Below are 126,637 nucleotides of genomic sequence, written 5' to 3' on the forward strand. Positions count from 1 at the left end.
TTGGAAGCAGGGATTGGATGGTCAGCAAAGCAATGTGGAGAAGAATTGAGTTTGCATAGTTGTGTTTTTTTTAACCAGATAACTAAGATGTCTTGTAGAAGTTACACTACGAATGAAGGGTACTGGCAAAATCTGAGACCAAAAGATCAGTGAAGACAAGATGGTTGGAATTCTTTAGGCACATAATAAAATTTAGAAAGTCTAATGCTGTTGCAATCACTAGTAAGAGCAATCGAGGCAGACAAACAATTAACTTTCTAATGAACCTTGCAAACTCATTAAATGTACCAGGAAAGATGATTCATGTCACTGGGGCAAGATAACACTTTCAGGGCATGTTATCTATGAAAGGAGAGAGCTTCCCAATTGAGTAATTTTGCAAAAACATTGTGATACTGACGCATATAGTCTTATGTATCCCAAATTTAATTCTGGTTTCATTTAGTATTAGCAGAGTTGTTTGTTGCTATATGTGGTTCTATTGCTGTGGGCTTAGGGAGAAAATATCATCCATCATTCCCAATTCTGAACACTATTGTGTTGGCAGTTGCATGTTTAGTTATAGATTGCACCAAGTGCCCCAACAGTTGAATTGGTTGTGTGGGGTTTGCACGTTGTCCTAATGTCTGCATGGGTTTCCTCTGGGTGTTCTGGTTTCCTCCCACAGTCCAAAGATGTGTAGGTTAGGTGGATTGACCATGCTAAATAGTCTGTAGTGAACAGGGATGTGAAGGCGAGGTGGGTTAGTCATGGTAAGTGTGGGTTTAGGGGGATAGGGTAGAGGGTCTGGGTAGGATACTTTTTGGAGGGTTAGTGTGGTCGAATGGCCTCCCTCCACATTGTATGGATTCTGTAATTCTACGGAGTTTGCCAGAATTTACTGGCCAGATCTTCATAAATGAAGCAGAACAACCTGCATTCGATGCCTAGGTACAGCACCAGCTCTGGAGTCAACCAAGAGTGAGGTAAGAGGAGAAGAGAGAAGGAGTTTGGCAAAATACTGTTCATCGCATGCTTTCCATATCCTGAAGAGCCTTACTAAAGACTTTTCAATAATCAGATGGTCTAAATTTCATGCTTTGAGCCATCCACCTATAAATTCATTGATCAGTGTGACTAGCGGAAGGAATGTTCATAGTGAATTGTTCTGTGAAAAAATGCTGCATCTTAATAAAAGTTCAATGTAACTCTCCGTAGCCACAAGAAGAAAAGCAGTTGGAGGCATCTGTGGACGCCATTATCAGTCGGGTGGCTGATTTGAAAAGCTCTTTGGCAGCTTTCATCCTCAAATTAGAGAATGAATTTGAACGAATGAACTGGTAAGATTTCCGTCTATCTGTTCTATGCTGTGCAATTGCTTGGAGTGTGTGGTCACTTGTCTCTCTTTGAATTGGTCTGTATGTAAGAGTATGTGGGAACTGAAGTGGCCACTGTTGGCAGAATTACTGCTGAGATCAATTCTGTGCATGAATCAGAATCGTTATAATGCCAATGGAAACCACTTGGATATCATATCTGCACTAGTTCTCTGAGCATTTTAACTTACTGCCAATCTCTTTTCTCCATAACTAATTGTTTCAAATTAAATAATCATCCAAAATCCTCTTGAGTATCCCAATTGAATCTACTTCCACTACACTTGCAGGCAATTCTTTGCAAGACCTAATTAATTACTGTATGAGAAAGGATTTTCACACTTGACATTTGCTTCTTTTGCATAGCACCTTAAGACTGTGCCCACTGGTTCTTGATCCTCACACGTTCGCATTCAATGAAGTATATTTTTTCTCACAACTTACTAGTTTTATGATAGTCTAGAAAACTTTGTGGTTAAATTGTGTATCAACCACAATCTTGTGTTTTATCATGAGAGCCATTGTTTAGTTGATAGGATGTCCCCCTCTGAGTCGGAAGTCTCATTCCAAAACAACATAAAAATCAAGGCTGTCACTCCAGTAATGTCAGGAATACTGTATTTCAGATAAGATGTTAAACCAAAGCCCATTTTATCCCCTCAGGTCAATATAAAACATCCAAAGTCTTTACTTTTTAAAAGAACAGGGTGCTTGTTCCCAGGTATTCTGGCCATTATAGGCAAAAAAAAAACAGACTCTGATCATTATCCCATTGCTGTTTAGGAGCACTGTTCCACAATTTGCCTGCCATGTTTCCTATATTATAACAAGGAGTACATTTTAAATCTGCTTCATTAACAGTAAAGATCTTTTGAGATGTTTGGTGGTTTTAACAGGCACTATGTAAAAATCTTTTCTTGTCAACTGATTTGACTGTTGCCCCACTCCTCATTACCATATTCAGTCAAGCACTTTTTGTGGTTCTGTACAAAGTCTGCATGCACATTTTTTGACTTTTACCTTTCTTTCTTGTGTTCAGTCCTAAAATGGGCTTATCTTTAACCCATTAGACTTAGTTTGAGGTGAACCCCAATAAAACATATTCTGTTTAACATCCTTACTACCTGGATCTTCAACTTGCAATTCTGATGGCTTATATTAAACAATATTAACCTTTTGATCTCTTCAAATTTTGATTCATCCATTGTCTGTTTTTATTGTTATCTTTAACAATTTGTTGTACGTTCTCCCAAAACTGCCTTTGCCTAACCTGCATTGCGTCTACTGCAGGCCTTCAGTATTGGATAACTTTGCCTTGGTATCTGGCCAGCTGAACACTTTGAACAAGCTCCTGAGAAATGAAAAAACACCACTGTTGAGAAATCAAGTCATCATTCCATTGCTGCTTTCTCCTGACCGTGATGATGAGCTAATGGTAGGTTATGAATGCAATAATATATTATAATAACAAATGCAGCTCAGAGTCAGGTAGTATCTGTGTAAAGGACAGCAGAGTTAACATCTCAGGTCAATTTCCTTTCGTCAGAACAGAGACCAATACATTTTTTGCATGCTAAGAAATTCAAGAGAAGCAGAGTTACTTATGGCATATTGAAATGATGTGAGGGATGATGAAGAGGCCAACTGGCCTACCATATCTCCTCTTGCGTTCCCGTCACTGTACAACATGCTAGATTTGCTTCAGGAGTTTTATATCCCATTATTTTTCAAGTACATGTAGCAGGATGCTGATGAACAGTCTTTCACAAACTATGGGTGCAGTTCACTCCATCTGTGTCTTTGGTTTATGAGCAGGATCCTTTAATGCTGAGCAACTGTTTTTCGGTAATGGGTGTGCATTCTGTTTTAATTTTAGAAAGCAATATAGTGGAAAACTGAGAACAAAGAAATAAAGTATGTTTTGTAATCTGGAAAACTTAGCTGTAAATGATTCAACAAAGTCCATCTTTATGTCCTTTTACAGACAAAATGAACTACCACAGTCAATCTGTTCATATTTTTAAAGAAGCTCTTGTGAATCTACAGTTAATTGTCACCCATCTACATTCAATTAATTAATAAACTCAGCAAATTATGAAATGGGCCAGTCAAATAGGTTAACAACAAAATCTGTATTCAATACAGGAAATGAAGCTTATTGGGATTGAAACATGAAAGTAGAGATTTAATTTTGTTGGAATCTCAAGATGTTACAGTTAAGCATTCTGGACTTCAAACCGTAGTCAGTTTGATGATTGAGAGTTTGGTCGTTGGGGGGAGGGGGTGTGTTTCCTGATGACCGTTATTAACAAAGTTAAAAATGTGAACTATTAGCTCATTGCCCAAGCTTGCAGCATAAAATTAGATTATAGATTTTCACGTGCAATTGACCCAGTGATAGCTTCAATAAATGACTGCATTTTTCTTTAGCTTTCAACATTTACTTGGTCTGGATTGGGTAATTCATTCTGACTAATGTAAACTGCTTTTGTAAGTTATAAACATGACAGCAGTTCACCTCTACTTTGAGGGAAATTAGTGATGGACAATAAATGTTGGCCCAGCCAGCTCGTATCCCATGAACTAATAATAGACAAGCAGTAAACATTGAATGGTAATTTATAATACGTGTATCCAGTGAAAGTTCCTTAAAAAACACTTTTTCCCCCTCAGTGTGAGGTAACTTGACACATATTCCTGTGCTTGAGCAGAACCAGAGAAATGTTAGTAATCACTATGAAGAGTTACCTGGCTTCTAATTCTTCCTTTAAGAGCTTCTTAATAACCAAATTCCCCGTTGTAGGGCATGATAATTTTTGAATATTATTTCAAACAATTATGTCATATTGTGATTTCAAATTCATATTTAATCTGTTACTCTATCCCATTAGAATTGCTGAACTCAGATTGATCCTTTTGCCTTCTACCCATCATTCCTTTACAGCATTTTCAATGAACTTCGTAAAATCATCCATAGCACAGATTTCATAATCAGACTAAACAATGGAAAAATCAGATTGTATTGCTAATAAAATTAATGGTAAATCTATATCTTTTTAGTAGGTTGATTTGGAACTTCTGTAAAGTGAAAGTGGCCAGTTATTGAAATGTTAGATCCCTCCAGTGCACATTTGGCCCCATCGTGTCTACAGCGACCCTTCGAACAGCATCCCACATATGATTAAAGAAAAATTTTAGCTAAAGTTGATGAGGCCCAAAATATTTATTCTTTCAATAGCTTCAAATATAATCATGGAATCCCTACAGTGTAGAAAGAGGACATTCAACCCATCAAGTCTGCACCGAACCTCTGATGAACATCCCAATTAGACCCAGCCCATTCCTGTAACCCCACATTTACCATGGCTTACCAACCTGGCTTGGACAATATGGGGCAATTTAGCATGGCCAATCTATCTAACCTGCACATCTTTGTGATTGTCGGAGGAAATCAGAGCCACGCAGACACAGGGAGAATGTGCAAACTCCACACAGACAGCCACCCTAGGGTAATATCAAACCCAGGTCCCTGACACTGTGAGGCAGCAGTGCTAACCACTGAGCCACTGTGCACTCTTTACTGACAGTTGTCATGGTCACTGCAACTGGCTTTAAATTCCAGATTTTATTAATGAAATTTAAATTGTCTCTGTTACCTTGATGGAAATTGAACCCCTCTCCTCAGAGCACCAAGTAGTCCTTATGATTACAAACCCAGGCTTCCCTGTCTTTACATGGAAGGAAGTTCAAAGTCCAAAGGTGCTCCTTAGCAGCACTCGAAAGCAAAACTTGATAGTGAACAGGATTCTAAGGTGGCTCTGAGAAGTTGGTTTTAAAAGTGGGAGAGGGGAAGAGAGCGAAGAGGCTTGGAGGGATGGTGGAACCGCATAGCTTGGAACCCAGGCACCTTAAAGTACGGTCGCCCTTGGAATGAAGTGGGTGGTAAGGAGACCAGGATTAGAGGAATGCTAGATACCTGAGGGATTGCAGGGTAGTTACAGAGATCGTGAAGGTCAAGAATTTGAAAACAGGGCTGATAAATCCAAGATCAAGGTGTGTTTAACTGGGAACCAATATAAGTCAGAGCAAGGGGGATGGATTGATGGGTGAATGGGACTTGGTACGAGTAAGGAGACGGTAATCAGAGTTTAGGATGACCTCCAGCTCGCAGTGGGTAGAATGGGGGATGTTGAGCAGGCAGTACATTGCAACAGTCAACTCTGGAGGTAATGAGAGAATGGGTGGGGATCTCCAACAGCAGGCAAACTGAAACAGTCAGGGGATGTTACAGACGTGAAAATGTGCAACCCTAAGTTGCAACACACAATGCCAGCCAAGAAGCATGTCTTCAGTCTCCAAGAAGAGCACATTTGCTCTGACCAGCAGTTCTTTCCAGTTCAGTAAAACACTGCGGCTGAGTTGTTTGCCACTCTTGAACGTATGACATTAAAATAAAATCCGACAGTAGACGTCAGAGAACATAGTGCAAGTCAAGGAAGAGGGGAGACATTTGTTTGTTAAATTCTGAATCAATTTCAGAAATTTAATGACTTAAAATAACAGAGGCAACATATTTTCTGACAATGCATTATTAGACTTAAAACACCAAGCAGTCAAAAAGCTATGAAAGCTGCAATATTGTTCCTTTTTTTGCTGCTTCAAAGTGAGTGACCACATTATGTGGAAGTTTAGTTATATCGATCATCTCAAAAGTCATAAGCCCAAGTTCAGGATTTGAACACATAATGTATACTGGCAGTTCATAGTGTCACAGTGGCTTCTCAATGGAATGTTGAGGGGCCCTGAATGCCTGCTTGTGTTAATGTAAAGAATTCCGTGATGTTACATGAAGAATCTTATGACACCATTCCAAATAAGATGAGCAAAGTCCTCTATGCATTAGCCAATACTAATCATTCATCTCATTGTCAATTGGGTCCTCAAAATATGAAAGTTGGCTGCCATATTTGCCTACAAAATAATAACCAATCTTTTAAAAAAAAAATTCATTGTCTGTAAAATTGAATTATAATATCTTGATGTGCAAAAGCTCACAAGCATGACCTTCCTTTACGTTAATACAAGTTAAGCCAGTTGAAGACATTTTGAAGGTTAGAATGTAATCTGCAAGTCCAAAATTAGGGTTTTGAACAAATTAACATTTGAGCTGGTATAATATAGTGAAGAAATGGTTACATTACATAGGTAACAGAAAAGCAGTTCATATTTTTGCTTGAGGAGACATAATTAAATTTTAAAATTCATTTTTTACCCTTGGGAACGTGAGGTGTCAAAAATGCTTCAATTGTGAGGGGAAAATTTTATACAAAAATGGTGGTTCATGTGTGGAATGAACTTCCTGAGGAAGTGGTGGATCTGGGTACAATTGCAATGTTTAAAAGACATTTGGATAAGCACGTGAATAGGAAAGGTTTGGAGGGATATGAGCCAGGAGCAGGCAGGTGGGACTAGTTTAGTTTGGGATTATGTACAACATGGATTGCTTGGACGGAAGAATCTGTTCTGTGCTGTATGGCTCTGTGACCAATGCCACCTTTTTTTAAATTCATTGTCTTTTTATTATAGAAACTAACAGAGGGTCGAGTTCCTGTTTTCAGTCATGAGGTGGTTCCTGATCATCTCCGAACCAAACCAGACCCAGAAGTAGAAGAACAGGAGAAGCAATTGAGTACAGAGGCAGCACGCTTAGCACCTGATGTAGCTCAGGTATGGCTTAATTTCTATTTAGAGTGATTATTAGTTTGTTAGTAATGAAAGCAAATCAGTAGAATTGGCTAACTGCAAGCAGGAAATGACAGCTGGCCACGTGAAGAAGTCACATGCCATTCTAATGACAATCCTGTCCAACATGATCAATTAAACAACGCTGCAGGAAGACCACAGGGAAACACCTCTGCACTTAATTTGGTATAAGTGCAGAGGAAGAAACAAAAGTCTCTTCCTGTCAGATTATTAAGGAGAGCTTTGGTTGGAGAGGATGGTGAGTGGCCTATGCAGCCAAAAGTTGAAGGACTGGAATTTTACTGATCATCTGTATGTAAAAGTGGGAAAGGTTGTCTCTAAAATTGCAATTTGTTATGTTCTATTGTTTATTTCTTCCAATATTTAAGCTTTAAATAAAATGTATTTCATTTATTCCTCAGTTAATATTTACCCATTCCCTGCATCTTGAACTGAATCAAGGGTGGTAGAGACAAATTCAATCGCAACTTACAGGAGGGAATCAGACTTACAGTATACTTGGAAAAGGAACAATTTGCAGGGCTCTGAGAGAAGATCAAAGGGACTAGAACTAATTATATTCCTCTTTCAGGCAGCCAGCACAATAGACTGAATAATTTTCTGTACTCTTGACTTCCTCTCCTGGACTACCACAGTTTGCAGCTCTGTACAACTGAGTATAGGTCCACATACTTCAGAATGTGTACTGTTCTATGTTTAAACCCACGTTTCTCCTTCAGTTTAATTATCATCTTCCTTCCTGCTGCTGAAACCTACCTGTATGCCTTAAGCTTTCAAGACCTCATTTCTTAATTTCCATCTAAGCTGGTTTTATCTACTTCAATTTGACATTTGAACTTGACTTAGGAATTAACAGAATACATTTTTCCCACAAGTTGCAATATATCAATCCTCATCAAGATCCACCGCCTCCATGTGCCCAAGCATGCATCCTTGCTTTATGGTATCTGGCTACTTTTTGAACTTTACAGCTTTAGATGCTTCACAGATCTTCTGTAACCTAGCTTTCTCGTCGGATTCTCAATTTCCATGCATTCACTACCATGGAGGTTAGTTCACTTCCCAGTTCCCTGTCACACTACTTGCTTTGGAAACTTAGTACTCAGTCCCTTTTCAACTGCTTAGTTCCTCATTTCAGTGCCCCACCCCACCCCCCCTTTTTTATTTCTACTTTGTGTATCCACTGTATATTATTCCTAATTTGTAAAATTATACCTGAACGCTTTGCAATAAAGGGAATAAGCTAAGTACAAGTTGTCAAGCTTAGTATCTAATACCACGGACATAAGATAAAAGAATATTTCTATATTATTTTAAGTTGCTTATTTTCCTTCACCACAGAAACACATCCAGTCATTGAACAAAATGTGTAGCAATTTACTTGACAAACTTAACAACACTCGGGAGGAACGGGAGTCTGAGAGTGGAGGTATGCAATACATTCTTTGTTGTCGTAATAAATAAAGGGGAAAGTAAAGAATTTTGCAAAAAGTTTCTATAGTATTTTCATGAAAGCATCTGAAATATGATCTGAAATCCTCATAAGTATCCAAATACATAGCATAGAATCAGAATATGAGCTTATTACATCTCATTCAATTGGATTTTAAATCTGAATGTTCATGGTAAGATCAAGCCACTATGGTGAAAACATTGAAATGCTGTCAGTGGTGAGCTCCTATATCTCCTAGCATCTCTGAAGGAATACCTTTTCTTAAATGTTGATTGGAAAAACATTCCTAAACTGAGCTACAACAGTGATTTAGAGTTAATGATTTATAAATATTGGTTCTTTATTTCTTGAGAATGGTTCTTTCTGCTGCCTACGAATGTAATACACTTAAGAGAAAATGCTGATCATCCCTGTTTATGTGACTAGCTTACCAGCCTTCAAGAGAATGCAACAAAGCTACTCGGCTGCTAAATAGCTAGCTGCCATAGCTTTTTATATTGATACAAAAAGTATCTATTAGTGAATTTGAGGCAAGATTATTGTGAACAGTAAAATGCCTTCATTTGTTTGTGACCACAAATTAGACTGATACCAGCGTTCTCTCTCAGCTTTATTTTTGCGTGTGGCTTACTGATTTTAATGCATGATATTGTTAAGATTGCATGCATACACATAGGCCACTCGGGTTGCTCCCTGTAACTGTGCTATATTTATCAAACTGCAGTGCATTTGGTCATGAATGTAGCCTAGTAGGAACATTGGTAAAATCTGTGCACACATTTGCAATTGCCCTTTATGCATTTTAGCATCAGATTAATGGCCTTAATGTACCTACATGAAATTAAAATTTAATGAAGTCATGTGAGCTAAATGTTAAATTCTGACAATCAAAAGGAAATCTGTAGTGTCATAATTAGGCTGGTTTTGGCAATTGAAGCTGGTGAATAAAACAAGGTAATTTAATATTAAGTTCAGCAACAGGCACAATTATGTTATTTCTGAATATCTTAGTCTATCATTTTTCAGTATGGAGAAAATGATTGTGTAATGATAGGTGTTGTTGGTATATTTTATGCATATTCTGATTAAGCCTAGTCAATAAAGGGAGTGCATTGTATAATGGTGAACTTTATGGAGTAGGACAGTTCCAGGTTTAAGCCGTGATCTTTGTTAAGGTAGCCAGTCTCAAGCCAAGTGCACTCAGTGATGTTGCAATTAAAATTTTCTTGCTTGGTGTTCAATTTGTTATTTCTGTCCACTGATCACTCTGGAAATGCTGATGTGTGGATAGTGAATGAGGATGGGCTCTGGACTGGCTGTGACAAACCATCTGACAATTTTGATCCATTTTGGTCTAACTGGCCATTGTTTATCTTACACCAGACAGTAACCCTGTCAGGGTCTTGTTAGCTCAGCATAAGCTCCAATTTCAGAAAAGTATGGGTAAGAGAAACATCAAAATTTACTCATAGGAAGACAATGCAACAGTAGTTAATATGCTGACCATAAAACCATATTAAAAAATCTCATCTAAAGACGACAATGCTATAAAATCAAGAGTAAGTTAAATGTAAAGAAACCTAATGATAATAAAAACATCAACATTTGAACATTCCATTTTTTTTTCTCTCTAGCTTCCCGTCAGAACAAGCAGACCTTTAACCCAGCTGATACCAATGCTTTATTGGCAGCTATTGGATTTGGGAAAGGATTGTCCAAACCAATTAGACCAACTCCCCAAGGTGGACCAGTCTCATCAGGTCAGCCCGTGCCAGGTGCTAGTCTCCAGGGTGGTCCAAATATAGCACAGGTGTCAATACAAAGTGGGTCTAACCAACAGGGTATGCAAGGCCAGGTTCCGCCGCAGCAAGGTCAGCCAGGTAAGTGGGACAAATGCCATATCCGTATTCCACTTTATAAACTGAAGCACTCTCAATTGCCGCAATTATGTTTACTACATATATCCATTGTAATGGAAATCAAAATTCAGCCGTAGAGAGATTTCTGAGCTCATAGAGGGAAGTTTGATTTCACTTTAGCACACATGTTTGCACATTTGAATGATGCATTCTATGTTTAACATATGATGCAGTTCTGGAAGTTGAGAGTAATTTTCACATTGTTCCAAAAGATTTTCCTTTGAAATCAATCTTGTAGACTCTACTGGTTAAACACCAGGTGAAGCACAGCAAAAGTAATGACATTTCTGTAATGCCTTATCAGAGGTTTCAGTCTTCACAGAGCGAGATGACTTGCTGAGTTAAAAGATCATGAGTTCAAGCCCTAGTCTAGAAACTTGAGTGCAATATCCTGACTGACACTTCAGTGCTGGACTTGAGGGATTACTACACAAGAGATGCCATCTTTTAGACAAGACATTAAATTAATACCTTGTCTGCCTTCGGGTAATTGTAAAAAAATCCAAAGTACTAGTTAACTATTTATTCCTCAATCAGAATCACTAAAGCAGATTGTCTGGTTCTGCTTCTTATTACTGTTTGAGAGAACATTCTATCTGAAATTAGGCTGATGCATTCTCTTGCAATGAAAACAGCGAATATGCTTGAGGACATACTTAATTGGCTTTAGAACATCCTAAAGTTATGAAACAAACTATATACATGTAACATCCCCTTCAGGTAACATGACAAAAGTTTAAGATATTGAATGAGATGAACAATGATGATCCAGACAGAAGGTTAAAGTAAGAAAGATGTTTTAACAGTTTGATCTTTACAAGGACGGAAGCTATGTGAATATTTCCACACTGTAGAGAGTACACTTGATAGTGAGGGGTTGGAGAGTCCACCTGGCAAAATAGTTGCTGCCCAGCTATCATTGTAGGCGTGCTTGCCAGTTAACAAAAATGAATTGGGACTTTGGTCAGAGGCTAACCACTCTGCATTACCAACAATACCTCGAGTTACTGTCAGTACTCCTGTGAGGTCAATAGGAAGCATGCATTCAGTTCAGCAGTAAAGATCCTTCTTTGATGCCAAGCCCCACTCCTCCTGCCCAACCAATAAATGTGAAGTCTGCCTGACTGTGCTTTTTTGGAGCTTTTTGAGAGCTACATTTTCATTCTCATTAACCTATTTATTAGAGTTCTTCAGCACAGAAGAGACCCATCGAGTCAGCCTGAACCTTTCTACATTAATCTTACTTTCCAGCATTTGGCCCACAACCTTGAGAGTATTGACTTTGAAGTCCATGCCCCTCAATCTTATGCATCTCAATCATGTGCCCCCTCAACGTTCTCTGCTCTAAAGAAAACACTGGAGCTTATCCATCCTCTCTTAATAGCTCAATCTTGGGGAATATCCTGGTGAATCTTCTTTGCACCCTCTCCAGTGTAACCATATCCTTCCTATAGCGAGGACCAGAACTGCACACAATACTCTAGCTATGTCCTAACCAAAGTTTGGTACAGCTGCAACTTCACCTCCCTGCTCTTATAATTTATGCCATGACTGATAAAGACAAGGCTCCTGTATACCACCTTAATCAGCCTATTAACCTGTCCTACCACCTTGAGGGATATGTGGACGGGAACCGCAAGATACCCTGGTATCTGTGACATTCCCAGTAGTGTTCTTCCATTCAATGAGTACTCCATTGTTTTGTTACTTCTTCAAAAGTGAATCGCCTCACACTTCAATGTTATGTCCTGTCAGTCACTGATCATTTGACCAACCTGTCTATATCTTCCTGTAACCTAAGACCTTCTTCCTCACTATTAACCATACAGCCAATCTTTGTGTCATCTGCAAACTTACTTACCCAGATTCTCATCTGTATTGTTCATGTATAAACGTGAAAAACAAGCAACCCAGCACTGATCCCTATGGTAGGCCACTGGACAATTGCCTCCAGACACACAAACAGCCTTCTACCATCACCATCTGTCTCCTACCACTAAGCTAATCTTGGATCCACCAAGTTACCCTGGATGCCATGTGCTTTTACCTTCTTTCTCAGTCTTCCATGTGGGACCTTATCAAAGTCTTTGCTGAAATCTGTATAAATTTACATCAACTGTGCCACCTTCACCTACACACCTGATCACCACCTCAAAGAATTAAATTAAATTTGCTAGGCATGACCTCCCTCTGAAAAAGCTGTGCTGATTACCCCTGAACTTTCTCCAGTAGTTGAACTCATTTGTCTGTAATTCCCTGGTTTATTCATGACTGTCATCTTGAAAGATGGGACCATATTAGCCATCATCCAGCTTTGTGGCACCATAATGACATACACACCTCTTTCAGTCTCACCATTCCATCCCAACTGCCCTGACAGCCCCAGATTAAACAGCAACCAGCTCAATTATCCTCAACTACTAGTTCTCAGCAGATGCTCTCCCAGAGACTCCCTCACTGCTATGACTTAGTTAACTGCGCTCTGCTGCTCCAATCACAGTTACTTCTCTTCCATATTTGGTGCTGACGGTTTCACTCGTGAGCCTATCAGGACCAAGTAGGAGTTAGTGCCAGTGTTTGATTGGAGGTACAGCACATCTATTTCCTTTCATTCTAGTTATGGGGTGACTTTTCTCAGGTTGATTGCTTGTGAGTGAATGTTTTCAGAACCTTGAGGATTTCAAGTGTGAATCACTGATCTCTCTTGTATATTTGAGCATTGATGGGCATCTCCTGCTGCCAATTAAATCCTGGTGGCAATTGGACGAGGCCCTTAATTGGAAATTCTTTGCCTACTTGAAGCATCATTTGTGGGCAAGCTGCCCAGATCTACTGCTGCTGTGGTTAAAATTCCCAAGCTGCCTCGTATAGGCATAGTGCTGCAATTTTTCAGGGCCCCTGCACAGACATGTCAGTGGGTGGGGGTTGCGTGAACTCCAGTCTGAGTACTGAACAATTCAATGAAGCAAATAGTGCAAGTGATTTTGAGGGACATTGTGAGTAGAGGAAAGATATACTTAATAATTGCAATGGGTTTGTTTTCATATTTTCTGTTCTTATTGTGTAGAATTCAGTCTGGAATTCTTGTAGTTGTGACTGTTAGAGATAACATAAAAATACATTAAAACAAATAAATAAAAACCAAGGCCTGTGATTACAGAAAATGCTAGATTTAGATCAGTTACCAGGAATGCTGTATTTAAATGTAATCCAGTAATTAAATGTACTTAAACTTCATATTTCTGTCTCTGTAGGTAAGATGCCAAGCACCATAAAAACCAACATCAAATCTGCATCAATGCATCCGTATCAGAGATGAAATATAACCCAACTAAGGCTGTCAAACAATTACAATGGAGTCTCTGAAGATCTCAACAAGAAAATCGAGATTACATGGAATGAGAGTTACTCCACCAAAGTAAAGAATCAGTTTTAAAAGGGATCTTGTATAAATTGACATTTTTGTTGGCTGGTCAAGAAGCCTGTGTGCAAATAGAATCTACTGTACTTAGGTTTTATTTTCTAAACTTGGTTAAATTATACACTTCAGTGGAGGTGATTCACTGATCTTGCATGTAAAACAAATATTTGCCTATTGCTCCTGAACCTCAGCAAGGTTCATACAAGGGACGTTCCAGTAATCACTAAATCTGTTCCTAGTGGTGTCCTTGAGGTAGGTAAACTGTATAATTAAAAATTAATCACTTCCATTTTTATATCTTAACCAGAAGGTTACTATCAATTTGCATATGATCAAATCTTGCAGAGTGCCAAATTTTAAATTTTTAGATCTGACTTTTAAGAGTAAGCCCAGTAATGTAAATTGACTGATCTAGTATGTGACCAAGTGTGGAAAGAAGGAGCTCTGGCAGAATTGAAATCAATAGGAATCTGGGCAAAACTTTCCACTGGCTGGAGGCACTCAACGCATGAAGAAAGCTGACTATGGTTATTGGAGGCTAATAGTCTTAGCCTCAGGACATCACTACAGGAGCTCCAAGGCCCAACCACCTTGGCTGCTCCAATGATCGTTGCATCATAAAAGTGAAGATGTTCTCTGAAAATTGCACTATGTTTAGTATCATTCACAGCTCTTCTTATACTGAAGCAGTTAATTTCCAGGTCTTTTTTCATGTGGATAACATCTATGCTTAACCTGATGATATTTGTATCAAAGAAGTGCTAAATAATGTTTTCGCCAGTGAGTGTAATGTAGTCATCACCCCATGAATTTACTGCTCTTACCATCATTGAATCCGTCAACGTCAAATCCTAGGACATAATATTCACGAGAAATTAAGTGCCCAGGCATAAATATTGAGACTGAAAGTGCAGGCCAGCAATGGAGAATTCTCCAGTGAACAACTAAGCTGACTCCCCAAAGTCTGTCAACCACCTATGAAGCACAAGTCAGGAGAGTGAAGAATATTCCCCACTTGCCTGAATGAGTGCAGCTGCAACACTCAAGAAGCTGGACACCATCCAGCATAAGGCAGTTCACTTGATGAAGCATGACTTAATTGAAGTGTATATAGATCCTGAACCATCTTGATTCAGTTGATGTTGAAATGATATTTCCTCTTAATGAATCCAGAACTAGAGGGCACTGGTTTTGAAATTAGCTGTTGCCCTTTTAGGATAGATCAGTTTTGTTTTTCTTCTTGGGAAAAACTTTAGAACACAGTCTCAAATGGTGGTGGATACAGGAACACTGAATATTTTTAAAGGTAGAAGTAGATCGATCTTGTGAAGCAAAAATCAAAGGTTAATAAGTGTAGCTGGGAATGTGGAATTCAGAACATGCAACCATTATCATTTTGAATGACAGAGGTCAAGGGGCCAAAAGGCCTTTTGTTCCTAGTTTATAATGCCAGAATTGTGTACCATCTACAAGTTTGAGATGGTCATTGTCTGGCATTTGTGTGGTGCAAATGTCACTTGTCAGCCTAAGGCCTGGATATTACACCGAGTAAATAAATTGACTGATTTTGATGCTGGGGATCTCTGAGGAGGCCAAGATATGTCATCCACTTGGCTCGTCTGGCTAAAGATCACAGCAAATGCGTCAGCCTTATCTTTGCACTTGCATTGAACTCTTCATTCATTAAGAATGGGAATATTAGTGGAGCTTCCTCCTCTGGTGAGTTCTTTAATTGTCAATTATCATTTATGATTGGATGTGGCAGGATTTTAGAATTTAGATCTGATCTGTTGGTGGTGGGATTGCTTAGTGCTGTCTATCACTTAAGCTGTTTGGCATACAAGTAGTCCTGTTTGGTGGCTTCACCAAGTTGATACCTCATTTTTAGTTATGTCTGGTGCTGCTCCTGGCATGCCCTCCTGCACTCACTATTGACCCAGAGTTGGTCCCCTGATTTGATGATAATGGTTGAGTCAACGATATGCTGGGCCCTGGAGGGTACAGATTGTACTAGACTACAGTTCCGCTGTTGTTAATTGCCCACAATGCCTCATAGTTGCCATCTTGTGTTGAGAGATCTGTTTGAAGTCTGTCCCATTTAGGACAGTGACAATGCCACGCAAGATGATGGAGGGTTTTCTCAAAATGAAGGTCGGTCTTTGTTTCCACAAGGATTGTGTGGTAGTCACCCTGACTGATACTGTCAAGGACAAATGCATCAACAGCTGGCAGATTGGTAAGGATGTGTTCTTTAGAATCCTGTCAAGTCATTCTTGGTGGTGGATATTAAGGTCCCCCAGCTGGAGTACGTTTTTGCACCATTGCCACCCTCAGTGTTTCTTCCAAGTGTTGCTCAACATGGAGGAGACCTGATTCATCAGCTGAGGGAGGATGGTGTGTGGTAATTAACAGAAGGTTTTGTTGCCAGTATTTATAGAGGAACCTCCATTATCTGAAAGACATGAGTGGGGATTATTTCATTTGGTTAATTGAATGCCGATAACATAGTTTAGCCAAGCATCGGGACGTTCCAATCTTGTTCGGATAATAGAGGTTCCTCTGTACACGATACCACCTTCGAAGGACAAAAGAAAAATTAAGCATGGTGAGTTTACAATTACACCTGGTATGGAAATCCCTTAAATAATCTGCATCCTGTATTGCCTTCCCCAAGCTACACAAGACTTGTCCAGATTTTCATTTGCTAAAATCAAAACATTGTTCTCTTTGTCTTAATGTAAAATTAATGATTCATGTAAAATGGGATTTGGATATGACTGAAAGTGTAACCACATTTGGATGAAACAGGGATAACTGGGTGAGAATTAGAGATTATAAGCACCATAAAGTGGCATTGTAGGCAAAAGCAAGGAAATTGAAGATAGTGTGTGTTGATAATTCTACCAATAAATGTAGCACCATAAAACTTCAAGATCTAGTGTGTAGATGTGTTAATTCTTCTTTTGTGATTGTACATTTTTTTTGAGTCATGAGTTCAAATCTCTTCAGATAGTTAAGTATATTAGATCAGATACTGGATTAGTGATGCTGGAAGAGCACAGCAGTTCAGGCAGCATCCAACAAGCAGCGAAATCGACGTTTCGGGCAAAAGCCCTTCATCAGGAATCAGGTTTTTACCTTATATTAGATCAGAGTGTAAGTTATTGCTTATGGTGTCATCTTAAGTCCCTAGGTACAGCTTTTTCAGTTAGAGTGCTTGGAGAAAAGAGAAATCTTTAAAATCCAGCATTGCACATTTACAAATAATTCATAAAATGGATTAGAAAAACATTCACAACAATGATCTGGGGGAAAATCGCTCTGTAATCACAGAGACCAGATGTCCACCCAAGCTATGCTCGACGGAGATATGTTGAGGCAGGCGGCCACGACACTGGGCTGACCGGGTGTGGCGTTGGATTTGTGCTGATACTGGGAGTTCTGAAGCAGCAATTAGTGATAACACTGTTCACAAAGACTTCTACTGCCCAAAATTTCAGCTGCAAGTCCAGTGTATATGTCAACCAACCATCACAAACCGATCTTGCTACCATTTATGAAACCAATTTAAACAGCTGATTTGTTTGACAGGGTCACTATTGCAACTTGAGAGTACCTCACTAGTTGAAAATGACTGTCGTATATATACATACATACATACACACACACAAAACAGTTACATTCTTTGTTACCTCAAGGGCATGTACATGGCATCCTAATTAGATACCTAAAGCATAATACAGAATAGTGAGTATTCAACATGATCATCATCTATGGTTTCATAGGAATGCATTCCTCACTTTGTTCCATGCTGTAGAGTGATACCCCGCAAGGTGTAAATAACTAAGTTCTGTCTGGATTAGAGAGTGACGTTGAGAGCCTTTGTGGATTATAAGCTAATGGCCACTTGATATTGAACAGCTTTATAATAAAAGGTTTAACATTAAAAGCAGTAGACATGATATGCAATAATTTACTTCAGACATTTCGTAAAAGCCTACAGCCAGAGCACTTTAGCATAAGTGGTGGTCTCTTCTGTGGTGATATTTTGTGTCACTGCAGATTGTTTGGAAGAATTATTCTATTAGTCCAATACTGTTCCTAAACCTGGACTAGCTAACATTGGCTTTAATTGTTTACAATTGAAAAAGGCATGATCAACCTGTTTACAGCACTGGTGTACCAGAGGTTATTCCTTCCCTCCCTCAACACTGTCAGGAGGACAGACAAGTGATTTGTTCTCAGATTTTTTTTTTGTCAGTGCTAAGTAAGAGATCCATGGTGGACTTCGTCTATAGGGGTGGGAATTTAAGAAACAAGTACTTAGAGATGAGACACTATGCGAAGGAACAATACAGTCACCCAAGCTGATCCCGCAATATCTCCATTACGCACAAGCCTTACTCAACTTCCCTAGACAGCAATTTCACTAAGGAAACATGCAGATTTACATTCTTCCCCTCTTTCCTCTCACCACCACGCTCCCCCCCATCCCCCCCCAAACTCTTTCCTCTCACCACCCCCCCCCCCCAACCCCAGCACAGCACCATTGAAAGCTGGAGATAGTGGTTTTGTTATAACATGAAGATTAAAACAAAGCAACTGACATTAAAACAAACTTGCTGTGCCATGAATGCAAGGTAGTGCAGTTAAATAAACCATTGGGGGCTCTGGATTTCTTGCTCAAAATATAATGTATTTTGGAAGGTCAAACTTGAATGCTGATGTAGGATTAAAGACAGGAATCTTGGCAGTGTGGAGGAACAGAGGGATCTGGCCGTGCAAGTACATATATCCCTCAAAGTTGCCAAGTGGATAGGGTTGTTAGGAAAACATGGTGTTTTGGCTTGCCTTTGGCATTGTACAGGGGGAATCAAGTTTAAGAGCTGCAAGCTTTTGCTGCAGCTCTAAGTCCCTGGTGAGACCACACTTGGAATACTGTGTCCAGTTCCGGTTACTCTACTATAGGAACAATAGAGGCTTTGGAGAGGGTGCAAAGAAGGTTTACCAGGATGCTGTTGACTGGAGGGCTTGTCTTACGAAGCAAGTCTAAGCTTATACAACCTTTCTCTGAAGAGGAAAGGAAGAGACCTGATCAAGGTGTACAAAATAATGAGGGGAAATAGATAGAAATCAATAGCCAGAGACTTTTCCCCAGGGCAGGACTGACTGGTACTAAAAGTTGTAGTTTGTAGATGGTTGGAGGAAGGTATAGAAGAAATGATGTCAGAGGTAGGTTCTTTACCCAGAGAGTTGGGAATGTGGAATGTGTAATGTGTTGCCAGCTGTGGTGGTGGAAGCAGAGTCATTGGGGACATTTAAGTGACTAATGGACATGCACATGGAGAGCAGCGAGTTGAGGTGTGCATAGGTTAAATTACTATATTTTACAGGATTAAATCTCAGCACAACATCATGAACCCAAGGGCCTGTTCTGTGCTGTACTTTATGTTCTAAAGAAGTTGTAGGAATGAGAACCTTCAGTAATGTCCAAAATAAATTGTAGACAGGAACTAATATGGCTTTACTCTAATGTGATCCTTTAACAAGCAAAACAAAAAAAACATTCTAAACATTAAAGGGAGATCCATAAAGTGATGTTAGGCCAGATTACTAAAAGCTCTAGCTGGAGGTAGGCAAGTTCATTATAGGAAGAGGGGTGGTGAGATAGAATTTTCAACTTTCACAACTCTAAGCAGTAGAGTCTGAACACCTACAAGCACAAGTAGTGAAAAAAAGAAAAAAAATCTCAAAATGGTCAAGAGGCCTGAATTAATGAAGCATATTTTTCCCCGAAGGTTGTGGAGTTAGAGTTTGGGAGGGAACAGATTTGTAAACCAGGATAATATTTAAAATAGTCAAGATTGGGGAGCTAATGCAGATCAGCAGGCACAAACAAAATTGGGATTTGCTGTAAACATGCAAAACACTGAAAAGAGGACAAAGTCACAAATGGAACAAAGTTTTCAGCAATAGATAAACTGAAATAGGGCACGTTCATAAAAACAGGGGCGAGGAGGAGAGAAGTAGTCGTAGTGATAGTATAGATGTTGTTAGAATTTCAGAATCAAATACAATTCCAGATTTGCAAACAAACATTTAATCTGATTATTAGGACTAGTGTTAAGATTCATCTGCAGGAAAGAGTTTGGAGTGGGAACTGAAAATGTTAGTCTTTCCAAATTTGACTTCTAAAAATTTCTGCTAAACATTTCTAGATATCAGATGCAGTCTGAACTTTAATATCCTCAAAGATCAGCCAACTTGTGACTTTGACCTTGCAACCACAGCTGATAAAACTTACTGTACCCACAGGCAAAAAGAATATTCATAACTACAAGTTTAGAAACAAACAAAAATAAATGAGCAAATGACAGGACACTGAAAATGTGCAGCCATTCATTTCTGTTCCCAAAACAGAGGTAGACATTTCCCCCAGTATTCCCTTACTTCTCAGAAATAGGAAGAGTTACAAAGGAGTCCACTTCCATGTGTAAGTGCTAAAATAAATCTGCACATGCCAACCACCACTTCAAGAAGTCAGTGTGCAAAAAGTAATACTTTAAACTTACACCTAAATGTGTAAGAACACACCAATAATCTTGATTAATTCAGCACTAACAGACCATTTGGCCAAACTTATCCTTGCAAACCAGGTTTCCTAAATTAGCCTGGACAGAGTGGATGTCGGGAAGATGTTTCCAGTGGTAGGAGAGAAGAGGACCTGAGAGCACAGCCTTAGAGACCTTTTAGAACACACCAGGAGAAACTTCATGAATGTTGAAAGGTTTTACGTAGTGTCAGAGGCTGAGGTGTAACCTTGGAGGTTTATAAAATCATGGGGTGCATAGATAAGTTGAATAGCAAAGGTCTATGGAATTCACTGCTACAGAGGCTGGAGGCCAGATCATTGAGTATATTTAAGACCGAGTTAGATGAGTGTGAAAGTGAGGACTGCACAGGTCAGGCAGCATCCAAGGAGCAGGAGAATTGACGTTTCGGGCACAAGAAGGGCTCACGCCCGAAACATCGATTCTCCTGTTCCTTGGATGCTGCCTGACCTGCTGTGCTTTTCCAGCAACACATTTTTCGGTTCTTGAGTGAGAAAGGGATCAAGGGTTACAGGGGGGAAAAAAAGTGGAAGAATTTCTCAACCCCTATTCAGTCATGGCTGATAAATAGTGAAGCAGACTATCAGCTGAATGGCCTGATTTCTGCTCTAATGTATTATGGTCTTAAACCAGTCCTATTTGCCTGTATTTGGCCTATATACCCTCAACTTTCCTATCCATGGACCAATACAAATCTTAAATTTTGTAATTTCACCAGCCTCAACCACTTCAGTTCATCAAGATATGCACCATTCTCTGCCTGAAAAAGTTGCCCTCCGGGCTCAAATTTTTCCCATCTCACCTTAAATCTATGCCCTCTGGTTTTGGAATCTACTGCCTTAGAGAAAAGACCTTTGCTATTCAACTTATCTATGCACCATATGATTTTATAAACCTCCAAAGGTTACACCTCAGCCTCTGACACTAGGAAAAACCTTTCAACATTCATGAAAATCTTTGCACCTTTTCCAGTTTAAAAAAAGGTCCTTCCATTAGCAGAGTAACCAGAATTGTATGAAATAATCTTAATGCAGTCTTACTAATGTCTCGTATAGCTGTAACAAGACATCCCAACCCCTATATTTAATGCTTTTACCAATGAAGGCATGTGCCAAAGTCTCTTCACTATCTTGTCTATCAATAATGCCACCTCCAAAGGAACTATGTACCTGCACCCCTAGGTCTCTGACCAGCAACATGTCCCAGTGCTTTAGGAACTGTATAAGGCCTACCTGAGTTTGCCTTACCAAAATGCAACACCATTTAACTAGCATTAAATGCCATCAGCCACCACTCAGCCTAGTGGCAGCTTGATCAGAAGGGCCATTAGTGAAATAATGGTATAGTAGACACTGGAGGTGATCAAATTTGATGTAATCTGCAAACTATACATCTAATGTTCTCATCCATATCATTTCTTAAATCAGTAGACCCAGTACTGGTCCTTGCAGCACACCACTGGTCACAAGCCTCTAGTCTAAACAAATACTCTATTGCCAAGACCTCCTACAAATCAAGCTAAAATTTTGTATCCAGTGGATCCCTTGTGATCTAGTCTTACTAACCAGTCTGTAATGTTGAACCATGAAGGCCTTGCTAAATTCCATATAGACAGTATCTACCACTCTGCCTTCATCTATAGTTAGGGAGCACAAACTGACTGTTTGGTACAACTGATCCACACTAGTTATCCCAATCAGACCTAGTCCCAAATGCTAGCAAATGGGACTATGTCCTTTCCTATTCTCATACCCATGCAGATACATTTTAAAAGGTTGTAATTGTGCCAGCCTCCATGCCCTCTGGCAGCTCATTCCATACACATACCACCCTATGCCCACCCCCCCCCCCCCCCCAGGCCCTTTTAACTCTTTCCCTTATCACCCTAAACCTATTCCCTCTTGTTTTACTCATTCACTGTAGGAAAATGCAAGTCCCTGGCTATTCACTCTATCCATGTCCCTTATGACTTTATAAACCTCAAAAAAAGTGACCCACTCAGCCTCAGACACCCCAGGAAAGAAAAAAGCCCCAGCCTCTCCTTACGGCTCAAACCCTTAAGTCCTGCAATATACTTTTCAATATCTTCTACACGCTCTGGTTTAACATCCTTCCTGTCGGAGGGCAACCAGAATTTTAGAGTATTCCAAAAGTAGCTTCAATGTCCTGTACAGCCACAGCATGACCCCTCAACTCCTATACTCCGGGCAACACCAATAAAAGGCAAAAATGTGCCAAACATCTTCAACCACCTCCACTTGTGGCTCTGCTTTCAGAGAAGTATGAGCCTGCACCCCTCTGTTTTGTTCAGTAACACTCACCAGGACCTTACCATTAAACATACAAGGCCTACCCTGGTTTGCTTTACCAAAATGCAGCATCTCCCCCTCAGCCCATTGGATAAAGGTCCCATTGTACTCCAGATAATACTCATTGTCCACTAGTGTTATCTGCAAACTTAAACCATATCACCCATATTCACATCCAAAATAATTTCTAAGTGGCAAACAACAGCAGATAGTGATCCTAGTCACTGGTCACTGGACTAGAAGCCTAAAAAACAGAATTTTCCATCCAGTTGCATCCCCTGGATCAGGCAAACTTTAACCTGTTTACAGAACTTTGAACATTTCATAGAAATCCATATAGACATATACCATTGCCTTCAATCTTTAAAGTCACTTCTTCAAAAAAAAACTTCAAGTGAGAGAGATATGATTTCCCCAAACACAAACCTTTGCTGACTATCCCTAATCAATCCTTGCCTTTCTAGATGCATGTAAATCCTGTCCTTCAGAATCCACTCCAACAACTTCCCACCACTAATAAGGCCCACTGATCTATTATTTCCTAGCTTTTCCTTACAGCACCTCAAATAATGGCATATTTACCAAGTTTCACCTCTTCCAGCACTTCACTCATGGCTATCAAATGATACAAATCTCAAGGGGCCCAGCAATCTCTTTGCTAGCTTCCCAAAGTTCTGGGAAACACCTGATCAGGACCTGAGGACTTATTACATCTTGGTTTTAAAGACCTCCAGCACTACTTCTCCAATATGAACTCCAAGACAACACTTTCTCAGTTATTCTCCACAGAAAATACTGACACTATTTCTTGGTCACCTTTTCTAAAAGTGACATTTGACACTATTTAGAATCATACAGCACAGAAATAGACCCTTCAGTCTGAACTGTATGTGCCACATAATCCCACATGCCCTCCAAACCTCTCCCATTCGTGTATCCATTCAAATGTCTTTTAAAATGTTGCAGTCGTACCCATATCCACCACTTCCTCAGCAAAGGTTATTCCATAGACTAACCAACCTCAAAATATTGACTCTAAAATCACTCCTCTCACCTTAGAAATATGTCCCCTAGTATTGAAATTTCCTATCTTCAGGGAAAGGCAACTACCAGAAGCTCTCTATACCTCATTACTTTAGAAATAGCATAGAAATGAGAGAGTTTATGATCAGTCCTTGTCTTTCCAAATGCACGAAGATAAATGTTTCTTATAATCTTCACCAATAACCCTACCCAGTGATCTGTAGTTCCTTGACTTTTCCTTCCAGGCAGTGTTAAATATGGCACGATATTAGCCACTCTAGTATGCAGCACCTTACCTGTGGATGATATCAATATTAGGAGCCCCGTAGTTTCTTCCCTAGCTTCCCACAATGTCAAAGATCTCAATCTACAGTCAAAAAATCCTTAAAACACACAAGATTGAGCCATTATGGTAAGTTGGAGAAAGTGAGGACTGCAGATGCTGGAGATCAGAGCTGAAAGTGTTGCTGGAAGAGTGCAGGTCAGGCAGCATCCAAGGAGCCTGGATACTGCCTGACCTGCTGCGCTTTTCCAGCAACACATTTTTAATTATGTTAAGTTGGAGCATGGTAAAAGCTAGCCAGATAACCACCTTTTCCATACACCAAAGAATTCCAAACACAATGTCATATTGCCAAAGCCCACATTCTGGATAAGGTTGGCTCAAATGGTCAGGAAACTGCAGCCTCAGAGGCAGGAAAAAAAAGGTAATTGAACAGCATAGCTGTAGAAATACTCAACACACTGGATTGAGAAAACTATACTGTTCACAAAACATTGGGATATCTGGAATTGCAGTTAAAATATTAAAATTAGGATAAATGAGAGGCAAAGTTCCAATGACAGCAAAGTGTTAGGTGAATCAATTAAGTTGGAGATTTGTAGTCCATAGAAAATGGAGCAACAATGACAAAGTAAATCAGACCAAACATTTGAGTTTTGAAATTGAATTTATTTCAGAGTCAGAAAATTCCTATTGGAACTTGCTCCTGTGAGATCATAATCCCATAGATCTTCCTTCACTGTTTTTACTCATGGGGATCTTCTTGACTGCAATAAGATAGATTTGCAAAGAACTAAAGAATATAGCTGTACTGCTTTCCTTCCCCTACCCCATTCTGTACTGCATTTTGTAAAGCTCCTAAAATGGAGTTCAATATGGCTGATGAATGCCTTGACAGTTTATGTCCGGGGCTACTTCAAAATGATGCTCACCTCTGTCTACAGCTAGCAGTGACTGAAGGGAAACTATGTACACAGCATCAGTTTTAGGTCCGATTAATCCTGCAACATTGTTAGAATTGTACAGAATAAAAAAGGAAACGGAGTTATAATTCAAGTCCTACACTGAAAGTTTACAGTTTTTTTTCAAGAAATTTCTGCCCCACCACACATTGATTAGACAATCTGGTTCTAGCCACAGTATCCATTTCACTCCAGAGACCAATTAGAACTTACTTTGAGGGGGATGTTCAGCACTACCCCTTGACAGGCTTGTCATTTTGTCCCCACTAGATGACAGATCAAGAGGAAAAGGGTTATTTATGGGACACTCTGCCTACAGGATATTTAGCAAGTACTGAATGATTAAAAGTTGACTCTTCTACCTGCCCACCACAAAACATTAATAAAAAATTCTCCGCTGTAAGGACCACATTAACACTGTCCCACAGAGCAGCTTCTCAAACATTGTGGTTTTCTTCATTCCCAAAATATACAGCAATATTGCTCGAAGTAAATAAAAATCTAAAAATCTAATTAATTACAATTTATAGTGAAAAGAGCTTTAATCTTAATTTGTAACTAGATATTATAAATTACTAAAGACTGACCCAACCAGGTGGGCCTTTTGAAGGAAATCTCATTCCTTCAACTGCTGTGATGGTGGCTAGACTCAACAGCATTAGGTTTAATTGTTTGCAGATTTTCAGAGGAAGGGTTAAAGGCAACACCGTTACACCATTAGTTCTTTGCAGACCTGGGGTACTATTAGATGCAACACTGGTGGTGGAGGGAAATAGCAGAGACCGGAAAACTGCACATATTCAACTGCTCAGGAAACAGAGCATCCCACAGTTCAGTCTGAAGCACAGACTAGTGTTGAACTGGCCTTCTCTTAGTCAGGAGGCATGGGGTCCACCTTTTCCCCATGTCACACAACCTGCTTTATCCTTGTAACCAATGTCAGTTAGAAAAGTGCAAGGATTCCAAACAAAACCAAGACTTGATTAGCCATAAACCCATCATTTGTTAATTACACAGGATCCTTAAAACATTTAGTCAGACAACTTTTCCCAGATTGAATTCCAACGTGGTGCCATAGTGATTATATAGACTGTATGAAATTCTTAAGTCACGTTCAAAACCAGCTTAAATCGCTGCACCCTCCCTCCTGAAAACTTGCCAAAAACAAAAATACAATAATTGGTTTATTTAAAAAGTTATGTTCCTGCTAATTTGTCTTCACTTTTCCATTCATCAACTCCCCATTTTCCAGCAAGTGCCCGCCATTCTCTGCTGCCGGCCTTCCATTCTTCATGGCTGCTTTCTGTTTCTCTTCTCCTTTGGGAAGCCTCCTGCCCTTTGTGTATGCCTGGTACCAGAAGTTGGAGAAAAGAATGAAAAAGAATGTTCCGTACATCCACACAAGATGGATAAAGATGGGAAACTGGTAATCACAATGATCCATGAAGTAGTATTGGGTGACATGCAGAGAGACGATGACAAACTGCACCTAAAAAAAGGGACAGAAAGACGTATAAGAAAAGTAAATCTAAATGGCAACAGATAATGCACCTCCATTGACAATGGATAGTTTAAAAAGGGAAAATCGGAAAATAATGATTGCTCAAACAAGAAATTAGATTTGGCCTAGATTACTAACACCTTAGCAGTACTTTCTTTCAATCCAAAGTTGCTACAGTACTCAAGGTGTGTATCCAGTTGTTAAACTGGCCTCATCTAAAATGCAAAATATTCCATGGCACATGTTATGGACGTTCTCCCCAGTGTTCTGGGCAATACTTGTTCACAGGTAGAAAGTGAGGACTGCAGATGCTCTAGACCAGAGTTGAAAAAGTGTGGTGCTTATGCCCGAAATGTTGATTCGCCCGCTCCTCGGATGCTGTGTTTTTCCAGCACCACATTTTTTCAATACTTGTTTGCAACCTTCGTGTGGAGAAGGGGCTTCAAAATTATTTATGCAAAAATGAGGAGAAATTGCCTCCAGTACTAGAGGTGATTCACAAAAGAACTTGAAGTGTCCAGTGGTGTGTTCTGGAATGCACTGACAAAGCTCAGTAACAAAATAAAAAAGCCATAACATTAAAAAACCTAATAAAGGTAGTTTTCAGGGGACTATTAATTGGGTGGTTTCACCCAAGTGTAAATGAATGAATATGTCCATGGATTGCACACAGTTTGACAATCTTAATGATGTATTTTAAAACGTGCAGCTTGTGCCAATTGGTTGGCATTTCTGTAGCCAGAGATTATATTTCAAAATCAGTTAACTGGCTGCAAATACTGCAGGATATTTAGAAGCCTTGAGAAAGCTTTAAAAAAAATAGTATTTCTTTTATCACATTTTCTCAAACAGTACTTTCAGCACTTAACAAATCATAGGTCTGAGCAACTATGCTGGATTTAAACTTTGCCATGTTCCAAGCTCTATCACTGTACTACACACTCACCCACATTTTTAAAAAAAAAGTGTGTACAATATCTCTTCTCCCCCCCCTCCCACCATGCTGCTCCATTAAAATCAATGGTGGGATACCACACATCACCCCCTTTCCTTTCAACAGCTAAATACTAGAGTACTACTGACCAGTTGTATTGCTGTCATATACTTTTTCCACCAGAGGTATTTCTGAAAAGCTGGACCAGCTGCAGACAATCCATAATAGAAGTACATGATGACATGGACAATTGAGTTCACCATGGCGTGGAAGGATCCCATACCACCTGCAAGACAGCCAAAGGCCAAAGCCTTTCCATTAGATAGTGTTTGTGGATGAATAGCAGAGTACCAACTTTTTTTTTTAAAAACACTCTCCATAACAAAGCATCCAAGCCAGAGCAGTAGGCATTGTAAAACAAAATTTGGCACTAAGCCACAAAAACCAAAAATCTAGGTCATGATGAAGATGTACATGCCAAGAACTGTCTTGAAGTGGAGGAATGGACAAGAGGATTTTTAGGCAGGGAATTCCAGAGCTTAAAGCTAACAACAGAATACAGATAGATTGGAGAGTTGGGTGGAGAGTTGGGCAAAGAAATAGCAAATGCAGTTCAATCTGGTCAAATGAGACGTGATGAATTTTGGAAGGTCAATTCAAGAGTGAACTATGCCTTAAATGGAAAAACCTGGAGAAAACAGATCTGGGTGTTCACATCCATTTTTCCCTGAAGGTGGCAACGCATGACAGAGTGGTCAGGGCAGCAATGTGGCAGCCTTTCCTTCATCAGATGGGGTATTAAGTACAAGAGTTGGCAGTTCATGTTACAGTTGTACAAGACTTTGGTTCATCCACATTTGGAATACTGCATACAGTTCTAGTACCAAAAGGATGTGGATACTGGAGGGTGCAGAGGACGTTCACCAAGATGGTGCCTGGTATGAGGGCACTGGCTATGGAGTGTTTGAATAGATTAGGATTATTTTTCATTAGAAAGATGGAGGGTGGAGCACACGGATTGTGGTCTACATAAATCATGAAGTATAGACAGGGTGAATAGCAAGCAGCCCACACCTCCCCCCAGCTCCAAGAGTGAGACACAATTACTAGGGGTCACGAGTTCAAAGAGAGGAAAAGTTAAAGGAAGAGGTTGTGTGCAAAGTTCTTTATGCAGAGGGTGGTGGGTGCCTGGAACGTGTTGTCAGCAGAGGTGGTAGAGGCAGACACAACTGCATCATTTAAGATGTATCTAGATAGATAATTGAATGGGCTGGGAGCAGAGGGATACAGACCCTTAGACAGTAAGTGACAGATTTAGATAGAGGATCTGGATCAGCACAGGCTTGGAGGGCCAAATGGCCTGTTCCTGTGTTTAATTTTTTGTTCTTCGACTGATTTCAAATGTTTCAACGTTACCACATTTTAGTGCCTAAGGAGCCAAAACCAGAGTTAAAACACAAAACTGGAAGACAAAAGTTGCTGGAAAAGCTCAGGACATCTGGCAGCATCTGTGGATAGAAAATCAAAACAAAAGTGAGGAAGGTCACTCAACCCAAAACATTAAACTTTTCTCTTCACAGAGGCTTCCAGACCTATTGAGCTTTTCCAGCATTTTAGTACAAAAAGAATAGGGTACAGATTGGGAGATAATTTGGATTGGAGAACAATATTTTTCTTCCAAAGTGTTGCTTGATGAGAGAGCCAGCATCTGGGTGTAAGTCAACAAGACATGATGCAAATTGCAAGCTGACATCCAAATGCCACTTGGCAGAGGAAGGATGCGAAGTCCAATAAAAACAAACTTTCAATCTTTCTGTACCTGGTCCAAACTTAACTCCCCACCACCAGGTCCAAGGCATAATTGAATGGTGGAAGATGTGAAGGAAGGTAATCTGGCTGTTTTTCTTCCGCAAGACAAAGAATACCTGAGACAGAATGACAATAAAGCACATCAACCCAAATATCTTGGGCAAAGATAACAAGCAATGACAATAGCAGCATTTGAATGGAGTCAGTGTAGTTATGATTCAGTTTCTTGGATCAAAATTTTCTTTTGCAGAACTAAGCAGATGTGTTAAAAAAGGTCTCATTGAATCTCATTTAGACTTGACATTAAAGTAACAAGTGTGTCTTAAATCTAAAAATGCCCTTGTTAAACATAACATTTTTCAAAGCAAAATTAGGATGATACATCCTATATAACTACTTATCTAGCACGTGTTGAAGTGTCCCCCCACTCCCTTCTCCCTAGTGCACTATTAGATCTGCAACATAATGGAGTTTCTACATCTGAACAGATCAGTACAGACTCACCAACCCTGAATCATTATGCAGGGTATTGGCGAGGATGGTGGAAGAGTGGGGATGCTAGGTTGGAGTGTGCTTTAGGAGACCAGGAAAATTAATGGATAGTGAGACATCTGCACCATCCTAATTCCACCTAACTTCCAGTTATATGGTGATCTCTGCTCTGATTTATAGCTAACAAATCTTGTTAGCTATAAATCTTCTAACATGCTACAAGACTAATGAATACCTCAGGTAGTCTTCTGCTCCCTTCATCTGCTTGAAGAAGAAATTTTTCTAAAATATTTTGTAAGCAGCCATTGTATCTTTACCTCCTCCACTTCATACTAGCCCCCCAAAAAAAAAATCTCCAGAGTGAAAATATTTACAAGAAAGAGGAATAAGTTAACTACCTAAAAAATATCAACTCCATAACCCTGCTATTTTAGCAGATTGCTTGTTACAAATGGGAAGCTTTGGCAAGAGGCTGAAATAGGCACACAATTAATTTAGATCAGATTGATTAGTTATACTCACTGTGTCAAACAGTTCAACAAATTTGGAAAATAGGAACAGCCACGCCACACGTACCATCTGAGGAAAGGACAAAAAAAAAACCTTGAGCTTGTACATCTAAAGCTAGTCAACTGAACCAGTTTATACTAGTCTTCAGGCAGACGACTAAATGGAATGCTATAGTTCAAATATAGGAGGGAAAAATAATTGATTCTACAAAATTTAAAAAGTGCTTGAAGTCTGGAGTAACAAAATGCTACATAATTTTAATCTGTAGATTAATGTTATGCCCAATGGTCTTTCAATTCATTGAACCTAGAAATGCTAGAGATCAATGCTATTAAGCAGTCAAAGGCAAGAAACAAGACCACAGAAATAGGATCATGAGTAAACCATTTACTAAGAATACAGCCAAACTGGTCAAAAATCCACTTGTTTATGGGTGGTATTGTTCCCCATTTTAAAAACAAACCTCTTCACATGGTGCCTAGCAGAATGAAGGGCTGCTTTTTGAAAAAAGTACACATTCAGATAGGATTGTATTACTGGGCAGCAGAATTCACAAGTCACAACAGAAACAAAACACCTACAAGCCAATCACCTACAGCCTAAGCACTTGTCACGTGTTCCAATGACTGCTCAAAAAAAGCTCATTCAACTGGAGCAATTTAAAAATATTTTGTATCTGATGATCAAAGTGGAATTGTAATTTTAAAACCACAGACAGGCCAGACAGTACACTGTATTAAGCAGTGCTTAAAAATGTGTTGCTGGAAAAGCGCAGGTGGTCAGGCAGCAAAGGAGAATCGACGTTTTGGACATAACCCTAAGCAGTCTCAGGTGATTAGTTAAAAAACTGAAGCAATTAGAGGCAGATTATGGATCCTGTTTAGAAGTCTTGCTCATCATTTAAAGAACTGGATGGGACTAGCAGTATCCTACACAGATGGTGCTGGGACTGCAGCTTTTCACCATAGTGAATGAGGTTGATTGCCGAATAGAAAGTCCTGAGTCTTTAGTGAACTTAATGACAGAAAGGTGAGTACATGCAGCTCAACCACAGATCTCAATCTCACGGAATAGGGGAACATGTTTGATGACAGTATTAGGCCAATCATTGATTAGTGAGATTGCGAGGGGGCATAAATTTCAAGTGAACTTAGTAGCAGCAGAATTAAACTTAGCCATGTCCCATCCATCTGAGTTAATTGTTTAAGTTGAAATCAACTGGATTTGAAGTTATTCAGTTCAGAGTTAAAACTAAATAAATTAGACACTGAACATGTCTGGTGAAAATAAATTAAAAACTGGCATTGACTCAGGAGCTGAAATTAATGGAATGCAAACAGCATGGACATAAATTAGCTAAGCTGGCATTAAATGGAGTGGAAGAACAAACAAGGAGGTGCAAAAATTAATTATATAAAAGGCTTCACTTAAATAGAGTGAGCCAAATCTAAGCAGCAGAAATGAGCAGGTCCCACTGGGGCTGTGCTGTCAGCAGCTTGTCTGCCCACTAGGGAGAGTTAGTTTACAATGTAGAGGGGCACACATCTTCAAGTTGTGTCAGAGGGGTTCAGAGACAGCAACTCAACAAGCCAAACATATATCATGGAAAACGAGTCTTAATGCTGCTTTTACAGTAGTTGTGCGCACCATTGTCAGAGCCTGCATATGTGTGCACATATGAATGCTGGGGGTGGTAAAAAAGGATACCATATCCCTCCATTAACAAATTGTGAAAAGTTAGGGAATTAAAATTACAATGACAGTCAAAAGCTCCTCCTCCATTGGATTTAAAACAGAATATTGTCAAGAACAAAATTCTGAAGGAGAAACAATTAAAGAGTGGATTGCTTCAAAACGATTTCAGGTATTGTTCTCATCAGGTTTTGACACAAACAAGTCATTTCTGTGGTTAAGCATTACTGCCATTTCTCAACCCTCACACTGCTACTGCAGGAAACCTCACCCTATTTCCAGTGTAAAAGCATCAGAAATTCAGCCAGACACCAGCACCAATCCCCAGCTACTGCATAGAGAGATTTTAAGCACAGCAGCAAGTTGTCCAGTTCTCAAAAGTGTGCATTCCTCCAGGCATCAGTTCAACAAGTTTAAAAAAGGTGCCTCAATTATATTGCATCCTTTATGACCAGAAAGAAAGAATGAGGCACTTATTGCTACTGTAATGATGGAAAGGAGTCACCAGTTGCACATTCTGTAGCGGAATACAACAACCAGATAACCAAAATGCTGTAGAAACAAATTAAAAGTTAACCAGGACCAAAATAATCTTGTCCCACGGCAAGTGGAGTTATAGAATCACATATCCAAAAGGGTTCAGACAATTTGAACAGAAATGGGTATAGCCATAGTATCAAATCAGGATCTACTTTACATACCAAATCCCCATTATTTATGAATTATGTTTACTAACAAATGTGGCACTGCATGGTACTATCATTCCAGAGTGCTAATGGGATGTCCATAAAGTTGTTGGCTTCACAAGTGCCTAAACCAGTTTCTTTTGCTATCAGCATTCTAGTGATAAGCCATTATCAGAACATCCTAAATGAGACTACTGAAAAACTCAGTTATTGTCCTCCACAGTTAAACATATTCAGACTTGGAGAAGAGGTCTGACCCAGGGTGACAGGCACACTGTTTAATGGTGAACTCCCTACTGCCCCACACTCACCAGCTAGATTATTGATGAGGAGCACTGGGATCAATTTGTAGTATCTTTAAATAATTCCTGTATTAAAATACAGACACCTAGGATACGGTGTTTACTCATACCAACAGCTCCTTTAAAAGCTAGGCCCTTAGTTGTGGTGTAGAGCAACCACAAGCATAAGCCAGTTTTGTGCAGCAAGCTTTTAAACACGGGAACGCCACCGAAACAGGCAATTCAGCCAATGACCACAATGCCATTCTAAAACTAATCCCATCTGCACACACATGGTCCATATCCTTCTCTTCCTTGCCTATTCAGGAGTCTAAATACCTCCAACTTTGCATCAACCACCTCCTCTGGCAGCACTTTCCAGGCACCCACTGAAAACTTTCCTCTCATCTCCCTTAAAAACTTGCCCCACTGACTTAAAACCATGCCCAGGGGAGGGAGAGGATGCAGTTTGACTACCCACCCTATAAATACACCCCTCAATTTTATGCACTCAGGTCACCCCTCACCCTGCAACATTGGCAAAAAAAAAACAATCCAAGTCTGTCCAACCTCTCCTTATAGCCAATACCATCCAATCCAAGCAAGGGGTGATAAATCTCTTTGCACCCTCCCAAAGACTCCACATCCTTCCTATAGGATGGGGAACAGAAATGCACACAATACTCCAAATGTGACTGAACAAGTCTTAGATGCAAGATGACTTGTCAACTTTTCTGGAACCATAGTGAACTTTAAGCTATGGAAGTTTTTGGATTCGAGATAATCTCCATATTTAGATTTGACTGTCAGCTTTTGACACTAAATACTCAGTGCAGTTGTAACCATGATCGGGTCCTTTCTGATCATGTAGTCTGGTATTACAATAGAATTTTTACAACTTTGCTAGTAAAGCTAGTATACAACAGAGCTTCACAAATCTGAAAATGGCAGAATGCCAACTATCACCTGGGGGGGGGGGGGGGGGGGGGGGGGGGCGGGCAGCAAGTAGTTACAAGTGGATCATTTCTTCCTCATCCTATCCAAAACCCCACTTTAAACTACCTTTTAAGTATTGGCATCTAGAAAAAGCAGTGTATGTATATATCCATTGCCAGGAGGACAGCATCCGATTGGCACAAGATGATAGCAGTGCAGTGGCTGAGAGTCAGTCATACAGCATGGAAACAGACCAAGGCTTTCTAGTTCCTTCAGCCTGGAATTTTTTTTTTTAAATTAGATTCCCTGTGTGGGAACAGGCCCTTCGGCCCAACAAGTCCACACCGACACTCCGAAGAGCAACCCACCCAGACCCATTCCCCGACAATTACCCCTTCACCTAACACTATGGACAATTTAGCATGGCCAATTCACTTAACCTGCACATTTTTGGACTGTGGGAGGAAACCGGAGCACCAGGAGAAAACCCACGCAAACACGGGGAGAATGTGCAAACTCCACACAGTCGCCAGAGGCTGGAATTGAACCTGGGACCCTGGTGCTGGTGAGGTGAGGCAGCAGTGCTAACCATAGCCACTGTGCTGCCCACTAAATTCCCAACAGCATACTTCAAAAATCAAAAAGCCTTCCTCAGCCATTTCTGAAAACTTTAAACATAAAGAGCTGTCTAGGTACAGTAGGGAAAAGAGGGGCAGAGGGGTGAAGAGGCAAAGGAGGTGGTGTACTAAGCCCTCAATAGGCTCATCAGCAAAAGGGGAGGATTCTAGAATGAGACACCTTATCAACTCATCTGTTTTACCTCAAAATGGTTCCCAAGTACTTAATTTCCAATTATCACTTTTCAAAATATGCATTTCTTTCCTCTCATCATCCTCTGCCATTAGACCAAAGATTAGGAACAGAATAAAACCCATTCGGCCCATTGAGTCTGGATTCGATCATGGTTATTTCTCAACCCTTTGACACAAGACTAGATCCCCTTAACAAATCAAGAACCTCTGTCTTTAAGACACTCAATTTGGCCTCCACAGCCTTCTGCAGCAATGAGTTCCACAGGTTAACTGCCCTCTGAAGAAATTCCTCAATCTCAGTTCAGAAGGCTGTGCCCTCAGATCCTAGTCTCTCCTAGAGGAGAGATCTCTACATCTACTCTATACAGGCCTCAGTACAAGTGTTAATTAACTAGATTCCCCTTCTCCTAAACTCCACCAAGGACAGACCCAGAATTTCAACCACTCATGACAAACCCTTCATCCAAGATCATTCTCTCAAACCTCCTGTATGATAAATCTACATGAGAAGTTAACAAGTCAGAAGAGAAAACTTGATCAGAAGTAGGTTTAGAAGCTTCTTAAAAAGCAGGGAAGGAAGGAATGAGAGGTAGAAAGAGAGGCTGAATAGGTGTGAAAGATCAGAGACAGGGGCTTAAGCAACTGAAGGCACAGCAAGAGTGATTAAATTTGGAAATATGCAAGAGCCCAGAGTTTATGGAGTACAAGTATCATAGGGGCTGGAGGAGATTAACAATAAGCAGCAAGATTTCATCCATAAGAATTTTCAGGCAAGGTGTATAAAACCAGGGTGTCAACAGAATGCAGAAAACAGCAATGGTGGCCTCAGACCAAAGTTTTTGGGGGTGGTGGGGGGTGGGAGAGGGAGAAGAGAAGAGAAAAAAGGTGTGGATCAGGAGAAATACATTCATTCAGTGACTTGATTAAAAAAAAATAATCAGCATCAAGAGACTGTACATTAGAACCAATAGAAACAAGAATCAGCACTTACTCGAAGAGCTGTGGGGCTATTTGAATAATCCACTGGATCACACCGGAATGTATATCCTGTAGCCCAGCCAGCCATCAAAAACTGTAGAAATGTTAAAAATAAAAATCAATTCGTATTCCAACAGTACAATACACAGCTTTTACAGTGGTAGAATCAGTTATTGAAAGGCAGTAGGAAATGTAGAAAACCAATTCAAATCATTGTCCCATCTCCACAATGAAAGCATCAAGTAACTTGAGAGATCACTGACAATCCAATGAACCGGGGGCAGGGGGATATACGGGGAAGACGTAGCGCAGTTGGGTTCTCAAAAGTACTTTAAAAATATAATCTCATTGTGTTGGGAGTAATCTATTAGCCTGAATTCAAAAGCGACCACCAGAAAACAATTGGGATAAAAATGATCATTTTCAATGATTTCAACCCACAGTGGCACCAGGATCAGGGCTGGGACCTCAACTAATTAGAAAAGACAGCAGCAGAAATTTGGCCATTCTTCCCATAGAGTCTGCTCTGCCATTCAATCATGGCCGATAACCAGTGATGCTCAAGAACCTATCTTAAATATACTCAAATGACCTGACCTCTATAGCCTGTGACGATGAACTCCATAGGTTCACCACTCCGGCTAAAGTAGTTTCTCCTCATCTCAGTTCTACAAAAGGTCCTCCCTTTAAGGCTGTGCCATCAGGTCCTAGTCTCTCCTACCAGTGGAAACATCTTCCCAACAACTACTCTCCAGACCATTCAGTATTCTGCATGTTTCAATTAAATTGCCCCCTCATCCTTCTAAACACCATTGAATATAAACCCAGAGTCCTCAAACATTAAGAGGTTTTCATTCCTGGGACCACTCTCAAACATCCTCTGAATGTGCCCATGTCCAGCACATCCTTCCTGTTTACTATTGGAATGAATGGCAATTCTGAAGGAAAGGCTAACAAGCATTGTAACTAGTCTGCATGAGGGACAGAGCTAGTTCAAGTAAAAATGTGGCAGATAAAATCTAATTTAAACAAGTTTATCCACTTATACAGCAAGAACAGAAGATCAAGTTTAAATGGAATGCAACTACAGAATGTTTGGTACAAAAAATATAGGCACCCTTGTACATGAATCCCAAAGTCATGACACATACAGCAAGCTAATAGAATGGAAAATGGAATATTGATCTTCATGGCAAGAGGGATGGATTACACACATCTTGCTGTAACAGCAGCATGCAGACTACCATGTAAGCTTTGAATTTGACTTGCATTGCAGACAGTTCAGACATGGTTTAAGGATTTATTCCTAAGAAATCAAAAGTCTTGTTATGGCAAAGGTTGAGCATTTAGCCATTGAAGTTTAGACAGAGGTCAGCTTATGGAAAGGAAGATCCAAACAGAGGGGCATCAATGTCGAGAGGATGGCACCTTAAGGAAAACCTGCAACTAGGCAACATGGTTTTAGAATAAGGCACTTGCCCATTTAGAGATGGAAAGAAGAAATTCCTTCTCAAAAAAGTGCATGCTTGGCATTCTCTACTTCAGCACTGTGGAGCTGGATCATAAAATATACAAGATCACAGTTGAGAGCCATAACCAAGGATCAAGTGCATGGAAATGAAGTTAACTTAAATTCAATATCAAATTGAATGATGGAACAGATTCAAGGAACCATACAACCTACTCCTGTTGTAGGTTGTCGAGAACGGGACAGTGGAACAAAACTGCCTGTCTAAAGAACTTCCAGCCAACTGCCAGAGTCTGTTGAGAACTGGATCAGTAGACAAACAAAAATGTAACCAGACATTTCTTAATACCATACTTCAGAAGAGATTGGATTTTTAATTGGTGATTAAAACCCGTTACTTGTCATGAACAGAAAGAACTCTTCCTTCAATTATTACAAAAAAAAAGAGAATTACCTGCCAATATCAAAGAACTTAAATATTTAGATTATTTACAAGACAGCGAGAAATTTAAATCTAATGGTTGGCTAGGAATTGAGATCAGAACTAGTTCCCATGAGGGGAGACTCAAGTTCATTAGTTGAAATTAAAGAATTATTTGAATTAAGCTTCACATTGCTGCCCTGTTCAATGTTCAGCTACAAGAAAATAATGTCTTAGCATTACTGTTTCAGTAAAGTCTTGTAAATTTCACACAACATTCCTGAAAACTTCAAAAAAGGAATACATTCATGAGTTCTACACAATCTTCAATAATTCAAACAAGCAAAAGCAATACTCTCCAAACAAAGCAAAGAACAGGCATACCTCATATACTATGTATATCGAGAAAAACACCAGTGCAAAATTATAGACAACCATAATCTTTTTAAGGTCAAAAGGTTTCTTGCCAGCCATGAGTCTGGGTCCCAGCGACAGTACAAAATACACGTAGAACAAGAGGATTGCAGTCATAGGGACAGGAGAGACCATTAGCGGGTATTCTTCAATCCTTGGATCTAGAAAGAAACAATTATAAACACCAGCAAACCCAAAACATCCCAGTTTGTACTCTTAAAAAGATACGCATGATAATAAGAGAAACTGTCCGAGGGTTTCTTTCCAAATGTCTACTTATTATCTTCAAGAAAAGACAAACCATTCTGGGAAATTTTGCACAGACACCACATTTGCCATTTGAGTACAGATTGTAGCTACAGGCTGGGAAGGAAAGGAGGGACAAGTTTACTTACTCTTGCATTCCAGAAAAAAAAAATCTTACCTTGCTAAAAAAGTGGGACATCTGCACTGGGTGGCCACCATTTTTGTCTGTCCATAATTGTCCCTTACAAGATAGCAAGCTGACTTCCTGAACTACAGTCCATGCTACACTAATCCACAATGCTGTCGGGATGGAATTTTACTGTTACTGGGTCAAAATCCTAATATTTCCAAGTCAGATGGGGAGTGGCTTGAGGCTAACTTGCAGATACTTATGTATCTACTGCCCTTGTCCTTCTGGATGGAAGTGGTTAAGAGGTTCAAAGATCAAATCCGCTAGTTTCTGCAGCCCATCTTTAGACAGTGGCAGAGATGGAACATGGATAGTTGAGAATGGATACTTGTCAATGTGCTGCCAAACATGCTGCCTTGTTCGGAGATATTATCAAGCTTCTTAAAATGTTATTGATACTAAACCCATCCGGGAGAGAGGGGAGTATTTAATCTCACCCCTAGCCCTGCACCTTAGATGGTGGACAGGCTTTGGGGAGTCAGGAGGTAAGTTACTTGCCAGAGTATTCCCAACTGCTGACTTGCTCTTGCAAACACTACATTTATATAGCAAGTTCAGCTCAGTTTCTAAATCAATGGTAACCACCAGGATATTAATAGTGGGAGATTCAGTGTTAGTAACACCATTGAATGTCAAGGGACATTAGATGGCCTGGCATTTGCAGCGTGAATGCAATGGCCACACAGTCCAAGCCCGAGTTGCCATGATACTGAACATTGTTTGAATGCACATTCTCACTTCTAAACTTACGATGGAGAGGTGGTCATTCATGAGCAGCTGATGGTTTGGCCTAGGTCACAACCCTGAGGAACACTAACATCCTGGAGCAGAGACAACTGACCTCCAACATTCACAGCCATTTCACATGTGCCAGGTTTGACTCCAACCAGTGAGTTTGCCCCGATATGCACAACTTCCAGTTTTGCAAAGGTCGAAGGCCACACAAATGCAGCCTTGATGTGAAGGGCTGTGAATTCAGTTCTTTTGAACATGTTTGAACCAAGGCTGAAATGAGGTCAGGAGTGGCTGGCCCTAGCAGATCCCTAACTGGACGTTGCAGAGGTTGTTGCTCAGCCAGTACTAAAGCAAGCAGCATCTTTATGGCACCTTCCATCACTGACAAGACTAATGGGCCAGGTTGGACTTGCCCTGCTTTGACAAACTAGGCAACTTTCCACATTGTCAAATAGAATCCAGTGTTGTAACTATACTGGAACAACTTGGCTAGGGGAACAGTAAGTTCTGGAACACAAGTCTTCAGTACTTTTGCCAGGAGGCTAGCAGGGCCTATAACCTTAGCAAACAGTTTGAGACATTGACTCAGTGATTGCAATATCTAATCAAATTGGCTGAAAAACTGGTATCTGATGGTGGGAACCTCTGGAGGTGACCAAGATGCACCATCCACTCAGCACTTCTAGCTAAACACTGCTGCAAATGCAATAGCTTTATCTTTTACACAGATACGTTAGGCTCTTCCATCTTTGAAAGTGGAGGAGATTTGTAGAGCCTCCTCCTGCAGAGTTGTTTATAATTGTTCACTACCATTTGTGACTGGATGCAGTAGGACTGCAGAGCTATGGCATGTTTTTGTGGGATTACTTTGTTCTGCCCATCACTTACTGCTTATGCTGTTGGCACACAAGTCACCTTTTTTGGTAGCTTCACCAGGTTGACCCTTCATTTTTAGCTATGCCTGATGCTGCTCCTGGTGTGCCCTCCTCCATTGACTCTGGGTTGATCCCCTGGCTTAATAGTAATGGCTGAGAAGGGGATATGCAAGGCCATGAAGTTGCCAAATTGTGAAGTGCCTCTTCACCCTAGGGTGGATTACTTCATCCAAAATCATAGGTCACCCTGCATCTTTGGAGATCTTTGCTTAAAATCGGCTTCAACTTAACAGGGTGCATTTAGTTACTAACAGACTGGCAAACTGCCCAGAATTATTTTTCTAGCTTATTAAAAACATCCCTGGAATGCATTGGAGTTGGTGGTCACTACTCAGTTTGCTGACTTCACTTTATACAAGATTAGGCACGTTTAGTTTATTAAAAATGTCCATTAAGTTATGTATTTCAGAAACCGCTAATGGATTGAGAAATTGCTTTCAGGCACAACTCAGCAAGAATTCTTTACTGCAAATATAAGTGTCAAATACATGAATATAACTAAACAAATCATTGAAATGTCAAGTGGCTATTAAATAAAACCTTAAAACAAAATTCAACTTGGAGTCACAAGTTGAACATTCTTTGAACAAAAAAACATCTTACCTCCTTTCAAAAGATTTGCATATACTTGGGCAGCTCGTGCCCCCATCTCTGCCAACATGTTTGTTTCAAAATGGCACTTCCAAAACCTAAGGGTCATAAATTGTATTTATATAGTACCTTCAATATAATTTAAAAGCACAATTTAGCACTTCAAGTACAAATCAGAAAACAGACAGACATTAAAAATGTGAACTTGAGGGAATGATTTGAATCTTGAGTGGACAGAAACAAGATCATGGAGATATTCAAATCTTAGGATACAATAAAGTCAGAATAGAAGGGAAGTGTGTAGGATAATTAGTGATGGGTTAAATTAGACACAAGTTAGACAGCATTTAGTAGACAATGGAAAGGTCACCAAGAGCACTTTGCAACAGCTGAGATACACAAAAAAGACAGGCAGAGGCAGGATGGAGATGGATAATATAGTTGAAAGGTACAAGAAACAGAATATGGAGTTGAAAGCTTAACTGAGTCTGAGAACATTATAGCCCAGCCTTAAAACATGTTAAGAAACAGACTAGGAGTCTCCCCTCAAACAGTTTCACACTACTCAATATTCAAGGAAAGACAACATAGCTCTTGAAAGATCACCAGACAGGCAGAGACAGTGAGATGTTAAGTTAGTACAACAAAGCATTGTTCAAGATCTCATTTTTCTTAGCATCAGATGGGCAGCAAGGTGGTCAGAAACAGGCAGGAGTCACAGGTAAATTCCTGGCAAACCCTAGGGAAGGAAGGGAACGATGAGGAGATTTGCTGGGAAGCACTGGATTAAGAGTGGAACCAAACAGTAACAAAACTGTAGACAGACACCTGAAATGCTGACAAAAAAGGATTATAGATTTGAAAGACCAACTTCATTACTGTCAAAATAGTTGGCACCTGACTTGTTTTAATTTTTGGAAGGGCAGTGTCCTTCAGCTGGACAATAAATCGGAGCTGGAACAAGGAGACTGTGGTCGTTTGGATCAAAAAGGATCAACAGGGTGGAACAATGTGGAAAAGGAAGGCACTTTACTTAGAACCAGGCAACTGACTGGACATTTTAGTGCTGCAATGGAGAGGTACAAACTCGAAGTTGTGGAAATTTGTGGAAAGTTGTGGAAAATCAACATGGACTGTAGCCCAAAAAAAAAGTGTTGGGGGAGGGGCAAGTGAAATTGAGCCAAGGACAGAAAGCTTGATAGGGAAGGAGTAGAGTATTCAAGGAGAGTTTAACATTTGAGAGTGGTAAATAGCACAAGAGTCAGTTGTTCAGTGAAATAAAGAAGCAGATCCAGATGGTCACAAACAGGAGCTTGGTAAAAACAATGACTACAGATGCTAGAAACCAAAAATTCGGATTAGTGGTGCTGGAAGAGCACCAGCAGTTCAGGCAGCATCCGAGGAGCAGTAAAATCGATGTTTCGGGCAAAAGCCCTTCATCAGGAATAAAAAGGCAGAGCCTGAAGTATGGAGAGATAAGCTAGAGGAGGCTGGGGGTGGGGAGAAAGTAGCATTGAGTACAATGGGTGAGTGGGGGAGGGGATAGGTGGAAAAAGATAGGTAGGACAAGTCATGGAGGCAAAACAATGACTGCAGATGCTGGAAACCAGATTCTGGATTAGTGGTGCTGGAAGAGCACAGCAGTTCAGGCAGCATCCAAGGAGCTTCGAAATCGACGTTTCAGGCAAAAGCCCTTCATCAGGAATAAAGGCCTGAAACGTGGAGAGATAAGCTAGAGGAGGGTGGGGGTGAGGAGAAAGTAGCAGAGTACAATAGGTGAGTGGGGGAAGGGATGAAGGTGATAGGTTAGGGAGGAGAGGGTGGAGTGGATAGGTGGAAAAAACAAGGAGATAGGCAGGTAGGACAAGTCCGGACAAGTCATGGGGACAGTTACTGAGCTGGAAGTTTAGAACTAGGGGGAGGTGGGGGAAGGGGAAAATGAGGAAACTGTTGAAGTCTACATTGATGCCCTGGGGTTGAAGTGTTCTGAGGCGGAAGAAGATGAGGAGTTCTTCCTCCAGGCGTCTGGTGGTGAGGGAGCGGTGGTGGAGGAGGCCCAGGACCTCCATGTCCGCGGCAGAGTGGGAGGGGCAGTTGAAATTAGATTAGATTAGATTACTTACAGTGTGGAAACAGGCCCTTCGGCCCAACAAGTCCACACTGCCCCGAAGCGCAACCCACCCATACCCCTACATTTACCCCTTACCTAACACTACGGGCAATTTAGCTTGGCCAATTCACCTGACCTGCACATCTTTGGACTGTGGGAGGAAACCGGAGCACCTGGAGGAAACCCACGCAGACACGGGGAGAACGTACAAACTCCACACAGTTAGTCACCTGAGGCGGGAATTGAACCCAGATCTCTGGCGCTGTGAGGCAACAGTGCTAACCACTGTGCCACCGTGCCGCCCACAAATGTTGGGCCACAGGGTGGTGTGGTTGATTGGTGCGGGTGTCCCGGGGGATGTTCCCTAAAGTGCTCTGCTAGGAGGCGCCCCAGTCTCCCCAATGTAGAGACTACCGCATCGGGAGCAACAGATACAATAAATGATATGAGTGGATGTGCAAGTAAAACTTTGATGGATGTGGAAGGCTCCTTTAGGGCCTTGGATAGAGGTGAGGGAGGTGGTGTGGGTGCAGATTTTACAGTTCCTGCAGTGGCAGGGAAAAGTGCCAGGATTGGAGGGTGGGTTGGAAGGGGGGCGGACCTGACCAGGTAGCCACAGAGGGAACGGTTTTTGCTGAAGGCTGAAAGGGGTGGGAAGGGAAATATATCCCTGGTGGTGGGGTCTGTTTGGAGGTGGCGGAAATGTCAGCGGATGATTTGCTTTATGCGAAGGTTGGTAGGGTGGAAGGTGAGCACCAGGGACATTGTCCTTATTATGGTTGGAGAGGTGGGGTCTGAGGGCAGAGGTGCGGGATGTGGACGAGATGCGTTGGAGGGCATCTGTAACCACGTGGGAAGGGAAATTGCGGTCTCTAAAAGGAGGAGGCCATCTGGTGAGTTCTATGGTGGAAGTGGTCCTCCTGGAGCAGATACGACAGAGGAATTGGGAATACGGGATGGCACTTTTGCCAAACGTAGGGTGGGAAGAGGTGTAATCCAGGTATCTGTGGGAGTCGGTCGGTTTTTAAAACAGGTCAGTGTCAAGTCGGTCGTCATTAATGGAGATTGAGGGGTCCAGGAAGGGGAAAAGAGGTGTCAGATGGTCCAAGTAAATTTAAGGTTCCCTGGTCAGGTCCACGCCCCCCCCTACAACCCACCCTCCCATCCTGACACCTTCCCCTGCCACCACAGGAAGTGCAAAACCTGCACCTACACCTCCATCCAAGGCCCTAAAGAAGCCTTCCACATCCAAAGTTTCACCTGCACATCCACCAATATCATTTATTGCATCGGGAGCAACGGATTCAGTCTCCTGACGCCTCCTAGCGGAGCACTTTAGGGAACATCTCCACGACACCCGCACCAATCAATCACACCGCCCTGTGGCCCAACATTTCAACTCCCCCCTCCCACTCTGCCGAGGAGATGGAGGTCCTGGACTTCCTTCACCGCCGCTCCCTCACCAGACACCTGGAGGAAGAACGCCTCATCTTCCGCCTCGGAACACTTCAACCCCAGGGCATCAATGTGGACTTCAACAGTTTCCTCATTTCCCCTTCCCCCACCTCACCCTAGTTCTAAACTTCCAGCTCAGCACTGTCCCCATGACTTGTCCTACCTGCCTATCTTTTCCACCTATCCACTCCACCCTCCCCCCCACCCCTACCTATCACCTTCATTTCCTGCTACTTTCTCCCCACCCCCAGCCTCCTCTCACTGCTCTCTCCACGCTTCAGGCACTCTGCCTGTATTCCTGATGAAGGGCTTTTGCCCAAAACGTCAATTTTACTGCTCCTCGGATGCTGTCTGAACTGCTGTGCTCTTCCAGCACCACTAATCCACAAACATGAGCTTGGCAGGGTCACGTCATACAAATAGTGCAAGGGCATGTATTGCAGCTCAGCTGCACAAAGCAAGGGAAGGAAGAAAGTAGAACATTAAATTTAGCATTAAAGTTGTCTGAGGGCTCTGCATGAGTTGCCTCATTGTTTCCACATCAAGACGGTTTAGAAAAAAAAAAGGGGGTCTTACAGCACAGTAACACTTTGATCTGGGAAAGTAGGCCCAGGTGCACGTCCATCTGCACAAAACAGGTGAATAAGCTGTCGAGAGGGGGAGACGAGAACCGAGGGATTGTCAAGTTATTTTATAAAAAGAGAAGTAGTGTTGCTGTACAGTTACAGGTCTACCTAGTTGGGGGATCAGTGCAAGACACTTAGAAGTGTGTAACTACCATTGAGATAATGATCCCAAGAATGAGCAAAGCAACATGAAGTTGGAAGTGACAAAAAGGATTACCTTATCGGTGACCAATAAAATGGGAAGAAAAACTAAATATTGAGAATATCTGCAGTTGGCTCGACAACCACAAACGGACTAACTCAATTTCATGCTGAACACTGCATTTGCTAAAACAAAGCTGAAGAAACACTTAAGATGCTGGCAACAGTCCATTAAGTCAGTTACCATTTAAAATCACAAATCACCCATCTGAAAGCTGGATATGGTGTATGTGAGCACCAGAAATCAACATTAGAACAAGGACATAGAAATAGATCCACAAGAGGGCAATAACTGGGTGATCCTACCTCACCTATATTCAGGTTTCCATGCAAATGTTTTAATCTCACTGGGCTGTGACAGACATTCCCCCTCATACAAGTTAAAAGTCACTCCCAAGAAGGTTTATTACCAGAACAGAACTATTCTCAGAGACCAGAATAATGACCAGAGGTCAGAATATAGTGAAAAATCAAAAACAAAACCCATTCAGCCTATTGTGTTAAAGTCTTAGTGGAACGATACAAAGTAACCCAAGGGTTCTAAATCATTATTTCCCTCAAAACTAAGTGAAATTTAGTGTATAAGGAGATCCATAAAGACATTTTTGCAGTGGTTATCAAAGCTTTATTTGCCTAAAATCAATTAAACAGATGTAAAGCAAAGAAATTCAAGCTTGTTAACACTAACCTTTAGATGCAAAAGGTGGTATCCACAGATTTATACTGCAAAAACTAAGCTCAGGACACGAATCAAGGGGCTGACAGCTCTCTGAAAGGTGGTTAGCTAGAAACCTGGAAGATAAAATTGTTAATGAGAACATGTGCTCTACTTCAACATAGAAAGTGTCTGGTATACACAGGCATTCAGTGCACGAAACTGGTGTTGATTGCCTACAGTAATGCCAATCCAGCACACATGCCTCGCCTCACTTCTGGTCCCCTTCCTGTTAAGGGTGAACATACAAGTTTTGACAGCATTTCTCAAAAAAAAAAGAGTATGTTGCTACCTATCAGGACAAATGCAACAACCAAATGTCAGTGATCCATTTATACTACCAAAGAAAGAAAAATGGGTAATTAGCAGAGGTGCTGCCATCAAGAGAGCAACAGCAAACCACATGATCCCCAGTGCCCCACGTTTCATAAAATGGCTAGAACATTCTTTGTAGCTGCAAAGGGTAGCTTCTATGAACAATTCTAGGTGGTGAAAATTGAGCCAACTGATAAGTTGGTTGGTGTTAGTATTTGCACATGAGGTGTACACCAAGTGCTGCCCAGTTGCAGAACCTCTGCTTGTAGTATACATTGTTTTAACCTTTAAACATGTATACAGTCTGTACTGTGAATCCATGTCAAATGGAACAGACAGTTGATAGGATGTATTGCCCAAGTACCTGGCATCACACCAGCACAGACGTGCATACATTATGTGCCTGTCCTGCAGTTGAGCAATAACGTGTTTTTGATTGAAGGGAAATCCACCGAGTGGCATGAAATGGCTTACTCAAGGTGATTCAAAGTGTAGATACTTGGCCTTTTCAGGCTAACTGGAGATAGACCAAGCACTTTCAAAATGACTGAGCAAGCCATTCAGCTCAAGGGCAGTTAGGATGGGCAATACTATGAAGTGGTTCCTTTCAGCCATCTGAAAATTTGTGGGGTATGATCTGATCAGGATAGCTATTGCCACACAACCGATCCATTCTTAAGTTCTGCATCAAGCTTAGGGAGGGTGAACAAGTGGCTAAGACTATCACAAAGCCAAACGTACAGCACAGGGAACTATTTGAATCCCACCATATAAATAGGCAAGGGCATAAAGTACATTTAAAGCTATGCAAGACAATCATTTAAATAACTACACAGATGATTCAAGAGGTTGGTGAAATGTTGTTTCAGAAACATACATAAGGTAGGAAATTAAGGCTGGTTCCACAAGAGTCTCACATCAAACCAAAGATGTTAATGCTGATGGACCTAGAGGGCATCATATATGATGCCATCTACTTTAGAATGCTCATCATGAAACAAGCTAATCTCAACTGTGTTTACAAATTCAATAGATTCAGAAAACAGCAATAACTATGCAATAATAATAGCACAAAAAAAAAGTTAAGTTAATTGGATTAATCAGGTAGTTGCAGGTCTATCTAGCTAAATGTATGATTGAAAGTTTGAAAGTACCATTGCAACAGGTGATTCCCAAAACAGAAAGCAAGGTTGGAATGGACAGGAGATTTCCAATCATATCAGTTGATGAGGCAGAGAACTTTCTTAAAATAGAGAATATCTGCAGTATTAGACAAATAACACCCTCTGAACAGAACTATTCCACAGAGGCCCTCCAGCAGTAATTCACTCAACCAATTGGCCGTTTATGGTGCACATCAATAAAGTTAGGGCACATTAGGACAGGACTTCACTAGTCAACATACACATTGCTAAAAAAAACCAAAAAATCAATTCCAATCTTCCAAGTAGCAGCCACCTCGTCATTTGCTCATCTTGCAAGTTTGATCCAGAAATAGCACAAAACTAATCCGCAGACAGAATTATGCAAAAGTCACAAACGTGCTCAATGTTATTGACAGAAGGCTTGCTCATGTTAGAGTTGGCTCACACTGCTGTGACTCAAGCGGTTACAGGAGATATCTTCCAACACAGGATGCGGTCAGAAAATCCTGCCAAAAACTGAGCAGTGCATTGCAACAATAGGTCAATGGCTGCTCACAACAGGTAGAGTACACAATTGTATTCAGTCTTTTGCATGCTAATCTCCACAGTTGTGAGCACTTGCTCAATCTTATATGTTACTTGCAGCTATTAGCGCAATGAGATAAAATCAGTGAAGTTGGACTTGCAACCCATTTACCCTCGCTAGATACAGACAGAATACTAAGAATCCTTTATTGCAAAAACCAAAAATTTTAAAAGAGGCACATGATCAAGATTGTGCCTTTTTGAATTACACAATAGCTTTGAGTCATTGTTCCCAATGACTGAGTTGAAAGCAAATCAGATACTGGGGGGTGCAGCAGGGAAGAGGGGATGGCATTCTAATGTCACTGAGCTAAGAATTCAGTCGCCCCAGCTAATGCTTTAGTGAGAGATGGATTGCATTGCCAGAGGGAGGACAGACTTGGGTGGGGGGGGGCAGGAGGAGAGGGGAGAAGAGAAGCCTTTAAACTAAAAAAAGTTCTTCGGGTAATGATAGTTGCTGTCCTTAACTAGTTGGGCCTACATGTAGCCCCAGTCGCATGGCAAACTCAGTTACACTCAATGGCCTAACAAACCATTTCATTGCATCAAAACCACATAGCATAAAGCCTTAAAAAAGTGAACAAGCCAAAACCAAAGAGTGACCTGGCACCAGAAATGATATGGCAAACCCAACAGGTAACTTTGTAAAGTCCTCCTTACTAACATCGGAGGGCCTGTGTATATATGGAGGAGCAGTTGCAGGTTCATGAAACAGCCCATTATACACCAAATCCATGGAGAACAAATTTGAAAGAAAGAAAGGTCACTGGACTCAAAACACTAACTGGTACTGTGTCCACAGATGCTGCCAAACCTAATATCATTGACTCCGATGTACAGCACAGTAACAAACTTCAGTCCAATTCCTCCATGCCTACCAGATATTCTAGCCTAAATCAGTGATTTGGCAGCACCTAGCCATATCCCTTCCTATTCATATACCCATCCAAATGCCTTAAGTGTTATAATTGTACCAGCCTCTACTTCCTCTGGCAGCTTATTCCATACAAATACCATCCACAGCATGAAAATGCTGCCCCTCAAGTGCCTTTCATATCTTTCCCCCCCTTCACCCTAAACCTATGTCCTCTAGTTCTGGACTCCACCACCCCCCACCCCAGGGGGAAGACCTTATTTATCCTATCCTTGCCCCTCATTTTATAAACCTCCAATGTCATCCCTCAGCTTCACATGCACCAGGGAAAACAGCCCCAGCCTATTCAGCTTCTCCTTTTAGCTCAAATCCTCCAACATCCTTGTAAATCTTTTCTGAACCCTTTCAACTTTATCAGCTTTGTTTTTTTTTTAAAAACTAACTTTTGCTCTGGATTAATGGTTACACCACAGGTTATTACTGAATGTGGAATGGCTCAAATAGCACTGCAGACCCTCTACTACTGAAACTATCCAACTTGTAGCCTCAGAGGACATAGAATTGACAATACATGTGGGTTAAGTGTATTCACAGGATGTGAATGGCACTGGCTAAGCTAGCATTTATTGCTCATCTGAGCAAAGAATGGCAAATATGCTTCTTGGAAGGACATTATGACCACCATGAAACCAGTGTCAATTATCAAAAAGCCCATATGGTTCATTAATCTTAGTTCTATAGTTTAAGAAATGCAATCCAAATTTTCAGTTGCCATGACAGAATTCAAACCCAAGGTCCCCTGAACTAATAATCTAGTGATAATACCACTAAGCGATCATCTCAATTCATATTGTCAAAGATCAGGGGTTTGATAAAGACATGGCTTTCACAGCTCAAGGATTTAAGCTCATCCCATTTATTAAGTGGTATGTCAAAGAGTTCGCAGGGAATATTAAGCATTGGAAGGAAGCAAATCATGGATTTAAACCAGTACAATTTTTACTTCAGGATTAGAATGTTGAACAATACAGTGCAGAACAGGCACTTTGGGAAATTCTGCATAGAGGTGGTGAAAACTCAAGATGAAAACCTTTAAATACATTCAAGACACTAGTGCAGCAAAAGGAAAGGAAATAATTCATCCATTCAAAACTAGGACAGAGGTTGAATTATATCCAAATCTAACTACAGGCATTATTTACTAGAAACACCACTAGCCTACACAAGTCTACAGAATTCAACTAGTGAACCAAAGCCCTGAATTAGTGCATTAGTGGTCATTTTAACTCCACAGCGCTATTTTAGTGTCTCTTAAAAAGAGATGATTAATAATTTCGAACTGGGGAGAAACATTTGGAAAATTGTACCATTCATTTCCAGAAATACCAGTACAAATTTTGTATCAGAAGTGCAGTTGTAAATTAACAACAAAATGTTCAATGGAGAAGCAGCTCAAGTTCAGAGATCTCAATACCAAAATTGTGTCGTAGGACAGACAGGTTAAGCAATACCATATAGTCACAATGTTACCAAGTTAGTGAAAGGAGTTCTGAGACACAACCTGCAATGTTATTTCTCTCATTGGATGCTTCCAGACCTGTTGAACTTTTCCATCAATTTGTTTTTGTTGTTAAATTAGTCCTGCCTGATATTTCAATTGTCAACTTGTTGGAAATAAGCAAACTCCTGATGCCCTGGTCAAGAAATTCCATTGATAAAACAGCCAAAAGGTCTCAAGACCAAATTGTTGATCCTAACTGAATCAGATCTCAGACCATCAAGTTCTGAGTAACACTAACATAGCCAAGGACAGGTTAAATCATGCCATTGTCTGGCAGCTATCCAGCACCGGAACACCTACACTTGAAATTTGGTCAGCAGCTATCAAGAGTCTAAAAGCTGCAAGCCTATACACCCTCAGCATTCAGGGAGCTCACCGATTATCCTGGCAGTCTGACAGAGCTTACCAGGCTTAAACAGGAGTTGTCAATTGTGTAGGGCCACTGCCATTCATGGGAATGATCCCAAAAGTAAAACTGGAGAAGATAAAGCAATTTTATACCTAGTTAGAACCTAGAGCTTCTTTCATTCTGCCCCGTAACAGCCACAGAATAAATGTACAGAATGCTCGAGTGTCACAGCAATACTCTGGTCAGTGAGACTTGAACTGTTGCCATTAACTTTGTGACAGGGGATAACAGGAAAGGCAATTCATTAAAGATAAACATTACAAGACAACCTTACCATGAATATTCCCAAATGCAACAGAAATGAGAGAAAGCAAAGCATCAAGATAAAATTAAATCACTTCAATTTTAGCTGGTAGTTTTTTTTTAAAAAAAGAGAGTCTCAGACAGTTTAAAGTTCAAACCAAGTCAGAGCTTTGCACAATTTCCATGCAAATCTTTCAAGTGCTTGTGACCAAATCATGGGTGACTTCAATTTAAATCCAACTCAAAATCCATTGAACAGTAACCATTTAACACATTCCAGCTCGTTACTCAACTTAACCAAATTAAAACTGGAAAAAGCAAATAGCGAGGACTCAACTCATTAAAATACTGCTTTGTCTGAGAATTAAGGCTAAATAGGGTTTACATTTCAGAAAGAAAGCCGTACAACACCATTACTGATAAACTATTGCTAGGATACGATCCTGAAACCCTAGTAACAAACTGATCACAAACAGAATTGCCAGAGTAATGTGTGTCCAACAAGTTCATTAATGTATTAATTGACAGAAACATCTGTTTTACGAGTCCATATACAAAGCTCTTGATCAGTTCATGTAACATTTTCTTTCCTCATTTTAGGAGACTATGCTCCATTTAACAAAGGGAATGTCTTCAAATTTACCTGCTTTTGTTATTTGACCTTGAAGTCATTACAGCCCAGATTGCGCAGAATTCCACTTTGGGAATGACTGGCAGATCTTGACACATTCCAACTGCAGGAAGCCAGTTGCATGGGTGGGTGAAAGTAGCTAATTTTTAACTTTACAACTCATTTGTGCCTTATCTTTTCACAGGTCAGATTCACCTCAAAAAAGATATCTGCAAACTGCCTTTGTACATTACAATTGAGTATGTGGGCCATTTAGCTTCCAAGCCTGATCAGCCAATAATTCTTCGTTTCAGGTCTACCCCTCTAGATTGACTCATTGATCAAAAATTTAACACTGCCTCAAACAGATTCAGCCTTCGAGCCCCTGGAGAGGGAAAGTCTTCCAGACCCACAACAATATGGTTGGCCCTCAATTACTCACCATTCAGTTCAAGGGCAATTATAATGAGTAATGTTTGCTTGGCCAACAATGTCCATATCCCACGAGCAAATGTTTCAATATCCAATGATCTCTTTCTACTCTGGTGATCCAAGTAGCAGGATACTTGCTGTATCTTATAGTTTTGCTGTCTATGTTTATAGATTACATACACTTCAAGTAGTGAAGCATTCATATTTCCTCATTACACATTGGCTAAAAATTGGCCCACTCAAACTATCACATCCTAGTCACAATTTAGGTTTCGGCCTACCTTGGGTGGCATCAGCAAAATTTAGCTGCATAACATTTGGTCCCTTCATCCAAGCCACTGATAGATTATAATCTAAGTCCCCATTATGGATCTCCTGTGGCATTTTGTTAGTTGCAGCTCACCAACATCGGGGAAAACAAAGACATTTATGCCTCTACTTCCAGACAGCTGACCGATGCTAGTACATTACTTCCTACACTGAGCTCACATCATGAGGTAACCAATCTGGTACCATAAAAGCCCTTTTGAGAATTCAAGTACACCTACAATTCCAGGCTTCCCTGCATGCACCTTGCTAGTTACTTTGAAATGTTTAAAAAATGTTGCATTCTACAAAACGATATTGATTTGGTCTGATTTTATTTTAAGTGTTCAACATATAACCTCCTTAAAAGAATGAATCAAGTTTTCAATGCCTGACATGTAACTTCCTGTCTGTCTTCCTCCCTTAAAAGGAAGACATTTGCAACTTTGAATCTCTGAAATCTTGGGACATTTGGGAATGTCACCACTAATGCATGTACAATCACCACAGTCATGCTGAGGCAGTACACAAGTCTGCACTAAGAGGTCACAGTATTTACAATTTTAAAAAAAACAAAGATCACCTGCACAGGAACAAAAACAATGGGATAATAGAGCAGTTTTTTTTGAGAGATTCAAAGGGTTTGCTCTCTGCATCAATTCTAGATGACACTGTACAGTCCAGTACCAGCTTCCATCCTCATTAGCCAGCCTTCCTCACTAAACACCATTCATGACAGACTGATTGTTCTACAAATACAAGGGGGAAAGTCAAACATTCTAGTAAAAGAAATTTTCAATGACTTACCAGGGCTAAACAATGGGGCACAGGTCTCCAGTGCAGGGGGAAGAGGAGCAGAGCTTCGTCACTGGGGACTCCATAGGGGGACAAACAGGTGATATTGTGGGTATGAGAGATGCACAATTGGTGTGTTGCCTCCCAGTGTTCGCGATGCGGGGAGCAGCCCCAAATCATGGCCCACATAGGTAAGAATCCAAGGCAGAAATTCAGGGAGTAGGGAGGAAGCTTAGAGCTAGAACAAACGAGTCATTTTCTCTGGTTTGTTACCCATGCTAGAGAAGCTAGGAACAGAGAGCAGAGCTGAATGTGTGGCTGCAGGACAACTCTGAGCTCTTTCTGGGGAAAAAGACTACATCAGGACTAATATCTTGGGTGATTGGAGGAAGAGTTTGCTAATGGGGGGGAAAACGAATGCACCAGGGGATGGGAACCTGACTTGTAGGAGGTTGAGTGTAGTGAGGTCAGGGATATGTTTACAAGGTTACAGAGGGCATCAGCAGTCAGGATATTGGTGTGAAATGTGCACTTCAATGCCAGGTGCATCTGAAATAAGGTGGGTGAACTTGCAGCATGGGTTGGTACCTGGGATTTCAAGTTTGGCCATTTTGGAGACACAGCCAGAGGAGGGACAGGAATGACTGCTGCAGATTCCGAGATTTAGATGTTTCAGTAAGAACAGAAGATGGTAAGGGGGTACAGGGGCCTGTGACATTGTTAATCAAGAGTCATATTACAGCAGCTGAGATAAAGTTGGAGGATTCATCCTCTGAGGTAGCTTGAGCCAAAGTTAGGAACAGGAAAGGAGGGGTCATCCTGTTGGGAGTTTTCTATAGTCCTGTGAATTGTTCCAGGAATGTAGAAAAGGATAGCAAAGATGATTCATGATAGGAGTGAGTGTAACAGTAGTTGTTATGGGGGACTTTAACATTCTCCAATATTGACTGGGATTAGTATATTCAAATAGTTTAGATGAGTCAGCTTTTCCCCAATATGAGGACAGTTTTCTGACAGTATGTAGACAAGCCAACAAGGGGCAAGGCCACACTACATTTGGTAGTGGAGAAATAACCCAGCAAGGTGTTAGATTTGGAGGTAGGTGAGCACTTTGGCAATAGTGATCATAATTCAGATATATGTTTACAACAGGGATAAGTGTATACACCGCAGGGAAAGAGATAACTGGGGGAAAGGCAATGATGATGCAATTAGGAAAGATTTAGGATGCCTAGGCTAAGGAAGGAAACTGCAGGGGATGGACACACTTGAAATGGAGAACTTATTCCAGGAACAGCTACTGCAGGCCCTTGCTAAGTATCTACACCGATCAGGCAGGGAGGTAGTTGTCATGAGAGGGAGCCATAGTTTACTAAAGTTGAACCTCTTGTGAAGAGGAAGGAGGCTTATGAGGGGGATGAGGTGTGAAGGTTCACTTAGGGGGCTTAAGTTATAAAAGTTGCCTTCTCTTTAGATCTTTTCTGGTTAAGAGCCAGGGAGACATGAGAAGTTGTTGACAGATAAGATAAAGGAAAACCCTAAAGCAGTCTATAGGTACATCAGGAACAAATGCATGACTAGCGCAAGTTTAGAGCCAAAGATAGTAGTGGAAAGCTGTGTGGGGCAGAGGACATAAGGGAAGTGCTTAATGAGTACTTTACTCAGTCTTCACATTGGAAAAGGGCAATGTTAGTGAGAATAAAGATCCAGGCTACAAGATTTGATGGAATTGCAGCTGAAAAAGGTTTTAGAAATCTAATCTGAAAATAGGTAAGTCCCTTGGGTTGGATGGGATTTATCCTCATTCTCTGGAAGCCAGGGAAGAGATTGATGACATTAAGATCGAAGCCAAAGTCTCTACATTGTTGAGATGAGTAGTGCCAGAAGACTGGAGGATAACAAATGTTGTTCCCTTATTTAAGGAGGGAGTTGGGACAATCCTGATAATTATAGGCCAGTGAGCCTGCCTTCGGTTGTAGGCAAGGTGTTGGAAAAGGCTATAAGGGATAGGATTTATCATCTGGAAAGGAATAATTTGATTAGGGGTAGTCAATACAGTTGAAGGGTAGGTCATGACTCACTAACCTTAGAGGTCTTCAAGGTGGCAACAAAACAGGTCGATGAAGGTAAAGCAGTTGACGTGGTGTATGTGGACTTCAGTAAGGCATTGATAATTTCCACTCTGTACACTATTGCACAAAATAGATTTTCAGGATTGAAGGTGATTTAGTGGTTTGGGGATTAGAAATTGGCTAGCTGAAACAGGATGGTGGTTGATGGGAAGTGTTCATCTGGAGCTCAGGTGTGTGACAAGGATCTGTTTTGTGGCCACTGCTGTTTGTCATTTTTAGAAGTGATCTGGAGGGTGGTGTAGAAGGACGGGTTAGTAAATTTGCAGATGACCAAGATAGGCAGAGTTGCGGGTACTTGTGGGTTACAGAGCAACATAGGTAAGACGCAGAGCTGGGCTGAGATGTGGCAAAACAAGTTTAATGCAGAAAAGAGGGGTAGTTCACTTTGGAAGTAACAGGAATGCAGCTTACTAGGCTAATGGTAAAATTCTTGGCAGTGTAGTGAAACAGATCTGTGTCCAGGTGCATAAATCCTAAAGTTGCCACCCAGGTTGATCGGGTTTAGGCAGCATATGGTGTGTTGGCATTTATTGGTAGAGAGATAGAGTTCCAGAGCCACAAGGTCATGCTTCAGCCGTACAAGACACTTGTAAGGCCACACCTGGAGTGTTGCATGCAGTTCTGGTCACCATATTATAAAAGGAGGATATGGAAGCTTTACAAAGGGTTCAGAGGAGATTTACTAGGATGCTGCCTGGTATGGAAGGAAGGTTTTAATGAGGAAAGACTGAGGGAACAGAGGCTGTTTTTGTTGGAGGTGGAGAGGTGACTTAATTGAGATGTGCAAGATAATCAGGGTTAGACATGGACATTGAAAGCCTTATTCCCCAGATAGTGAAGGCCAACACGAGGGGACAGATTTAATTGGAGGGGCAACAGATATCAGGGTAGTTTCTTTACTAAAAGTAGAAGTGGCGTGGAACTACCTGCCTGCAACAGTAGCCGATTCGCTGGCATTAAAGGCATTTAAATGGGCATTGGACATACATCTGGATAATAATGGAATGTTGTAGGTTAGATGGGCAGATTAATTTCACAGGTCAGTCCAACATGAGGGCCAAAGGGCCTGTACTGTTCGATCTTCCTTAGAAGGTGCCTTCTCTTTAGATCTTTTCTGGTTAAGAGCCAGGGAGACATGAGAAGTTGTTGACAGATAAGATAAAGGAAAACCCTAAAGCAGTCTATAGGTATTTATATAGTATGGTATTTATATTATATATTATATATTTATATAGTATAGTATGGTATTTATATTATATGGTATTTATATCGCTTACAGTCAGAATTAAAATTAACCTGGGATGTTTAAGAGGAAAAGCTGTTTGGAGCAAGCGCGTGATTCCTGACCCCATTGAAAGTCAACGAATGATACAAACTAATAGGTTTGTTCCAAATGCTTCTCCTGGCCAACACTGCACGGTTTACAAATTGCTCAATTTGTAGGGATAAGTATCCAAAGGCCTGGTATTTCCAGCACCACTTTGCCAACCAGTTCAAAAAAGGCAAAGGAATTCCAAAGTATCTGACTGTGCCAGTTTTTAAATAAAGTAATAAAATCATGGTGTTAAACATTGTGAGCCTTCACAAGAAATTCTTGAACTTTGAGGCATGAACACAGACAGACAATTTAAATAGTAAAAATTTTTTAAAATGACTAATGTTTGTAGCTTCAAGAAGAAAAAAAAACTGGTATCTAAGACCACTTTCATCAAGGTTCCCAACCAGCTGGTGGTTTAAATGGCTGCCCTTTGGAATTGGGGAACAGAAATGCTAAACAAGTCCAGCTGACAATGTGGAACAAGTGGCTCTGACACGGTTTACACACATACAGAGTAGCAGCACGAGATTATACAATGTGTTTTGTTCTGGGAGTTAGAAAGCTCTGGGGCTTCTCTCAGAGGAGAAGCATCACTTCACTAAAGCTGAGCATTGTTACATGGGTGTGGAGGTTTGTAGACTGGATTAGGTGTATTTTTTTCTCATTATTTATATTCTTAGCAATGTTTTCCCACGTGATCAATTACCACATTAAAATCTCCAGGAATACCAAATCAATTTTTTTTTAAAAAGTGGCATCTAGTTTACTCCAGGTTCTCTGCTCCAATTAAAATGCTTAGTGGCAAATGACTTATTTCAACTATATTAAAAAGCCACAACAGTCTACTACCCAAGTACTACAACTTACATTTGATTCAAGATAGAATTTGGAAATAGACAAAGAAAATGCAATTAATCTGAGAGTTCAAATGCAATTTTCACTTGGATTACTGTCAGGTTAAAGTGGAAAAAGTCAAAATTAGATACATCAGGTTCATAGAACTAGCACCCGGTGTCCTAACTGTTTCATACACAAATACTCCCAAGTCTTTGGGTGGTTCTTCATTTAAATACTGATTCGCCCTTCCAAAATGAACTTCACAATTTCCCACATTATACTCCATTTACCAACTTCTACCCTATTTAATCTCAGTCTAAGAATAAAAGGGTAAGCTATTCAGGACTGAAGAATTTCTTCACTCAGTTGTGAACTTTTGGAATTTTCTCACAATGAAAGCTGTTGGGGGCCATTCATTAGATATATTCAAGAGGGAGCTAGACATAACCCTTGCAACAAAAAAAAGGGGATCCATGAATATGTATAGAAAGAGAGGGATACTGAAATTGCATGATCAACCACCATCATATTGAATGGTGGTGCAGTGCCAAATTACCTACTTTTACAGCTATTTTCTGTTTAACCTCGCAATCTCTTTAAAAGAAACTCTCTCTCTCGCAACTTGCCCTTCACCTACTTTTGTCATCTGCAGGTTTGCCTACATTTGCTTCCTTGCAAATCATTGATAAAAATCCTCATCTCCCTTGAATGGTGGAACAGGCTCAAGCACCTGAATGCTCTTATGTCTTAATTGATCTCCAATCTACAAGCATGATAGAAGTGCCTGGTCATTTGATATTTAATTCTCCAATCTCATTATCCGACTAGTACCTTGGCTTCTCTTAGGCACTTATGGGGGTTCAACACTTTAAATCAACCTATTTCCCCTCATTTTGGCAGTGTGGAAATAAGCGTTCTTTTGTCCATCATCCCACACTATGTTCACACAGCATTCTGCCTTTGCTTTGAGTACTTGCATAAAACTTGTTACATTTTTGCATCTGCAATTTTTTTCAAACTACTGAAGAGGTAGCTTTTCTAGCAACCTGATACATTAGCTTCTTTCCAGATGGTTCCTGACTGGAATATGGTTATTCTGATGGTGATCTTTGGCTATGTTTCCTTTTCCTCAAGCATTGCCATTCCTCAGTAAAAAATTTAATAAAAGGACAACTCTCGCTGGAGGTAAATAGGCCTTTGTAAAGCAGAATACATGGCTGAGACTCCTTGGTAAGCCAGCAAAACAAAAGTGCCACAAGCTCATCCATTCTCCAAGAGAAAAAAAAATGGAATCTACACACACTACCTATACTTAATTATATTCCTTGAATTCCTCAACTCCCAGGTTATAACACCAAATTTTAAAAGCATTCCACTCCAAAATAAAAATCCTAATGTAACAGCATAGTTATTCTCACTTGCCTTCAGTCAACTGTCTTTCTTTGCTGACTTAATGTTAAGAGGCTTTTTTTCAGGACTAGGGGGTCATTATTTTATAGTTATGGAAGGCTTATTCTTTTCCATAACAGTTGAAGTTTTTAAATTGGAGTAAAGCAAATTAATATGGAGACAAGAACTTTCAAAAATTGATCAGAATAGACTGCTCACAGGTAAAGGGGTGATTGACAAGTGGGAAGTCTTCAAAGGTGTGATAACTAGAGTTTAGAGACATTATGTTCCTGTTAAGGTGAAAGGCAAGACTGGTAAGATTAGGGAACAGTGGAAGAATAAGGAGGTTCTAGTCAAGAATACGAACATTACATCTAGACAATTGGGAGAATGTAGGGGCATTCTACAAAGGAGGAAATCAGGAAGGCAAAAACAGGATGAGCCTTGGCAGGTAAAGTCAAGGAGAGATTCTACAAGTACATTAAGAATAAAAGAATAGACAGTGTAGGACCACTTAAAAAGGTCAATGACGTCAACAGTATTGACCTTTAGGACGTGGGAGAGATATTAATATTGTGCATCAGCTTCTATGGCAAGAGAAATGGAGACTATAGAACTCCAGGAAATAAAATGCTCGTGTTTTGAAAACAGATCACATTACAGAAGGGATGATGCTGGAGGTCTTGAAACCAAAAAGATGGAGAAGTGTCTAGAATCTGATCCAAGTGTATCCCAATTATGGGAAGTTAGGTGGAAGCCCTAGCAGAAATTTGTTTCACGTTAACCATGGGTGGAGGTGCTAGAAGACTGAAGGGTTGCTAGTCTTGTGCCTTCATTCAAGAACGAGAAGGTTGGGAACCATTGACCTGAGGACTTGACATTAGTCGTGGGTAAGTGGTTAGAGGTGATACAAAATATGGATCGACATGGAGGCAAGAAATGATTAGGGGTAATCAGCATTCATTACTAAAAGGAAAAACCATGTCAACCTTGTTTTGTGAACGTAACCAAAGGGATTGTGGGGGCAGAGTAGTAGACAGTTTCCTTGAACTTTAGAAAAGCCTTTAACAAGATTGTGCACAATGGATTAGTCAGTCAAGTTAAGGTGAGCTTGCCAGTTGAATACAAAATTGGCTTGATGTAGAAGACAGAGGCTGGTTCAGACTGGAGGCCCATGACCAGTGGTATTCCAAAGGGATTGGTTCTGCATCCACTTAGGTTTGTCTTTCATGTAAAAGATTTGCATGAGTATAGGAGGCATGGTTAGAAAGCCTGCAGATGACACCAAAATTGGTGGTATAGTCAACAGTGAAGGTTATTCAAGATTACAAGGGGTTCTTGATCAATTCAGACAGTCAATGGGCTGAGGAGTGGCAGAGCAAGTTTAATTTGGATAAGTGTGAGGCTTTGCATTTTGGTAATGTAAACAAGGACAGGGCTATGATTAATGATAGGACCCTGGGTAGTGTTGGAAAAAGGTGAGGTCTGCAGATGCTAGAGATCAGAGTCGAGTGTTGCTAGAAATGCTCAGCAGGTCAGGCAGCATCAGAGCAGGAATATAGACTTTTTGGGTCAGAGCCTTCCATTCCTGAAGGGCTCCATCCAGAAATGCCATTACCCCTGCTCCTCGGATGCTGCCTGACCTGCTGTGCTTTTCCAGCAACACACGACCTTGGGTAGTGTTGCCAGAGGTTGAGGGGTTTAGGTATCACAGGTAGACAGCATGGACATTGACATCCCAACTCCATACTGAGGATGTCCAGGACATGAGACCTCTTCTGTAGCAATGTGAGCAGCTCTGATCACCTCTTGGAAGATGGAAATTAAACAGGGGGGGGGTGGTTCAAAAAAATTTATGGAATGCTGCCAGGGATAGAGGGTTTGGAGATATAAAACTAGGCGGAGAACTTTTATAACTGAGCATAGGAGTTTGAGGGATGACCTTAGAGGTTAATGGGCAATGGTAGGTGCCTTTTCCCTGGGGTAGGGGATTTCAAGACTAGGTTGCACATTAAGAAGTTTTTAAAAATATGTCAGCATTTTTTCCCCCCAAACTAGAGGGTGGTTCACATGTGGAACTAACTTCCTGAGGAAGTGGATGTAGGCCCAATTACATTTAAAGAGACAGATAAGAATATGAATAGGAAAAAGGTTTGGAGAAATACAGGCCAGGAGCAGGCAGGCAGGCCTAGTTAATTTCAGGATTGTGCTCAGTATGGATTGGTGGGACCAAAAAAAGGTCTATTTTCATGATCTTAAAAATAAATTGCCTCATGCCATAAATGAGTGCGATTTGTGTACAAGTCAACTGCCAGAGAAAGTGGAGATGTGGATAGTTACAAAAAAGTTATTGGATATGGGTCAAATGCAGGCAGGTGGGACTAGTTTAGTTTGGGACAAAGATTGGCATGGACTGTTTAGACCAAAAAAGGGTCTATTCCCATGCTGTATGACCATGGTGCCAGTTGGAGGTCAGATCTATCCAAACAGAACTCCTTCCATTCCTGTTTAAATAAATCCAGCATTAGACTATACAAATCAATAGCACATATTTAATAAAAATTAACAGAACTGCAGCTGGAGAGAGAACTCAGCATGACTAGAGCATGAAGTTCAACAACTAGTATCAAATCTGGAGTTACCTTTGAAATTACACTGGCAGTTGCTGCCAAAACGTCACTGAGTGTGAAATAGACTCAAAAAGCAAAAAAGTGACTTAAGCAAATTTACATATTTCACCATGGAGGAGGGTGGGAAGAAAGAAGGGGGGGGGTGGTGGTGTCAAGGAGTTACAGCTTCAAACATTGTAACCTTTAAATGGAAATACATAGACAGCATGTTGTTACAAAAAAGATTTCAGACGTGCACAGCAATGAAAAGAAATTTACAATTTACTTGGAAAAGCCAAATTGCTTCACATTTCCATCCCCACGATTATGGGAGGAGTTTCCCCATGTGCCCTTCTGTAGTCACTGAGTGGGTATCTTACCCAGTTCCTAAAGGAGCAGGTTCACAGTCCGGCATTCACCAAGTCTACCTCAGCTAGTTTCAACAGAAAAGGTTAAACAAACCTTCCCTGCAAATCCCGAGCTCACCAGTAAGAAGGCCTCGTACGAGCACTGAAAGAGCAATATTTCGAACACTCAAATCCATACCCCAGTTCAAGACAACCAAGATCAAATTGAAAACAGTTTTGAAGATCTATAAAGCTCTATTAAGTCAAGCGATTAGTCAAACAAATATTTTAGAGTGGATTGGGTGGATAGAATTACAAGCAGGCGGCACAACCTTCAAACCACCACATCCAGCAGGTGTGGAAAGATATCTACTTATTACTGAACAGTGCAAGACAATGACAGGGACACACACTGAAAAACTATTTTTTGACCATGCTAGGCATATTATAGTAACAAAAATACAGATACAAGGCAGACAAACCTATCAAGCATCATCCAACAACTTGGGCCCAGGTGTAGACTGACTGCCGATCTCTTAGTTTGTCGCTAGGGGCCAGCCTCCCCCGCCTTCAAATAAGGAGGAAGAGAGAGGGAAAGATTAAGGAATGTCCAAAATGTGGAAAAACAGGTTTGGGCTGCTCAATAAACACCTTCCACCTACGATAAATGCAACAGCTCAGTACAGGTGCATTACTCCACCTCTTTGTAACCTAACACAGTACAGTATTTAAAACCTCGGCAGTTAGTCTCTTTGCACAAGAGGACACATGCTTAACTAATCCCCCAGCAAGTCAATACAGGGGCACCTTTCAATAGAAAAAAAAAGGTAGCAGTGGGCAGCCCACAATATTCCAGTGTTACTCAAGACCCTGTTGCCAAGCCCAGCCAATACTCCACTTGAACCAAATCTTAAATCTGTGCACACAAATTAGGTAGAGCATCCTCAGACTCTGGAGAAACTCATCCTATAACTCTGATATGGGCCATTCCCTTATTTAATATAAAATAAAGGGTTTACTGTATCTGAAGCTCACAAATGATGAAAAAGTCAACTTGGTTGCAGCGACATTCAATAGATGTTCTGTGAATCATGTTCACCTTGACAATAATCCAACACTGCTCCTAATCATAAAGGCAATTAACCCATAAAAAGTTAATGTGATGGCGGGGGGAAAGGAAGAGGAGAGAGAGAGAGAGAGAGAGAGAGAGAGAGAGAGAGAGAGAGAGAGAGAGAGAGAGAGAGGGAGGGAGAGAAATGTGTGTGTCATGGTTGGGTGTACAATTTGTATAAAAAAAAGTTATCACTTAGATCAGGAATATTGTTGACCGAATTTATTACTTTAAGTACCGCTCCACATTTTCACTAGATTCAACACTACAGAGGAACTGATCCACACTTGGAACACACTTGAAACTAAAGATTCTACCTGTCCTTTCTAGTAGGAATAAGAGGTCCAGTCAACATCATAATTCTGGGCACCACAGTTCCCATAAAAACAGCACAGTATCGACATCTACATTACTAAAACAGCCAGAGACCATAACTGCAGTGACAAAGTAAAACGATTGCTTTAAGAATACCGATAGCTTTTTGAAAAATAAGAGTAGATACGTGCCCAGCAGGTGGATTAAAAAAAGTTTTCATGTTTTACAAAAGTAGTGAAATAAGCAACGCAAAGGCAGTTCCTGGATAGAAGTTCAAGCCTGAGCTCTCAAACCGACAAAGATTTATCTTGACATGACAATGTACAATTGCTATAAAGATCAGCCGTGAAACTAAAAGCGGCCAGACACCAAAAGCGGTCCGACTCTAGAGCAGTTATAATCACCCGAGTAGAGAAACTTAAAACTGCTCCCTCCGCTGCGAGGCTGCTCCATTGCAATCAGTTCCTGTTTATGAGCAGCGGACTTCCTTACACAGCAGCTCCCAGCGCACTGCCGCAGCGTTTGCCCCTACAGCTTAACAAACAATTAGTTCCTGAAAGTCAGAGGGAGGAGAGCTCTCACCTGGGCTCCAGAAATCCCCTGGTATACCTTCAAGTAACTGACCACCTGTCAGAGTCTGTAAGGGGTGGAGTGGAGGGGGACGGGGGAGGGAGGAAGGAGGGGAGGAGGAAGAAAGAAAGAAAGGAGGTGGGGAGAAGGGGCGGGGGGAAGAAAAAAGAAAAAGTAAGATTAGAGAGCCTGGTACAACTCAGTGCCAAACGCCCCACCCCTAGATGAATCATCCATTCAAATGGCTACATTTTTTAAACAAATAGTCCCAATTCACAGTGTGTGGACCCCACCCCATTCCGGACCGCACAAAAATCAACTTTCGCACAAATTTACTACAAAAAAAACTACAAATATGCTGAGGTGTCAATGAGATTTTTTTTTAAACAAAAAGTCAGTCGAGAGGCTTATTACAAAAACTCGCAATTCCCCTTTCACTCAGCCAGTAAGCACACACAGCAATCAGCCCCTTTCATATGACAACACCACTGCCTGGAGTAGCGGCACACTATAAATAGAGGATAATCATTACTGTCAGAGGTGCTCTGAACTACAGGCTGGTTTCCCCGAAAATTAACAATGCCTCTGCTGCTCAAATCTGAAAAGTTGGCATCAGAAGCATAAGTACTGCCAAAAAGTGTTGCCATCACTTCGAAGGAGAATCCTTAGCCAGCAATCAAAAGCCAAACAAAAAAAAAACCACTCAAACGTTAGTACAGCAACACTTCTACTGATCAGTAGAATCGACCCACAGTGGGTCGAATTTCACAGCAGGGCGGAAGGGAGGACTGTAGATGCTGAAGGTGAGTAGAGTGTGGGATGTTGGGAAAAAGCACAGCAGGTCAGGCAGCATCCAGAGGAGGAGAATCGACATTTCGCACAAAAACATTTTCGTGATGAAGAGTTTATGCCCTAAATGTTGATTCTCCTGATCCTTGGATGCTGCTTGACCTGCTGTGCTTTTCCAGCACCACTTGACTGACCTCCAGCATCTGCAGTCCTCACTTTCACCCAAGTTTACACATTGCCAGTTCTGCTCAAAAGGATTAAAAAGCCCATTATTTCAGTTCGCCTTTCTCTTTACTGTTGCAATCTTGCCACAGTCGAAAGAAAGGACAATGGAGAACTACAAACCTGAGTATACAGAAAACTGACAAACATTGACCAAATACTTAACTACACCAGCAACCATCCCAACACAAACAAAGCTGTATCAGAACACTATTCCAACAAGCCACCTCACACTGTAGCACAAATGAACTTTGGAAAACAGAGGACCACTTATACAACATATTCAAGAACAGATACTCAAAAAAATACAGCCTGCAGATTCCTCAAGAACAAACCATGACAAGCAGACCAAACAGCCAGAAACCCTAACCACCTTACCATACAAAGAAGTTTCAGAAAATGACAGCCAGACTACTAAGACCCCCCCCAGTATCCTAGTAGCACACAAACCCACCACAACAAACAAACAAGACCCAGTACAACCCATGGACAAAACCAATGTCATCTACAAAATTCCATGCAAGGACTGCCACAAACACTACTTAGGACAAACAGGAAGTTAGCCACCAGGATACACAAAACACCAGCTAGCCACAAAAAGACACGACCCTCTCCCTCGTAGCCCTACACATTTTCGACTGGGACAACACATCTATCCTGGGACAGGCTAAGCAGAGAAATCTTCGAGGCCTGGTACTCCAACCACAACGCCATAAACACAGATCTAGATATCATCTATCAACCCCTCAAAACAAACAGGAAATGACATCACCACAAACCCCAGGAACCCCCATCCAGGACAAACAAATAGAAAGGAGACAACAGCTTTGCTTCACTTGGAGGTCGCCACTGATGTTACCTAGCCAGGTAATGAAACATTTGGATATCAAAACTATGGCTCAGTGAGCAAACCTACACCCTAAACTACCCTCAAATACACAGGCTTCAACATTCCCCTTTTCTGTAGGTGTCCTTCCCTCTGACAAGACCAGCTTTGAATCAACATTTCCTAGAGATATGAAAAGCCTTTTTTGGGAGCAGAGCGCCACACACCCAGTAAACTCACCATCGACCAATATTTTCACCCATTCTCCAATCAATCCCTGATGCATTAGATCATGCCAGCTGAAACCCACCTCAAAAGGGCCCTTTCAAATCTTAAGTCATTGCTGGCATTATGATGGGCTGGGGAGAAATCTACCTCAAAGTGATAATATAATGCCCCTTTAAGCATTGTCTAAACAGTCACTGGTAATAAAAAAGTCAACAAGCCTCTACACCAGCTCAACCAGCCCTTATTCCACCCTCTTGACCACTTGCAATTTGTCAGATCACTTACTCAAGGCTCATTTACATCAGTCCTTAAAACAAGATAAGTGTTTCACCTATTGTCAAATTAGGTCAAATTAGACCCTAGGTGCTTCCCATTCAGCCTATTACCCCCCTTACTCCCATTTACTTGTAGCTTAAATAGCATTTCCTTTCCATACACTTCACCCTCATCACGATTAAGGAGCACATTTAATTACAAGTCCTACACAGCTAGATTTAATAATCTATAACTAAAGCTGCTTTTCCCCTGCCAGAAATCAGCATGTTCGTCCAGGAAAACAAGTGTTGTTACCTCAGCTCAAATTCACAGGATTAGGGTGCTGCTGTCTTGACCAACATTTATTGCCCATCCCAAAGTTTCCCAAGGGACAGTTTGAGAATCAACCACATTGCTGTGGGTGTGGACCCAAGCATATACCAGACCAGGCAAGGATGACCGCTTCCTTCCATAAAAAGGATATTCGTGAACCTGATGGATTTTCCTGATAATCAGTGTAACAGATTGATAATTGTTAGACTGCATTCCAGATTTTCTTTTAAAAATTGTGGAATTTGAATTCAGTCTGCCATGTGAGGATTCAAACCCAGGTCCCCAAGATTTTAGGTAAAAACAATGACTGCAGGTGCCGGAAGCCAGATTCTAGATTAGAGCAGTGCTAGAAAAGCACAGCAGTTCAGGCAGCATCAGAAGAGCAGGAAAAAAAAACCCGACGTTTTGGGCAAAAGCCCTTCATCAGGAATAGAGGCAGATAGGGCTTTTGCCCAAAACATCGATTTTCCTGCTCCCAAGATTATCATCTGGTTCCCTAGATTGACATTTAGCAATACCACCACCAAGTGGTCACCTATTATTTCACTACATTGTACCCCTATTTCTCATTGATAATGACAAACATGTGTCTAAGACAGCACAGATCACTCAAGGACTGTGTGGTGTTGTACGGAGGTGGAATTGAGACGATAATGGGGAGAATGAAAAAGGGATTGGAGACTAACCTTAATTATGCAGATAGCAAATCAGCTGATGAAGGCCAAGTTATGCATGAAGTCTTCACTCATTCTCTTGTTACAATCCCAAAAGGATGGAGATGGTCAAGATACTTACACATATCCTCCTTTCTACACCAAGTCAAGCTTCAATCCCTACTCTAGCTATAATTAGTTCAATAGACAATCCCTAGTGTGCTAGCAGGCCATTCAGCCCAAGTCCACACTGATCCTCCAACAGCATTCTACCCAGACCCACCCCAACTAATCCACCTTGCCTGCACATCCCTGGATACTACACCATTTAGCACAGCCCATCCATGCAACTGGCATATATTGACTGTGGGGAGAAAGCCAATGCAGACATGGGGAAATACATCTGTGGAGTTTGTACGGTTGTCCATGGCTGGAACAAAACCTGGGTTCCTGGTGCTGACTACTGAGCTACCTCCAAGTTTGCTTTAACCCAGTCTCTCACCAGAGAATCAACTGTAATCTTGTAATGAGCCACAGAGCCCCCTTCAAAATGGTCATGCTTGTTACCATAACCCCTCCTCCCAAAAATAATTTCTATTGGACAGGACCAGAGAAGTCAAGCTCATCACCCATTTGCATCTTATTAGTCTAACAAGCCTGTTAAAAAAAAAACCAAATACTTATTTACCAAGTGCTTACTGTAATATAGGAGACAACTAAATAATCAGCAAGTGGTAATATGGCTAATCATGCCTCTGAAAGTTTAAGGAAATTATGTAGGCATAACCAGTGAAGCACATCCAAAATACTGTTTTTCCACAAAACATGGCAATCAAATCTAAATATTTTCCAGGGTAATGATACAGCCAAGTAAACAGCTAAGCAGTATTCACACAATGACAGTGGGTGTAAGAGGCAGGGTATAGTTCAGATGGTCCAGTATGAGACATGCATTGTACTCCCACAGCTACCTAGATATTTCAAAGTCTTGTACAAAATTACAGTAGATACCGCAAAAGCACTGAAGAACTACTAAGTGGTAGTACCACAAAAACTTCCAAAATCTAGTTGCAATCCAAATCAACTTGCCCAGCTTCAATATGCAAAGTTACTTAAAACCAGTTTTTCCTTGAGCAGGACACAGTCACTTGTTTTGAGAGCAGATTGGAACTGTCAGAACAATGCTTTAGGTGCATTAGTCAGGGGTGAGGTTGGGGGAATGGGTTTGGGTGGGTTGCTGTTCGGAGGGTCAGTGTGGACTCATTAGGCTGAAGGGCCTGTTTCCACACAGTAGGTAATCTAATCTACCCAGAGTTTGTGAAGAGACTAGGCATCCTAGCTTACTGATGAAAACCCTCAGACAGAGGAATATTTACAAATGCAAACACAGGGAACATTTAAAAAAATGTCAAAGTGTAGGAAAGAGCAAAAAACCTTCAACCAATATCTACAAGCTGAGTCTGCAGATTATATGCACATGCGAGGGACAAGAGTATGGCCAGAGGGAGGGTAGTGCCAATCAGGGCTAGTGAAGGCAAGTTGCATCTGAAGTCAGGAGGTGGTAGGGGAGGTCCTTAATGGATACTTTGCTTCAGTATTCACTGCTGACAGACCTGGACATCCGCGAGGACAGTTTGAAACAGATGAGATTCCCTGCAGTATGGAAACAGGCCCTTCAACCCAACTAGTCCACACCGACCCTCCAAAAGAGAGTAACCCACCCAAGATGCATTTCCCTCCAATTAATGCACCTAACACTACGGACGATTTAGCATGGCCGATTCACCTGCCCTACACATCTTTGGATTGCAGGAGGTAACTGGAGCAAACTCCACACAGTTGCCAGAGGCTGGAATTGAACCTGGGACCCGGTGAGGCAGCAGTGCCACTGATATGAAGGAGGATATGTTTATTTCAATTTTCAGTTAAGGGTAGACAAGTCCCCTGGGCCATACAGGATATACTTAAAGTTACTACAGTAAGGGAAAGATTGCTGCACCTTTGGCGATGACTTTATGTCCTCACTGTCCACTGAAGTAGTACCAGATGACCAGATGGTGGCAAATGTTATTCCCTTGTTCAAGAAAGGGAATAGGGATAATCCTGGGAATTACAGAACAGTCATGTTTTTGTGGTGGGAAAAATATTGGAGTGTATTCTGAAAGAGACAGGATTGGTGATTATTCCAAAAAGCAGTTTGATTAGAGATAGCTAATTGCTTTGAGGGATAGGTTGTGCCTCCAGCCTTATTGAATTCTTTGAGAATGTGACATTGATGGAAGTAGAGCAGTAGCTGTGGTGTACATGGATTTTAGCAAGGTATTTGATAAGGTTCCCCACAGTAGGCTCATTCACAAAAGTAAAGAGGCAAAGAATACAGGGAAATCTGGCTGTCTGGCCCACACAACAGGGTAGTAGTAGAGAGAAAGCATTCAGCCTGGAGCTTAGTGACCAGTTGTGTTCTGCAGGGATCTGTTCTGGGACCTCTGCTCTTTGACTTTTATAAGTGACTTGGAGGAAGTGAAAGGGTAGGTGAGTTTGCCGGTGAAAGGTTGGTGGAGTTGTGGATAGTGTGGTGAACGGTTATAGGTTGCAATGGGACACAGAGTGCAGAGCTGGGATGAGAAGTGGCAGATGGAGCTCAACCTGGAAAACTGAAGTGATCCAGCTGTCCGGACAGCTGGAACTGACAACCGGAAGCGGCAGAGACAAGCCACTATAAATGCCGGAGGAAACAATCACAGAAGCGCTTCACAGGAGGCTCCCAAGCACCGAGGATGTCACCTAGACAGGGGACGAAACGGTTGCAACACCAATTCCCAGCTCGGCAAACAGAACCACAACATAGATCCCTCAAAGTTGCCCCCAAGTTAATGGGGTTGTTAAGGCAGCATATGGCATTGGCTTTCATTAGCAGGGAAATTGAGTTTAAGAGCCACAAGGTTATGTTGCAGGTCTACAGAATCCTGGTTAGACCATACTTGGAATATTGTATTCAGTTCTGGTCACCTCATAGGATGTGGAAGATTTACTAGGATGCTGCCTGGACTGGAGGGCATGTCTTACGACAACAGGTTGAGGGACCTAGTGCTTTTCTCACGAGAGGTGACTTGGTAGAGCTGTATAAAATGAGAGCCTAGAGTGAACAGTCAGCCCTGGGGAAAAAGTCTAATCATAAAGCAACAATTTTAAAGGCAACTGGAGGAAGGGTTAGGGGAAATGTCAGAGGTTCGTTCTTTAGAATGGTAGGTGGAATGCACTGCCAGCTGTGGTAGTGCAGTCAGATACATTATGGACATTTAAGTGACTCTTGGATAGACACAAGGATGATGGTAAAGTGAAAAAATGGTAGAGGTTAATTTGATCTTAGTAGGATTAAAAGAAAAGCTGGCACTACATAGAGGGCTGAAGGGCCTGTATACTGTTCCATGTTCTATGTATGGACAGCCATCTCAGAATCCACTGAACTAGAGTAGAAACAAGCTCAAAGAAGGAATTGCACAATATGGTCTCAAAAGATAAATGCTACTTCCTGTGATCAGCTCGGAGTGGTCAGATAGAGGTATATAGTCTTAAATCACCAAAATGCTCTTCAATAGATACTTCCTCCTAATCTCTCCATTAAAATTGCAGTCTGTTCAAAACTGAAGTTTTAGATTCATTCAAAAATGCAACTTCATCTAAAATTTGGTGGGGTGGGACAAGGCAGGGGAGAAAAGGGAGAGAGTGTGTTAACAAATATAAGCGATTAGCTGTAGACAACATGCATAATTTCTACACCCACCCATGCCACAAGCTTGGGATAGTCACAGTGCAAAAAAGTTATAAAACATTAAAATTCTGCCCCAAAATACATTCTTGCACTATATTTCCAGCATGAACACAGTCTGCTGGACTTTGAAACCAATTAATGCTTTAATTAAAATGACTTTTATAGTGTTAAGTGACTAATGGATAGAAACCCAAAGATGAGATTTTGAAAACAGTGCCGCACCTGTGGTAACTGGATCAGTCTTGTTTGTTCTTTTAAACCTTTAAACACTGCCCCAACCAGTTCAACGATCACTCTCTGAACTGTTTCTTTCAATGGAGAGAATGATATTAGTCCTGAACCATTCAAAATTTGAATGTTTGGGAATTCAGAGAATAAAAGGACAATTTCGAAATAGATCCCAGAACACCAGGTAGGTAACAAGACATTCTGTTTGTAATGCAGTCATGCCGCTAGAACTGGTTCAATTCCTGCACTGACTGAAGTTACGAAGGACTCTGCTTTTCAATCCTTCTTGTCAGGGGTGTGGTAACCCTCACACCAGCAACTTTATCTTTTACTATGGAGAAGCAGGATGATGATTGTTTGGAGCAAGTATCCAGGAAAGGAGGGCTGATTTCCCAGTGTTTTAGGTGAAGCTAAGTGAAGTTCTCATTCCTGACGTAAAATGAACACTGATATGCTTGCCTCATTTTTCATTCTAGCTCCACTCCCCCCCCTTTCAATCTAAGTGTGATTTAAGATTAGGGACAGAAGAACTGATTATAGGCTATCAAAATCTCAATTCTGATCACATACAAGGACAGAATAAGTCTACAGAGACAACATTCACCTTTAAAACTTCCCATGAACAAGCATGTGTTAAAGAATTAATATTTACCTGAAGTTACAATCTCAAATCAGTGCTCTGCATAAATATGCAGCTGTAATTTTATCCAACTTCACTTAAAACCATCAATTTAACACCAGCACTTTCAGCTTGTTAAACTGGTTTTTCCTTTTATACATTGTTCATTGCAATAGGAGTGGCCCATGTAACAGTATGACAATGACTGAACTGTTTAAAGTGACCTGATACTAAGATTTTAGAAGTCAGAATGGTATGTTCCACTCATGGTCAAGGAGGCCACAATGGGACTGTATTCCTGCTTTCAGGAGAGGAATTAAAAATTGTGGTAGAAGAGCAATAGTTGCCAGAGATCACTTGTGGCACACTTATGGAACTTAAAGATAGTGGGTGGCACAGTGGTTAGCACTGCTGCCTCACAGCGCCAGAGACCTGGGTTCAGTTCCCACCTCAGGCGACTGACTGTGTGGAGTTTGCACATTCTCCCCGTGTCTGCGTGGGTTTCCTCCGGGTGCTCCGGTTTCCTCCCACAGTCCAAAAGATGTGCAGGTCAGGTGAATTGGCCATGCTAAATTGCCCGTAGTGATAGGTAAGGGGTAAGTGTAGGGGTATGGGTGGGTTGTGCTTTGGCAGGTTGGTGTGGACTTGTTGGGCTGAAGGGCCTGTTTCCACACTAAGTAATCTAATCTAATTTAATAGTATCTGATGAGAACTATGCCCAATCATTTGAAAAGACTTGTGAATCTAGACAGACTCCAGTGTGGAAATAGGCCATCCAGCCTATATCAAATCTGCACTGACCCTCAAAAGCATCCAACCAGACACCAAATCCCATACCCGCAACTCCCATTTACCATGGCTAATCTACCTAGCCAGCACACTCCTAGAATGCGGAAAACTAGGGCACCCAGACACAGGTGAATGTACAAACTCCATGCAGTAAACCAAGGTTAGATGAGAATCAAACCCTGGGTTCCTCAGCAGTGCCCACTGAACCACATGCCACCCTACAGAATTTTCTCATTCAATAAACAAACTTTGGCTTCAATTCAGGCAAAGTCTATAAACTGAATTGGCAGTTAAGAAAAATCAAACATGTAACCCAAACTAAATAATAGTGTAGTTATCACCAGATAAGAAAATTTCAAATATCTGAAATAAGGAACAGGGATCACGAAGAAAGATGCCTGTTGACAAATTGTGGCCTTTCTCGATGAGCTGGTTCAGTGCAGACTAGCACAATCTGTATATGAGACACAGAATATTCCCACATCCAATTTCAGAATGTTGGCAGCTGGCCCAAAGCAACGCAACTTTCCCACTGCTCACGCAGTTTGCGTTTGCGAGGTAACCTGATTTATTCAAAACTGTGCTTCAGATTTCCTCAAATGCAAATTTAATAAAAGCAAGTGGCCTTGATGCAAGAGTCATGTTTCTAGTGTGTACTAAAACAAAATTTCAAAAGAGACCATATATTCTCAAAGTTTTTAAACTAAAAGTCAATGTATTACAGGTGTGAAACTCTGAGCAGTGTTGAGCCACTAAATCACCAAGGGTTTGATTTACAAATGAGATATTTAAAAAAGGTTCTTAACTAGAGGAGAGGATAGCCAATATTAGTATTTCTGATAGCTATCTAGTGATTCCTGATAAAATATGCAGATACGAAAACAAGTTGCAAGGACAGTTTTAAACTAAGCCTGGGGACTGGAATGAGAAACAGCCTTGGTTTTTTTAAGATAAGAGGTGATGCCTACACTTTGAAATCAAGTAATCAGATTCCTCGTGAAGGCAACCACACGGACAACTGGTTGTGCAAGCAATTGAAGTTGAGCTGCAGACAACTTGGCACCAAAAAAAGAGATTGCACAGATGCAGGTTTTGCTGGCTAGAAGTTGAGGGCCTAAGAACCAGTGACCAGCTAATGATGACAGACCTTATGTCTGCCAAGTGCTGGTTGGCTCTTGGGTAACTGAACAGCTTGGAGCTGGTACCAAGTTAGAAAAGGTGTTCAGTTCTTCCCAACCTTGGAGTGGCCTCGCTTCTCTGCGGAGAAAGCTAACTAACCCTGAAGAAAGCCAGTTTGTCCTGCATCAGCCAAACTGATGCTTTTAACTGAAATCAAATTTGAGTGAACTGGCCACCTTGCATCTTAGTTGTTGCAGGGGGACAGTATCCATGCCATTAGTATCATTAAGCATGACACTGCTCATCTGGCTGTTTTTTAAAAACCAAAGATTGGACAATTAACCACATTCACTTTGTGCACACTGGTCAAATGCAGAAATCCTTCCTGAAGCCAGTATCGTAAGCTTTAAGGCAAAACACAAAAACCCAGCCATAGTTGAATGGACACTTAGTGGCCAAAACTGGTCTCTTTGCCAGGTTAGGGATTTCTCTCACCTAATGCAGAGCTTCAGGAAAATCCAAACCAAAAACACCTCAGGAATGTGACCTCTTCCTGAAAAGGGACAGCATCAACATTAATGGCTGGAGGAACCTGCTGCCAATTATTCCAAATGGCAACTTTCCCATTAGTGGTTTCTCAAACAGTCAATATCTAGATAAGAATAAGAAAATTCTGTAATCTACATTCACTTTCACACAGGCACAATGCCCTTCATGACCGGAGAAAAAAAGCTGAGTCACTGACATGGCTACCCATGAACAAAGCTTGCAAGATCACCCTCAAACGGTTTCCTTTTAACCACAAGGTATTTAAAGGGTGATCAAATTCAAGAGCAAATTTCGGTTCTTTAAGATTTTCGTTGTAATGCACAAAAACTCATGTACCATGAGAAAGCAGGGAGACATCAATTCTGTACCTCTGACAGGAAGTAGTCTGTGGGTTGTTCGATTGATCACAACACCAGGTTATAGTCCAGATTTAGTTGGAAACATTAAGGAGCAGTGCTCCGAAAGCTAATCAGGTGGTTGTCACAGGTGGATGAAGGTGCAGTGCTCCAAAATCTCGTGCATCCAATTAAACCTGTTGGACTATAACCTGGTGGTGCGATTTTTAAACTTTGTACACCCCAGTCCAACATTGGTATCTCCAAATCTTGATTGGAGATGTACACTTGGGAGCTGGAGAGAAACTGGAGGGACTAGATGTGGATTGTTACTAAATATGGATGCATTGTAGGGCAATCTAAATGCCTGAAGTGACATGAATCACAAGGGAAGTGAGGAGCTAGCCAGAAACAGCCTAGTTATTTTAAGACACTTTAGGCAGGTTAAGATTTTTTTTAAAAAACCAAAATGTTCAGACATGCTATCCAACCTCAGGGTCAGATGGGACATTACTTCCTAGCCCAGAAGAATCCTCATTGGGCATCAGAAGCCATCTGAAGCAATAGTACTGCCACACCTCTAAAGGTAATTAGTGCTGTAGATATTTTGAATGAGCCGACTCAGATGTGCATTATGACACATCTGAAACTGTTGTGACTTGAACCTTCTGGCCTAGAGATAGGGACATCATGCCAGAGACTCCAAGCCAACTTCGCCCGAAATACAGGCAGTGTCCCACTTTGGGGGAATAAAGCATGTCCATTGGTCTTGGAAGTGGCAGGGCTGAGAAGTTATTCACCCTTTTGTATTAAATACACAAAAAAAAAGGGAACTGAAGCAGTGGACATTTCAGTCAGAAAGTTGAGTAATTTGTATGACCTGGCTGTAATACAGGAAGTACTTGCTACCTAATTAACCATCTTACCAAAAGCAGTGCCCTAAAACCAGTCATTTGTAGACAAATGCATCCATTATACAACTTTCTGGATACAAAGACAGCAGAAATTTCTATGATAACAAGCTACCCTTAATTGACAGTTTTGATTCAAAGACAGCACTTTAGAAGGAGATTGCTTTGAAACGTCATTGGAACATTCATCCAATTGCACTAAAACAGAAGAGAAACTTTTTAAAAAGGCATGGGAGATCAGAAGCAATTTCAATGCACATCACCACGACTTACTACAATATAAGCTTGTACTGCCTACCCACCCAGATATTTGTTTTAAAATCTGGGAGATGCTACCATTGTTGGAATGAAGACTGACAACAGCAGTTTGTTTCCTTGCCAAGAAACTAAATTAGAGCTATAGATCAAATGGGTAAGCAGATAATCCTGCCCCAGTAACCTGGCTCAAATCAGAATATTGAAAAATGATTGTGACCATTCCAGCAGCTGACTTCATTGATAGTATTCGTTGAGCAGGAGTATGGATCAGGAATAAGTATCAATTCTTTCACTCTCCCAGGCTGGAGGCAAATTGGATGCGAGTGAAACAATGTCAAGCCAAGCATTTCAAATATGCTCAACAGTAAAAGAAATGTTAGAGACAATCAAAAAGGCCCTAAGAGTACTTAGTTTACACATACTGTGGTTGTATTTTAATTGGATGTGAGCTTGCTTTGAGAAATGCACAAAAATTTGAAGATGCACAAGATATTTGTTGTGGCATGCTCCTGCCAATTGCATTTCTTTCAAATGTGGCATTTCTGGTGACATCTTACAAGCAGGTTTGAGAAAAAAAAAAGGTGGCTCCTACCTTCCATTGTACCACATTTTGAAATCCAGCTTTTGCTAGAAGAATATTATATAGCCAAACAAGTTGCTTGGAGATTAGGTTTGATTCCATTTCAGAAATAAAACCCACGTCTTAAAAGATCTGTAGCCTTTTTATATAGACCAGTATGCCCGTAAACCATAGACATTTCGTTAAAGAGCAGTGAATGAAAACCCCAGCCACAGTTGAGCTTGAATCACAATAGTTATGGCATTGGCAGCCATTCAGCCCATTGTATCTGCATTGACTGCTCAAAACAAAATTATGAATGCCAATCCCTGCCTTTACCCTAAACCCTTGCACACTATATCCAAATAATTGTCCAATGTCTCTCAAATGCAATAATGAAACAAGTTTCATTAGGAAAACAAAAAAAAAATCACTCTTGCAAATCACTTTAAACCTATGCCCTCACTTGTCCCCTTTTCAAGCAGAAACAGCTTTCCCTTTTGACTATTCAAGTGAGGTAAAGAACAAGCAATAAATGAGCAAATGTGAGCAGTGACAAATACATGATTGGAGATCAGAACATCCGTTCAAGAGAATTTTTGGCTGTTCATGGGCCAGGGAAGGTGAAAATTAGGAGTGCTTTCAAGAGTTTGAAGTCTATAAACCCGAATCGTCTCCATATTGTCAGGTTAAGTGAAGGGACACTGTCCTAATTAACAACTGAGTGGCTTGTTAGATCATTTCACAAAAGGCAAGTGAAAAGGCTCGAGAGTCAACCACATTGCTGTGGCTCTGGAGTCACATTTAGGCCAGGTGGGAATGGCAGTTTCTTTCCCTAAAAAAAAAGGAGTGAAAGAGATGGGCTCTTCCCATCCCCACATTTGGCTGCGGTTTTGTGGTCAGGCTTACAATTCCAGATATTTATTAAATTCACACTGCACTACCGAGTATTCGAACCGGAGCCCCAGAACACTGGCAGAATTGCTGGATTAGCAAAGTCAACAATGCGCCATTAGGCCATCACCTCACCTCTAAAAGCCTGCTCACAAAACCACCACCTGAAGCCATTTGCAATCCAAGCAGCAATTCCAAACCCAGCCCCAGGATCATGTACCATCAAATACTGGAAGCAGATTCAGATGTGGCCAACATGCTACAGGGAATTTAGAAAGGATTCAAATTTAGAATGCTGTGACTGCCTAAGAAAGTGTCTCGTGTTTTAAAAACTCGCCAACGTTACAAAAGCATTTGAAAAATTCAGATCTGGCAACAGAAACAGTTAGCATTTAACCCAGTTGAGTTTTCTTCAGAACCCACTGTTAAAGCATTACAACAGTAAAGTTAACTATTCAACCCTTATGTACTTGACAGCTCTCTGCCACAACAATTTACTTTGTCTCACTCCCCATCTAGCCTCTTGGGAAGATCATCAAAAGCATGAAATAAGGGTTTTGGAAAGCCACAATTTAATTTGCCTCCATAGTCTGGTAGAGATTACTTGGAGTGGTACAGATCTGGAATGTTTCAAAATTTCTCCTGTTTCTTTAGTTCTTTGACCTTAAAATTGGCATTTAGTTCTCAATTCTTTCACACAAAAGCCTCTAACCTTTACCATGCAGTATCTAGACTGATTCAAGCACATCGAGTCTCCTTGCCCCATTTCCAGTGGGGAAAATCTCATCTTTCCATTCTATTTGCAGAACTGAAGTCAGTCTTTTCTGCACCATCTCAAATCCAACCCATTCCTTACACACTGCTTGAAATTAGACAACTTCCTTGCTATGGAATGTGTTGTACACTTTGATAGAGTCGAGGATTCTGTATACCTGTCACCACACCCCGATGGACCACACACACCGAGAAGTGGAGGAGAAGGAGAAATAGACGTAACCCCACACAAAGTTCACCTGGAGATAACTCCGGTTGCTTTTGGTTACGTAAACAAAACATTTGAAGAGAAAAATTCACCTTGCCACAAAATGGAAGTGGTTACAAATTTTGCTCTATACAGTTTCAGCCAGAGATATGGAAGATGACCTACAACTTGCACTGCTATGTTAAGCTGGGATGTTAACCCAAAAAAACATGCTGGATGAACAAACTTTCAGTTAGAAGAAATAAGGGTTGTGACTAATGTCGTAGTGTTTAAAAATTTTTTATCAACTTGCACAATTTAACAGAAAATGGTTATAAACACCTGATTAGAGACTGAGGCAAGTTTGAGTACCAATGCAGAATAAAAGTGATCTGCACTGAAGTTACCATTTTATTTGAAGACATTGAAACCACAGAGCCAGGTATCAAGAAATTAATCTGCTTTAGTTTAAAATTTGTCCAATATGGGTATCTTCTGCACAAAAAGGATAGCCACTACAGTCCAATTTGTAAAAACAATGGAGTTGGCCTCAGTGTCACACAATTGAACGTATTTCAACAGCTGCCTGTCAGAGCTGCAGAGAGCGCATGAGGGAAATGGATTTGTAACAGCGAGGACTGGAACTTGCTTTCTCAGCATGATCATCTTAAAAGCCAGACTGATAGCAACAATTATTTAGCAAGAACAAGGATTCTACAGAAGTTTGCTATTGAGGATACAGAGCAAGACAGCCATGGCTTAAGGTTCAACTCTAAACAAGAACTTTTACTTTTTACCTTCCAATTGTACTAGACTCTCCCTTTTTAACAACTTTATACCAGTGTTTGTACATTTGGTTTGAGTTTACTGGACAAAACAATTCAAAGAAAACCTTAATTGACAAGCCAATTAAAAACTTCATACTATGTGAAATTATAAAGTTATAGCTACATATTAAATAAAGTTTTAAAAAGTGTGGCGGTGAGCTGGAGGATTTAAATGCTCATTTATCCTTCTTCACTGGGTCATAACAATTAAAGAACTAAAAGGATGCTAGGTGGTACCTTACTACTGGAAGCCCATTAGAAGGTCAAACGAAGATCTTATTACAGAAAAAAATATCAGAAGACCCATTCTAATTGAAGAAACAGTTAATGCCACAAGGAAAGTGGAATTTCAAGACTAAAATTACACCACATTCGAGGGGTTAATGTATAGGGTTTCCATTTCAAGTTAGCGAATGCAGAGGCTGGTGGCTGAAAACAAAAAAAATGAGGACAAGGATCACAGTTATAGGAAGGGACAAGGGCAGAAGCACAGGTGATAGATTGAATGCAGTCAAAGGCTCTGTCAACTAGTGAGTGGGAAACCATGGTTATGGAATCAGCCATGTCAGCAGCACTGTTTTGGATTGTGGTATTATACAAACAGATATGACACAGGCAAAGGAACTACAACTGCACTTTATACACTGAAGCCATTAATATAGATCAAAATACAGTAGCCATTTTGGTACCAACCCCCAGGGACCACCACTCTGTACATTCCCCCAGTTTATCACTGCTGTTCTTTCTAGTCAGTTAACTATATCCATGTTACCAGACCTTATTTCATGGGCACCACTTTTTCTAACAAACTTGCAACATTACTGCCTTTTGTAAGCCCATAAAACATTACATAAAGGAAAACACAAAACTTCAGGAAATTCATGGTGTTTTTCAATTAATTCACATTGCTCAGATGTTTAACTTTGCTTTTATGCTAACATTGAACCAATGAAATTTATTCTTGAATTTTTTTGAAATGGCGTTGCTTTTTGCCAGGCCTCAAGCATCAATCCAAATCCATGAGGATTAAGGATTATTGCCAGTAACGCCACAATTCCCCTCAGATACACACTATTCAACCTAGATGGCTTTTCATGATAGACAGCTTAATAATCCTCTTCAATTCTAACCCAGAATATTCCAATAATCATCTCATTCACTAAAGATTAGCAGCATTCCTTTGTATTAAGATGTATTTTTAGTACCCCAGCAAAACCCTCTGCCACCATGTATAAAGATTTATTAACCCTTAATTGACTGTACAATATTTCTCACCCTGGCATTATTCACATGCAAATCCAGAAACATTTAATATACTCATGTTACCTGTAGATCTGATGTCTTACTGGCTTCCCATTTCCCCTTGCGTCTAAACTTTAAAGAGAGTTCCCCCAATTGAATAAAGCCGATCTTTCAGTGACTTTCTAATAACTATGGTTTATCATCCAGCGAGCTCTGGCTTCAGTCTGACCCTCTCTCCTTGAGAGAGAGAGAGTCTAACCCAATCATACCCAAACCAAAAAAGTTTTTTTTAAAAAAGGCACTACTCACTTTTCGTTAGTTTTAATCAAATCTTTCATTCTAGATAGGACTCATTCTCAACCCACAAATTGGCCCTCATTCAGCTAATTACTTTTACTGGAGATTGCTTCTTATCTATGGTTAACCCAAACCCATGATACATGACCACTCAAGTGTTCCTTACTTGCACTTTATCCACTTCATTCCCTGGGGCAAAATCCAAATGCTCCCTTCATAGTTGGTCAAACTGACCAGACAAATTTTCTTGAATGCCAGGATTTTCCTCCCCCTCCATGTCTGCGGTACACAGTATTAACCTCTGTCTATATTGAACTAATAAACCCTTCCTTCCCCAGAAAACAAAATGCACTGTAGCCAATTTTGCAGATGACAAAGAAGGTGAAAGGGCAAGTTGCAAGAGGGATAAACATCTCTGTAAAACTATTGTAAGTTAAGTGGACAAAATTGAGAAAAAAAATGTGGGACAAAGTAAAGTTATTCATTTGGAAGAGAACAAAAAGCAGATTTAAGTAGTGAAAAAACTACAGAAAGCTGCAAAACAAAAAGTAAACTTGAAGGTACTTGTGCACAAAAAAAACTAAACAAAATTGTGGGGGGTAGAGTCCTTAGGTATATTTTAAAGGTGGAGATTGATTCTTGGTCAGCAAGGGGGAAGAAAACCAATGGTTACAGATAGGTACAAGGAATGCTGGATCGGTGGGGGGGGGGGGGGGGGGGAGGAAAGAAGAGAAAGAGAAAAAGGGGGAAAGAAGAAGATGACAACGATGACTAGAGAGAAGTGCCAAGAACCAAAATTTACCTGAAAGGCTGTTACTCTATTATTGACCAATTAATGGAAACAAATGGACCAATGGTGGAGTTGCTTCCCCGGTCTCTGCAAATAGATTCCAGCCTTGACAACTTCCTCTCTCCAGCCCAGTATCGCCATCCCTATCATTTTCTAGTTCATTTGCTGGAGTACCTCATATTCAGTAATATTTAGAATTCAGTGCTACCTTTTAAAATAGATCTACTTGATTTTCTCTGGTTTCCAAAATTTAGAATGGACATACTTTAGACTCTGAATATTCAGAGTACATTTCCTACTACTTTCCATGTAGCAGGTTGATTGGATCATTACTCAGCAAACGGGTGCCAGGTAACAGTACACCAGAATACATTCATAATGCTAGTCATGAAGGATCACAGATTAACTGTGCTAAAAGACAGAAGGAATACAAGTTCAAATAAACAAGTTAGTCATTTGTGCAAGATTCAAGTGAAAGTAGTTCAACTCAAGCATCATACAGCACAAAATAAAAAGACCATTTGACTGCTCAAAAGTTTAATCAGGGAGGCATAACCTTGGGAGTATTACAAACACCTTACTAGGTTTAAAAAACTTCAAACAAATGTGCATACTTTTTATATGCAGACTGAAGAGGGAAGAGCAATTGGCCTTTCTCCAAGCAGAGGCTGAGGAATAACCTTAGAGGTTTACAAAATCATGAGTGACAATGAATAGGGAAAATAGCCAACATCTTTTCCCCAGGGTAGTTTTGGACTCTACCCCTAGAGGGCATAGATGTAAGGAGAGAGGGGAAAGATTCAAAAGGGGATCACTTTTTCAAGCAGATGGTATGTATGGTGTGAGCTGCCAGAAAGCTGTGGAGGCTAGTACAATTACAACATTAAAAATGCATCTGGATGGGTATAAAAGAGTAGGAATGGTTGAGGGCATATGGGCCAAAGACTGACAAATAGAACTAGATTAATTTAGGATCTGATTGACACAGATGAGTTGGACCAAAGGGTATTTCCATGCTGTATAACTGACTGACCGGCAGATCTTGAAGCAAAATGCTGCTAGGAGGAAGTGAGGACTGCAGTTGCTGGAGATCCGGGTCGACAGTGTGGTGCTGGGAAAGCACAGGTCAGGCAGCATCCAAGATGCAGGAGAATTGACATTTCGGGCATAAGCCCTTCATCAGGGATGTATTGCTATAAGTCTTGCAATTTGATAGAACACATTAAAGTGAAGCTTAGAGTTCCAAAAAGAGCCATGTCTAACTCCTTTCTCCCTCCAAATACAGCCAAGTCTGAGTTTGTATAGGTGTGAAGAATCATGACATTGTTATTAGGAAGTGTGTTCTAAAGTGCATAGAAGCACTATCAGCTTTAGGTATGGTTTCTATTTATGCTGTATGCAAAATTTAAATTAAAAGTTGACAAAAAAAGGTTTAAATAGTACACAGAAGAGTTTTTTTTTAAAAAAGTGAAAATGGAGTGATTTACATTGTATTTATTGACATTTGGAAAGTGGAGGGATTGAATGTGTTTCGAATAGTAAAAGAATGTGATTAAATGGAGTGTGGTTATTTCCTTGATTGGAAAAGTCCAGAACATGGAGACATAAATTACAGCTAAACCTTTCTGAAAGAGAACATTGAAACAGATGACAGTGATCTGTGTAGTCTAACCAGGGGGAGTTCTTACTCATTGTTCCAATAGCTCACAGCACAAGTGTTTCCTGCGTTGCTGGAAAAAAGGGAAAACAGGAAGTAAAGTTTACAGGAAAATGATTTGGACACTAATAAGATGTTAGAAATTAAAAGGAACTCAGCTTCTTACTCTAAAGAGACATCAGGCAAAGCCACAATTTATTGGAGTAAGCATGCAATAAAACAAACTGCTGTTTCTCTTCCTCTTATTTGCAGCCTACTCAGTTTCACTTTAAATTAGAGAGCTGGACACCGTCTGGAATTTGATCAAAAGACAGCTTGTGGCTCAAATCCTATTTGCATGCCAGGCGGGTGAAAGGGGACAGCCTTCCTCCAAACCTCGCTCACACAACATTCTAATTGTGTAAACTGAAAGAACCTCCAGCAGATGGCATTTCTATATCAAAGGCCACATGCCTTCAGAGGCTTGGCAGGGCACGACATCATTCCTATTACCTCCCCATGTCTGATCCTGGATTTGTGTGAGACTGTCCTCTGACCACTTCACTCCTTGTCCAGTCCAAAGGAAAAGGACAAGAAAATGCCACCATCCACAACCCTCTTGATTGCCAAGTGCACGCAACCATAAGTCACATCCTTATTTCTCTTCTTCCCCCCTCCCCAGCAAAGGAAGCCATCTGGTGAAGTGACCACTGCAGTCTTTCCGAAAAGAGAGAGAAAGGATTTGGAGATACCCAGCCTGTATTAAACTGCAGTTGATTAAAGAAAGTTCACAAAGCAACACAATTTATATACATCTTTATGGAAAAGATGTAGAGTTCAACACATCTTGAAATATTACTATAGCAAAAACAAAAGGGAGCAAAGTTGTGGTGCAGTAGTTTTAAGTTTTAGTATTTTTTTGAAAAAAATTTGACAAACATCCAGGCACTCTCTCATTCCCCACTACACTGTCTCATTCCCAACTATTTAATTTTTTGCCTTCTGATCACTGCCAGATCTAGCTGGTCCACACAATGCACTAATACATCCTGCTTTCACCTGTGCAAACTGCTCACTGTTAGCATGCAGTAAAGAAAGGATATTTCTCTATCTTCTGAAACCACTTCCCAACACCATCTCTCTACCTTCACCTCCAATTTCCAAAATCAAATATTGGGAGGTTTGAAGGTAATGTCTTCAGATTTGCCACAAACACTGCTCCTTAACCATCCTTCTCTGAGACAACTGCATCTCAAGTATATTTGGTGTTGCATTCAACCCTGGATGGTTCCATAAGAGAAGGAAAAGCATCTTTAAACAAAAAGGAAGGTTTTCTGCAGTCCTCTCAAAAGAGGTTTAAACACTTCAGGGAAAAAGAACAGCTTACCATCTAGATGTATTATATTTTATGTAGGTTTCTGCCAATATTAAAATTGGAATGCATCTTTTCAATCATTTAAACAATGCTGAAGTTACCACTCCCATACATTTCTCCAAAAACGCACATTCTACATTCCTAGATGCCCACTCCACAGCCCTCACATCAGGCCCAATTCCAGGAGGAGAGTTTAATTTATTGCACACTTTTCCACATTTGTCCACAGTGTGAGGAATTGCTCTGCATGCAGTGATTCCATAGACTGTCATGTGCACAATTCTGATTTCACAGAAAAACATTGAGATTTCATTCTGATGGCAAACATGCCACATGTGCATGGATTTGTCCAGATAAAAGGATATGAAGCTAATCTAGAATGGACTGGACACCATTAAAGACAAATTAAAAATGTCCAAAGTGACCCATGTTGAATTTTAAGAAAAACTACTGTAGATGCTGGAAAATCTACAGTTAGTACTGAAAATACTTAGCAAGCCTGACAAATTAGTTTGACTAATCAAAATAGTATCCCAACATTAAACTCAAACTATCAGTCCCTGATGAAGCAGGCAACATTGAAGTAGCCAGCAATTTAAAATCAAACTGCTTGGGTGGGGTTCTAAAACCTTGACCCCATTAAGGAGGGAGCAGTTTATGGAGCAAACATTTCAGTTGTGAAACAATACATGTCATCTACAATGCTGTCACATTGTGCTTTTTCAGGCTGGGGATGATACAGCATGTGCCACTTGCGACCAGTTTATTTTAGTCATTTACTGTTAAAGATGGGGAAGTAGAAGACATTGATCAAAAATCAGAGGAAACAACTGAAGCAATTTTAGGTTCATGTTTAGTCATCAACTACAAGCCTTGGGCAATGACACCCCAAGTGTCCCAAGTCAAAATGGATGAGGAGTTTCTCTCATTACATCATGAGAAATATAGCCACACGCAATACAATATCGGAGTAGGAACAGATGATCATCAGGTAAACGTCATGGGTCAGACATCACTTGTATTATTGTACAATGTACCAAAGTGAAGAATTTTTTTAGCTTAATAACCAAAAGTTATTACACAAATGCCTCAACATTTGAAATGGTTACAACCCCAAGATGTAGGAAGAGGGGGAAAAAAAGAAGAGACAAGTGTGCAAAAGCCCTAATGGAAACAAGCTTTAGTTTTTCTTCAAATGGCATTTGAAAATTAATGGAAATTTGTTCTCATCTTTCAAGTGCTCTCCCACACTAGTCAGATTCTCTCAATAACAGGTCATTCAGCTCTGGTCAAAAATGCAAGGGAGAAGCTTCAATTAAGTTACTTTCATATGTGAGGCACAGTCAAACTTCAGGATGTCTTAAACTAGTTTGGACCCAAATTAAGTACTTGGTAAGTGTAGCCATGGCTGCATGAGAACTCCAATCACCAGCATAACCGAAAACCTGTTTTAGTGAAGTTGCCTCAGGGGTAACGTGCCCACGACACAGGGGAATCTTTCAACTTAAAAATTGCAACATTATTCAACACCACAAAGCTCCATGGTTTTAAAAGTGTAATGGAATCTTGTTACATGAAACATATGGCCATCATCTTGAAGATTTATAACCCATTCTGCCTAGAAGTATGATTATTTTGGAGAAAGGGGTGAAGCGAGAATAGTCAACTTTTCAGAATTATAGGCTCTTTTAACTGGCCTTAACACTAAGGCTGCCAGTGAGCAAAGACACTTCACAGTAAAATTCAATTATTGAAAAATGTGACACTATTACAGTAAACATGTATGCCAAGGCTTTCCATTTCTGCATTCAATAATGTCAGACCATTTATTGTTCTTTAAAATAATTCAGGCAGCTGTGTTTCTATAACAGTTAGGCTATTGTCCACATAAAGAAGAAGTTGTTCTGATGTATAACAAGCCAGAGTAATCTGCATTGTTAAGGCTGAAGCAAAACTAGTTAGATATATGCATTGCAAAGTGCCTCCTACAAGGACGTTGCTCCATTCACGTCATTAATCTAGCTTTTCCACAAAGCTCCCATTTCATTACGATCTAGAGCGTACAGTTTGAATCAGTGATGGAATTAGTTGTATGCTAACAAAAACATTGGATGGGAAGAACAAGTGGGGGAAGGAAATAACTGGATTTGATATTTTCACAGAAAATAAAGTGCACAGTGTCTCCCTTTATGTTTATTACCCGAGTAGATGGGATGGTACAAAAACTGAAGAAAAAAAATCAGTCAGCCCAGAAGTGAAAGTGGCAAACTGGTCTATTGAAGTGCATAGGAGCATCAATGTTATATTAGAACAAAGATTATAAGCAATATTCCTCAAACAGCATCACTATTGGTCATTTCTCAGTATGGTCAGTTTATACATGAGTTAGCTACTAACCCTGCTGAATGTTCAAAGGAATACAAGTTAGTGTCTTACACCACAGAGAGTTTATATGATTGGAAGTAAATTCTGCAGTGTTGTCAAAGCAAAATTAAATACAAAATAAGTGTCTTCACATTAAAATGTGAACTGCATCAAGGCTGCTGTTGGCCAGCACGTTTGATGGTGGTGAAGTTATTAACCAATCAAGGATTTGGTAGAGGTTATACCACCTCAACTCAGTGTGAGGTACCTGGAGGCCTCAACTTAGTTTCTGCACTATTTTCCTTTAAAGGAAGCTTCTATTAATACTGAAATTATTTAGGGCCTCAGACAACACCTAGATATACTGTGGCCTCCTTACCACGGTGGATAAACTCTAGAAAATGTATATTAGGCTGAATTCCCAAGATGAGGCATTTTCTTACATGGGAGAGAGATGGAGTAGACCTGTCTTATGATATGCCTGGAGTTTGAAAATCTGCAGTTGATAGTCTACAGGTCGAATGTAGGTTTGTTTTGGCTGGAAAACTTAAGAGGATTGGTCTCAACCTCAGGTTGACCACTTAGGCAATAGGGATGCTGTGTCATCAATATACTTGAGTGATCAGATTTCAGAGATTCAAGGAATGATAAGTGCAGCAAGACCAACATTCAAATGTAGTCATGGCTGAGCCAAAGACTGAAATGTTTACACCTATTTCAATATGAAATTGAATTAATAAAATCAGTCTACAGAGTGAACTGTATGCACGCACTAGAGTAAATTTGCTGTTTTCTTATTCCTGGGCTGTTTGCATGCACCCCAGTTCAGTACAAATACAGCATCCTGCTTTGCTAAACATGGTTAGCATTTCCAAGACAGTTTATCCTCTAAACTGAACTGCTTTAGGATAGTAGACTTATTAAAATCACCATACTTCTGGTAAATTGTTTTCTAATCAATTTTTTAGGTTATTTCAAAAAGTTGTGGATAGGTAGACAAGAATCAGTTGAGGGGTACAGTAGAAATAGTGCATTTTCTTCCCTGAAGATTCATTGACTCAGTCAACAAAAAAAAACTGACAGGGAGCATGCCTCAGAGTCAGATGTACAGCATGGAAACAGACCCTTCAGTTCAACACGTCCATGCCAATCAGATATCCCAACCCAATCTAGTCTCACCTGCCAGCACCCAGCCCACATTCCTCCAAACCCTTCCTATTCATATACCCATCCAAATGCTTTTTAAATGTTGCAATTATATAAGCCTCCACTTCCTCTGGCAGCTCATTCCATACACTTACCACCCTGTGAGAAAAAGTTGCCCCATAGGTCTCTTATATCCTTCCCCTCTCACCCAAAACCTATGCCCTCTAGTTCTGGACACCCCAACCCTCAATTTTGTAAGCCTCAAATCTTTTCTGAACCCTTTCAAGTTTCACAACATCTTTCCAATAGGAAGGAGACTAGAATTGCATGCAATATCCCATCAGTGGCCTGACTAATGTCCTGTACAGCTGCAACGTGACCTCCCAACTCCTGTACTCAACACATTGACCAAAAGGAAAGCATACCCTTCTTCACTATCCTATCTACCTGCAACTCAACTTTCAAGGAGCTATGAACTATGGAAAATAAAGAACATGAAAGCATGGGAAGGGTTAAAGCATGAAGACCATTGGCAATCTGTGGTCTGTGGAAGGCAAGATGGGATAAACATAGTGGAGAACACTTACAGCAATTAGCAGAGTAAGGTGAAGGCTGAAAGGTCACCATGGTGAGATGAGATAACACAAGTAAAGCAAGTTTCTCTGTTAAGTGTCATTATGACAAGATTGGGACTATAAATATTTGGGACAGGACATTAAAATACCTAATAGTTTGTAGAGTCATGAGAAAGGAAACTATAGTAATAGATGGAATAGCTAAATATCTATGATAGGTTAGTCTGGAATGGAAAGATCACTGTAGCAGAGTTATCAATAAATATGTAACTGACATTAGAATAACATTAAGTAGAATGTACAACAAAGAGATAATGGGAACTAACATCACTGGTTTATTGTGTAGCTGGAGGTACTTTGATTAATATAGTTGGACATGCTGATAAGCTAACAGAAACATGATAAAAAATATAAAAGTCCACAGACAGAGGTTCAGGGGCATTTGAGAATCTGCTTTCTCAGTGTCACAGTTTTTGTTTGCAAATAAGAGACCTACTTCTTGAACTCTGCATCTCCTGGTGATCCTCTATTTTCTCCACAACAGAACCTGCACTCCAAGGTCTCTTTGTTCAGCAACATTCCCTAGGACCTTACCATCAAGTGCAAGTCCTGCTAAGATTTGCTTTCCCAAAATGCAGCACCTTGCATTTATCAGAATTAAACTCCATCTGCCACTTCTCAGCCCACTGGCCCATCTAGTCAAGATCCTGTTGTAATCTGAAGTAACCTTTGCTGTCCACTACACCTCCAATGTTGGTGTCATCTGCAAACTTGCATGCCAATTCTTACAAAACTTGAAGTCAATTTCAAATCAAGTTGAATTTAAACTCAAATCAGGATTACTGAGCTCGATGGTATGACTTCAATCTTGATAGCTTAATTGAAGAAAGTGATGGTTCATCTATAACGTCAGCAAAATGCTGGCTACAGTTTCACAGGAAATAAATCTGGTGTCAATATCACTATTAGAATTTCATCTCTACCTTATGGACACCAATGTGCACAAACCAATTGCATTCAGTGCTGTGCAGTAGTCAAGTAGTATAAGAAATGGATGTATTAGTCATGAAATTGATTATTTTGACCAGTGCAGAGAAGCACTATGGAGGACAAAGCATATTGAAGTAATTTAAAGAGGAAATTGTGGGAGAGGCACATAAGCAGCAGTCTGGTGGTAATATTTTCAATCTGCTTAGAGGGGAAAGATTAGCTTTGGGATCCTCTTAAAGCGATTGCAAGTAGACTTGAGTGGGAGGGGAGGGAGGAAAGGGGAAAGGAGAATGCTAATTTCAGGACAGTATAAAATAATCATAGCCCAGATATCTAAAGTTAAGTAAAGGCAAAAGATGAACTAAAATGCTACTTTATGGGAATGTAGCCCAGGGGGTTTGCGGCTAAGGTCATATTCTGCATTCTAGACTTTAATTGGAGAGTCTCATGATTCTTATCACAATCTTGTGACTTGAACTGCAACAACACCAAGTTCCCCACAGGTCAGTAAAAGAGTTCCATAGACTTCCCCCAGCACACTTTTCTTTCAGTACCTAGTCATGTCAGACCTCAAAAAGAGAAAAGGTCACTTTAAAAAATCCACAATCTTGTCTTAAAGCACTCCCCACTGATGCAGTAATCTAGAGTTAGAATCCAATCTCATTCATGACAAACGTAGCAGGTTACATCTGCTTTGTCTCACTAAAACATGGTAAACCATGTGATAGGGTAGGGGGTGGGTTCAGGTGGAACACTTCCAAAGGGTCAGTGTGCACTCAAGGGGCCAAATAGCTTGCTTCCACATTATAGGATTCAATGATTCTTTGTGGAACAACTTAGAACTAGAGAATATCATCTTGAAGGCAGTCTGCTCTTGTTTCAGAGGCTATTTTTTAAAAAGGGTTAAATCTTTCGAAAGCCAGAGCATGTGCTGAGGATACTTTGAAGGCAGGTTGCACTTGCTTGTTTGTCAAGAATAAGGTTATGGGTAAGTCCACATGGATTTGATGCCATAATCAATTCAAACATGATCTTATTAAAATGGTGGAATAAGTAGAGTTTGCAAAAGGTCTACTCCTAATTCCTCTTCACAGAAGTGACCAGACTTGCTGAGTGTTTCCAGCAGCTAGTATTCTGCTTTTGCTTTGTCAACCTGTGAAATAAAATGCCTTCTCTTAGCTTCAAATCCTGGGCATAACTAGAGGAAAAAAAATGTACAAAATTAAATCAACCAGTTTGTAAGAGTGGGAAGCACAGTTGAAGATTTTTGGTCAAACTGTTTGGTGTCATGTGGTCACTAACCACACAACATTTGAATGTGAATATATTAATACACCACAGTTAACCCAGCAGCCAACTGATTTTAATCATTCATTAAATATCACTCCTCCTCCCCCCTACCCCCATGAAGCATGGGGCCCCGTGTGAGAAGGGCTGATGCCCGAAATGTCGATTCTCCTGCTCCTTGGATGCTGCCTGACCTGCTGCGCTTTTCCAGCAACACATTTTCAGCTTTGTCATCACAAAACAAACTTTCACTCCAACAGGAAGAGAAAGGAAGATTGATTTAGTTTATAAAAAAGGCCCAAGTTTTTTTTAAAAATGAGGAATATTGCTTTCTTGGAGATTCTGTGCATGGACAAGGTTGGAGAAGTCACCTTCACCAGCTCCCACAAATTGGCATAGCACTCATGTGTTACTCTGTAGAGGCAGTGCTGTAGACTAAAAAAGTTGATAAAGGTGAAGTGAATGTTCAAATATAATCACCACTTCTCTAAACAACTACTGCATTAATGGCAAACTCCAAATGCAAAGAAACTGGATAGTATTCAAAACTAAGCAACTCTGCACCTCATCCTCAATTCAGACTTATACTTCTCATACCCAAGATATAGACATGCTCAGATCAGTAAGTTTGTTAAAGTGAAAAAAAACATGAATAGGTCACATTATTACACTAATCACCCATCCAAGCATTAACTAAAGAACTTAAATGAGTGATTAAAAACAGCCAATACTAATGCATAGAATTGGAATTTCATTAAATTCAACTCAAATTCATCCTCAAATTTGACGCCTGGTGCCCAGCCCAGTTACACTGCCATAAATACATACCCCATTTATACTTATGTGGCATTTAGGAGTAAAGGGCACCACACGGAGAAGTTTACCCCTATATTGAATTTGAGGCTCTAAGTGGGAAAAGCTGGAAACTACACAGCCAGACCAGGCTTTCAGGTTTAAAAAATAAACAGCATCTTTAAAATGTTAGTTCAAGCAGTTCAGAAGTGGAAAGTAGTCACTACTCCCAGATACAATACACAAAAAGGTGACCTCAATTTTTCTTCAGGGTGGGGGAAGCTGGTGGAGAAGGTTAGGAATGTTGATTTTAAGTCACAAGTTAAACATTGAGACCTTCTGCCCGGTCATTAAACTTCTGTGGCCAAGATGGATTTCTTTTTACAAGATTTCCTTCCTGTTCCATAGGTATTGATTAGGATCAAATTTGTGCTGAGTAGCTAGAATAGGAGCATTTAAACATACATATCTATTTGGTTCACTTCAAAACAGAATTAATTTTAGTCCTCCAAAGTTGATTCTGGAATTAATCACAGGCATAATTTAAGAGCACAAGCTTCTAAACTAGCTGTGCCAAAGTCCCCTTTGAAGAATCTTAAAATCTTGCAAGTATACAAGACTTAGTCTGGAAACAATTGCAGGTTGGACAATGGTTTATCAAAGTGGTTCTCAGAAAATTGTATGAGTTGGATATTAAAGGGCAAAGTTTATCTATTTCTTTAGGTTATTCAGCTTCGTTCACTTCAAATAAAATAATGTGTTTCTTCACCTTGTTGGCTTTCCTAAAATGTCATTTTGTCCCAACATTCAGTTTTACTTAAAGCATATGGATTTCCAGGTATTTAATGTCTCTTCATCAAGGAACTCCAGCATTGGCTAGAACAAATCCTTCAGATGTGGGTATGACTTGCCAAACTATTCATCCAATAACAAAACCAGACAGTAACAAACCAGCTTCTCTCACTTGCCACATCCAGAGTGGACTTGAACTTAGTTACAAAAGCAAGTTTAACAGGATTTTAGGAATATTGGCCTTGGAGCATCAGAGGCTATGAGGCAACCTTAGAAATTTAAGATCATGAGGGGAATGGATAAAGTGAATGGTCAAGGTCTTTTCCCCTGGGTGAGTACAAACCTAGGAGGACAAAGATTTAAGGTGAAAAGATAGATTTAAACAGGGACCTAAATGGCAATTTTTTCCAGTTAGGGTGGCGCATGTATGGAACAAGCTACTAGAGGAAGGGGAGGCTGGTACAATTACCCATCCAGATGTCTTTAAATGTATGTGAATAAGAAAGGTTGAGGGGGATATGGGCCAAATGCTGGCAAATGAGACTAGATTTGATATCTGGTCAGCATGGACAAGTTGGACCAAAGGACCGGTTTCCAAGCTGTAAACAGACCAATTCAACAAATTTAGATATTTATGGATAAGGACAAGAGTGGACCTCAAATGGTGTTAAACTTTTGCAGGCAAGGGGGCAATTACAACCAAATTAGGAAAATGGAGAATGAGTTGGGAGCAGCTGTTTGAGGGTAAATCCACACTGACATGTAGAAGTCTTTTAAAAGACGAGTTGATTAGGGTGCAGGACAGGCATGGCAGGATTCAGGAGCTTCAGATGACTGGGGAAATAAAAGTCAACTTTGTCAAGAAAAAGCATACCCAAGGTCTAGGCAACTAAAAACATTTCATATCCCTCAATGGGGATACAAACAGTAAAGCACAGGAACAGGCTCTTCAGCCACGGTTGTGCTGACCATGACACCAAATTAAACTAATCCCTTCTGCCCACCCTTGGTCCATATCCATCCTTTCCTTGTGTATTCGTGCACTTATCTAAAAATCACAAATGCCCTTATATCTACCTCCAACACCACCCTTGGTAGTGTGCTGCAGACTTCTGTCACTCTTTAAAACCCGGCCCTTCATCTCCTTTGAACTTGCCCCCCTCCCCCCTTAACTGCATGCCCTCTAGCAAGATATTTCAACCGAGAAGATTCTGACCAATCCTATCTATGCATTTCAATTTTATAGCTCTCTAGCAAGTCTCCACCATTCCAGAAAAGAAAACCACCCAGGTTTTTCTAGCCTCTCCTTAAAGCTCATACCCTCCAAACCTGGCAGCATTCTGGTAGACCTCTTCTACCAGAAGCCCCCACGTCCTTCCTGTAATGTGGCAACCAGATTGAACACCATAGTTTAAAGTGAAGCCTAAACGAAGTCTTAAAAGCTGCAACATTACATCCTAACATTTGTACTCAATTCCTGATCAACAAGGTAAGCATGCCATCTGCTTTCTTTATCACCCTATCTACTCAGGTGGCCAATTTCAGGAAGCTTAGACTTGAATCTCAATGCATGTATAGAAAGCCTTAGATTCTCTTTAACCCTACTTGCCAAGGTCATTTCATGGCCCCTTCTTGCTGTAATTCCCTGCTGGAGTGTTTTTCCACCCCCCCCCCATACATTCCACTTACATTGTGACAGATTTCAATTTTTTTCCCTTTTGAAAAAAATTCACAACCTCATTATCCAAGGGTCCCTTACTTTATTCTCTCTCTTTACTGGAACTTGCACATTCTGAACTCGAGTTTTTAAAAAGTTGTTTTAAAAACCTATCACCAGGATGAGATCACTGCCAGGTTTTTTTTTAAATTTATTGCTCTTAATTGACCTGAGGGCAGTTAAGAGTCAAATCACATTGCTGAGAGTCTGGAGTCACTTTAGGCCAGACCAGGAAAGGGATGGCAGTTTCCTTTCCCGAGAGTTCATTAATGAACCAGATGGGGTTTTCTGACAACCGTTTCATGGTTACCATTACTCTTAATTCTGGATATTTATTTAATTTAAATTCCATCTGCCGTGGCATAATTCAATCCAGGTCCTCAGAACATGATTTCTCTCTCTGAATTCAAAGTCCAGTGATAATACCAATAGGCCATTGCCTCCCCCATGTCAAATGTGGACTTGCCCCAATAAAACCTCCCCCAAAAATCAATACTCCCTCACATCTGCCTAATATTGACAATTTGCCCTTTCCCAAATTAGTACCATCCTGCAAGGTCAGACTCATCTTTATTCATAGCTATCTTAAAACTAGAGTTGTGATTACTACTTCCAAAAATACAGAGCAACCTCAATTAACCGAATTGCAGATTATCCAAACAAGATTGCAAGATCCCGATGCTTGGCTAGTTATCAGGCATTTAATTAACCAAACAATACTCCCCAACAGTGTCCTTCAGATAAGGTTCCTCTGTACCCTCCTAAAAAAGGAGAGCCACATGACCAAGTTTATTAGCCAATATCAATTCATTATGGCCCCTCTTGTTGGACTACCCACACTGTTTCAAGAAATCCTCATGTATTTAAATTCTGCCTTGTCTAGGCCTCTTGCTCAATCAATACTGGGGGAAAAAAAAGTCACTCACTGACAACTCATCTTTCCATAACCAGTCTATATATTTGTTCCTCAATGTCTTGGTTGACGGGCCCATTGTATAATCCTATCAGTGTGATTGCACCCATCTTTATTTTTGACCTCTAATCCATATTATATGTGGATGAGCCCTCCAAGAGCAAGCATGACATTCTCCTAATTAGTAATGCAACTCCTCTACCTCTTACCTTCCTCTCTATCTCAAAGAGAGTGGATAGTGTTAGTACTGTCTAAACATCCAGAAACATGCCAAGACTAGTTTTACATTCAAAAGCGAGATTAGTGTGGAAACAGGCCCTTTGGCCCAACAAGTCCACACCAACCTTCCGAAGAGCAACCCACCATGACCCATTCCCCTACATTTACCCCTGACTAATGCACCTAACACTGGACAATTTAGCATGGCCAATTCACCTCAACGGCACATTTTTGGGCTGTGGGAGGAAACCGGAGCACCCAAAGGAAACCCCCACAGACACAGGGAGAATGTGAAAACTCCACAGACAGTTGCCAGAGGTGGGAATTGAACCCTGGTCCCTGGCACTGAAGCAACAGTGCTAACCACTGAGCCACCATGCCACCCCAAACCTGAATGAACAAGTCAATGACTAAAAAATATTCTGTCACAGGATAGAGTTGACACTGGATCTTACTGCCTGTACCCAATTACTCTCAAGGTGGTGGTCAGTTACTTTCTTGAAGTCACAGCAGTCTATTAATGTAAGTACACCCATATGCTGTAAGGGAGGAAGTGTAATCAAAGCCAGAAATTTACAGCTTTCAAAAGGAAGCCTTGATGCAAATTTATTGTATATTCAAAAATTTGAAATTGCTTTCCATTGTGAAAATTAAATTTAATTTGGAAAGAGTGATGTCTTAGTGAAGAAATATTTAGAAAAGGGAGAGCTTAATGGCTTTTTTGGCTAACTCATTTGTCTAGCACCCATGCCCTTAGATCATTCCCAAGCACTTCACAGCAGCCAAAATATTGGTGAGCACAGCCAATGTACACAAATTCCCACGATACCAATGGTACAATTGATCAAGTCAAAACGAATGTTAACTCAGCTCCGGTAGGAAAAAAACAGCACTTCAAGTCTCTAGCATCCACAGTATTTCTCTAGGATGGTCGAACCAATAATAGTTAAAAAAGCAATTTGGGATCCAAGACCTCAGTACAATAACGGAATATGGTCATAGAAAAGGGTATAGAGGAAGTGGTCATGATTGGTGTCAGAACATAAGAGTAGTTCACTTAACCCCCAAACCTGTTTAACCTTTCTTTTGAAAGCTTAGCTCCAGAGACCTAACTTTTCTTCAGATTATTTATAGTCTTTTATAGACTTGTTAGCTAAATCACCATAAGAAGAGTTAATAGATCCAATCACCATTTCAAAAAAGTGAAGCTACAATTCAAAAGGGGGAGGGGGGAGGAAAATAAAAGTGTAGCATTTTAAAGGTATACCTGCAGTTTAAGATATACTCCCCCAAATTACTAGATATTCCTAATCACCCCATTTAAAAGGCAACTTTTCAAGTCAAAACACCTTGTTAGTATACTTTCTAACCCCAGCCCATCCCTAAGGAATAAAACCATACAGTTTGTGAAATTTCTCAATTTCACCATTGAGTCCTGGATCATACTAGCAAGCAAACCTACACCTAAAGCCATTACATATGGTCAAAAAAGTTTGAGGCCCAGAATTGGTTACAGGATTTTGGCAATGGTTAAGCTAGGACTTTATAGCTATAGCACAACTTCTACTAGTGTAGTCTGCACTCCATCCACCTTGTTGGTGTATTTCAATCTGTTAGTGTGTGCTTGGACCCCACCACCTTCCTTTCTCTGAAGTATTTGCACTTCTAGTTGTATAGCTTCATTAATAAATTGCTCCAGTCTATCCTTCAGTTAGAAAGCAGTAGTTAAATTAAGTCACAAATTGAAATCCATTCACTACAGTTTGTTTAGTTAATCTATACCTAACTTACACTTAAATCTACATTGATTGTTTGAGCAAATTTGAATGTCGTTTCCTATGCAAACTCAGGAATAAAAGACTGGTGACTAGTTGAAGCCCAGTACAGTCCTTTGTAGGAAGTAGCTATTCGCATTGATAGATTACCTGCTGTACTGTGTTGGAGGCAATTTCTAGAGGTCAACAGTTTGTCCTCAGTTCCATGGGCTTGAAAACTTCAGACTTTCTGGTTAACCTCTTCCAACTTATTAGTGGAAAGGGCATGCCTGATATTCCAAAGTTAATTCTGGTTATCTGTTAGGCTGAAAGAGGTATCCAATCAATTTACATTCTGAACATCTAGGCATCTTTTGAATGATATGCTAAACTGAAGCCCATCTTCTATCAAGGATTCCTGAAGGCACTCAGTTCTGAATTTTTAAAATCAGAATAGCCCATTATTTCTCAATTAAAAGGAAGCCTTGCTGTGACAAGTGTTCATGTCTCAATACTAACATTGTTATTTGCCACAAGCATTTAAATTATTTCTCCAGTCCAATATTTAAGGTTAACCAGGCCATGAGATTCATAAGCTATGCAGTTCTTTCCAAACAAGATGACGACATCTATCTGAACAACCAAGATCCCTTATGTGACAGAAATATGATGTTGCAAATGTAACATTTACTTGCCACTTAAGCATGAAAACAAGCAGCTTTAAAGAAAAACTCCCAAGTACAGATCGGAAAGCATGTTGCATTTTTAAAAAGCTATCAAAGAAAGGAGTTTTGACAAGTTAAGATGTACCAATGGCGGGTGTGAAAAAAAGTACAATTAACTGGCATGTATGGTGTAGAATTTTAAAAATTTAGAATGGAGTTGACCAAAGCAAACGAAGAATACACTAGCAACTTTTACACATGAGGCGGTCAGGAAAGTAGCTGTTCACAAATTCCCCTACCTCATTCTGTGCTATTACTGCCACAATGCTATAAACATATGGCAATTCAAGACATGGTGACCCCAAGATTTAGGTGAGGCAATGTAAATGTTGCTTATGCCAAAGAGGTGGTCGTTAAATTCTTAGAAATATAGTTAGTTCCCTACATTTAAGTAGGAAAATTAACATTTGTACCAATATCAGCCCAAGGCTGAATGCTGCTCATGTCTTGTTGCCTGGGCCACTTCAACCATGTTACAAATGGCTGCTATCACCACTGAACACCCCTATTCAGGCCTTGAAATGGATGGATGGTCATTGATCAAGCAGCTGAAGACAGCCCAAGATTCTTAAGAGTGCCTACACTGTTATAAACAGTTGAAGTGTTTTGCCTCCAACACCTCGTGCAAGGTACAATTCCAGTTATTGGTTCAGTCATTCCTCTGGCTCCTGTCAAATGCAATCTAGAATTCAGCTCTTTTAACCAAGGTATGTTAAAAGTGGTTTCTGCTGGAAGCCCAATTGAACATCAACAATCAGGTTATTGCTGAGCAAGTGCCACTTGACAGCACTGTCAATGATACTTCCAACACTTAGTCCTGAATGGCCAAAACCTGATTATTCCACAGGGCTGAGGGATGAGAAGGAGAAACTTGAATTGGGTTTAGTTTGATTTCTACATTTAGAGTTACACATCGTAGCAGCTCAAGTCAACAGAGTGCACTGATCTCCACAACTCAAAACTTCCCTTTGAGCTCAAATCAGCCTAGAATATTGCAGAGGAGAACCATTTAAAGTCAGACATCTGATAAGGTACAGAACAATCCAATTAGCCTCACTCCTGTTTGTTTCTTGCATACCTACATTTTCTCATTCAAATATTGATTCAACTTTAAGGCTGCTACCCAATCCATTTTCACCATTCCATACAGTGTAAACATCAAATCCTAATCTCAAAAAAGGTTTTCCTCACATCACCTTGGTTCTTTTGCCAATGGTAAAATATTTATGCTACCACCACCTTCAAATCTAAAGTCATTCCTTTCAAAAGGCCTCAAATCTCTGATCCAGTTCACACAATTGCAGTTCTGAAATTAATTCTCCTTTTTCCTGAAACTTGCAGTGTTTTGCCCAGAGTAGACATAATCCAACAAAGATTAGATTACAGTGTGGAAACAGGCCCTTCGGCCCAACAAGTCCACACCGCCCCGCCGAAGCGCAACCCACCCATACCCTTACATCTACCCCTTACCTAACACTATGGGCAATTTAGCATGGCTACTTCACCTAACCTGCACATCTTTGGACTGTGGGAGGAAACCGGAGCACCCGGAGTAAACCCACGCAGACACGGGGAGAACGTGCAAACTCCACACAGTCAGTTGCCTGAGGTGGGAATTGAACCCCAGTCTCTGGCGCTGTGAGGCAGCAGTGCTAATTTGCACAATTTCCTGGCTTTTTATAAGCAAAGAGGGAACATGCTAACCACTTGGTGACCAACGGTTGCATTTTTTTAAAAACAACTTGTTGCATTACTTTGAAAACAGTGTTGTTGCACCAAAACAATCGATCCAGGTACAAACTCCGTAGCGGCAGTGTGCACCATCTACAAGATGTGCTGCAAAAATTCACAGATCCTGAAACAGTATCTTCCAAACAGGACTTCTTCCATCCAGAAGGTCAAGGTTAGCAAATACATGGGGAACTAATTACCAGCAACTCTCTCCAAGTCACTCATTATCCTTACCTGGGCAAAGCCAAAAAAACCTAGTGATGGTGCAGGAAGGTTAAGTCCTGGAATTCCACTCTAAGGAGATGGGGTCTACTTACAACACATGGTCTACAGCCGTTCGCCACCACCTTTAAAAGGTGAATCAGGGCAAACTATATATTCTGACCAGATAAAAACAATGACTGCAGATGCTGGAAACGAGTCTGGATTAGTGGTGCTGGAAGAGCACAGCAGTTCAGGCAGCATCCCAGGAGCAGTAAAATTGATGTTTCGGGCAAAAGCCCTTTGCCCGAAAGGTCAATTTCACTGCTCCTTGGATGCTGCCTGAACTGCTGTGCTCTTCCAGCACCACTAATCCAGAATCTATATTCTGACCAGCAGGTACACCCAAGCCTCACGAGTGAAAAGTGGATTTGTGAATGCAGGTTTTCCCAAAGGCAGATGTTCCCCATTTTTGAAGATATTGGCACAGCATTAAATAGTAAATGTGGACTCTTTAAAAAGTCAGGAAATTTAAACTGTAAATGCAAAATTGGAAGTTTTTTGTTAGGGGCGGGGGGGAGAAGAAGGGAAGAGAGATAGCAGAGAAAGAGAAAATTGTGTACAGCACTGGGAATACTCAAGGAGATCAAGGTATCCAAAGCAACTTTCAAACGTCAGGAGTTATGATTAACTCAAACCTTTGAGTAACCTTGCGGGGTGCAGAGCGACATTTTAAAATGTATCTCCAGTTCAAAAAAAAAACTTAACATAGCATCGCTGAAACTTCTGAACAATTCTCCCCGAACAAGAATTTCTTGCCTTAGCCAAACCAGTTGGGTGTGTGGCCCGACCAATCCCACGCCGGAGGATCGGGTGTTTTTATCACATTTGCAGCAGCGAAGGAAAGGGAGGTGCTTCAGCAAAAATGAATGGAGTGTCTTCAACAGAAAGTTCTGCCGGGATATTAAAGGCCGGAAATGAGTGACAGATGGAATTCAAGTATTTTCAAACAAAAAAAGTTCTCTCTAAAGTGCATTCAAACCATCGTGGGGGGACACACAGGTAGAGGCACAATCAACCCCGTCGGAAAACCTAAATCTTTCCAAAACGACCAAAATAAAAACACGCCTCAGTCCAAATAAGCACATGGAAGACAGATACAGGAGAGACCGTTCAGAAAGATCGGTTTCTGAGGATCTGAAGCAGCGTTGAGTTACAGCAGACACTCACATTTAGGTTAGGGGGCTAGAAGGACAGGGAAAAAGCTGAAAGCCCCTCTTTTTGAACGCGACTTGTTGCACTTTTGATCGGCCCTGAACAGAACCCGACTAGTCCCTCACCCTTCACCCAGCGGAGGGGGAAAAAAAAACACGATTAGCAAATAATATTAAACTCAAGCCTTGCTGTGCAACCTCCCCTCTCCCTCAAGGAGAAAAAGGGGGGGGGGGGGGAGGACGATTGGGTTCTTACCGGGGGATTCACTCAGCAGCAACTCTCATACTCGCCGCGGTTTCAGAAAAAGGAAGACAGTCCCAAAGTTAACTTGTCTGGCCCAACCCTTCGATCAGCTGATGGAGAGACAGCCCCTGAGCCGAGGGCAGGGAGTTGCCGGTTGGATGGAGAGATGAGATCAGTAAAGTGGAGGGAGGGGGTTATACTGATGGTAATCTGAACATTCATTTGTTAAACGGTGGGTGGGGGGGAGGGAGGAATAAAGAGACGACCTCAAAGCGGCCGTGTCATTGACAACTTGTGACTAACCAACGCGAAAAAAAATAAAGATTTACACAAGGGCTGGCAGCTCTGGCGATCAGGATGAAGCAGAGAAAAAAAAGTTGGTCATATTTTCCACGTTCACATGAACAACTGCCGACTGAATCATTATCGTTCTCCTTAAATTTCACATCATTTCTTAGTGCTCACTTCTCCCCTATCTATATAGAGAGGAAAAAAATGAATTATGGTCCAAGAATGGAAATGATTCAGCTCAAAAATAGTTTGGTTCAAAATTACTGTTTCTAATTTGATATTATTTATTGTCATGTGTATCTTGTTACAAAATACAATGAAAAGTATTGTATTTCATAGAGTCACATAGCAGTGAAACAGACCCTTCAGTCTAACTTGTCCATGCCTACCATGTTCCCACTTCCCTGAGTTGGGCCCATTTACCTCCAAACCTTTCCTGTCTATTCTTTAAAGTTGTAACTGTACCTGTATCCATTACTTTCTCTGATAGTTCACCCCCCACATGAACCACTCACTGTGTAAAAAAAGTTGCCCCTCATGTCCTTCTTACATCTTTCTTCTCTCACTTAAAAATTTGCCTCCTGGTTTTGAACTCCTTTAGCAGAGGGAAAAGACCCTTCCCATTCACCCTATCCTTGCCCCTCATGATTTTATAGACCTCTACAAGGTCACCCCTCAGCCTCCGACGCTCCAGGGAAAACAACCCCAGCCTATTCTGCCTCTCCCTGTAGCTCAAATCCTCCAACCCTGGCAACATCCTTGTAAATCTTTTCTGAACCCTTTCAAGTTTCACAACATCTTTCCAACAGAAAGGAGACCAGAATTACACACAATATTCCAAAAGTGGCCTAATCAATATCCTGTACAGCCACAGCATGACCTCCGAAATACTCATTTGATCCAGTTGTCTATATTTAATATATGATTCTTTCTTATTCTTTACTATATCCTCAATATCTTTATTCATCCAGTGTTCTCTACTCTTACCAGCCTTGCTCTTCACTTTATCAGGAACATAATACCTCTGAACCCTCGGTATTATACCTTTCAGGCCTCCACTTGTCAGTCGACCCTTTATCTACGAACAGTCTACTCCAATCAAATTTTGTAAGTTTTTGTTTCATTCCCTTAAAATTTGCCTACTCCAGTTAAGAAATTTAACTTTTATGAAAGCCTTATTCTTTTCCATAACTCTTTTAAAATTAATTGTATTCCGATCACTAGTGCCAAAGTGGTCTCCCACTAATACTTCAGTCACTTGCCCTGCCTTATTTCCCGAGAGGTCAAGTTTTGCTCCTTCTCTAGTAGAAACATTCACATTATGATAATGAAAACCTTCTTGAACACACTTAGCAAATTCTTCACCATCCAAACATTTAACACTATAGCAGTCCCAGTTAATGTTTGGAAAATGAAAATTCCAGACTATTATAACATTATTGTTCTTCCAAATATTTACTCTCAGTTTCCCTCTGACTATTGGGGGACCTAGAGTACAACCCCATATTGGTGATCATTCCTTTCATATTTCTAATTTCAACTGAGATATTTTCACTGAATGATCCCTCAGAAATATCTTCTCTAAGTACAGACTAATGTTTTCCTTAATCAAAAATGCCACCCGCCTCCTTGCCTCTCTTCCTATAACATCTAAAACCATGAACACTGAGCTGCCAGTCCTGTCCTTCCCTCAGCCAAGTTTCTGTAATAGCTATAACATCCCAGCCCCATGTTCCCATACTTGCCCTGAGTTCAGCGGCCTTATCTGTAAGACCTCTTGCATTGAAATGAAAATAGTTTAATTCTTCAGAGTTACTTCCTTCTCTGACTTCCTCTTGCCTGTCTTTACTAATTAACTTGCTTTTTTATAATTCAGCACCATCCCCCTAGCACAAATACTTCCCCCTCTCTAAAAGTTTACAGGCTCCTGAAATCGAATGAGCCAGGATATTGGTCCCTTTCCAGTTCAGGTGAAACCCATCCTTTCTGAACAGGTTTTTTCTGTCCCAGGAGTGATCGCAGTGATCCAAAATACCGAATCCCTGCACATTGCACCACCTCTTCAGCCATTGATTTATCTCCCTAACCTTTTATCCTTTTCCTCATTAGAACTTGACACTGGAAGTAAACCAGAGATTGATACTTTGATGTGTTTTTTAACCTTCTACCTAGTCTCTTATATTCACTCTGCAAAACCTCATTTCATTATAAAGCACACACCACAATTAATTCTAGCAACATGGCAAAGATAATTAGATCATGTGGAAAAGTACATACACGTGGAATAGCACAAATCAAAGAAGTCAGTCAGCAATGGTTAGGTATCACAAATCTGAGATTATCAATATAAGACATAGGAGTGGAAGTAAGGCCATTCGGCCCATCGAGTCCACTCCGCCATTCAATCTTGGCTGATGGGCATTTCAACTCCACTTATCCGCATTCTCCCCGTACCCTTAATTCCTTGTGACATCAAGAATATATCAATGTCTGCCTTGAAGACATTTAGCGCCCGGCCTCCACTGCACTCCGCGGCAATGAATTCCACAGGCCCAACACTCTCTGGCTGAAGAAATGTCTCCGGATTTCTGTTCTGAATTGACCCCTCTAATTCTAAGGCTGTGTCCACGGATCCTAGTCTCCTCGCCTAACTAAAACAATTTCCTAGCGTCCACCCGTTCCAAGCCATGTATTATCTTGTAAGTTTCTAATAGATCTCCCCTTAATCTTCTCACTCCAATGAATACAATCCCAGGATCCTCAGCCGTTCCTCGTATGTTAGACCTACCATTCCAGGGATCATCCGTGAGAATCTCCGCTGGACATGTTCCAGTGCCAGTATGTCCTTCCTGAGGTGTGGGGACCAAAACTGGACACAGTACTCTAAATGGGGCCTAACTAGAGCTTTATAAAGTCTCAGTAGCACAACGGTGCTTTTATATTCCAACCCTCTTGAAATAAATGACAACATTGCATTCGCTTTCTTAATCACGGACTCAACCTGCATGTTTACCTTTAGAGAATCCTCAACTAGCACTCCCAGATCCCTTTGTACTTTGGCTTTATGAATTTTCTCACTGTTTAGAAAGTAGTCCATGTTTGTATTTTTTTTTCCAAAGTGCAAGACCTCGCATTTGCTCACATTGAATTCCATCAGCCATTTCCTGCACCACTCTCCCAAACTGTCTAGATCCTTCTGCAGCCTCCCCACTTCCTCAGTACCACCTGCCTGTCCACCTAACTTCGTATCATCGGCAAACTTCGCTAGAATGCCCCCAGTCTCTTCACATATAGCAACACAACCTTAGTATGCACCATTAAACCATGTTGAAACAGATCACACATGAATATAAACTAATTAGTTGGATATTAAATATGCAGCTACAATTTTAAAAATTAAAACTAGAACCTACTAACCCAAAACATATTAAAATGTTGTCATTTTCGACTGTAAAACAGATCTTCAACTGGAAACAACAGGAGTAAATAATCATAGTCATAGAGTCATTGAGATGTACAGCATGGAAACAGACCCGTCGGTCCAACCCGTCCATGCCAACCATATATCCCAACCCAATCTAGTCCCACCTGCCAGCACCCGGCCCACATCCATCCAAACCCTTCCTATTCATATACCCATCCAAATGCCTCTTAAATGTTGCAATTGTACCAGCCTCTACAACATCCTCTGGCTGCTCATTCCATATACGTACCACCCTCTGCGTGAAAAAGTTGCCCCTTAGGTCTCTTTTATATCTTTCCCCCTCACCCTAAACCTATGCCCTCTAGTTCTGGACTCCCCGACCCCAGGGAAAAGACTTTGCCTATTTATCCTGTCCATGCCCCTCATAATTTTGTAAACCTCTATAAGGTCACCCCTCAGCCTCTGACACTCCAGGGAAAACAGTCCCAGCCTGTTCAACCTCTCCCTATAGCTCAAATCCAGTCACCTTTTTTTCTTTTTTATATATCCAGAAGTGCTCTTATGCACAACTGAATGTTTTTTATTTCTCCAATCACCAAATGTCCCATGGAGTTTTTCATTTAATAAACCACCCTAAGTAAATCACCTAAAAATCACAAATAATTGTGACAATTTCAGCGGGCCAGCTAAAACACATAGTACAAGAAAAAGCATCTAAATCCCAGGACCAAGTCACTAAACTACTTTGAAGAAAGTGCTTACAATTGTTCAGTTGCTTCTACAGTGTGCAGCTGGTCCAATCGCTGTCCAGTCATGGCCAGGGCACAGAAATCTTTTCAAGGTGGTACGGGCATCAGGGATACCAATCTTTTCAATGGATATCTGGTGAATTGTGAGTTGTTTTGGGAATGGTATGTGTTAAGATGGAGATAGAATCAGATAAAATGGACACCATAGCAGTATGGTTGGCAGTTAATGGTGTACATTTGGTTGGATACTATGAGAAATCTTGCTGGGCCCTGTAGCAAGAACCCCTCCAAAAACTTAATGCAACACTTAGCCAAAAGAATATAAGATTTAGCCCTGTCACCTGCCAGTAATAAGTAGTAGCTAGTAACTTCTTGACAACAGACATTAAATTAATAGGCTGAATTTTTAAAAACTTATCTCAAATATCCCTGTTAAGTAACTAAGTGACATTGGTAATTTTCTAAATCAAAATGACAATTCTGTTGAACCAATGTTGTACTGCCTCCAATGCAATTTTCCTGTTGGAATTTAACCAAGGTTGTGTGCAATAGATGTCCCAGAGCTTCAGAATTTTGCTTCAACAAAATGAGTGTATCCACCCTTTACCAACAAATACTGAACCACTTCTAGGACATATCATCACTCCAATTCTAAGTATAATTGCATCTATCATTGTTCAGCATTTATCTTCAATGACAATGCACCACCTCTATTGTTCCAGTGCTCTATTCTCATGCCTAAGGCTATACTTAAGGATCCTGAAAATATTCTGTGTTTCTTCTACTTCTTTGATGTTACCATAACCCCAACATTTTGAGTATTCCTAGCTATTCTTCTGCATTAATACATATTGACCTGACCACTGTTACATCCTCATTTCTAGTCAGACTCAATTAACCCTTCCAATCATCAGGCTCTTTCTTAGTGATCCAAGGCCTTCAGATCATCTGGATGGTACCCCTATCAACCATCTCTCCACTTTGATTGTTATCAGACTATAGCTTTCCCCAAAGTACTCCCAATCATGCATGTCCTGATCAATCAACTCAACAGAATTCAAATCTGAGAACTTCCTGGTTTGGGTAATTTAACTTCAGGCCATACAGTGAATTTACTTCCTGAAACACTAGGGGAGAACCACAAACGTTATTGAAGAAGACATATATCTTGATTGTTTGGCTTAATGGTTTGTAATACCATCCAAACAGTGGTACTGTGATGGCTCCAATATCAAATTATTTTTCGTATACTTTCCTCACCAATGTTTCAGAAGTATTATTCACCAGTGGAGCAGGTAGGGCTTGAAGCTGGGCCTACTGGCTCAGACGTAGGACACTACGACTGTGTCACAAGACCCCTTCCCTAAAGGACATTAGTAAACCACATGGGTGTTTTCCGACAATGCACAATAAATTCATGGTCATCATTATACTCTTGAATTCCAGAGATTTATTGAATTCAAAATTCCACCATCCACCTGAGTGTGATTCAAAGCCTGGTCCCCAGAACATTACCCGGGTCTCTGGATTAACAATCCAATAATAATACCACTAGACCATTGTCTCCTCCAAACGGTCATTTGGGTAAGCTACTCACCAAACATGAGTCAGCTCTTTCAAGACTGGAGTGGATAGATGAAAAATGTTTTAAAATTTGGAGCATGGAAAGCATGAATGACCTCTTCTCTCTGCTGTATGAATTATTGTAGGTGGTGGCTTGCAGCAAACAGGTTAATTGACTTTAAATTCCTCAATTGTTATGAACTGAGGGATCCCTCAGCAATTCAATCCAATAAAAAGTATTTTTCTGAACATTGTGAAAAATTATGCAGGTCTTTGCAAACTATCAGATGTTTTGCTGAATCGGCCCTTAATTTGCATGTCAAGAACTTATTTGCTAAGTCTGTTTTGAGGCGGTTTGAAGATCATTATATTTAATTTAAAAAAGACCAAGCAAGAGGCACAATGTTACATACATCTCATCTTTAATGTTGAAAACCATTTCAAAGCTACTTTGCACATGCATAATCTAAACAGGTTGCTGCGTTGATGTCTCCTCAGGAAGGGTGTTAATAAAGAAATTGATGTTAATAAGGAAATTGATGCCTAAGGCTTAGTGAAACAAGATCAGCTGAGGCAGAAGATCAGTTGTTATTGTAGTGTGTGACACAGCATGTTTGAAGGGCCTGTTTTGCAACTATTTTTGATGTTCTTAGGCCCTAACAACAAGAAATTAAGGATGAGAGGGAAGTGGAGGAACTAACTCCAGGAGCCCCCGTGCAGTCTCCATCCAGCCTATCCCAGGATGGATGTGCTGTCCCAGTCGAAGCGGTGACCCTCTTCATCTGAGTTGAGTATGGTTGCCATTACAAAAGAGAAATTGCTAGAAAAGCTGAAAGGTCTTAAAATTGATAAATCTCCTGGCCCCTATAGGCTACATCCTAGAGTTCTGAGGGAGGTGGCTGAGGAAATAGCTGAGGCGTTGGTTTGATCTTTCAAAAGTCACTGGAGTCAGGGAAAGTCCCGGATGATTGGAAGATCGCTGTTGTAACCCCCTTGTTCAAGAAAGGATCAAGACAAAAGATGGAAAATTATAGGCCAATTAGCCTAACCTCGGTTGTTGGTAAAATTCTAGAATTCATTATTAAGGATGAGGTTTCTAAATTCTTGGAAGAGCAGGGTCGGATTAGAACAAGTCAACATGGATTTAGTAAGGGGAGGTCGTGCCTGACAAACCTGTTGGAATTCTTTGAAGAGGTGACAAGTAGGTTAGACCAGGGAAACCCAGTAGATGTGGTCTATCTAGACTTCCAAAAGGTCTTTGATAAGGTGCCACACGGGAGGCTGCTGAGTAAGGTGAGGGCTCATGGTGTTCGAGGTGAGCTACTGGTATGGATTGAGGATTGGCTGTCTGACAGAAGGCAGAGAGTTGGGATAAAAGGTTCTTTTTTGGAATGGCAGCTGGTGACAAGCGGTGTCCCGCAGGGTTCAGTGTTGGGGCCACAGCTGTTCACGTTATATATTAATGATCTGGATGAAGGGACTGAGGGCATTCTAGCGAAGTTTGCTGATGATACGAAGTTAGGTGGACAGGCAGGTAGTGGGTAGTGAGGAACTGGGGAGGCTGCAGAAGGATCCACACTGTTTGGGAGAGTGGTCCAGGAAATGGCTGATGGAATTCAATGTTAAGCAAATGCGAGGTCTTGCACTTTGGAAAAAAGAATACAAGCATGGACTACTTTCTAAACAGTGAGAAAATTCATAAAGCCAAAGTACAAAGGGATCTGGGAGTGCTAGTTGAGGATTCTCTAAAGGTCAACATGCAGGTTGAGTCCGTGATTAAGAAAGCGAATGCAATGTTGTCATTTATCTCAAGAGGGTTGGAATATAAAAGCACCGTTGTGCTATTGAGACTTTATAAAAGCTCTGGTCAGGCCCCATTTGGAGTACTGTGTCCAGTTTTGGACCCCACACCTCAGGAAGGACATACTGGCACTGGAGCGTGTCCAGTGGAGATTCACACGGATGATCCCTGGAATGATAGGTCTAACATACGAGGAACGGCTGAGGATCCTGGGATTGTATTCATTGGAGTTGAGAAGATTAAGGGGAGATCTATTAGAAACTTAGAAGATAATACATGGCTTGGAAAGGGTGGACGCTAGGAAATTGTTTTCGTTAGGCGAGGAGACAAGGACCTGTGGACACAGAATTAGAGGGGGTAAATTCAGAAGAGAAATGCGGAGACATTTCTTCAGCCAGAGAGTGGTGGGCCTGTGAAATTCATTGCCCATGAGTGCAGTGGAGGCCGGGACTCTAAATGTCTTCAAAACAGAGATTGATAAATTCTTGATGTCACAAGGAATTAAGGGTACGGGGAGAATGCGGGTAAGTGGAGTTGAAATGCCCATCAGCCATGACTGAATGGCGGAGTGGACTCGATGGGCCAAATGGCCTTACTTCCACTCCTATGTCTTATGGTCTTATCTGTATGTAAGGATACCAGTTACAGTGGGTCATGTCTTTTGATGGCTAATTGGTGTTACTGTATCCTGGTGGCTAGTTTTCTGCCTGTCTGTCCAATGTAGTGTTTGATAGTCCTTGGCATTCGGGCTGGAGCTCCATCAATGGACACATCAGTTTGGAGCCCATTTGCCAACCTCTGGGGAAGACAACCAGAGGTGACGTCACTCGCCTTGACAAACACAGACACATGGGTGGGGCAGAGCACCAGCGCTTCACCAGAGCCTTACTGATGGTGTTTCCTAGCATGGTGATGAAACATCTGGAAACAAATCTGCCAGCTCTGAGCATAAAAACAATTAGTCAGTTTCAGAAAGGTAATCTTCAAGTCCTGCATCCAGATCCAAATTTGTCAAACACACTTTGGTCCAATTCCTCTTTCAAACCATACCAGAGGGCTTACTGGACCTACTGGCCTCCTAGCTTCTTGTCACAACATAATACATTCTTTTTTTTCCAGAAAATAAAAGTAGCATCTATGATCAGGAGACCAGAAAAAAAGGTGAAAGTGTTACTGCTGTCTCAAGTTGTCAGAACACGAGATGTCAAGAGTGTGGTGCTGGAGCAGGGCAGCGGGTCGGGCAGCATCCGAGGGGCGGGAGGGTCAACGTTTCGGGTATTTCAGATGAAGGGCTTATGCCCAGGGCATTGATTGTCCTACTCCTCAGATGCTGCCTGGCCTGCTGTGCTTTGCTAGCACCACACTCTCGACTCTGATCTCCAACATCTGGCCATCTTCACTTTCTCCCTGTACACATGAGATTGACACTATAGTAGAAAAAGGGCAGCAGATATAGGGTCTGGATTGCCTTGGTGATGGGGGTATTGGATCAGGTGGTAGGAGTATGTGTGGCTTCAAAACTAAGTGGAAGCAATGTTGGGGAAGGGAGTCCCTGGGTGTTGGTGCTGAGTTTGGATGGGTGTGGAGTCACTTTTGTAGTTAGCCAAGAGTTTGAAAAGGTTTCAATTCCTCTGCCTTTTCCTGGGAAATGGTTAAGCTAAGTCAGTTGAAACCCTCCCAAGTTTCTAACTCATACCTGGGGATGTTTTCTGATTGTTCTAGATGCCAGCTAATCGCCCATTGGAAGTTTCAACATACCGGGTAATTCCTAAGGGGTCAGCTATGTCAATATGATCCTGATACATAAATCCTCTATCACAGATAAGAGGGGAGGTGAATTGAATTATTATTGCTGTCCTCCTTTCCTGTCCATAATGGAGGTGGGTTTCAATTTTATTTTCTCATTTTAAAGGTATGCGACTGTACATTTTCCACAGTCAGCAATTCAATTTCGAAGAACAGCTATTACACCAAACAGAATGAACAAGTTGACTGCTTCCAGAAAATTCCAATTAGGAGGACAAAAGCAAACTCCTACCAAGCCAACACAATGTTCCAGAAGATGAGTTGTCCTACCTCAGTCAATTCTGAACAAAGGAGGCTAACAAAAGGCACTACTTGACTTCGTGCAAATGACTCCATTGTTATCCGCTTCAAAACAATGGTTTCAGATGTGGGGGTCATCAAAGTCTACATACATGAGTGTTTCCACTCAGTCCAAGTCATGTGACTGAAACTGGCTTGTTTGAACCATCTTCAATTATACAGCTTTAATTTTTGTTCGCCAGACTACTCATAAGACCTGAAGAGTAAACAGCTCCAGGCTTAGCCAATTGCCCATCTGATTTTAGTACCTCTCAAAAATCTGATTCCTGAAAATAAACCAGTGTTTCACTTGCCAAGTGAACCAATTCTCAGCTAACAATTATAACACCATTAATAATACGGCTGCATCTGAAGTCCTACAAAATAGCAAAATCAACTGAAAGAATCACAACTGGATATCAACGTATTAGGCTCCATTTCACAAGAATTAATTCTCATATTTTTAATTAAGTATATGTGACTTCTCTCCTTTCCACTTTCCTTTCTTTCTCAGATGCATGTGTGTAAAATATTTCAACAATCATTCTTCACATATTGAATAAACCTCACATTGGTTTAACCCTCAATTTGCTGTTTAGCATTTGGGTGAGAAGTGGCAGATGGAGTTTAATTTAGATAAATATAAAGTGCTGCACTTTAGGAAAGCAAACCTTAGCAGGACTTATACGCTTAATGGTAAGGTCCTCGGGAGTTTTGCTGAACAAAGAGACCTTGGAGTGCAGGTTCACAGCTCCTTGAAAGTAGAGTCGTGGGTAGATAGGATAATGAGCAAGGTGTTTGGTATGCTTTCCTTTATCAGTCAGAGTGTTGAGTACAGGAGTTGGGAGGTCAGGTTGTGGCTGGACAGGACACTGGTTAGGCCACTTTTGGAATATTGCGTGCAATTCTGGTCTCCTTTCTATCGAAAAGATGTTGTGGAACTTGAAAGAGTTTAGAAAAGATTTACAAGGATGTTGCCAGGGTTGGAGGATTTGAGCTATAGGGAGAGGCTGAACAGGCTGGGGCTGTTTTTCCTGGAGCATCAGAAGCTGAGGGGTGACCTTATAGAGGTTTAGAAAATCATGAGGGGCATGGATAGGATAAATTGACAAAGTCTTTTCCCTGGGGTGGGAAAAGCCCAGAACTAGAGGCCATAGTTTCAGGGTGAGAGGGGAAAGATATAAAAGAGACCTAAGGGGTAACCTTTTCACGCAGAGGGTGGTACGTGTATGGAATGAGCTGCCAGAGGATGTGGTGGAGGCTGGTACAATTTCAACATTTAAGAGGCATTTGGATGGGTATATGAATAGGAAGGGTTTGGACGGGTATGGGCCAGGTGCTGGCATGTGGGACTAGATTGGGTTGGGATATCTGGTCGGCATGGACGGGTTGGAAGGGTCTGTTTCCGTGCTGTACAGCTCTATGACTCTAATGAGACAGAATATGAGAACACAGGACTTTTGTGCATCTAACGTCAGGTTAACCAATAGTGAAGCAAAGGGTGAGGATGATGCATGGGAACCACAGAAGCGGAGGAATAGAGAGTTCAGGGATGTCGTAGGAGTAAGTTAACAAGATATGGGAGGAGCAGACTTTGAAGGAAAATAAATGAAAGACTGAGAATTTTAAATGAGACATTGGGCAGCAGAGTCTGAAGATGACAAGAGCATGGGTATAAGTTTCAACACAAGATGGACTGAGGCAGAGCAAAGCTGGTCTGTGCTATCGACATAGAATTAGCTGACCTTGTGATAGAAACTGCAGGAAATTGAAACCACAGTTCAGGGTTACACAAAATACGGAGGTTGTGATGTGTTTGTTTGTATCCAAAATGGGAAAGGGTCTGAAATTAGTGACAAGGGTTCAGAGTTAGTGGCAGAAGCCAAAGATAATTGGTTTGGTCTTTCCAAAGTTCAACTGATGGAAACTGTTAGACAAAGCATTCTGACACCTTATAGGTAATACGAAGATTGAGAATACTGATGGAAGGATAGAGCTGAGGTGTCATCAGTGTGGTACATGTCATTATGGTAATGACCTGGAAATCAAACCCTCCTATTCCCAGATTAGTCACTGAAGTAAAGTCTTTATAAAAGTACACAAAATTCTTCAAATTGCCTGTCTTTTAGAGCCAGGTTGGCAGACAGAACAAATCAGGTTTCTGTACTTAACAAGAAAGATTCTTGAATAAAAAAATGAAAGAACTGCAGACGCTAGAAATCAGAAACAAGACCAGAAATTGCTGGAAAAACTCAGCAGGCTTGGCAGCATCTGTGGAGAGAAATAAGAGTTTCAGGTCCAGTGACCTTTTTTCAGAACTATTGTTTATTGATTACTCTTCACAAATATTTATTAGAAATAAATAGGTTCTAGCAACAGAGAAGCAATCATGAAGTAACAATACACAACTGTACCAGTTAAAACTCTAACCCGTTTATAAAATTCCCCGACATACATGCACACATACAGGCAGATCCCAAAGAAAAAAAAAGGTTGTCATGGGAGGAGAGAAAGACTAGGAAGGCAGTTCAATGATCCCTGACCACAGGGTTTACTGGAATGATCCCTTTAGTTTCTCAGGACCAGCTGCTCCTCGGTTTTCCTTCTCCACGTATTTTCACTTGCTTGCAGGAGCCATAGAATGACTGGTTCAAAGTCTCTGACTTACTGGCTAAAAGCTACAGCTAACTGGAACTGTTGAGGGGAAATAAACTGTCTTTCTTCAGACTAAAGGTGTGTTTTACTGCAATAAAAAAGGCTTCTTCCTTTTTGGAGATCCAGTGCCTTCTGACCAAACATTCACATCCACAAGCTGTTCAGTTACCTGGGAGCCAATCACATTGTTGTCAGCTGACAGAAGGCCTTTGTCATTGGGCAACTTGTTGTCCCCGCATGGACCAATCAGCTACTTGTTGCCACCCGAATGTCCCGGCTTACATATTCCCTGTCTTCAACTCTCCTGCAGTAACCTCCCTACTGCCTGTAACAAGTAGCAGTGTAAATGGCACTTCCAATGAGGGACAAGTAAGGGGCTTTTAAAAAGAGTAGTCATTCTTGCCATAATTCTTAGTATTTAAACAGTCCTTTTTCCTATTTCAGCCCTAAAAAAGTCCAGAAAAATAAAGAACAGTCTTTACGAATATAATACTAGAGACTTTACTCAGGTTAAATGTGGCAAAGGGTCAGCGAATAAAAGAAGATTTCAAGGTTAGATCTCTGATGGACTGTGCAATGGCAAAAAACTATACATTCTAGATCATGATCTGCTCCAGGCTTCCCAGCCCACACCATGCTGCAGAGATTGTCCCAGCCCACACAATGCCACAGAGAGTGTCCCAGCCCACACCAAGCCACAGAGAGTGTCCCAGCCCACACCAAGCCACAGAGAGTGTCCCAGCCCACACCAAGCCACAGAGAGTGTCCCAGCCCACACCAAGCCACAGAGAGTGCCCCAGCCCACGCCATGCCCCAGAGAGTCCCAGACCACACCATGCCACAGAAGGTGTCCCAGCCCAGGCCATCCCACAGAGAGTGTCCCTGCCTATGTCAGGACACAGAGAGTGTCCCAGCCCACACTATGCTGCAGAGTGTCCCAGCCCATGCCATGCCACAGAGAGTGTCCCAGTCTACACCATACTGCAGAGTCTCCTACCCCACACTATGCCACAGAGTGTCCCCAACCACACCATACCACAGAGAGTGTCCCAGTACACACCGTGCCACAGAGAATCTCCCAGCCCACGCCATGCTGCAGAGGGTATCCCAGCCACGCCATGCCACAGAGTGTCCCAGCCCACAACATACCACAGAGAGTGTCCCAGCCCACACCATGCCACAGAGTATCCCAGCCCACGCCATGCTGCAGAGAGTGTCCCAGCCCACGCCATGCTGCAGAGAGTGTCCCAGCCCATGCCATGCCACAGAGAGTGTCCCAGCCCACGCCGTGCTGCAGAGAGTGTCCCAGCCCACACCATGCCACAGTGTCCCAGCCCATGACATGCCACAGAGATTGTCCCAGCCCACACCATGCAACAGAGAGTGTCCCAGCCCACGACATGCCACAGAGACTGTCCCAGCCCACACTATGCCACAGAGAGTCCCAGACCACACCATGCCACAGAGTGTCCCCACCCAATCATGCCACAGAGAGTGTCCCAGCCCACGTCATGCCACAGAGTCGCTGCCTACACCATGCTGCAGAGAGTATCCCAGCCCACACCATACCGCAGAGAGCGTCCCAGCCCACACCATGCTGCCACGCCATGCCACACAGAATGTCCCAGCCCACGCCATATTGCAGAGAGGGTCCCAGCCCACTCTATGCCACAGAGAGTTTATCAAGCTATGCCATGCCACAGAGAAACTGCCAGCCCAAGCCATGCCATAGAAAGTGTCCCATACCGCAGAGAGTGTCCCAGCCCACACCATGCCACAGAGAATGTCCCAGCCCACGCCATGCCACAGAAAGTTTACCAACCCACACCATGCCACAGTATCTCAGCCCATGACATGCCACAGAGAGTGTCCCAGCCCACACCATGCCACAGTGACCCAGCCCACACAATGCTGCAGAGAGAGCCCCAGCCACGCCATGCCACAAAGAATATCCCAGCCCACACTATGCCACAGAGTGTCCCAGCCCACTCCATGCTGCAGAGAGTGTCCCCACCCATACCATGCCACAGAGAGTGTCCCAGCCCACGCCATGCCACAGTGTCCCAGCCCACACCATGCTGCAGAGTGCCCCAGCCCACACCATGCTGCAGAGTGCCCCAGCCCACGCCATTCCACAGAGAATGTCCCAGCTCACGCCATGCCACAGAAAGTTTACCAACCCATGCCATGCCATAGAGAAACTGCCAGCCCAAGCCATGCCACAGAAAGTGTCGCATGCTGCAGAGAGTGTCCTAGCCCACGCCGTGCTGCAGAGAGTGTCCCAGCCCACGCCATGCCACAGAGAGTGTCCCAGCCCACGCCATGCTGCAGAGAGTGTCCCAGCCTACAGTATGCCACAGAGAGTGTCCCCACCCACGCCATGACACAGAGTGTCCCAGCCCACACCATACCAGAGTGTCCCAGCCCACGCCATGCTGCAGAGAGTGACCCAGCCCACGCCATGCCACAGAGAGTGTACCAGCCCACACCATGCCACAGAGACTGTACCAGCCCACACCATACCGCAGAGTGACCCAGCCCACGCCATGCCACAGAGAGTCTCCCAGCCCACACTATGCCACAGAGACTGTACCAGCCCACACCATACCGCAGAGTGACCCAGCCCACGCCATGCCACAGAGTCTCCCAGCCCACACTATGCCACAGAGAGTTTACCAACCCACGCCATGCCACAGTGTCCTAGCCCACACCATGCTATAGAGAGTGTCCCAGCCCACACCATGCCACAGAGACTGTCCCAGACCACACTACACCACAGAGAGTCCCAGCCCACACCATGCCACAGAGTGTCCCCACCCAATCATGCCACAGAGAGTGTCCTAGCCCACATCATGCCACAGAGTCGCAGCCCACACCATGCCACAGAGGGTGCCCCCACCCATGCCATGCCACAGAGAGTGTCCCCACACATGCCATGACACAGAGAGTGTTCCAGCCCACACCATACCACAGAGTGTCCCAGCCCACGCCATGCTGCAGAGAGTTTCCCAGCCAACACCATGCTACAGAGTGTCCCAGCCCACGCCATGCCACAGAGAGGGTCCCCACCCACGCCATGACAGAAAGCGTGTCCCAGCCCATGTTATACCACAGAGAGTGTCCCAGCCCACACCATGCCACAGAGAGTTTCCCAGCCAACACCATGCTGCAGAGAGTGACCCAGTCCAAGCCATGCCACAGAGAGTGTTCCCACCCACGCCATGCCACAGAGAGTGTCCCAGCCCACACTGTGCCACAGAGACTTTACGAACCCACGCCATGCCACAGAGAGTGTCCCAGTCCACACTATGTAACAGAGAGTGTCCCCACCCACACCATGACACAGAGAGTGTCCCAGCCCACACCACATCACAGAGTGTCCCAGCCCACGCAATGCAGCAGAGAGTGTCCCAGCCAACGCCATGCCACAGAGAGTGTCCCAGCCCACGCAATGCAGCAGAGTGTCCCAGCCAACGCCATGCCACAGAGAGTGTCCCAGCCCACACCATGCTGCAGAGAGTGTCCCAGCCCACGCCATGCCACAGAGTGTCCCAGCCCACACCATGCCACAGAGAGTGTCCCCACCCACACTATGCCACAGAGACTTTACCAACCCACGCCATGCTGCAGAGTGTCCCAGTCCACACTATGTAACAGAGAGTGTCCCAGCCCACACCATGCTGCAGAGAGTGTCCCAGCCCACGCCATGCCACAGAGAGTGTCCCAGCCCACACCATGCTGCAGAGAGTGTCCCAGCCCACGCCATGCCACAGAGAGTGTCCCAGCCCACACCATGCTGCAGAGAGTGTCCCAGCCCACACCATGCCACAGAGTGTCCCAGCCCACACTATGCCACAGAGTGTCCCAGCCCACACCATGCCACAGAGTGTCCCAGCCCACACCATGCCACAGACAGTGTCCCCACCCACACTATGCCACAGAGATTTTACCAACCCACGCCATGCCACAGAGAGTGTCCCAGCCCACACTATGCCACAGAAACTTTACCAAACCACGCCATGCCACAGAGAGTGTCCCAGTCCACATCATGCCACAGAGTTGCAGCCCACACCATGCCGCAGAGGGTGTCCCCACCCACGCCATGACACAGAGAGTGTCCCAGCCCACACTATGCCACAGAGAGTGTTCCCACCCACGCCATGACACAGAGAGTGTCCCAGTCCACACCACATCACAGAGTGTCCCAGCCCAAACAATGCTGCAGAGATTGTCCCAGCCCACACCACAGCACACCGTGTCCCAGCCCACACCACATCACACCGTGTCCCAGCCCACATCATGCTGCAGAGTGTGTCCCAGCCTACGCCATGCCACAGAGACTTTACCAACTCACACCATGCCACGGAGAGAGTCCCAGCCTACGCCATGCCACAGAGACTTTACCAACTCACACCATGCCACAGAGAGTGTCCCAGCCCACACTATGCCACAGAGAGTGTTCCCACCCACGCCATGACACAGAGAGTGTCCCAGTCCACACCACATCACAGAGTGTCCCAGCCCAAACAATGCTGCAGAGATTGTCCCAGCCCACACCACAGCACACCGTGTCCCAGCCCACACCACATCACACCGTGTCCCAGCCCACATCATGCTGCAGAGTGTGTCCCAGCCTACGCCATGCCACAGAGACTTTACCAACTCACACCATGCCACGGAGAGAGTCCCAGCCTACGCCATGCCACAGAGACTTTACCAACTCACACCATGCCACAGAGAGTGTCCCCACCCACGCCATGCCACAGAGAGTGTCCCAGCCCACGCCATGACACAGAGAGTGTCCCCACCCACGCCATGACACAGAGAGTGTTCCAGCCCACACCATACCACAGAGTGTCCCAGCCCATGCCATGCTGAAGAGAGTGTCCCAGCCCACACCATGCCACAGAGAGTGTCCCAGCCTGCGCCATGCCAGACAGAGTGTCCCAGCCCACACTATGCCACACAGAATGTCCCAGCCCACGCCATGCCACAGAGAGTGTCCCAGCTCACGCCATGCTGCAGAGAATGTCCCAGGCAACACCATGCTGAAGAGAGTGTCCCAGCCCGCTCTATGCCACAGAGAGTGTCCCAGCCCACATCATGCTGCAGAGAGTGTCCAAGCCCACGCCATGCCACAGAGAGTTTACCAACCCACACCATGCCACAGAGACTGTCCCAGCCCACACTACACCACAGAGTCCCAGCCCACACCATGCCACAAAGTGTCCCCACCCAATCATGCCACAAAGTGTCCCCACCCAATCATGCCACAGAGAGTGTCCCAGCCCACACCATGACACAGAGTCACAGCCCACACCATGCCGCAGAGAGTGTCCCAGCCCACGCCATGCTGCAGAGAGTCTCCCATCCCATACTATGCCACAGAGAATGTCCCAGCCCACACCATGCTGCAGAGAGTCTCCCATCCCATACTATGCCACAGAGAATGTCCCAGCCCACACCATGCTGCAGAGAGTCTCCCATCCCATACTATGCCACAGAGAATGTCCCAGCCCACACCATGCTGCAGAGAGTCTCCCATCCCATACTATGACACAGAGAATGTCCCAGCCCACACCATGCTGCAGAGAGTCTCCCATCCCATACTATGCCACAGAGAATGTCCCAGCCCACACCATGCTGCAGAGAGTCTCCCATCCCATACTATGCCACAGAGAGTGTCCCAGCCCACACCATGACACAGAGTCACAGCCCACACCATGACACAGAAAGTGTCCCAGCCCACACCATGCCGCAGAGAGTGTCCCAGCCCACACCATGCTGCAGAGAGTCTCCCATCCCATACTATGCCACAGAGAATGTCCCAGCCCACACCATGCTGCAGAGAGTCTCCCATCCCATACTATGCCACAGAGAGTGTCCCAGCCCACACTATGCCACAGGGAGTGTCCCAGCCCACACCATGCCACAGTGTCCCAGCCCATGCCATGCTGCAGAGAATTCCCAGCGCACATTATGCCACAGAGAGTGTCCCCACACACACCATGCAACAGAGAGTGTCCCAGCCCACACTATGCCACAGAGAGGGTCCCCACCCACACCATGCCACAGAGAGTATCTCCAACCATGCCATGACACAAAGAGTGTCCCAGCCCACATCATGCCACAGAGACTGTCCCGGCCCACACTATGCCACAGAGTGTGTCCCCACCCATGCCATGCTGCAGAGAGTGTCCCCACCCATGCCATGCCACAGAGAGCGTCCCAACCCACACTCTGCCACAGAGAGTGTCCCCACCCACGTCATGCCACAGAGTGTGTCCCCACCCACGCCATGACACAGTGTCCCAGCCCACACTATGTCACAGAGAGTGTCCCTGCTCACGCCATGCTACAGAGTGTCCCAGCCCACGCCATGCTACAGAGAGTGTCCCAGCCCACGCCATGCTACAGAGAGTGTCCCTGCCCACACCATGCCACAGAGAGTGTCCCAGCCCACATAATGCTGCAGAGTGTTCCCAGCCCACGCCATGCTGCAGAGAGTTTTCCACTGCAGTTCAGTAACATTACTGGTAGGCCACTGTCTCTCCACAGTTTAAATTAGTCCAAGTGAATGACAAAGGAGAAGACATCCGACAACAATGTGAGGACAAGGCAGACATGGCTCCACCTCAACCTGATTTTCTCAGCGTGGGAGGAGCAGGTCCCAGGCTTAATCCCCCAGTTTAGGTTTGCAGGCTGAGCTGAGGCTCCAGACCCGGCCACCTGATGGCGGAGTTGGTCCCAGCGCAGGATTTTGTGGCATGGGCTGCCTCGGCAAGGTCAGCCCAGCGTGAACTCATGGCGGCAGCGCTGGTGAAGATGAGATGGTCTCGGAGAGCTGGGACTCTTTGTGCACAGTTGCAGCAGTGCTGTCAGTTTAACAGCAGGGACTCAAGGTCACAGGGTGGATGACCCCAATTCCATGCCCTTGGCTGAGCTAGAAACAGGACCTGTTCCAAAGATCAACTAATTTTATTAAGATAAGACTATAAGATGAACTTTATTGTTTTGTTTTTAGACCTTTACATTCTGTGTTTGGTTTATTTTCTGTGGTTTAAGGTGGCGCCAGAGTGTGGTTCAACTAAACAACACTTTTCACTGTATTTGTAATAAATACACATGGTAATAAATCAAACCAATGGGGAGGCTTTGCAGAAAAATCTTTTGTTTGAACTGTATCAAAGGCTGCAGAGATATTGAGGATTCAACTTGTGACTTTGATTAGGGTAAGTTTGGTGCAGTGGGTGTGGAATTGTGGGGAGGAGGTATTGTTGCTGGGTGCAGAAAGCTGCTTGAGTGCTTTAGGTAGGGAGCTGCAGGATTGATAGGTATAGATTTGAAAGGTGACACACATTCAAGGCTCTTGAATGGGCATGGAAGATCGAAGATGATGGAGCAGTTTGCAATAATGCAAAGTTTTCCTTCAATAAGGGGAGTAATTATGGCTGTTTGAAGAGAGAAGGCTTATCTGACCTCAAGGAATAATTTACAAAATGGGCCAAGACAGGGAGTTGGGTGGTCACAACCTTAATTGGAATGGGATCAAGAGAACAGCAGATAAGTCTCATGGGGATAGAAGATTTGGTGAGGAAATAAGGGGAGCTGAAAGACACAGTATAGATATTAAAGTTTAGGCTTAGTGTAGGATAGAGATTTGATCAGGTGTGCAAGAGGAAGGGGTGGAGGGTGAGATAGCATAAACAACTAAAAGTCTGCAAAAGAGTGAGATCATCCAAAGATATCAAATAAGCTTCTGGAACATATGAGGATGGGGAGAGAGAGGAAAGGGAATAAGAAAAATAGCTACAGTCAAGAAAGGAAAATGGGGCAGAGTAGTGAACGTACTGCAAGTACTCTTTGAGTTCCAGTCTATCAAATCTTTAACTGGATACAAATGAAATTATACTGTTTCCTTTTGTTAATATAAACTTTTCAAGTGACTTTGAGTAAATTTCCACTGAAATTGAATCATTAAAGAATTGATTCTGTAACTCACCCATCTGTGGTATGTTATCAAATGCCTGCACGACTGCCACTCCCTGAAAAATGCAAAGAAAAGCAATCATATAGATTTCATCAGACTCTCCAAACATGTTCGTTCAATGTTCAAACAATCTACTTTAGTTGGCACAGTCATTTAATTAAGAGGTGCAAAGTTTGTATTACATTAATGATTTATTTGTTTAAACAGATCTTATTAGAATCACAGAGTCATGGAGATGTACAGCACGGAAACAGATCCTTTGGACCAACCATGCCAACCAGATATCCGAATCTAATCTAGTCTGACCTGTCAGCACCCGGCCCATTTCCCTCCAAACCCTTATTATTCATTTACCCAACCAGATATCTTTGAAGTGTTGCAATCATACCAGCCTCCACCACTTCCTCTGGCAGCTCATTCCATATACACACCACCCTCTGCATAAAAAGTTGCCCTTAGGTCTCTTTTATATCTTTCTCCTCTCACCCTACACTTATGCCCTCTAGTTCTGAACTCCCCCACCCCAGGGAAAAGACCTTGTCTATTTACCCTATCCATGCCCCTCATGATTTCTTAAACCTCTATAAGGTCACCTCTCAGCCTCCAATGCTCCAGGGAAAATAGCCTTAGCCTATTCAACTTTTCCCTATAGCTCAAATCCTCCAACCCTGGCAACATCCTTGTAAGTCTTTTCTGAGCACATTCAAGTTCCAAAACATCCTTCTGAGAGGAAGGAGACCAGAATTGCACGCATTGGCCTAACCAATGTTCTGTACAGCCACAACATGACCTCCCAAGTCCTGTTCTCAATACTCTGACCAATAAAGGAAAGCATACCAAACGCCTTCTTCACTATCCTATCTACCCGCGACTCCACTTTCAAGGAGCTGTGAACCTGCACTCCAAGGTCTCTTTGGAGCTGTGAACCTGCACTCCAAGGTCTCTTTATTCAGCAACACTCCCTCAGACCTTACCATTAAGTGCATAAATCCTGTTAAGATTTGCTTTCCTAAAATGCAACACCTCATATTTATCTAAATTAAACTCCATCTGCCACTCCTCAGCCCATTGGCCCATTTGATCAAGATCCCATTGTAATCTGAGGTAACCTTCTTCGCTGTCCACTACGCCTCCAATTTAGGTGTCATTTGCCAGCATTTAGCCCATATCCCTCTAAACCCTTCCTATTCATATACCCATCCAGATGCCTTTTAAATGCTGTAAATGTACCAGTTTCCACCACTTCCTTTGGCAGCTCTTTCCCTCTGTGTGAAAAAGTTGCCCCTTAGGTCCCCTTTCAAATTTTTCCCCTCTCACCCTAAACCTATGCCCTCTAGTTCTGGACTCCCCCACCACAGGGAAAAGACTTTGCCTATTTACCCTATCCATGCCCCTCATGATTTTGTAAACCTCTATAAAGTCACCCGTCAACCTCCGATGCTCCAGGGAAAATAGCCCCAGCCTATTCTGCCTCTCCCTGTAGCTCAAATCCTCCAACCCTGGCAACATCCTCGTAAATCTTTTCTGAAACCTTTCAAGTTTCACAACATCCTTCCGGTAGGAGGGAAACGAGAATAACACACAATATTCCAAAGTGGCCTAACCAATGTCCTGTACAACTGCAATATGACCTCCTAACTCCTGTACTCAATACTCTAACCAATAAAGGAAAGCATACCAAACGCCTTCTTCATGTTCCTTTCTACATGCGATTCCACTTTCATTTAACTATAAACCTGCACTGCAAGGTCTCTTTGTTTAGCAACACTCCCTAGAACCTTAACATTAAGTGTATAAGTCCTACTCTGATTTGCCTTTCCAAAATGCAGCACCTTACAGTTATCTAAATTAAACTCTATCTGCCACTCTTAAGTCCATTGGCCCATCCGATCAAGATCCTGTTGTACTCTGACGTAATCTTTTTCGCTGTCCACTGCACTTCCAAGTTTAGTGTGATCTGCAAACTTACTAACTATACCTGGTATGCTAACATCCAAATCATTTATATAGATGACGAAAAGTAGTGAACCCAGTATCACTTGTGGCACATCCACTGTCTTCTATCTTGGAGCCAGTTCTGTATCCAAATGGCTAGTTCTCCCTGTATTCCATGAGATCTAACCTTGTTAACCAGTCTCCCATGAGGAACCTTGTTTGAACGCCTTACTTAAGTCCATATAGATCATGTCCACCGCTCTGCCCTCATCAATCCTCTTTGTTACTTCTTCAAAAAACTCAATCAAGTTCGTGAGACATGATTTCCCACACCAAAGCCAAGTGTGGCTAATCAGTCCTTGCCTTTCTAAATGCATGTAAATCCTGTCCCTCAGGATTCCCTCCAACAACTTGCCCACTAACAATGTCAGGCTCACTGGCTTTTCCTTACCACTTTTCTTAAATAGTGACACCATGTTAGCCAACCTCCAGTCTTCCGGCACCTCACCTCTAACTATCGATGATACAAATATCTCATCAGGAGGCCCAGCAACAACCTCCCGAGCTTCCTACAAGGACACACCAGATCAGGTTTTGGGGATTTAACCACTTGTATGCGTCTTAAGATTTCCAGCACCTCCTCCTCTATAATATGGACACTTTTCCATAAGGCCATAAGACATAGGAGTGAAAGTAATGCCATTCGGCCCATCGAGTCCACTCTGCCATTCAATCATGGCTGATGGGCATTTCAACTCCACTTACCCGCATTCTTCCCGTAGCCCTTAATTCCTTGTGACATCAAGATGTCACCATCTATTTCCCCACAACCTATTTTTTCCAGGTCCTTCCCCACAGTAAACACTGATGCAAAATACTTGTTTAGTATCTCCCCCATCTCCTGTAGTTCCACACAGAGGTTCCAGTGCCACACTCTTGACTCTGATCTCCAGCATCTGCAGTCCTCACTTTCTCCTAGTTGATCTTTGAGGAGCCCTAGTCTCTCCCTAGTTACCCTTTTGTCCTTAATATATTTCTAAAATCCATTTGGATTCTTCTTAACCCTATTTGTCAAAGCTGTCTCATGTCCCCTTTTTGCCCTCCTGATTTCCCTCTTAAGTACAGAGGAACCTCGATTATCCGGCATTCGATTATCCAAATATTGGATTATCCGGTAAGATTGCAAGGTCCCAATGCTTGGCTAAACTATGTTATCTGACATTTGATTATCTGGAATTTGATTAACCGAACAAAATACTCCCTGCCCAGATAATCGAATGCTACTCTGTATACTCCTACTATCTATATACTCTTCTAAGGATTCACTCCATCTCTGCTGTCTATACCTGACATATGCTTCCTTCTTTTTTTTAACCAAAACCTCAATTTCTCAAGTCATCCAGCATTCCCCTCACCTACCAGCCTTGCCCTTCACCTTAACAGGAATATATTTTCTCTGCACTCTCGTTATCTCATTTTTGAAGGCATCCCATTTTCCAGTCGTCCCTTTACCTGTGAACATCTGCCCCCAATCAGCTTTTGAAAGTTCTTGCCTAATACCATCAAAATTGGCCTTCCTCCAACTTATAACTCCAACTTTTAGATCTGGCCTATACTTTTCCATCACTATTTTAAAACTAATAGAATAATAGTCACTGGTCCCAAAGTGCTCCAGCACTGACACCTCAGTTACCTGCCTTATCTTAATTCCCAAGAGTAGGTCAAGTTCTGCAGCTTCTCTAGTAGGTACAGCCACATATTGAATCAGAAAATTTTCTTGCACACACTCAACAAATTCCTCCCCATCTAAACCCTTAACACTACGGCAGTCCCAGTCTATGTTTGAAAAGTTAAAATTCCCTAACATAACTACCCTAGTATTCTTACAGATAACTGATATCTCCTTACAAATTTGTTTCTCAATTTCCAGCTGACTATTGGGGTGTCTATAATACAATCCCAATAAGGGAATCATCCCTTATCCTATTTCTCAGTTCCACTCAAAATAACTTCCCAGGAATATCCTCCCTCAGTACAGCTGTAATGCTATCCTTTATCAAAAACACTACCTGCACCCCATCCTCTCTTGCCCGACTTTCTATCTTTCCGATAGCATTTGTATCCTGGAACATTAAGCTGTCAGTCCTGTCCGTCCCTGAGCCATGTCTCTGTAATTGCTATGATATCCCAGTCCCATATTCCTAACCATGCCCTGAGTTCATCCGCCTTCCCTGTTAGGCCTCTTGCATTGAAATAAATGCAGCTTAATTTATCAGTCCTACCTTGGTCTCTGCTTTGTTCCTGCCTGCCCTGACTGTTTGACTCGCTCCTTTTCTCAACTTTACTAGTCTCACATTGATCTCTTCCCTCACTATTTCCCTGGGTCCCACCCCCCACCTTACTAGTTTAAATCCTCCTGAGCAGCTCTAACAAATTTCCCTGCCAGTATATTACTCCCCTTCCAATTCTGATGCAATCATCCTTCTTGCACAGCTCTCCCCCAGAAGAGATTCCAATGATCCAAAAATATGAACCCTTCTCCTCTTCACCAGATCCTCAGCCATGCTTTCATCTGCTCTATCCTCCGATTCCTACCCTCACTAGCTCATAGCACCGGGAGTAATCCAGACTACCCTTGAGGACTTCCTTTACAAATTCCTACCTAACTTTTTATATTCTCCCTTCAGAATCTCATCCTTTTCCCTTCCTATGTCATTATTCCAACAGGTTCAAAGACCTCCTGCTGGTCCCTCTCTCTTTTGAGAACATTCTGCACCCTCTCAGAGATCTCCTTGGTCCTGGTCCAGCTTCAGTTCAATGCCATTCACCCTGTTGAAACTACAACTACTACTCATGCTGTGCCCTTCCCATTGTGATTAATGCACCATCTAGTGCCTTTAACGTCCTTAGAACGTTGCAGTGTTTCACAGCCAACTAATTACTTTTGAAATGTATTTTGAATAATAGGCTGCTATACACAACAAATGAAATCCATGTCCCATTATTTATATTTTCAGTTAACTATTGGCTAAGGCAATTCTTCTACATTTCTTCAACTAAGACCATGCATTATTTTATATCAGTCCAAAGCAACTTAATGTCTAATTTTAAAGACAGCGTCAGGCAACATTATTCTTCTGCTGTACTGAACTGAAATTACGCATAAATCGTGGAGCAGGGTTTGAACTCATTGTTCTCACATAGTGGTGGGTGGTGCTACTACTACGTCAAGTAACAATTATTGGTTTTATTAAATTGTTTTGCAGCAATGTT

General features: G+C 41.8%; 2 protein-coding genes across 7 annotated transcripts in view; one reads left to right on the forward strand and one right to left on the reverse strand.

Annotated features, from left to right (window-relative positions):
* The window catches only part of med8 (mediator complex subunit 8), a 20,742-nt gene extending 3,899 nt beyond the window's left edge, over positions 1-16,843 (forward strand). Inside the window, exons 2-7 of the mRNA XM_072574549.1 lie at positions 1,198-1,319; positions 2,646-2,790; positions 6,942-7,082; positions 8,460-8,547; positions 10,206-10,451; positions 13,745-16,843. Coding sequence (XP_072430650.1) covers positions 1,198-1,319; positions 2,646-2,790; positions 6,942-7,082; positions 8,460-8,547; positions 10,206-10,451; positions 13,745-13,809 — 807 coding nt within the window. The 3' untranslated portion in view covers positions 13,810-16,843. The remainder of the gene's footprint in view (positions 1-1,197; positions 1,320-2,645; positions 2,791-6,941; positions 7,083-8,459; positions 8,548-10,205; positions 10,452-13,744) is intronic.
* A 7,942-nt stretch (positions 16,844-24,785) lies between these two features.
* Positions 24,786-101,018, reverse strand: elovl1b (ELOVL fatty acid elongase 1b). 6 transcript variants are annotated; one of them, XM_072574552.1, is made up of 11 exons: positions 100,884-100,976; positions 100,233-100,366; positions 63,753-63,807; positions 45,811-45,914; positions 40,743-40,828; positions 38,004-38,194; positions 35,744-35,824; positions 30,358-30,414; positions 29,354-29,459; positions 27,684-27,820; positions 24,786-26,588 (listed from the first exon to the last, which is right to left on the reverse strand). In XM_072574552.1, the coding sequence occupies exons 5-11, from the start codon at positions 40,798-40,800 to the stop codon at positions 26,307-26,309; spliced, it is 912 nt and encodes a 303-aa protein (XP_072430653.1). In that variant the 5' UTR covers positions 40,801-40,828; positions 45,811-45,914; positions 63,753-63,807; positions 100,233-100,366; positions 100,884-100,976; the 3' UTR covers positions 24,786-26,306. The 6 variants fall into 6 exon arrangements, with proteins under 6 accessions (XP_072430653.1, XP_072430651.1, XP_072430656.1 ...); XM_072574550.1 differs by lacking the exon at positions 100,233-100,366 and having other exon boundaries at positions 100,884-101,003; XM_072574555.1 differs by lacking the exon at positions 63,753-63,807 and having other exon boundaries at positions 100,884-100,977.
* Positions 101,019-126,637: the final 25,619 nt, after the last annotated feature.

This window comes from Chiloscyllium punctatum, chromosome 7, assembly GCF_047496795.1.
Source record: "Chiloscyllium punctatum isolate Juve2018m chromosome 7, sChiPun1.3, whole genome shotgun sequence".
NCBI lineage: Eukaryota > Metazoa > Chordata > Chondrichthyes > Orectolobiformes > Hemiscylliidae > Chiloscyllium > Chiloscyllium punctatum.

Excerpts from the sequence above, each read along its gene's own strand:
- elovl1b (XM_072574553.1), bottom strand. The coding sequence starts at position 40,800 with ATGTTGGCAGAGATGGGGGCACGAGCTGCCCAAGTATATGCAAATCTT. Across the intron at positions 30,415-35,743 it reads ATAGCCCCACAGCTCTTCGA|ATGGTACGTGTGGCGTGGCT; the intron begins GTAAGTGCTGAT and ends TCCTTTCCTCAG. Across the intron at positions 29,460-30,357 it reads TTGTTGAACTGTTTGACACA|GTATTCTTTGTCTTGCGGAA; the intron begins GTGAGTATAACT and ends ATTCTGTCTCAG.